Here is a 130,489-nt window from a genome sequence, read left to right as displayed (position 1 = left end):
TCATGCTAAGCAGTTCTCAAACAATCCGGTATCTATTTTAGAAAATATTTATAATAGCTTACATGTACAAATGCTTCATCTCTTGTTAGGGGTGTCCTTGCAATGATACAATCATTGGTTTGAGACCCGGGGATTCCTGCATGAAGATGCAAGCTGGAGTATATACAGGTACTGCCAGTAAAGGCCTTTCTGGATGTGATCATGTCCAGCATTGATACAATTTGTAAGATATGAAACAAAGAGAAAACATATACACACATCCAAAGTCTTTCAAGGTGCAAGGTAGAAAGTTTTTCAAGTTAAACAAACAGGTACAGTACATAGCAGAAAAAAGAACAATCCAGAATACTTTATATAGCATGTCACATGTACATACATTAAATAACAGTATACACAATACAAAAGCAGCAATTTCATTTTTTTTTTTGAATCACCAATCCCCCCCCCATTTCCTCCCCAATTTGGAAAGCTCAATTATTATTATTATAATTTTTTTTATTTCAACCTGGCTTTCTGCTGCCACTGCCATGCTGTCAACTGCCTGCTTCTTCTCTTTCTGGTGGACCAAGCATATCTGGGCAACTTACAGGTAGGCCTGCAGGCGCCCTGTCAGTCTACAGGGATTGCTGGTGTGTGATGCGTCAAGGACACCCTGGCCAATCTAAGCTCTCCCCACCAGGTGGTGCTCGGTCAATTGTGTGCCGCCCCCTTGTAACTCCTGTCCATGGTTGGCAGTGGAATAGCCTGGATTTGAACCGGTGACCTCCAGGCTATAGGGTGCATCCAGCACACCATGCAGAGTGCCTATACCGGATGCGCCATTCTGGAGCCCCAAAAGCAGAAATTTTAAAAGATAAGATAAGAAAGCCTTTTTATAAAAGTGCGTTTTGAGAACTAACGGTCCCAGCTTCCCTTATAAACAAAGGCAGAGCATTTCATAATTTAGGAGCTCTACAAGAAAAGCCCTACCACAAGCCCTACCACCTGTGTTGTTTTTGTTGACCCCAGAAATAACCAGCAGTCCCGCATCCTGTGATCACAGAGTGCGGTTTGGAAGATACAGGGTCAGTAATTCCTACAAATAGCTTCAGGGCCTTGTAAGTTAACAACAAAACCTTAAAATCAATTCTATACTGCACAGGGAGCCAGTGTAAAGAAAAAATATATGCTCATCGAGGTGATTTCTGATCCTAACAAGGCATTGACACTCTGGTCCTATTGAGCCCCCTCCCCCTCCCCCCATTGTACCTTTCTAATACCCTAGGCCTGCAGAGCCCCCATCCCCATCTAATATAACAGTGCACACACCCCACAGTACATGTGTAAAGATCTATACTGTAGTTAAGGATCCAACAATTTGGCTAAATAGCATGAATAGCGTGAAATGTAAAACAGCAGATATTAGCTGGGATAGTGAAATATGCATCAATAGGGTGAAAAACCGGTATCCTCTCTAACACTTTAGATATAGCTGTCTATATGATATATGTATCATATATAATCTATATTATATAATATGACAATTATATATATATAGATTCCAGTATCTATATATATATAGTGGTTTTGAACAAGTGCCAAGAAAAACAGGTTGGGTTACTGTTAATGACATTACGGAAATTCCATAGTTTTACCATGATAGCCTTCTTGAATCAAAACCAGTCTTTTCTTAAATATCCAATAGGTTTTATATTAACCAATTCCATGTGTTTTGAAACAAAATGATGTATGAATTAGACAAACAATGAGAAATTAAGATTCAGGGTATGTGAAAAAGTAAGTGAACCCCTGGTTTTATCAGCTCAATTAAGGGGATAATTATAATCAGGTGTTTAAATAATTAGGTAGATCGTCAGGTGTGAGTTTGGGTGGCCCCACCCTATAAAAAGATCAGAAACTTTATGAGTTTGGTCTTCACCATACAGGTGTGTGGAAACACGTCATGCCACAATCAAAATAAATCTCTGAGGACCTCAGAAAAACAGTTATTGATGCTCATCAGTCTAGAAAGGGTTATAAAACCATTTCTAAGGATTTGGGGCTCCACCAATCCATTGTCAGACAGATAGTCTACAAATAGAAAAAGTTCAAGACCACAGTCACTCTACCCAGGAGCAGTCGTCCTACCAAAATCTCTCAACAACAAACCGGAAAATCATCAAGGAAGTCAAAAAGAACCCCAGAGTAACATCCAAGGATCTGCAGGCCACTCTCTCCTTGGCTAATGTGTGTGTTCATGACTCAACTATCAGAAAAAGACTGAACAAGAACGGTGTTCATGGAAGGATAGACAGGAGGAAACTACTTCTCTCTAAAAAGAACATTGCTGCCCATCTGAAGTTTGCCAAAGAGCACATAGATGATCCACGAGACTTCTGGAACAATGACGAGTCAATGGTAGAACTTTTTGGCCTCAATGAGAAATATTATGTTTGGTGAAAACCAAACACTGTGTTCGAACAGAAGAATCTCATCCCAACTGTCAAGCATGGTGGTGAGAGTGTGATGGTTTGGGCTGCTTTTCTGCCTCAGAATCTGGACGGTTTGCCATCATTGACACAATCATGAATTCTGCATTGTATCAGAAGATTCTAGAGGAGAATGTCAGGCCATCTGTCCGTGAGCTGAAGCTGAACCGAAAGTGGGTCATGCAGCAAGACAATGATCCTAAACATACAAGCAGACCTACAAAAGAATGGCTGCAGAAGAAGAAATTCCGTGTTTTAGAATGGCCTAGTCAAAGTCCAGGCCTAAACCCCATCGAAATGTTGTGGCAGGACCTGAAGTGAACTGTCCATGCAAGGAAGCCCTCAAATGTCACAGAGTTGAAGAAGTTCTGTAAGGAGGAATGGGCCAAAATTCCTCAAAACCGATGTGAGAGACTGACAAACAGTTACAGGAAACGTTTAGTTTAAGTCATTGCTGCTCAAGGGGGTGCCACCAGTTACTGAATCTAAGGTTCACATACTTTTTCACACATGGATATTGAATGTTGAATCATTTGAGGATAAATAAATGTTGAAAAAGTACCATGTGTTTGTGTCATTTGTTTAATCAGGTTATCTTTACCTATTATTAGGACTTAGATTAAGCTCTAATAACATTTTAGGTTTGAAATATGTGAAATATGTGAAAATCCTAAGGGGTTCACAAACTTTTTCTTGGCACTGTAAGTCCTTAAGGAAAATGTGCTACCCTCTGCAGGAAAGCTGAAACTCGGATGGAAGTTCACCTTTCAGCATGACAACGACCCAAAGCACACAGCCAAAACTACACTGGAGTGGCTAAGGAACAAAAAGGTAAATGTTCTGAGTGATCCAGTCAGAGCCCCGACCTAAATCCAATCGAAACTTTGTGGCATGACTTGAAGATTGCTGTCCATCAACGCTCCCCAAGGAACTTGACAGAGCTTGAACAGTTTTGTAAAGAAGAATGGTCAAATATTGACAAATCTAGGTGTGCAAAGTTGGTAGAGACCTATCCCAACAAATTCACATGCTGCCAAAGGTGCTTCAACCAAATATTAACTCAGGGGGACTGAGACTTATCCAATTATGATCTTTCAGTTTTATATTTTTAATATATCATTTTTTTCTCAATAGAAACTTTTTTCCTCTTAACAGTGTGGAGTATGGTGTGTAGATAAGTGAAAAAAAAATCCTCATTTACATACATGAAACTCTGAGGCACTGACACAACAAAATGTGAAAAAATATAAACTGTGTGTGTATATATATATATATATATATATATATATATATATATATATATATATATATATATATATATATATATACGACGTATATTATACTAAATATCTAGGGTGAAAGTATATATATTATAACGACGCTGCACATTCTGTTAATTATTACTGTAAAATATGCTAGGGTGCACAGTGTAAGAATAGATTAATTTCTCAAGATATTGCTAACATTATAGAGACCATTATTGGGAATTATATTGAGAACTTCGAAGTGACATTTAAAATTGCTTTTTACAAATTAAAAAAAAAATGTAAATTTTCAAAAAAACTTTCTCAGAAAAATTGGAGATTCTTAAACTCTTGATTGATTCTGTTGTTTACCCTGGCAAGCAAGAACTGCCATTCAGAGGGCAGGATGAAGGCACCAATTCCTCAAATAGAGGTAATTATGTGGAATTACTTTCTCTGATTTCCAACTATGACAGCATGTTAAGCAATTGCTTGTCAATAGCCACAGTATTCTCGGGCACCTCTAACAAGATTCAGAACGAATAAATGCAGAAGTACAAGAAGCCAAGTACGTAGCTCTAATGGTAAATTAAGATGAAGGAAACGCTCAGCTAATAAAAATGCTTTTAAAAAGACCAAATTCCCTCTGGACTTATTTTTTAGTATTACTATGCAGGACAGTCGCTATAAGACCGTTAACTTTATTAAAAATGTGCACGGATTAATCTACCGATTAATCAACTAATGCCCATAAATTAACCAATCAAAATTTTCAATTGAGTGACAGCCACATATATATATATATATATATATATACACACACACACACACACACACACACACACACACACACACACACACACACACAATTCACTTTTGATAGTTTATTCATAACTTTAACAACATAAAACATCTCACAATTTTACAGCAACTGCCAACAGAGCTCCAACAAATACTGCTTTATCTTGCATTCATGATTTGAAACTTATTTGCAGCGGGGAGATACAGCTGCTATATATTACAAACTATATATCAGGGATTCCAATACCTTGCTCTACATTGTTTTGCCAACCAGTGTATTTTAAGCCTAGATACAACAGGTTTAATTGACTGCCATATGGTAGAGTGGATCACGATCCCAACTCCTGTATCCAAAGTTCACTAGTTTGCATGACATCCATGACTATTAAACACTCACTGTAATGGTGCTGAATGTAGAAATATGAAAACAAACTTAAGACATTTTCTCCTTACATTTATTAAGCTTCTTTTAATAACAACACTGTTGAGGGGAATTGCAATTACAAATGAAGGAAGTCTGACACAGTACTGCCTGTCTCCCCCCAGTGTGAGTCATTGAAAGCAGGGTCCAGAAGGTTAAAGGGATTGGTTTTATAAAACAAAAAAAAATGGGAAAAAGGAAATTCGATTGTATTTCTAATAGGATATATCTATATACTTATATAATATATATATATATATATATATATATATATATATATATATATATATATATAAAAAGAAAAAAAAAAAAAAAAAGTCAATGTGATCTCACAATTGCTTCTTCCAGTTTTCAAGCAAAGTCCACCAAAACATGTCACACTCTCAAAAATTTGGACAAGACCACTGCGATTTTATATTTTAAAAGATTCTTATTAGTTTATTTCATTAAAAATAAACAAACAAAAATGCAGCAGCAAACAACGCGTTTCAGCAACGTGTCTTTGTCAGGTTCGCATTGATTTTACACAAGGAACAGCTGTGATCATTGATACAGCTAAAATAATCAGCCAATTAGATAATCATGTGGCCTGTATTGAGGTCTGATCAGTTATCGAAATTGATAATTAGATGTTTCAATAGGAATATATCATTAATATATACATTACATTGTGCAAGTTATTTCATGGCACTGCTATCAAGCTGTTTTTAAATGTCAATATAAAATCATATACTCGAACATCCAAGTAATAATTAAAACTAACTCAACATATCTACTATTACAAAGCAATGGAATTAGAAAAGACAAAGTACAATGTTATACTCAAAGTAAAAACTACAGACAATGTTACAATCAGAATGTAACCATTTAAGACATTTTGCAGTAATGAAGCATATTGGATCTTTGCTTTAAAAACTATGGAACCTTACAGCTTGAATTAAACACTGGATTTAAGTTCACACTTTTGATTTATTGCTTTGTAAAATAAAATAAAAGTAAATATCATTGATACATACAATGGTTAAATTCTGAGCTGCACACTTCAATTACAAATTTAATGACATTGTAATGTTTGATTTTGATAGAAACATTCAAATTGTATACACATTACTTTGTAGGGAATAGTGTAACATTGTCTGTAGTTTTGACTTTGAGTATAACATTGTACTTTGTCTTTTCTGATTCCATTGCTTTGTAATAGTAGATATGTTGAGAAGTTAGTTTTAATTATTACCTGGATGTTCGAGTATATGATTGTATATTGACATTTAAAAAAAGCTTGATAGCAATGCCATGAAATAACTTACACAATGTAATGTATATATTAACAATATATTTCTATGGAAACATTTATTTATCAGTTTCGATAACTGATCAGACCTCAATACAGGCTACAAGATTATCTAATTGGCTGATTATTTTAGCTGTATCAATGATCACAACTGTTCCTTGTGTAAAATCAATGCGAACCTGACAAAGACACGTTCTCGAAACGCGTTGTTTGCTGCTGCATTTTTGTTTGTTTATTTTTAATGAAATAAACTATTAAGAATCTTTTAAAATATAAAATCACAGCGGTCTTGTCCAAATTCTTGAGAGTGTGATCTGTGTTGGTGGAATTCGCTTGAAAACTGGAAGAAGCAAATGTGAGTTCACATTGACTTTTTTTTCTACATCCTGTTATGGTCGACACCTTACTGACGCCGCAGTCATATCAGCTTTATAACAGAGGCCACCCTCGAATAAATGCTGCTATCAATAAAGAAACATTATATTTTTTTCCTCCCCCTACTAAAAAAAAATACACAGAGTAAACAAATAAACACACAACACTTTGTACATGTAGCACGTAAATTACAAACTAATGTACACACACATAGTAAGCACATTTTATTTTATTGTAGTACAGTTCTGAAAGAAAATGCAAGATAAACTATGTATATAACAGCAGTTCTTCTGAAGTTCTTATAGGTGGTTTTGTTGTTTTGTTTTTAGTTCAATTGTAATTCCCATACTCAGTCCTGTACAAATAAAAACAATGTGCTTACTATCTATGAGAAGATTTAGTTTCAGTTTCTCTTGCAGAGAAATTACAAACAAACAAGTAACCAAGTAGGATATATTGTAGTTTTTACAGAAATCAAGCTCATATTCTGAGGTAATTTTTGGTGCAGAAAAACATCTATGTCACACTCTTGGATTTAACTGCCACACCAGCATTGTCCCGCCCCTTAACAACCAATACACACTCCTGATTCACTGGTACAGTACTCCCCTGACCTTCCAACTCCCACCTAATAGGCTCTTGGTAACTATCACTGATAAATGTACTGTAGTCAAAGTAGGTTAGCCACACATGCTGCTACATACAGGTAGGCAGAAAATAAGCAACCGCGATACTTCTAAAATGTAATAAATCATGTAATAAAATATTGTAGCGTAATCGTAGTATTATTAATAAATGTCACCCTCGTATATAGGCTGCCCTCGTTTAAGCACCACGGTCATTTTGATCAATATAAAATAAATGCCGTGGCGCCAAAATGAAGTAATACGGTATATAATAACAAAAAAAGCAAAAATAAAAAGTGGTAAAAAAAAAAAAGTTTGCTAGGTCAACATCTTTCCAAGAACTTCACAGACTATGTACCACAGGAGACTGTAAGGAAAGTTTGTATTTCTTTGTTTTATTTCCATATTTACTTTACAGTTTTAGTTTGGCTGTCTGACTGTGGTGACTCAGAAGTTAGAGAAGTTCAGAAGTTTAAAGCACCCCCATGGGCTAAATACAGCTCTCAGAAGAAGCACGTCTAAGTACATCTGGTACACCCGAATGTAATGATAACCTATCCCTTGGCAACACTCTGCCCCTAGGGGAGATAAGAAATACCACATTTATTCTACGTGGTATTTCTTACTGATGTATTTGTTAAGTCCACTAGAGGCAGAGTATTCCAGAGGGACAGATTAATGGTTACACTGCTGGGGTTAGACACTGTAGTAACGCTAAGACACTTATTAAATTCTTTGACAAGATTCCAGGGGCTCTATTGAGGCCACAGGGGTGCCTTAAAGTTCAGAGATTTTAAAAGCTGCCAGGATATGAACCATAAATTGATACAAAGTGAATCTAAACAGAAAGAAAGGTACAGTGCTACGCTTGGGCCTGAGGGGCCTGGGCCCACCCAGTTATGGAGCGATTGACAATTAAAAACATTTCATACCAAACCGTATCAGTAATTCACTGCAGCAAGTCTAGCTCATCCTTGTGGTTCAAAAATATATATCTGTCCCACCCACCCCAGTACCGTTGTCATGGTTATGAAAAAAAAAGAGATCTTAGTATCGAAATTACAGCACGTCGGCAGCATACACACAGGAATTTTTCTTTCATTGCAAGGCAGCTTGTACAGCTTCTGTTTAGTTATTTTTAGATTTCTCCAGTAAAAACCCAACTGTATAAATGGGAAATTGTATGTACAAAATGTGATATCTTGTAACAATTGTAAGTCTCCATGGATAAGGGTGTCTGCTAAGAAATATAATAGTACAGAATGTTTAGCCAACATTGCAGTAAACCGTAGCTATATTTTTGTCTTACGCATTAGCTATGTCTGGAAATTTTGTAAAAAGAAAATAAACTGACGAGTCAACAAATGTGCCAGTAATGCAAGTACCTACATTTCATTTTATCAACTCAGTTGACTGATGCAGCTGAGATGTACTGTATGTTATACTCAACTCATGCCTCTATTCCTGTTTTGTTTTTGTTCCCATATAACTGACACTTTTCTAAAGCTCAAAGGGAAGCATTAACATTCACTTTTAGTCACTGTATGAGAGCTTTTTAAATTTAAGCTCACTTTGGGAAGTCGAATACATGTTTGAGAGCTTTTGTCACAAACTATAATTTTCTTTATGTGTGGTAGTGACTTCTAGCTCGCTAACGTTATGGAATTTGTGCTGCTATGCCTGTTTGGTAAATCAGATTTCCGACTGTTTTGGTAGAGAGTACGTTCCTGGAGAATATGATGGCATGTCTGACAGTAGAGTGTCTTCAGTACACATTAGTAATTACATCATTACATTTACGTCATTAAGTCATAAACAGCCCATCCGTGAAAATTTGGGCCTCAGCCATGAATTAAATCCCGCAGCCGCTACTGCTTCAAGTGGGGCACAAGACTGCAGCAGGACGTTACTAGCAACAGGCTGTAGTGCACAAAAACATCTGTAAATAGAAAAATGATTATAGTGATTTGCTTAAATATCACAGACAAAATGTATAAAAACACATAAAATGTGAAATATATACAGATATAAGCAACAATGTACTTATCTGAACAAGGCTCTCCGATCAGGTCAGTCTTAAAAGGAAAAATGGCGCAGACATCTGTGCAGTGCTTTTGATCCCTCGGGGGCAGGGTCATGACTGTGTCACAAGCTCATAGAGCAGCTTTAGTATAGAGTATTCAGGATTCGGGTCTTTAGGACTTTCGGACTTCAAAGGGAGTCAAGCATTTACTGGTTTTGATGTGCTGTGATCGGTACCCTCCCCTGAAATCGACTACTAATTCTCTGTTGAAGGAATGGAAAGCAGAAGACGGTTGTTCACATAATGAATGACATCTGATTAATATATATATATTTTTTTCTTTTAACCCTTCAAAACAATGAATATGACTGAATTTGTAAAATATAGGCTAGTCGTTTTCTGAGGCATGTAAAATAAATCAGTTTAAAAGTATGTGTATCAATATATTCTGGGAACAGCTTTACATAGAAAATAATATTGAATTATTTTCTTAATGTACATAATGAATTTAAAAACAAAGTTATTGATTTGTTGAATGATATTCACATGAAGATAGAAATCGTAGTCATGCTTGTGTCCATGCTAGCTACGTAAACTTTTGTCGTATTAAATTAAACTCTTCATAGATCTGGTTGGTTAATGCTTCAGAAGTTGATTAACTATTCTGCAAGAGAAAAAAATGCAGGTCATAGTAATTAATTATATGCTAAGTCTATCTGAAACTTTTTCTTTACGAGTGTGAAATCTTTTTTAAATTACTAGTGACTGTTAAACAACAGAGGAGCTGTTGTTATTATTGGTAATTACCATTGTTGATCTTAATGTAAAAATGTACAAAATATTTCCGTTAGTATATCTGAGAGCTTTCAATTACAGAATCTTTATTTCACTTCTCCAACTGAATGTTGATGAAGGCTGTAGCTAAACATATTCACTGTTCTCCCTTTCTCTTCTTAATAAACTAAACATGTTGCATTTTTAAATAGCTTTATGCTGATTCATAATGTCGTGTTATAGTTTCTGCACTCATGCACTGGGGAAGGGAGACATGTTTACTTGTCTTTCAAAAGAAATTCCTTTTGAAATGCTCTTAGTCTTAATTTCATGTAATGCTACACTATGTATACATTGTCTGTAGCTATATTAAAAGCATATTGTATTAGATTGGGAAAATCTGAAAATTCCATTATAAAACTGGAAATTACATTTTTATAGATAATATAAGTATTTGCCATGCTGACTAGTGAATCTGATTTAAAAAATGCTCCTGAAAAGACTTCTCAAAGTTGATTTCCAGAAAGTGTGTTTGAAGAAAATCACGCTATTATGAAAAATCAATTGAAGAAGGTGTACAGTATATGTAAAGCTGATACAATTCCATCACATTTGTTCTTGTTCAACTTTGAGAAGCTGCTCCCAAAAAGCATTGTTTTCCTTAGAATAGTTCATTATAATTAATCTAGAGAAACACAACATCATTGTAATATAAGTAAAGTAAAAATACCAAAAAATAACAGAAAGGCCAGGCTATCAATGTGGCATGGCCAGGCCTGTTATAGGTGAGTATCCAGAGTCTGGAAAGTAGTATGTGTTAAATTACAAAGGAGAGGGGTATTTCAGTCCTAATTGTGCACTGTTTGACTTTTTGTGTAATTTGTTCATAGTACGGTTGATTTGTTTTATACCATTTTTTTTTTTTTTTTTTTTATAATGTCACCGCTTTTTTTGGATATCTAGAAACAAAACTCCCTCACGACAGCAGTTACTGCATTGTACAATATTTCTTAGAATTTAATTTTAGGTTTAACTTAAGTGTTATATTACAGTACACGACTGAGTGATACAACAGAGGTACAAAGCTTTCAGTATTTTCAGCTTCTTTGTTTATGGTACGTTGGTTATATTTTATCAGTTATTTTTAAAGACGTATTATGTTTTAAAAATATGTAGCGTGTACTGATATCTACACATTTTAGAAGTATTTATTAATTGGTACTCAAATTTTCTCCATTTTGTAATGTTTAAAGTGTTGGAATAAAAAACGGAACCACAGGTCTGCTAAGACTTACAGTCCTATAGAGCATTACATCTAGTTTACATTTCATTTCAAACACATCATAGATACATACTGTATGTGTAAGAAAAAAAAAAGTCTGTGTGTCTAATGATCTAATTTGTCATTTTTTAAATACTTTTTAATATGTGTTTGTTGATGAAATATATAAGGTCACAATTCCAAAGTTACAGTTTTTATAGTGCTTTTTTAGTGGTGGCACTAAATCACACAGGGGATATACCATCTGTTTATCTTGAAGGGAACTCTGTACAAAATTTTAGGATTGGATTATGCATTAGAACTATTTAAAAGGCTTGAATGTGCATCCCTGCAATAAAAGCAACTCCTCTGTGTGCTCTCCTGCTTATCCACTCTGATTGACTTCTCCACTTAAACTTAAAAAAAAATAATAACTATAAAACCTGGCAAGCAAACCCCCACGTGAAAGATTTCTGGGAGCACTCCTGGATATACTTTACAAGTGAATTCACCTGGAACCTTGAGACTGTATGACTGACTTATAGAAAAGAGTTTCAGCCTACCAGAGTGCTGCATTTTTGTTCTTTCTGGTGTTTCTGTCACATTAGAAAACTGCAATAAAAAATGCACCCTTTCTAAAAATGAATAAACACAGCGCACTGCCACTGAGACAGAACAGCAACTACAGTGTCAGCCAAATAGTCCACAACAACAATAAAAGATACAAATACACCTACTTGAAATACAGACTTAAAATAGGGGAAAACTGTCTCACAAATCGTATTATTAATCATACTCTCACAATCACCACAACTAATGTAATCATTACACACCCCCTAAGCATGGCATATAAACATATTTATTTATTTATTTATTTTTTTTTTATCTTGCACATTGTGAAAAAAATGTGTAAAAAATCAAACACCAATAATAACAACAACACAACTTGTCAATTATGTGTTAATGATTAGGAAATGTATTATTAATTTTAATATAAGCCACCGATACAATTAAAATACAAATGAAATTCAGATAATGCAGTACTAACATTCAATGCTGCCGATGTATTTTCATCGTTTAAAGCTCCACCACCGTTAGTGCCCTGGTGCTTTGAATGATTTTTTGCCCTCTGACATTGTGTTATCAGATTTTTGCTATTTTTCAAGCTTTAAACCAAACTTTATCTGCTTCTTTTTTCCCTCTGACATTGTGTCATCACATTTTTGCTATTTTTCAAGCTTACAACCAAACTTTATCTGCTTCCGTTTGCTCATTACTATCACTAAATAAACAGTACAACCCTATCAGCTTAAAATGTCTGTTTCGCTTCAACCAATCGCACAAGAATATATGCGGGTTCACACTTACGAAGCAGAATTTTTGTAAACCTATGGTAAGCACACAGCTTAATGTGCATACGGCTGTGGGCAGCAATGAATATATCTGTGAGATTATCAACAATCTATCCATTGCGAAATTCAGAAAAAGTAGGATCATTTGTGCACAGTATCTGATCACATACAGGGATGATAATGAGACTGGAATGTTTAATAACCGCGAGCTCATTTAAACATGGGACACATGATTTAAAAACTCAAGCTTGACCCAAATTACCTCTACTTAGGCATAACTCAGACTGAAATTTACAGCTGAATCTCGCACCACATTTTCACTTGAGTTCATATTTGTGGTGTCAGTTACCAAGGAGGAATACAAGTTACTGTCTTTGCGAGTCTCAGACTCCAGGGGATTCACAGACCACTTAAATAGTTGCCTGTTGTCCTAAATTGAGTCTCAAAGGACTCTATAATAGTGTTTAGAAACTGGAGGGTTTTTTTTTTTCGTTTTAATGTTGTTTGAAAGTTTGGGCTCTTATTTTAATGGCTGTACAGGTCTAGTGAATGGCTAGGTCAGCTTAAAATTAAGAAACTTGCTCTTAGTGTGCCTGTTTGGTTATGCTGTTATCATCTTTTTCATCTCTTAACAAGAGTAAACTACTTGAAGATGTTCCCATTTACTCCTTTTACCTAACCCCTCAACCCATTCAGCCAATTTCAGTCTCATATTTAACAGCCTAAATGAGTTACACTATCATACACATCACCCTGAAGTCTTTTACATATTTTTGTAGACCCCTGACCTGCAGACTATTATTTTGACAGCTATCTTTAACGCTGAGTCTCGGACAACTGTGTGCTGACTATGACGGATGGCAAAGTGGCCTAGGAGTTGAAAATAACACACGCCCACTTTCATCTTTCACTTGAATAAACTGAAACCATACCAAGCGATTGCGCACGGCGAGTTCTATCAGTGTCAGGAAGCATTAGCAATGATTTCACATTGAGAACATGCTTGCTGGAAAGAGATGAGGAAAGTGCAACCACAAAATAAATAGTCCCCATAAATTCTGCAGCTGGCACCACACAGATTTAATATAATTTTTTTTTACAATTCAGAGAAAAAGGTTAAGTCTATGTACACCAGTTTTTATTCAATGCTGCTGGTTCAGGTTTTTAAAGTATTGCAAACTTGAAATGAATAGCTCAATGTTCATTTTTCAGTTGTTCTTCCTACCTGATCCTTTATTTAAACAAAAAGGATTTCATATTCAATTATCCATTAATATACTACACTGCAATAATGTCCCAGTACTTTTTCCACAGTGGTGTATATCGACCCCCCCCGAGTCAGGGCCCGAATCAGACTGACACTGATTGGGGTGCAATCATTTTGATGGCACAATATTACATTTATTTTGCATTATTTAGATTTTAAAGTTAATTTGACAATTTTTCTGTAAGATGTTGTTCATGAGTTATATCAGTGAAGAAGAAAAATGCATAACACAATTTTATTCGTAGGGCACCATTTTAGTCGTAGTTTGTTTTATTAAGAGCATTTTACAGCACTCTGGAAACGCCTTGGATTGCATCAACCACCTATCCATGGTCATCCTGGTATTTTCCTTAAAAGTCATTGATGCAATGCAGGTGGTACTGTAAAATGTTCTAAACAAAAACTGACATGAGGAGGGAGGGTGGGGAGATTATAGGTTGATCAAATCAACCACTTAGTCTAGTTAGCCTATACTGTAATGTCATTGAGACTTAGAGGTCTGGATCTATTTATACTATAATTAAGAGTTTACAAGTCTTTTAAGTTAAGGGGCACTTGAAAATCCCAATCTCAACACTCACTTTGCGAACAGAAATACACAGATATGATCAGTACATGTATATGATGAACATTGTAGTTCAGCAGAGTTGTAACATTACTGCCCAGGCCTAGAAAATGCCCAAGATAATTACCATTGGCCAAATTCCATGACAATAATACATTCAAAAGAAGTCATGTATAACCATGTCTTCCTTGGTCTCTTGTTACCATTGCTCCGCAAAAATAATGTCTACCAAACCAATATAAACATTAAGAACACATGGTTTCAGGACACCAATAATTGTGTAAAGGGGTTTTCCAAACAACGTTTCTCTTATGTTTTAACGAATCAAGATACTTCAAAATGACATACTGATGAAAATACTATACAAATGTATAAGACTTTGATGGAATCAAGTCAACAGATGAATCAACTAACATTCTTGGATATTAAGCATGTATTATATTTACCACTGGTATGTGCATCATTAGAACTACTTACATACAATACAGTGTATTTTGTGTATTTGTATACATGTATGTATGTATTAAGTGATAAAGAAATGGAATATGAAAAACAAATACCAAAAGTTAACCATAACAAATAATAATAATAATAATAATAATAATAATAATAATAATAAATAATAATAATAATAATAATAACAACACAGTGTAACAAATTTTTTATTTGTTTTTGTTCCTGGGTAGTAAGTGTTATTTCCTAATTGCTTATGCCTCAAAAGTATAGAAAATGGCTATTATTCCCCACAAACTTTGCTTTTGTGACCAGGACAGTGATATTTCAAAATATCACTATTTCCAATGGGAAAACGGGCAAATGTGTGTCTTTTCGTTCACATAAAGTCAGAAAAAAACAACATATGAAACCAAATTAACATGTATTTATACTAAAGTAATACAAAAATGACTACAAAAGATTTAGAAGTGAGTAGTTTTTCGAGATTTACGATTATACTTTATTTACATAATATATAAATACATGTTAATTTGGATTCATATGTTGTTTTTTTCTGACTTTATGTGAACGAAAAGACACACATTTGCCCGTTTTCCCATGGGAAATAGTGATATTTTGAAATATCACTATCCTGGTCACAAAAGCAAAGTTTGTGAGGAATAATAGCCATTTTCTATACTTTTGAGGCATAAGCAATTAGGAAATAACACTTACTACCCAGAAACAAAAATTGTGTTACATAGTGTAATAATAATAATAATAATAATAATAATAATAATAATAATAATAATAATAATAATAATAAATAAAATCCAAGTCAATTTGGACTAGCAAGTCTTGCTGTTTCACAATTGTCAGTGTGGAGTCAAGTCTGTCCCAAGTTAAAATCCAATCCAAGGTCAGATCAAGCAATGTGTAGAACTTGTAGTGAATGCAGTCTGGTGTTATCAACCAAGTACATTGTGTTTTAAATCCACCAGTACGTTTAGTATGGATTGGTACTGCACTTCGTTTCTCAGCCACCGGTCAAAGCTAAAAGGTCAGGGAGAGCAGAGACAGGCTGACGCAACATGTGCTTTTTGTAGATTCAGAGTTGACGTTGGCATTGGGTAGATAGTTAGATTGAGTATTGGACTGTCATTGGCCTCTACATCTCTGAACTTGTAAACACTTTATTCCCAGGACTCCGGCACTCGCATACTAAACCAGGAGCAAATGTGCAAAACAAAAATGGCCCATTCCTATGAGGCACCATTTCAGACAAATGTATGTCAAATATGGTGAGAGAAGGGTTATGGTACTTCGTGAAAGGTCATGTTTTGGTGCGCAAGGAATCAGGTTGTAGGATTATGGGACATATATAGCTCAGAAGAAATGTTTCTATTGTGTCAGTGGAGCCTTGTCATATTTCGCTGATCTTTTTTGCATATAAAACATTCCCTCCTTAATACGAACATATGGATATTTGTCAGATATCCTGTAGTTGAGGTACTGTAAACCACCTATTGTCAGTGTGTCCATGCAAATGGCTGCTAATTGTGCAATGTACAATATATGCTGCAATTTACTCTGTGTCCTTCATCTCTAAAAAAAATTATGGCATCTAATTTTGAGTCTCTAAAAAATCGTTTTTTTTAAGTAGTGTTAAAAACGCAATAGTCTGTCTAGTTTTTTATTTTATTTTTAATCCTGAGAAACGATGACAATAAAAAGTAATATTGAAGTGTCTGTATGGCTTCACCCCCACACGTATGTTCTTATGCTTCAATTAGAAACTAACACGCTAACAAAATAATTCTATAAATCTTGCCTACCAATATTTAGCTACATAGGTCTCCAATGTTTAGTTTTAAACAACAATCTGGGTTCGTTTAAATTTTCTCTGATTTTATTTTTTTACAGGAAATATATTATGCTGGCACTTCCTGGGTTGTTCTACCTCAGCCCTGTCTCTAGTTAGCGGCATGTCACTGGCTGAAAGCACATCAGTCAATCAGAGAAGCAGTTAATTGGTTATTGAGGGAAATAGAAGCCATTGAATAGGTGTGGGAGAATTTCATAATGCATTGATATCAAACAGAGGTAGTGTGGCAGGGTAGGGCAATAATGTGTTTGTGTGGGTGTGGGGGAATTTAAAGTTGGCAGGGATGGGCTTAAACTGCAGATTCCTCTCTCTGGGTCTCTTTGCTGCTAGTAACCAGCTTGGGCTGCAACACTACCCTGTCACATATGGGTGTATCCCTTATGACCCAGAGCAGGATGGCAGTTTAAAAAAATAAATAAACAAATCACAACACATGCACTCACCCCAAACTCCTCAACCAACAAAGGATTTTGCTTCCTTTCAATTCATGTGGCCACTCCCCAGTTAGCATCAATTACTTAATTAGGAAATGGCCACACCTGTGATTGCTGGCAGGGACAGATTTAACCCCATCCCTGCCAACATTACATTCCCACACACACATTGGTTACAGCATCAGTGCTTCTGCCCTGCCCCAGATAGTTTGTCACTTTTTGAAATAAACATACCTGTTTACAGTAGCATATGTTTCTTTTAAAACTGGACATTTGAGACTTCTAATGCATGGAAGTACACAACAGTAAGGTTTATGGATATATTTTGTTAGCTTCAATGACTTTAAGTGTTTTTATACATTTGTACAAGAGTGTAAAACCTTTACTGTCAAAACAATAACGGATGAACATCATGATAACAGTAAAGCTAATATAGCTGATTCAATATTAACGTTTTAGGATAAAATGAGTTTTGCAATCAGTGCATCAGAAAGAGACCTCCATGACAAATATCGGCAATCAGAATTGAGTAAAACTGTCACTTTGTACTCAGGACTGACTGTTATGAATAAGCATTAGGTCTCAGCTGCACAAGCAGCAACTCATAGCTGGTTTTTGTAGTGTCACTGTTGAAGCTTATTGGCAGAGCAATCTAGGGAGCTCAGAGTTATTATGCCTGTACCATACATCACCTGTGTGGAGACAAGGGCTCCTGACTGCACTGTCACCAAGCCCCTGCTTTATAAAAACACTGAAAATGAATTGTAAATATTCAGCACAGGAATTCAAGTAACAGCAGGATAAACATAGAGATCCCAGAATATATATAATAATTCTTCTAAGACTCATTTACATTAACAAGTCAAACTAAAATCTTATGAAAACAGATACTGTAAATGTGCCTCCATTAGGGTTTCTGGGGGGGTTCTGTTTGTAATTTTATTTAAACATAGATACTCAGAAATTGTATCCTGCGAACAAGTAAATTCCAAAAAATAATAAAATAAATAAAACTCTGCAAAGTAGAGCTTTGAGAGAGCAGCTCATACCCAAACGCATGGCTGGATTACCGAACGGGCAACCAGGGCAGTTGCCCAGGGGCCTGCGGCCACCAGGGGGCCCCCGACGACATGTCATGTAACGTGCATTTATGCCACTGAAATAAATTAGAATGAGCAAGTCAACCGTCCAGTGTTTGCACACTCACTGTTTAAGCACACCAAACTGACCAAATAAATTGTATGAATATTTTCTACCGAAGATATATCCTTTACGGTTGGAACAATAGTAAGGGAGGGTGGGTTTAATGTAAAGGTTGACAAAATTAAGAAAATAATGTAGCTAGCCAGCTAAGAGCAAAACCAGAAAAGAGCATGGATTGACACACTCCTAGCAGGTACGTTAAGTGAAAGCAAAAAAAAGGAGAAAGCAGCGAGAGAGGCAGCTCTTTTACAAAGTGTGCCTTCTATCGACGGCTTTTTTTAAAAAGGAGATTACTAGTTGCTCGTCATAGGAGGCACCTGTTGCTAGTGATAGCTCGTCTGCTAATGTTAGCAATGAGGCTGATTGTGAAACCACCAGTCCCGCTTGCGAGTCTCTCGCCACCACCTGGAGCCAGCAGTGCTACATGCGACACGGTCCCAGAGGTTAGTGCCACCAGCTCAAGCACAACATATGATAGTGGTGGAAATATGATCGACCCGTCTTTGTTGGGCATGCTAGACGTGCAACTCCGGTTGGCATTAATTGAAAGCAGGTTGTTTGCCTTCCAAAACCAAGCGGCCAAATATCCAGCATCAACACGGGACGTTGCTGGGGGTAGGACGCGTTCCCTAACAAATGATTTATTTTCTTGCTGCTTATAGAACAGAGAAATAGTTTCAAGAGATTGTCTCATTTACTCACCTACTACTGGACATGTGTTCTGCTTTGCCTGTAAGGTTTTGTCCACTAAATCAAATGCGTTTATAATAGGATTCAGTGACTGGAAGCATAGAACTAATATACTTGCGTTATCACAGCGATGTAATCCAATTGGTACTGTTGATGCATCCCTTCTGTGGCAACTGGAGGGGGAGAGCAAGTATTGGATAGAAGCGCTGAGGCGCGATGTTGCAGTTTTTAAGTGAGAGAGGCCTCCTATTCCGTGGTGACGATGAGCTTCTAGGGTCAGTGCAAAATGGAAACTACTTGGGAATTTTAGAGCTAATTTCTCAGTTTGATCCCTTTTTGGCTGATCACGTTCAGAAATATTGTCAGAAAGCCAGAGGCAGTACATCTTATTTGTCTTCTACAATATGTGAGGAATTCATTGTGCTAATGGGGGAGAAAACTAAACGGGTCATTGCAGCCGAGCTACAGCATGCCAAATATTTTTCATTGATTGTGGATTCAACACAGGACCTATCTCATGTGGACCAGCTTACTTTTATTTTCAGGTTCGTCAATAACGAGGGGAAAGTTGTTGAAAGATTTATTGGATTTGAGCCTACTGAAAGCCATACTGGGGCGAGCATGGCTGACAGTGTACTTGCAATGATCAGTGACCTGGGCTTGGATCAGTCTAATTGTTGCGGCCAATCATATGACAATGCCAGTAACATGTCTGGCCGATACAATGGTTTTCAGGCAGATTTAAACAAACAAAACCCACTAATTCATTACATACCGTGCGCTGCACATTCTTTTGAATTTGGTTGATTGTCAAAACCATTGAGAATAGCTGCCAAGTAGTCCATGTACAGTTTTTGCACTGCGGCAACTCACTGGTGGAATAAAGTTTTTCACAATGCTGACAAAGTAAATATGTCTCTGAAATCCCTATCAAGCACGCAATGGAGCTGACTCCACATCAGCACTTTGAACAACTACAGCTCAATAAGGGATGCTTTGGAAAGTTTGTCAGGTGACATGCATGAAACTCTTGATACACGATGCAAGGCAACTTCATTGTGTGGCAAAATGGAACGTTTGGAGACAGCCTTCATGGCCCATTTCTGGGATGCCGTCCTACACAGGTTCAAGATGACAAGTGAGCTGCTGCAGAAAAGCGACGTTGATACACACACACACACACACACACACACACAGTGCCTATAGAAAGTCTGCACCCCCTTTAACTTTTTTCACATTTTGTTGTGTCAGTGCCTCAGAGTTTCATGCATTTATATGAGGATTTTTTTTTTCCACTTATCTAAGCACCATACTCCAGATTGTTAAGGGGAAAAAAGGTTTTATTGAGAAAAAAATTATATATTAAAAATACAAAACTGAAAGATCATAATTGGATAAGTCTCCACCCCCCTGAGTTAATACTTGGTGGAAGCACCTTTGGCAGCAATTACAGCTGTGAGTCTGTTGGGATAGGTCTCTACCAACTTTGCACACCTAGATTTGGCAATATTTGACCATTCTTCTCTACAAAACTGTTCAAGCTCTGTCAAGTTCCTTGGGGAGCATTGATGGACAGCAATTTTCAAGTCAGGCCACAAATGTTCGATTGGATTTAGGTCGGGGCTCTGACTGGGCCACTCAAGGACATTTACCTTTTTGTTCCTTAGCCACTCCAGTGTAGCTTTGGCTGTGTGCTTTGGGTCGTTGTCATGCTGAAAGGTGAACTTCCATCCCAGTTTCAGCTTTCTTGCAGAGGGCAGCAGGTTTTCTTCAAGGACTTCTCTGTACTTTTCTCTATTCATTTTCCCTTCTATCCTGACAAGTGCCCCAGTCCCTGCCGATGAGAAACATCCCCATAACATGATGCTGCCACCACCATTATTCATGGTAGCGATGGTGTTCTTTGGGTGATGCGCTGTGTTGGGTTTGCATTTAGGCCAGAAAGTTCCATTTTAGTTTTGTCAGACCACAAACTTTTTGCCACATGGCTACAGAATCTCCTGAGTGTTTTTTTGCATACTTCAAACAGGATTCAAGGTGGGCTTTCTTGAGTAATGGCTTCCTTCTTGCTACCCTACCATATAGGCCAGATATGTGGAGTGCTTGGAATTGTTGTCACATGCACACTTTGACCAGTCTTGGCCATGAAAGCCTGTAGCTCTTGCAAAGTTGCCATTGGCCTCTTAGAAGCTTCTCTGATCAGTTTCCTTCTTGCTCGGTCATCCAGTTTGGAGGGACGGCCTGATCTAGGCAGGGTCTTGGTGGTGCCATACGCCTTCCACTTAATAATCGTCTTGACTGTGCTCCAAGGGATATTCAAGACCTTTGATATTTTTTTATACTCATCTCCTGATCTATCCAGCAGATAGAACCTACAGGAATTGCTAAACAGTCCCAGTCTCAGTCTGATTCCAACATTTGTTGTGCATTCACACTCTCGGCAGATGTAACCTTCTTGGTTGCTTGTCTCCTATTTCTAATAGCAGCATATTTTACATGACCTCAGGGTGCAGTGTTATAGTTAACGATAAGCTAATTAACTCTTACCTAGCTGTAAAACAAACATTCATGCTGTGCTTTAAGGGATTCTATAAAATTGTCACCACAGCATCTAAATGTAAATTGTAATCTCAAAGCAAGTGTTTCTTAATCACCTTGCAAGTCTACAGCAATGTATTTTCGCATTCAAGCAGAGCGCTTCAGGCTTAAAGATTATAGATTCCTAACAAATATTACAATCATTAATACAGCTATTTGTTATACTGTATCATACAACAACTGGACACTGTCCTCCCATTATTTTCTCTGGAGGTCAGACATTCTGTTATTACTCAATAACAGGACTGCAAAAAAGCACAGCTGCGATGACACTTATTAATAAAATCTGTTCTAACTACTGCTTACTGATGAAATGCTTCACACAGACACTCTAGCAGTAATTTTTGTAACTTAAAAAGTTGTAGCATAATAGTGCTAATGGCATTGATGTTGCATGTTACTTTGTAATAATGGAACAAATAATGTATTTACTTGGGAGTTCATTTATTACCTCGTAACAGGCCACAGCATGCCATTATCCCTGAAATAAAAACTCACATTCTTTAAACATGTTATTACATATTAGTGTATACTAGTTACTGTATGTAATTATTCAATCAAAGATGATGGCCAGAGTATTCTATTTATATGGAAAAGAAAGTATGTTTAACACTAACGAGTCTCTGCATCTGCTGAGCAAAACAGTGGAACAATGCAATACTGAATGTCTAGCCATTCACTCAATATACAAAAAAAAAAGTTATTCAGTGCTAGAACTTTGCGTAAACTTTATTATTGAATTAACGTCATACACTTCTGCATAATATTTTAAAAATAATAGTAAAATATTTTGCAAGATACTTAATAAAGGAAGCTTACTATAGACAATTGTTACAGATCTAGATTGCCTTAAAATTGCCTTTCTTCCGGACATCAAATTCTAAGCCCCACCACTGGCTGTTTTCTTTATACAAACAATGAATTTCATACTCTTCAAAGTAATTATGAAATTAGTTCCTCTGCAGGTTAGCAAATGTCCATCATGTGAAACCTACTTCTACGACCTGACTTTCGCAATGCTAGATTCTCCTAAAGCATAAATATGCTGACACCTTTGGTATTTTGGTGAGTGACTGTTGAAAATTGTGTATTAAAGTACAGCATTTTACTGACACAAAACTAGATTAAGAAATACTATTATTCCTATGTCACATTCACATTAATGATTGATTAAAAAGGTTACAGAGCACAGCCTAAAATCTGTTTCTGTTTCAATACCAAAGGTAAAAGTTTCTTTGATTGGGGTATATGCTCATGGATTATGCATGAAGGCACACTGCATTTGGTATCAGGGGTTGTATTTTTTTTCTTTGCTCTGATATAAAAAACAGGTAGCTTCCTTTTTTTGCTGACTCAAAAGTGATGGATTATTTTCTGGTGCTGAGAAACACATTGTTTTCTTTAGCACAGCAGGATATTCTATTTGCAGGGTCTCGCTGTGAAATATTATGCATATCTAATATTGGCCAGATGCCAAAAACGTAAGATTGCAGTGAATTTTTTTAGCACACAAGATTATTCTCAATAGTACACAGCCAGCAGAATGCAAGCATTGAACAGCTGACATTAAATAGTTTATCATAAAGGCCAAGTTCAGCTGCTTTTTGCTAAGCTCTAACCAGAGAGGGCATGCAAGCAATGTACTGAATAAGACAACCCCCCACCCCACCCCCCACACACACCCACACCCATTTGTCCACATTTTTATGCCATTTTGAGCTGATCTGCGCTGAAGCTATAATCATTTGCGATCTGACATCATAAATAACCCTTAACTATCAAATCAACCCAGACAAACATAGAAACCTTAAACACGGCCTATTAAACCAATGAATGTGCTGTAAAACATAACACTTACAGAAAACCTGATTTCTACATAAATGTATTTTATTGTTGGTTTTATTCACAAGAGATAGAAGTACCGGATATGTGATGGCTATCAGAAATTATAATTTTTATCAGCTTGACGTCAAACCCAGTGACCTACAGAATGCACAGCGTAGACTATGAGGCTCTAATGAAACAAGTCATATTAAAACCATATCTATTACCAATATGCTGCTATCTTAATCAACCTTTCCTGTTATGACCCACCTATTAACCAAACAAACAAATAATACATTGGGACACCAGGTTACAGTGAAGCTGGAAGAACAAGGAAGTTTTGTTCACAGCATACACTCATACAATTAAATTATACAGTTTAAATAGGATATAACATTCAGTTTAAAAAAAAAAAAAACATTACTGATTACAACAGTAAGCAAACATGGCTGGAAAGAGAAAAGCAATGAGCATCTGCATAAAAATTCAGAGTAAATAAAATGTCTCTGCTTGATGATCTTGCTTAAGCATGCTTGGAACTCTGTCAGTCAGGAAACAATGCAACATTGCTTCAAAAAGCTGGGGACAATGTGGGAATGGACCTGATTATGGACTGGGGAAGGGGATGGGAGTGCTCTGTAAATAATGTGTGTTTGTAAACTGTGTTCTGCTTGTTCAGGTCTATTAGTGCTCTCTGTGTGTTTTGGTGCTTGTGTGGCTAGAGCTGAAAGACTGCCTGTGTGTAAGTGCGTCACTGAGTGGGGTGGGAGCAGGTCTGACATGAGCAGTCAGATAGGGAATGTTGGACCAATGAGTGAGGAAGGGGGAGGGATTTGGGTGTGTGTGTGGAAGTTGGAAAGATAGAAGCAGGATCTGGTGGCGGGAGAACTGAAAGAGAGTTAAGAGAGGATGAGTTTGTGAGTGAGAGGAGGAATGCCATTGTTCAATTAAAGCTAAAAAAAATAATAAACACAGTGGTTTCCTACTACTTTGAACCGCAACTATTGTCTGTCTCATTATATACTGGAAACCCCACAGCTCAGCACAACAATATGTAAATAAATCCTGTTCGCCTGCGGGCTGTATCAACTTCAACCTCTGTCTCGATCTCCTGCCTGTCACTCAGCAGCGAATGCACGCACCCACACAGCAGACGACTACCCTGTCCCAAGCATTAATACCCTGTATCATTCTAAACAAGGGATTTAGGGGAGCTCCCTAATAAAAGCTGAATTGCTTGTTTGTTTTGATTTCTGTACTGGTGATTGGGGGACATTTTGAATGTCAGGCAATTGCAGAGTTGTAATTTTTGGTGACTCGGGTCATTGTCATCAACTCCGATTTCTCCTCAGTTGCACTACTTGGACTGTTTTTCTTTGTAGCTGCTATGTTTTAAGCTTAGAAGCAACATCTCTATATCAAATATCAAATTAAATGCCACAAAATGTCCTTTCATATGGTTAAGTTATTTGAAAAAAACTGAGTTTCACTGTTGAGAAAAGGTGAAAAACACTCAGGCTGCTACCAGTAAAATTCTTAAATTTATTATTTTGTTTTGTGGTACCCATTACTGTACATCCAACCCAACTGAGCATAGCCTCTCTATGGTCAATAACAAACCTGCTTATAAATAGGCCAAGGAATTGTGAATTCACTGAAATGGAGAGAGAAAACACAAGGCAGAAATCATGGACCTTTAATGGTGAACATCAGTGGGGCAAGTATGACCACATTATTGTGCATCTCAATTTTGTATTTTTAATTTAATTTTTTTTTTCTTTTTACTTGTAGATTGCTAATCTCCTGTAAAATGAATCTGATTAAATGAAACTGTCTCAAACTGTCAGAACTAATGACTCGAATTGACTCGAGCAAACTCTGCGACTCAACTCAACTCGAGCTTGGCATGTCAAAGACTTGACTCGAGTCCCAATTTTTGTGACTCGATTACAACATTAGATTATTGTGTGGGTGTCTATACCATCCATTGCTTCCTGCGGGTGAATCACATTAACACAAACATGCCCATTCTAAGCGGTGATGACTTGTACTTAAATAAATAAGGAAGCCATTCACTTACTTTTGTTATCGTTGTGATTGGTCTTTGGAGGATAGCTGATTGCTTTAGCCTAGACTGTTCTGTCCCTTTAGCAATAAGATGTTGAGACAATTAATTGAGTGAGACTTGTTTTAAAAGTACGAAAAGAAAAAAGAAAAAAAAAAACTTGGTTTTAAAATCAGCTTACTGCATAACGAAGTTCAAGAGTCCTGGTGGACAGCACAGATACAGTTGTTGAACTCGCATAGACTACCAATGTACTTACTGGTCCATCAATTTAACAAGAACAACACAAGTTGTGTGGTCACAATAATATAATATATATATATATATATATATATATATATATATATATATATATATATATATATATATATATATATATATATACACACACAGTGGCTTGCAAAAGTATTCAGACCCCTGACCAATTCTCTCATATTACTGAATTACAAATGGTACATTGACATTTCGTTCTGTTCTATATTTTATTTTAAAACACTTAAACTCAAAATCAATTATTGTAAGGTGACATTGGTTTTATGTTGGGAAATATTCTTAAGAAAAATAAAAAACTGAAATATCTTGCTTACATAAGTATTCAACCCCCACACATTAATATTTGGTAGAGCCACCTTTCGCTGCAATAACAGCTTTAAGTCTTTTGGGGTAAGTATGTACCAGCTTTGCACACAGTGTCTGAGTGATTTTGGCCCATTCTTCTTGGCAAATTTGCTCCAGGTTGTTCAGGTTGGTTGGACAACGCTTGTGGACTGCAGTTTTCAAATAGTGCCACAGATTCTCAATGGGATTGAGAACAAGACTTTGACTGGGCCACTGTAGGACATTCACCTTTTTGTTCTTGAGCCACTCCAATGCTGTTTTGGCCTTGTGCTTGGGATCATTGTCCTGCTGAAAGGTGAATTTCCTCCCAAGCTTCAGTTTTTTAGTGGACTGAAGCAGATTCTCTTGCAGTATTTTTAACTGTATTTTGCTTCATCCATTCTTCCTTCAATTGTAACAAGATGCCCAGTCCCTGCTGATGAGAAGCATCCCCACAGCATGATGCTGCCACCACCATACTTCACTGTAGGGATGGTGTGTCTTGAGGCATGGGCAGTGTTAGGTTTGCGCCACACATAGTGCTTTGAGTTTTGGCCAAAAAGCTCTATCTTGGTCTCATCTGACCACAAAACCTTTTCCCACATCACAGCTAGGTCAATCTCATGCTTTCAGATGGTACTTTTTGAGTAATGGCTTCTTTCTTGCCACCCTCTCATACAGGCCAGTGTTATGCAGAGCTCTTGATATGGTTGACTGGTGCTCTATTACTCCACTCCCAGCCACTGAACTCTGCAGCTCCTTCAAAGTGATTGTTGGCCTCTCTGTGGCTTCTCTCACAAGTCTCCTTCTTGTTTGAGCATTGAGATTTGAGGGACGGCCTTTTCTTGGCAGTGCCTGGGTGGTGTGATGCAGCTTCCATTTTCTGATTATTGATCCAACTGTGCTCACTGGGATATCCAAACACTTGGATATTATTTTGTACCCTTTCCCTAATCTATGCATTTGTATTACTATATCTCTAACTTCTGGAAAACGCTCTTTGGTCTTCATTTTCCTTCAGATTCACAGCCTTACCAATGATCCTTCAACAGTGGGGTTTTTGTCCAGAAAATGTGACAGCAACTTTAATGGTTCACAGGTGGAGGCCAATGGTAAGGTAATTGTGTCCTCGTTAGGGTAATTACTTTCATCGGTGCAAACTGGGAGCTTCCACAGCACAGGGGTTGAATACTTATGCAAGCAAGATATTTCAGTTTTTTATTTTTCTTAAAAATATTTCCCAACTTAAAACCAATGTCACCTTACAATAATTTATTCTGAGTTTCAGTGTTTAAAAATAAAATATCAAACAGAACGAAATTTCAATGTACCATTTGTAATTCAGTAATATGAGAGAATTGGTCAGGGGTCTGAATACTTTTGCAAGCCACTGTATGTGTGTGTGTGTGTGTATATATATATATATATATATATATATATATATATATATATATATATATATATATATATATATATACCATTCTATGACCATCTATCGGGAACGTGAGAGCCTTGCACTATCACGTCGGGATTCGGAGTCAGGTATTTCTTGTTATTATTATTTGTATTATTCTTATTAATAAGATTAATATGTAGAGGGAAACAAGACAATAGGGTAGTCTTATTTACAACTGTGGCAGGGGTGAGGCCTGCCCCTGTAAATTAATGTATATTTGTTGGTGGTTTATATATAAAATATAGTGTGTATGATATAAAAGTAACATTTGTTTAATTTTGGATATGGCAGGGCTGGGAGGTTAAACTTCCCTTGATGCCTAACTGAAAGGAATGTGCAGCAGGTGGCCAGGTGTCAACTAAAGAATTGACGATCGATTAACCTTGGTCACCTGCTTTTAAAAAGAGCTAGAAAGCCAGTCCTTTGTTCTGTGCTGTACCAAGCTGTGTGTTTTAAAAGCTGAAAAACCTTATGACAGTTTGTTGAAGCAGGTTGAGTGAATCAAGAAGCGCATGTTGAACCGGGGTCCTTGGTATACTTTAGGGTAGGGATTAATTAGTGGAATTTGAATCCCAGTCCAGTTTTATATAGTTTGTGCAGGGAGGAGGTTCCTAGTAAGGGACCTCCCTTTTAGTGGAAGTAGTGCACGCCCTGTTTGGTGGCCAGGTTGCTTGTAGTGCTTTAAGCAGTGCTTTAACAACCCCATTTAAGAAAGCTCTGCTTTACCAGTTGTCAGGCAAGGCCAAACTGGAAGTCAGACAGAAACATTTAAATACACCCTCCTGTATTTTTATATTAATTAGGTTTTTTGCAATTGGAACGATAATTTCTCTGGCTAAAATAAAACTACATAGTGAGAATTCTTTTTCTTTTTCCATGGAAATTGCCCCATTGACGATTGCAAACAAACTGTTTATTTTTCACAATACCCATTTAAACAAAACCTTTGGAAAGATACCAAATTCAACAGGATTAAAAAAGGTATGCAATTTGTATTTGTAAATAAAAGTAATATTAGGCAGGTTTATTAAAAAAATAAACCAAAATGGTTGTAGTTAAATGCATGATGTAACTACAAACCAGCTATAAAACACTGAAATGTTAGTAAAAAATAAATAAAAATCGGAGATTGTTGTTCAATTTAAGGCTTGACATTTAGCTGAAATCAACTTATGTTGTGTTTTTTTTGGAATGGTTTTGGTGTGAGCCATTTCTCGTGAACATGTTGTCATTTTGTGGAATTGCATTACAGTTTCTAGGAAAGATAACAATGTTTGTATAAACACAGCTAAAGGGACAAAACGAGCAAGTGTTAATAGCATTTAAACAATGTTGGTTGGTTGTCTTTTGCAAGCTAGTCATACAAACTTGTATCCCAGGGATCTGTGCAAAGTTGTTCCAATGCATTTATAGAATGAGCTGAGATCCTTGTCTGAACAGCAGACAAGGGAATTGAACTTATGAACTTTTCATGGAGTGGGTTAAAATGCAAAAGCAGCAGTGTGGAGAGCTACCATCCTGACTCAACACACGAGTGCACTGGTGCAGAAACTCACAAAAAGAACAACAGGCTTTTGAAGTCCTTTATTACCAACACGTTGTGCGTTAAATGTGTTATGAACTACAGTTTCTTTTATTATTCAATTACCTCATTTGAAATAAAGAAATAACCTTGTCTGAAGACACCTGAAAGGGTCTTCTAATGGAAATGTTTGTCATTTAATTTATTAAGTTTATTCTAGTATTTCCAAAATTCAGCACAATGGAGTGTTTTATTGTTATAGTTGCATTTTACATAAATCAATTCTATTAACAGGCACATTCCGCTATTTGAATAGATCGGTGTAGAGGGAAAAAAATAAAAAAAAATAAAACACATCTGAACGGTCTTCACAGGTGTTTCTAGGTGTCCTTGCACACCATTATATAATATGATTATCGGATTAAAAATTAGGCTTTCAATTAATTAAAGTTGCTTTTCCTAAACTTTCTTTGTACAATATATTTTTTTTCAATTATTACATTGTTTAAAGAGTGTGAAATGTTATTTTAAAACCTTTTATTTCATAAAAGGAAACCGATAAAAGGTGTTTTTTTTTGCAACAGTGTACGCTTTGGAAGCGCCTTTCAAGAGGTGAACAAAAATAACAACTATTTAAAATAAAATAACTTTAATTGTTGAAATGCAAAGGAAGGGTTACGTTAGTGATCAGCACTATGATATGTAGCAAATAAACTGATTATGCATGTTAGTGCTGGGACGATTATTCAAATATACACACAAAAACAGGTTAAATGTATTAGAGGTAAAATATATCATATTCATACGCATTTGTAGAAATGAAAACAAATTAGTAGAATGACAACAATAATACAACTGTGTAGAGTGTTTTTCTTTCTAGATTAATCATATGGGATACTGGGTTTATTTGACATCACTTTATAAATCCAATAAAAAATGAATATTTCTATCTGAAAACTCAATGTTTGCCCCAGCATTAATATCTATCTATCTATCTATCTATCTATCTATCTATCTATCTATATATCTATCTATATATATATATATATATATATATATATATATATATATATATATATATATATATATATATATATACACACACACACACACACACACACACAAATGTATTAAAATATATATGTATTAAAGAAATGTAATGCCCTGTTTGATCTTTTTTTTTTTTTAACATTTAGTTTACATTTGAAGTAAAATCTCCATGTAAGTCCAGGGAAGAGGACATGGTCTTCTGATTTGCCTCCTGCTGTTTTGTTACTATTGCTGGAAGAGCTTGCTCAGTTGCAATGAAGACTCCTTCAGGGGCGACACAGTCCCAGTTACCAGAGCATGAGCACCTCCTGCTGGGCTGGCAGGTCAGAGGTTTTTAAGACTCTGCTGGCCTGGTGACTACATAGAGCAAAGCCTTCCAAACAACCTGCTTAAATGAGCTGAAGTGTGAAATGTAAAGGTTCACCTAAAGTCTTAAACAGAGGATTTAAATGCATACTGTTATAAATAATAAGGATGTTTTCCTCTTTCAATGAGGAATCAGGTGCTTAAAGCTCCAAATGAAATGCAAAGTTTATAATAGCATAGCTTACAAAAATCATGTAGATGGAGAAAAATATTTTCTTAAAAATATTCAAGTAAATTCAGTTAATCACTTAGGTCTAGTGTTAATTTTTGAAATCTTATTCAGGCTTATCTTAAATATAATTGCTGGCTGAATTTAGTATCATTTTCCATCACACTGCCTGCAACTGAACTCAGACGAAGGTCTGTTCTGTATCTTATCTGAGCAGACAAGCATACTGTCAGATTGCTTTTTCTTTTCGAGTGATTTTCAAAAATTCGCTTGTTTCTTTCAGGGTGATCCAAAGGCAGCAGTCATCTGAGACAATAATGCCTGGTACTCTAAATTTAATTATCACGAAACGTAACATTTCACACAGCAACGTAGCTATCTTGCAGCTTTAATGAGGTAATTCTAGTGCTGTAAAGGTCAGGCAATTATTGTGTGTGAAATTTCCACATGAAGTAGTTGAATGGGAGGGGGAAAAAAAGCACACAAGGTTCTGCTATTGCTAAAACAGTTATTAAATTTCAGAGGTTTGAAAATAGCTGTATACAACATGGAAGGTTGAAACAAAACCTGCATCAGTTTGATAACAGCTGTGTGGCTGATCAGCAAAGAACAAGCTCTGTTAAGCAAACCCTAAATTCTCACAAACAAGAATGGGATTACAAAAAAAACCTACAATTAGCTGGAGCAGAAATATGAATTGTTCTTTTAAATTACTATTCTAAACAAAGAAGTGTGACGGTTTATTATTTTACCTTCATTAGTATGAGTATAAAAACACCAGACATGTCAAAATGTATAAACAAAATAATTATTTTGCTCTTAATTATTTTTAAAGGATATAAAAAAGTATTCTGTATATACCTACAATTTATTAATTTTTCAGACTAAAAACAAGGCCATGCAGGTAGAACATCTGTGTCCTATGTCCTACTTGATGAAGAAAAAAAATGGAGCCAGACATTATTATTTAGCTGGGATTTATGGGCATTTCCGTTAACTTTGTGTAACTGGCCCAAATTACTGATTATATATATATTTCAGTATATAGTTTTGTTTTTTTTTCCACACAACAGCAGATAAATAGAAAGATAATTTTATCATCATCATAAAGCATCATAAATACAGGAAAATACTCCAAAATGTAATCAATGCAATGAAGCAACACTTCTCTGAAATAATATTTGGAAGGAACTATTGGCAAATGCTAACGGTCCCTCAAATTGCACACGACGTGATTCCTTAGTGGGGTTACATCATATAAATCCAATAGAATGACAGGAGCACTACAAATGAGAATATTGAGATCAGACTAGAGAATGAGAGCATAAAACCACTGCCGTGTGGCTGGTTTATAAAGCCGGCAGCAACTGTCACATGTTGTATACTGCAGTTAGACCAAGTGGTTACTGTATTTTAACTGCTGGATTAATGGGGTGGCAAAAGGTGCAATAAATTGATCATATAACTGCCTAACACACTTGCTGAGACAATTAAGATTATACAACTCAAATGAAACCTAAATGAGACCAATGAAAATGAGCCAAGCCGTCTGTCTAGGGTGATGTTATAATGACACAGACATACCCTCGAGGCTTCTGTTCAGTGCTAGATGTTTGTGTTTTCTAAAAGCACTACAATAAACTGAAAGCATGAGGAACGTATATATAGCAAACAAAAGATAGGTTAAATTATTTTTAATAAATACTGGTACACTGAACTGCTGCACATATTCACATTTGAAATCTAATTATGGGCTGAAAATATCCAAACAGTAATGGATACAATTCAAAAGATAGTTGTAGTGGGTAGAACAGACTTGTCTGGACTATATATATATATATATATAGATATAGGTATATATATATATATATATATATATATATATATATATATAGGTGATATATATGATATATATATATATATATATATATATTATATGTGTGTGTGTGTGTGTGTGTGTGTGTGTATGTGTATATATATATTTGATATAAATATTCTTGTAAAACAATGCATTCTAACGTAGTATGACAATATATTATATAAAAGAAAATGAGTAGTCATTAAATTATAAAAAAAAATATATATAAAATGCTGAATTCATTAAAAGGCCTAAGATGAGATATTTTGATCTACTTCCTGACGAGGGATGTCTGACAGGAATCTGGAACCCAAACTCAAAATAAGTAAGATGTGTCTGACTCGATACATTGCAGTTTCTAGTTTTTTGGCACAGATTATACAGTTATGTGTCCTGATATAGTTATTCTGGTTCCTTAATTCTCGTGTGTTATTAATTTATTTAATTCTTTTTTTTTCTTTTTTTTTTTTGCTTTGCTATTCTGTGTAAAAAAATATTGCAGAATAATAAATAAGAAAAGAATTAAGATTAACAAACTGTCCCAGTTCTGACTTGAAGGCATGCATCCATATTTCTCAAAAATGGAACTAATGCCATAAATGCTTTGCATAACAAATAAATCAGGCATGTGAGGGAAAGCCTTTTGGGCCCTCTATTTACACACAAGCATATTTAAACATTAATACATATACCATCATATGCAATATACACAGATAGATAACTCACAATAAACGGTAAACAGCATAGTTGCCAACCTTTTAATAAATATCCTCAATTTTTTATTTTTTTAAATTTTTCTGTTTCATACTGGGACACATTAAAACAATAAGGAACTGAAGAATTATAGTGAAGGTCATAATTAAGATTTAAATCTATTCCTAGATATTACATGAAGATGCATGTCCATATTTCTCAAACATATAGATAATTACAGATCATGATGCCATAAATATTTCATGAATTATTAAGCTCCATTAGCTAATAAAACCATAATTAAAACCATTTATAAAATTGTAGGAGCAGTCAAGAATACTTAACATGAATTACAAAGTTGCATAAAAGACAAGATAAAATAGTGACAAATGACTGCCTAACCTAACTCAATTAAATTATAAAATAGGAAAACTAAAATTAGCGTGTTTGGGGTTTATAGAAAATGTTATCAAATAAATAACACCATCAGTTCTCATTGATGTTTGGTTGTAATAGTGCCCCATTACCCAGTCTGTGTTAGGTCTTATTGCTTACATACATACATACATACATACATACATACATACATACATACATACAGCGTAAATATATTCAGTAGACAATTCGATAGGTAAATATCAGGCATTTACCTAGTTTGCAAACAGACTGAGTGTCTCTCTTGTTTATACTCTAATTTTAGAACCAATATTAATTAAGAGAATGTTTAATTACTACTATTAAAGACGAGGCACAGTGCTCACATGCATCCTTTACCGCCTAAGCTCAGACCAAAATAAATTACATCAGTTAATAAAGAATCAATCATTAATGCACTGGTAGTAATGATTCCGAAGTTAGCGTTATTGGTAAATTGTAATGGATGATACTTTCCAAATTCATCCTGCTTGGAATTCAACCCAAAGACTAAATTAAAGTCAAAGCCTCCAGTTTGTTAGCCTAGTCTGTAACATGTGAGGAATTGATTTTCTTATTTTCAGCTGTCAGACTCGCTACAAAGAATGAGTTTTAATTCTGGGTACGTTATTAAACTCCATGCTTAACTGGCAGAAAAATGGAACCGCTAGCAGGGTAATGGCGGAGCTGCTGTCGTACTGAATGGCACCTGTCAGAGTATGATAAATGACCCTCTCTACCCCACAATCCTCTGTGCTGTCACTCAGGTGAGGGTCATTAATCTTCATTGAGGCCCTGTCAGGTCACACAGTCCACATGCAGAAGAAAAATAAATAAATAAAATCGCTGAGCATTTACCAGAAAGATGTGCCCAACAAAGTAATATTCTCATTGTCAGAGTAACACAGAATTAGCATAATTTATTATGATTTGCCCCCCAAAAAAGTGAATGGGGGGGGGGTAGATGTGATTAGACAGATGGAGTGTGGGCCCTGGCTGCCAGTCGCTGAGACCCCTGCAATGCTTGATGAGGAGTGGAGCATCCCTACAAACCAATCAAAAAGCTGGCAGTTCAATTACAGAGTAATAAAGGGACATTCATCATTCAATTAGGCACCTGTCATGGTTTCACAAAAGGGAAAACTTATAACCTGAGACTCCAGAGAGAAAAATAAAAAAGAGGGAGGGAGAGAGATGCTACAATTGGGAAGGAAAAGAAATAAATGGAAAAAAAAAGCACAAAGTCAATTATTGGGCAACCGTAGACAAGGGAAATACAGTATGTTAAAATAAAACAATGCTCTCCTTGACAGAAATCTAAAGGAAAGTCGGCTTGTATAAAATGTTTAAAATTAGGCTGCGGTGCTAGAGTTTCTTTTTTTTTATTACACTGAAAATCTCTCTTTTTCACAGCTCAAAACAAGGTTTGCATTTTGACAGAAAGGCAATGTTGTAGATGTGAGACTTCTTTATTCCACTTATTCCATATTCATTCCTATTGGTTTTGTTATTTATAGCCCTTTTCCAGATACACAGAGCTAGTATAGTACATTTAAAGTGGGGGTTGGGGAATCCCCCAATCTTCACTGGCAGAATACACATATGAAATGGAGGGAAATAGTTATATACAGTAATAATATAATGGATAGGGGTGGTAGCTGAACGAAGGAAAACACCTCTAGCCAGCTTTGACAATTATGTACAAGTAGCAATACAAATGAAGGGTTCATTTTGCTTATCACAGCATTGTTTAGACAATCTTGATAAGAAAAGTATTACTTAAAACATTTAATAGAGCAGCAAGCAAAATCATTTATCTATATACATTTTTTTTTATTATTATTATTTTAGTACTATGTAACAAAAGTACATTTTACTGCAGTATTGTACTTAGGTAAATGTTGAGCCTATATTCAAATCTTTTACCTCCTAGTTTTTTGTTTTGTTTTCTGAATAAATAAAGAAAAAAGTGTTTTCTTACATACTTTTTACAATTTTATTAAGGGGTTTCTATTCAGAGAAAACATACTTCTGCTTATTAAGTTCCAGTGCAAACTTGCACTATTTTAAAAAAGAACAACATTTATATATATATTTTTTTATTCTTCACATTTAGAAGTAAACATCTAAGATTATTCATGTAAGGGCTCTTGTATGCACTTACAATATATTGCTTTTTACTACTTCTGCTAAATTATTATATTATTACCAGTAAAATATGCACTTAAGAAAACTCTTACTAAATACAGCCCATTGCTTGGAAAATACACCAGTTGTCTTAGCAAGGAAAGCAAAGTAGAATAATTGTAATATTCAAGAAGTAATCTAGAGACTGAAGTAAGGAGTCAGGTTTTTTTTTTTTTTTTCATAAATCGGGGTTACTTATTGTAAAATAAAGCATTTTCTTTTTAAATGTTTAATTGCACTATACTTAACAAAGCTGTGTGGTTTGGCAGTAGTTTAGGTGTTAGGCAGTAAATACTGGTACATTATAATAACAATAATAATAATTATAATAATAGGTAGTGGTCCTATAAACTACAGATCCCATCTTATACATAAATATATGTCTGCATTAAAAATAAAACCCTAAATAGCTCCCAGGACTGTTTCTGCGGCTAGGGAGGCAGTGAATCAAGTCACGTGTTATATAGAAACATTTTCTTAGAAACTATACTTATTATTTATTTACTTATTTAAATTGTTTTACCAGGAAAACCTTTTTGAGTTGTCACATCTATCTCAAAGAGTGTCCTGGGAAAGACAAGGCAAGCCATGGGGGCGCAGTCATATACAGAGCTGCTGATATGCACTCACATGTCACAGAAAGGAATAGAAGCAAAGGCATTTTAAAACACTTGGCAATGTACACCCAAGCAAGAGCACATGTTGGTTTTGAAGCCGCTGGTTCTATTAACCTCTGAATGGGAGAGAAGGAATTTGAGCTGCAAATCTACCTCCTGCACCAGGAAGGGTGCCAAGTAATAATAATAATAATAATAATAATAATAATAATAATAATAATAATAATAATAATAATAATATTTTTATCTTTATATAGCGCCTTTCATAGTGGACCACCATCACATAGAGCTTTCTGAAGGTTGTTGGTACGCTTTCACAGGGATGGGCAGACTTGACGACAGGACTGAACTGGAAGTCGGCCATCTTAGGAAAAGGCCGCAGCTGAAGGCTGCTAAACAAGTCTATTGTGATCAGCTGTGTTGTGTGGGGCGATTGGATAGAGCGTGGCGCCGCACTGATCACAGGATGCAGTTTGACAGTACACATGGGAGTACACTTCATGAGTACTGGCCCTTACACTGAAACTAACGTGCAGGAGTGCTGCACTTTTGTTATTGTATTTTGCAGATGAGTGGCTGCTTGGGAGCTGCACCCGCAGAGCCAGCACACACACCCTGGAGCACCACTACCTCTGCACAGCACAGCAACACACCACACCACAACTGCAACCAACCCGGAGCACCTTTCCGTGCAGTTGTGTTTTATTATTATGTGTTTAACCTTTGTGTTTGGGCTTGAAGATCTGCCGTTTTAACCCCCCAGACCATTGCTGGTGTAGAGGGGTGGACTATATTTATTAAAACTGACCTTCACTTTTTTTACACACCACTCAGATCCTAACATAACCATGCATCTTTTTTTGTTTTTTAAAGGAAATGCTTGGGCAAAGGCTTGTGCACTGTGAATAAGTTATTACTGTGCTGGGAGGTGTCATTAAAAGGGTCCTAAAGTTCAAGTTCATTTATTTATGGATTTCTTTCCCAAGGAAGGTGCATTTGAACACTGAACCAAATTAGTTTTTTTTTAGATTTCTTAAAAAGAGCATTTCTTAGAGTTTTTTTTTTTTTTAAATATACATATTTATCTCCTTCGGTCACTCAGTACAATGTCAAGTTTCTTTGCACATATCTTGTATGAGAATACTACGTATATATATATATATATATCTATATATATAATATATATCATATAATATATATATATATATATATATATATACACATACACACACACACACACACACACACACACACACACACACACACACACACACACACACACACACAGTGCCTATAGAAAGTCTACACCCCCTTGAACATTTTTCACATTTTGTTGTGTCAGTGCCTCAGAGTTTCGAGCATTTAAATGATGATTTTTTTCCACTTATCTACACACCATACTCCAGAATGTTAAAATTATATATTAAAAATATAAAACTGAAAGATCATAACTGGATATGTCTCCAAGCTCTGTCAAGTTCCTTGGGGAGCGTTGATGGACAGCAATCTTCAAGTCATGCCACAAATTTTCGATTGGATTTAGGTCGGGGCTCTGACTGGGCCACTCAAGGACATTTACCTTTTTGCTCCTTAGCCACTCCAGTGTAGCTTTGGCTGTGTGCTCTGTGTGCTTCCATCCCAGTTTCAGCTTTTTTGCAGAGGGCAGCAGGTTTTCCTCCAGGACTTTTCTGTACTTTGCTCCATTTATTTTCCCTTCTATCCTAAAAAGTGCCCCAGTCCCTGCCGATGAGTAAAATAAAAAAACATCCCATAACATGATGCTGCCACCGCCATGCTTCAAAGTAGGGATGATGTTCTTTGGGTGATGCGCTGTGTTGGGTTTGCGCCTAACTTAATGCTTTGCATTTAGGCCAGAAAGTTTTAGTTTTGTCAGACCACAAAACTGTTTGCCACATGGCTACAGAGTCTCCTGAGTGTTTTTTCTTTTTTTTTGCATACTTCAAAATGGGATTCAATGTGGGCTTTCTTGAGTAATGGCTCCCTTCTTGCCACCCTACCATACAGGCCAGATTTGTGGAATGCTTGGGATATTGTTGTCACATGCACACTTTGACTAGTCTTGGCTATAAAAGCCTGTAGCTCTTGCAAAGTTGCCATTGGCCTCCTGGTATCCTCTCTGATCAGTCTCCTTCTTGCTCGGTCATCCAGTTTGGAGGGACGGCCTGATCTAGGCAGGGTCTTGGTGGTGCCATACACTTTCCGCTTCTTAATAATCGTCTTGACCGTGCTCCATGGGATATTCAAGGCCTTTGATATTTTTTATACTCATCTATAGCTACTGTGGCTATTGATAGGTGATTGCTTATCATGCTGTCATAGCCATAAATCAGAGAAAGTAATTCCACATAATTATCTCTTTTGAGGAATTTGTGCCATCATCGTGCCCTCTGAATGCCAGTTCTTGCTTGCCAAGGTAAACAACAGGATCAATCAAGCATTTAAGAACGTCACGATTTTTTCTTACTTGCTCAAAGTGATGTACAGTATCCCTACGCTTCTGCTCATCTAGTCTATCTGGGTTTGTCCAAAAGTTTTGAGTGTTATAGTGCTTGCAAGTGACTTTGGGAATGCTTGTGTTTCTGTGCTGACTTCGATAGATTACTCTAGATTACTGTAGCCAGTGCCATTCGATATCACCTTTTCTGCACAGAACACAAGGCAGTTCCAGCAGTATATGTTTTTTTTTTTTGTTTTTTTTAATTAACAGCTACCATTAAGCCACTGATATCTTTCATAATTTGAATGTTGGAAGCGTCAAGTATATTTATTATTTGTAATAAACAATTCTAATTTTTACTTCGAAGTTCAATATAATTCTCAATAACGGTCTATATAATATTAGCAATATCACTTGAAATTCAGCTATTCTTACACCGTGTACCCTAGCATATTTATGTCCTGCCTCTACTCACTAATGATTGGACAGCTGCAAAACAAAGGGGCAGATCTTTGATTCTCCCATTGGTTAAACCTACACAGGACTGTCAACAGTTTATGCTCACTTATGACTGAACTGCTGTGGAGAAAATGTAGTTCTATTTGGTTGATTTTATTTAAAATAAATACAATTCTGCACGATTCAATTGTAAAACAAATTAATTTGCGATCATCTCTTTAGTTGATTATCTGTTAAATTTATGTTTCTGTTAAATTGGAGCAGCCCTAGTAAATTCATTTTATTATTTTTGGTTTTATTAGTAGTGGAATTAAAGTAGTAAAATGTGACTGAAAACCTGCTTGGAATGGTGACTGTTAAATAAAGCTTTGTTTTGCCTGTCAGCTGCAGTTCTTTTAATAGGCAGCAATAAGGTGCTGCTGCAATGCGTGCTCACTGTATATATCACAAGCAGCATCAATTACGTGTGCATAAACAATGTGTATTTTTATTTAAATTATAAAAACAGGATTAATGTTCTATATAACATTTTAAAACTACATGTGAATGTTGTATTTCATTTATTTGGATTACCTGTAAGATAATAGGATTTACAATGAAATATAAACTAGTAGCTATGCTGACGTCGCCTGTAAATTATGCAAATTAGTGCCAGGTTCGAGCCTTCCTTCGGTAATGTGTTCCGAACCTTCGAAGGTCAAAATGTACCCTTCGTTGCAGCCCTAATTTATATATAAATACAGAATCATACAGTAGTTTTATTGTACTGATAATATATATAGTACCACAGAGCAGTTTTATTGTGCTGATATATATATACTACTCTATGATACTCGGCATCTCCTGCATACGTCTGCCTGCAATGTTTTTTTTTTTTTTTTTTTTTTTTTTTTTTTTTATATATATAACTTTGTATCAGTTTATTTATTCAGAAAATCAAATCCTTTCAAAGACATCCTGTTATAAGATAACTCTTCACTAATACAATCTAGAAGTGTATGATACTCTGAAAGATTTCTATTTATACTCACCCACACATACTGTAGAGGTTTGAGTTTTAGATGTATTTATTATTATTATTATTAGGATAACGTTAGGTTATTATCATAAACCTAGTTCCCCATTACTGTATCTGTTGAAAGACCCGAAACCTGAATAAGATATATCAAAGCTGCTTGACGAGCCTGTGACGCAGACACAGCTCACCCCCGAGGACATAAAAACACTGCGGTCACGGACGTCAAAGTCATTTGTCTTTCAAGCCTGCTGCAATCATGGATGCAGCGACTTTGAAGGTTAATGGTTACCAGGGAACCAGGGTTATGATAAACGGCCCCTTTCAAGTACAAAATGTAAGCATTACCGTATGGGTGAGTGTGCCAAAGCCGTCACAAAGGCAATATTGCAGAATGACCGGAATTCTGCAAAGCTAAGCCGAGAGGCTGCCTTGTGAATTACCATACGGAACCCCAGTTACAAGTAGCTAGGGCTACAAAATGAGGGCATGTGTTGTAAGGGTCGACTAAGAAGCCACCCTTAACACTCTCATTCCAAAACCAAGGTTTTAAGGATCCATAGCATTCATTCTGTAGAACCTAGTAAGTGTATGGGGAGTAGCCCACACTGCCACATTGCAAATGTCCTTGACAGATGCACCCTGGAATAAAGCCCATGAAGTTGCCACGCCCTTGGTGGAATGGGCAGTGAGCCTTTCTGGAGAGTACAAGTTTGCCAGCTCATAGGCAGTCCTGACTATGTCTGCTCTCCATTTGAACAGCCTCTGTGTTAGACAGGGTTTGACCATCGGACTTCGCCGCAAAAAACTGTTCAGACTGCCTTCATTTTTGTGACCCGTCAACATAATATGCTAGTGCCCGCACAGGGCAAAGCATATGGAGCAGTCTCTCCCTGTCAGAATGGAATGGAGATGGGTGGAAAGTCTTCAATTCCACAGACTGGTTGACATGAAATGCAGACATTGTTTTTGGCAAAAAAAAAAAAAAAAAAAAAAAAAAACTTGGTACAAATTGTAACCTTTGTCCTTGCTTCTGCAAAAATTAAGCAGGCTTTCACAATTGAAAATGCTTGCATTTCACTCACCCCCTTAGCAGAGGTGATAGCCAGCAAGAAAGTTGCTTTGAGTGACAAAAATCTGGGCCCAGGGCACCAGTTTGCTGACCAAGCAAACCAGCTCCTTTGTGGATTCCCACATGCAGTGAGAGTGCCGCTGCAGCATCTCGTCAACCGTGGGACCAAACGTATGCCCTGGTGTAATAGGGGCATCCAACAGCGGTGCTTTGTCCCATCAGACACATGTACCTGGGAAAGCCAAAGCTGCCTACATGCAGCTATTAGCACAGCCAGGTTCCTGCCCATAGCCTGCCCATTGAGTTTCGACACACGGAGCAGGTTCTTATTAACCAGGCGCAGCTCCTCTAGCTGTTGTGGTGAGGGCCTGTAACTGTCGGAAAGAGACCTCAGCAAATTGGACTGGTAAGCTACCAGAATGCTATTATAGTTGCTCAGCCGGGCGACGGACAGGAGTGATAAATTAGGTGACTGAACCAACGTGGCAACTGAGCTCTTCACTGACGGAAAATGGGCCAGGTCCAGCTTCTCCGTATCATGCACATTATTATAGGGTGTCCACAGACTGGGAAACAGCCGGAGCTGTAGTCAGATGAACCCAGGTCAAAAGGATTTCAAAAAGAAAATCTAGGTGCACTGGGGAGGAGGCACGGGAGTGGTGGTAGGTTCATCATCGTAGGACAGGCGGCACTGAATGTTCACGTAGTAATCCTGCAAGCACCATTCCTTGTTGGGAAACAGCTTCCCAGAGCTTTTCCACCAATTGCTTGGAACGGCAACTCTTCTTCCTCCGGGGAAGAGAAAGAGAAGCAGAGGAAGACCGTGAAGACTGTTTCCTGCTTTCCTGGGTGCGTCGTCCATGGCACAGAGACAAGGGGTGAGGATGCAGACACCACTCTAACAGAGGTTGATGGGGAAGAGCGTAGTGCAGGAGTGAGGGACGCAAAGCGATCTGTACAGCTATGGGAGAGACGTTTCTCAAGCGTGTGCTTAGAGAAAGGAGCACAAAATTCACAGAAACTGCAGTTCGCCAGTCTCTCCTTGGTGTGCTTTAGTCCTGGTAGGAAGAGCATCTGCTGTGCTTGTCCTCAACAGGCAAACTGGCCTTGCATGTGTTGCAGGGATAAAACCCAGACATGATGCAAGAAACAAGCAATGCAGTGTACGGTATACAGGATGTACAGCTGCTGCCTCAATCTGCTTAGACAGCAACTGAGCAGGTCATGACCTGAACAAGACCGGTTTGGTACCGAACCGGGGGCGTGAGCTAAGGGTCGGTAGTGGGCCATGTAGGACTGGGTTGGTGACTTTAGCACCGGTCACTACGGTACTGGGTCGATACCAAGTCACTTCCTTTAGCACTGGGTCGGTATGTTACAGGTCGGCACTGGTGCGGTAACCTGAGCTTAGTCTCTGTGAAAACAGAAAAACTGAATGAGAACAAATTCTCAACAAAATACAGCAATTGTAACAATCACATAAAATATACAAATCGTCTTGTAATTTTAGCCTAAGCCAAAACGAGAAAGAAGTAACTCCAGTCAGTGCTATTGCATCTTGGGGGGAGAGCACAAAGTCAGCAGACTTAGTTGCTTGATCCCTGGGAAGGATCGACTTAAGCCGCTGGCTTCACACAGGGCATAAGGCCGCAGTGGGACATAACAAATAACAGGCTGTAGTGCAGAAACACATGTAATCAGTAAAAAACTAATACAGCATTTATTTTTAATATCACACTTAAATTGTGTAAACCACAATAAATGTGAATATATAGCAGAAAAAGTAACAAGTACTTGTCTGAAACAGCTCTCCTGTCAGGTCAGTTCTTGAAAGTAAAAATGACACTGATGTCTGTGACCACAGTGCTTTCATGTCCTCGGGTATGGCCATTCGGGTCTTTCAAAAGTAAACACCCATACGGTAATGGTTTCATTTCCTTGAAAGGGAGCCGTGAGGCAGCAGACCATATTCACAGTTGCTGCAATAACAACACAACATGTGTACATATAAGGGAGGTTTTAATTACAATTCATGTTTTCCTCAATATTTTCTCAATCCCCACACGACTGTTTCTCACTAGATAAGATGTGCAATGATGCAACTAAAGCATGCACTGTCAAAGTGAACATCTAACACTGTTAGAGGCTGTATGATTTATGTTGATTAAGAAATAGGAAAGAAACTCCTTTTTGCAAACTTAATTGATATTAAGTTGACATTAGTAAGGCGCTAATTACATATGGTTTTCTTCGGTTACCTGTTCCTAAAGATGAAACGAACTTCTTAAAATTGGGCACAATACGTTGGAAGAGTTAACAAAAAGTAGGTAGAAATCTTTAAAGGCTTCCTCTGTTGAGGAAACAGGAGAAAAAAGACTAACTGTGCTAGAGAAAATAAGAGCGGAGGAAGAAAGTAAACTATCAGGAGTAAAGGAGGATTAATAATTGATGAGCTTAGGGGCCTAATAAGGGCTGCTCATTAATATCATCCTGCAGGTTCATTAACTACTATACCAGACCTTCCCTACAAAACTCCTCTTGAGTTTTGATGAAGCAATGAGTGAATCAGCTAATATGTCAGAACTCTAAGCATTTTTTTCTCGATGGAAGCTGCTTTTAAAGGCCTAAAGGCCAAGACCTGCACCAAGAGACCCCCTAGCTATTCCCTTGTCCTGTTCCCTGGGACTTCAACCATGACAGTAAGTCCTAAGAAATTATATATCAAGATAAATGATAATTACTCCAGTTTGCACATCAATTAATGAGTCCCATCAATTAAAAATGAGCATGGCTAACAGTTTGTAATAACATATCCGCTGTAAATTTCTAAAGACAAATAAAAATGTAGTTAAAAGACTAAAAGACACCAACCCAGTCATTTGTAATATTAAATATTTTTGCATCAAAAATAGCACACATTTCTCAATATAGCATGGTACTAAGTGCCTACTGTACACATACACAGAATTTAGGAAAGGCACAGAAAAAAGATTGGATAAATACATTTGTATCATTAACTGGAACTAAACAGTTTGTGTCATTATCTAAAAAAGGCATGAATTGTCTACTAATGAGAGCTATCACTTGCACTTGGTGTTTTTTTTTTTTTTTTTGTGAATAAGACCGACTATATTAAAAAGAAATTTGGTGATGTTGTTCTTTTGTAACTGAACTGCATCCTGTTAAGACCGCCCACGCAGCATTTTAAAGGCTGCAGAAAATGTCAGTTTATCAGCCGAGATGATTATTCGTTGTTAGTTGTGTTGAAAATTAATTATATCCCGTGTTAATTAGTAAATCCCAACCATGCAGCATTTGACAGGCTGCACAAAACGTGACAATAAGCAGGTTTGTGTGATGATATTGAGTGAGGTAATTTCTCAAATAAATATGGTGCATGGCAAGTGGTTTATGAAAAATCAAGCTAACAAACGGGGCACGATATTAAGCGAGGTGATATAAAACGGGTTCATCTGTATGTCGTCTTTAGTTGATTACTAAATAATTATATCACGTGTGCCTATATCGGAAGTTTATGTTTAATTAACTTTGTGAATGTTCATAGATTTTTTTATTTTATTTATTACTGGAATATTTAAAATGTCTTTCTCTTAATTTCCCTGGTACATGTGTCTAGCATACAGGACTACAATTTAAATTAAGCTATTGTGTCGATCATTATATTTTGTTTGTAATATATGAAATATAGATTTTTCGGTATGGGGGAATGCCTCCTAATAGCCTGTTTTTACTGTTAAATGTAAATAGTGTGTGTGCGTGTGTGTGTGTGTGTGTGAGCACGTGCGTGTGCGTGTTGTGAATATAGGGTTAGCGGGAAAGGTGTTAAATACTTCCTGCCATAATACGTGTAAGAATGTGGCTGGAGCCTTTATGGAAAGATTAATGGTTAATTAGGCACCAGCCACATGGTATATAAGGAAGTAAAAATCCTTTATTTGGGGTTGGTGTTGAGGAGAGTTTGAGTGCTGTGTTTCAGTGAAGACAGTTGCTCAGCCTGAAACAACAATGTGTGTTTATTGAAAGTGTTTGTACGGTTTTGTCTAAACCTTTTATTTTGGCCCTTGTGCTTTTGTTTGTGTAAATAAACGTGTGTAGACACGCTTTAACGGCAATTTCTAGCCTCTGAGTCTTATTCTTGACGTTATCCTGTATTTAAAATACATTTTGTATCGCCATATGTTTATACTACTATATTTGCCCGGCTACTTTCTTGGTATTATTGTACTGTAGGGCTAATACATAGTACATATGCACAAAAAAAGAGAAAAATTGTATATCGTAAAACAATATTTACTCAGGTGCTTGTCAGAGATATTGGGGGTTCCTGTACAGAGTCTGTAAGCCATTAAGAAGAAAGCCATGTTGAGATATCAGCTGAAACTTGTCCGCTGATATACGGTGTAGAGAGCTGTACAACACCGTCAGAATACGGTAACCCCAGTTTCATGCAACAGTTATGATGGTGACCAAACCTGTGTAAGTAAAAAAAATAAAAATAAATGCTTAAAATGAAAAGCTGCATTTAACAATGTTTTGGCAATCAGTCAGTTTTGGCAGTCCCACAGACAGATTTTTTTCGACTGTTGCCTCTTCTATAGCTGCAACTTTGTTTAGGCAGGAGTTTTTCATGCACAACATTCCCTAGTTAGATGATGAGCTGATAATCTCTTCAGCTAAAGAAGCATCGATGTAATTTGAGATGTTACCAAAAAAAACAAAAAAAAAAACAGTAATATAGCTTTGTAATAAAGGTCAGCAGTTGCAGGGAAAACAAAGTTTAATTCTCAAACTGACCAGAAAGGAGAAAACAGAGTGCACTGGCATACTTGGGACTGTAATTAGGAAGTGTACTGCTGTGAAAATGTAGCCACAAATTTAGAAAATTAAAAATGAAATGTACTCCAATTGACTTCACTGCAGTAAAATAAACTGCCATTCACTAAATGTAGCTCTCAGATTGTGCTAATGAAAATACCTCAAATATGACAATGTCCTTGCTGTGGTGTATTTAATATAAAAAGGCAAAACAAACATGCTGCAATTGAAACTTGTTTTTACTGAAATAAACTAAAATGTATTCCTTTCCATAGCATTTCAATATATGGTTCATCTGTATGTAATGGGTTTAAACTGCCCAACCCCCAACCCCCCCGCCAAAAAAGGGGGGGTTTAGGGTACATTTTTTTATATGTAAGAATAAAGATTTGTTAAGTCAAAAAAGTCTCTCACTCTCCCGAATAAACAGGAGTATACCCCCCCCCCCCTATTGGACACCTCCGTAGACAACAGTTTCATTCATGATTTTAACTGCCACGCACGTGTTGTCACCACTTGGCTGTGTTTGGTTAATCCACCGATAGTACTGTGCGGCAGCCAGAAAAAAAAAAAGAAACGCTTACAATTTGAGCGGCACTGTGGGTCTAGTGGCATCGTTCCACACTGCTATGTCCAACACCATATGAAAGCAATGGCAGCGATACAGTCGGCAAAATACCTTGAGTGCAGTTACAGTATTCAATGTACAAGTTAGGTAATATAGATGATTCGTCATTTCATAAATTTCAATGATACATTTCAAAGAAGCCAACACATTCAGTCCTAATCTAGTGGAACATGTTTGTACTCTGAAGTTCAAGTATCTGTTGCAACCCCGAGCACTGAAAGTCCCAGCTATATTTGTCCCTAAAGCCAGGAATTTCTTCTGCATGGGTGTTGTTAGCTACTTGTCTTACAGACATCAAGCACTGGATGTCACAGAATGTTCTAATGTTGAATTTATATCAGACAGAGGTTATGCTAGTGGGCTCACAGAACCAACTAATAGGAAATATGGGATTACATGAGCTTGACCCTTTCCGTCTCTCATCACAACTTAAACTATAACTGAAGAGTCTGGGGGTCATCTTTGATCCTGATCTCTCATTTGAGACTCATATTAGAGAAGTTACTAAAATATATTTTTACCATATGAAAAATATATGCAAACCAATTATTTATGTATCTGATGCTGAGAGGCTAATGAATGCCTTTGTTTTATCTAGAATTGATCATTGCAATACACTTTTTTTCTGGTGTCCCAGAATGTGTGGTATCCCGCTTGCAGCTTGTTCAGAATACCACCACTAGAATTCTGACTAAAACCAGGAAAAGTGAACATAATACCCCTGTTTTGTCCTCTTTACACTGGCTCCCTGTACAGTACGGAATTGATTTTAAGATTTTGCTGTTAACTTACAAGACCCTGAATGGATTAGCACCTAGTTATTTGCGAGAGTTACTGACCCTGTATCTTCCAAACTGCACTCTGAGATCACAGGATGCAGGGCTGCTGGTTATTCCTAAGGTCAACAACAGCAACACGGGAGGTAGGGCTTTTTCTTGTAGAGCTAAATTATGGAATGCTCTGCCTTCATTTGTCATGGAAACGGGGACCGTTAGCTTTCATGTCAAGACTAAAAACTGTACTTTTATGAAATGGCTCTCATCTTAGTGGGTTTTATTGTAACTTTAAAATTCCTGCTTTTATATTATGTGTACAGTTATTTAAATGGTCTGATTGTGACATTTGTAAGTGTGACATGCTATACAAATGTATAGTGTTTTTTTTTTTGCTATGTAACTGTATAGTGCTTTGTGATACTTTTGTATAAAAAGCCCTATATAAATGCAATAAATAAATAAATAAAAACACAGTCACTATCCCTACCAGACTTCAAACAACCTTTGGACATAGCTAGTACAGTAACTCTAGGGAGATGGTAGATTAGATTCTGGCAAGCAGGACCAAACATCTGCTTCAAACAAAAGACATCTGCATATTTTAGATTTGTTTTTCATAAACTAAAAAAGCAACCTGCCAAAATGTAGCTAGGGAGAATAGACTGAGGATTAATTAGATAAAGTTTACAGGCTTTGAAAGTTAGAAATTAGCATGAAACAGCAGCTCACCTGGGATTCTCTCCTGGGTTTACAAATTTTATAGAGAATTTTTTTTTTTTTGTCACAATGAGAGAAAAAATGTTTACCTGTATAACATTTCATAAGCATACTAAATTCTCAAAAACTTGTATGTATTTTATTGTATCACAGCAGCTATGTACCGCTGAAGGTGTGTGGTTTTATACTGCTCTTAATTACTTGCTTCTACAATGGTTTGCACCTTGTAGAGGAGGTGCAAAGTTTTTGGAGGATCATCAACCGCCCAAGTGGAAGACTAAATCCTTACATCTCATTATGTTTGCAGCCACATAATATTTCAGATCCCTGTCCAATTCCATGCTCTTTTCTTCATTTGAATACATTTCAATATCATTCAAATGGATTACTGATGGCAGAGTGCTAATTTGACAGTGGGCGCAGAGCAGCAGGTGAAAAACATTTTTTACATACGCTGCTTTTTGCAGCAATGTGCACGTATCCTTACGTCAGCCCCAAAATCTTGTTTATTGCATTTGGTAAACAATGGCACAAACCTCAACAGACAAAGTTTGAAGACTCACAGCAGTAAGACAGGCTTGAACATGTTTTAAAACATAATACGTAAGCTTTTAAAAGCTAACAACTTTACTTTTAAACTCAAACAAATGTAATGTTCTTATTGGTTAATTTATGTCCGTCTATCAAACTCTAGCAGTATAGCACTAAATGGTACCCCACCTAACTAATCCCAATAGGAAAGAACTTGAAAGGGGGCACGTGAAAGGATAGCTGGGAGGACAGAGACTCAGAGACAATAAAACTGCAGTTAAAGCGCTGCTGCGATATTTTAATCAATAAAAATAAATCAAAAAGACAAACAAAACACTGCTCACAGAGCCAAAAATAAAAGGTCAAACAAAAACTGTTTAGGCTGGGCACAGCTTTCATTGAACTTTGTAACACAAAGCAAATTTAGCAACACTCACCCCAAAACACCTCCAACAAACAAAGACATTTCCCCCTTTTTTATAGCATGTGGCTGGTACCTAATTATCAATTACTCGATTAGCTCCAGCCACATTCTCACATGTATTTTGGCAGGGATAGGAAATTAACCCCATCCCTGCCAATCACCACCAAATCACCACACAACAATATTTACAGACAGGGCCCTGCCCTGCCACAGGGCCTTATTGCAAACAATGTCACTACTACAATAGAAGAAAACAGTAAAGGAAAACTGAACCTGGGAGACCTGTTTGGTTTAGAATAAATATTTTTGTCAGTAGAACTGAGTTTGCTGCTATAATGGATATTTTGATCTTGATGTACCGGTGTCACAGGAAATTGGCTGACTGTGAAAAAAGTAGATATCGCTTATACTGCGCATGCATGAATTTCTGAATTTAAGGGACGGTTTGTAGTAAATTCAATGAAGATCAAAAGGACTGAAACCCCATTAGTTATTTTTCCAAAAAAAAATCAAAATGTTTTTTTTTTTTGGTTTGTTTTAAATGTAACTTTTGTTGTCTTATATACCTAGGTGAAAAGTAAACTTATGTTTAATTAATTAGGGGATCAATTGCGTCATTTTTAGTCTTTAACAAACGGCTCTTTGAATATTGAATTAAATGTGTTCTAGCAATACATATATTTTTGGTTTTAAAAAAATATATAATGAGAAATTGTTTTTCGAATAGTGGTACTGCCCTCTCGATGAAGGCTCTACCGTTTGGTAGTTGACCTTGACTATTGTTAGCACCCTCGCATTCGGCTTGGGACACATAACTCCAGTCACGGTCAACTACCACGCGTTAGAGCCCTCGTCAACAGGCACTGTTGTTTAAACGGAACATAAATACTGAAAGTAGCCCTTTCCAAATTTCTTACAACTCTGTACACTTGAAATAATAAGAACATATTATTTAACTTAAGTTCATAGAGCCCAGTAAATTATATGACACAACTCTGCCAAGTTAAAAGATCATACTCAAGTCAATTGCTGTGTTTACACAAATCACATACTCTTTCAAAACATGTCTGTCATATGATTTTTAAAATGGCTCAAGAAGCTTCAGGCTTAAAATATTTAATTAAAAAATAAAAAGGTTACTGTGACAGGCTGGCGTTGTGGTAACGTCAGGCCAGATGCATGAAGCAAAACGCGCACAAGGTACTGCAGTGAAAAAAATGCGCCGTGCGCCGTTTACTTGAATACAAAAATAACATAAAGGGTTGAAAAAAAAAAACACTTGCTCGCAGAGCAAAAAATAAAGGTTTTTAAATAAAACAAATCACGAACACAAATTACCACTAAACCTAAGGTCAGGCTGGGCAGGTGCCTTCACTGTTCCTTAGTTTCTGTTTCATTTTATCTCGCCTCGCTCACTCTCGTTCCTCCTCCGAACACCCCACCCGGAACTGAGAGAGTAGCAGGTTTATATACCATGGCCGAGGGGTTTAACTAGTTAGTGATTATTCTATTACCCCTTGGCCACAATCTGCATGAGTTCATTAATTATGTGTGACTGTCAGCTAGTTTAACAACGCACTAGCCGACAGCCACAAATTACCACAAGGTTTTCTATTTAAACAAAAAATAAACGCTCACATATAAATGCAAAAATAATAAATAAACAAACCCAAAACAACACAGGGGCAGAGGGAGAGACCCCATTCTAAAAATAAATAAACAGCATTTAAACAGCAGGGCTTTCCTACCCCCCTGCTACAGTTACATTTGGACAGTTTCAGTATTCGCCACCAGAAGAGTGGTAGGAGTTAGAATAAAAACCACCATGACTGATACCTTATCAAAAACTACAGCATGCTAATAGCGGACACATTTGTCCTTTAGCACAAAGTATCTGATTGAAGATAACTTAATTATTATTTATAGAATTAAATTAACCGCAGTATAAAAAATTGGCTTGTCAATCTGTAGTCAGACAATAGAAGGGAGGACATGCTTGCTGTCTGTTGCATCACTATAAAAGAAGTCGAAAGGTGCTCTTTGGTCTTTCCCCATGTGAGCTCTCACCTCAGACCTCAAGTGTCTCTATTTTTCATCCATCCAGCCTAATAACCCTGCTCAATCTCCAGATGGTATGTATTACAATATTATCCTGTGTCTGATTTTATCTGATTCACTGAAACACAAATCTTGCATCTTCTGCAAAATATGCATCCTATGTAAAAAGTCAAGACGTAGTTCAGTTTCTCAGTCTAGTAGGTCATTATTATTATATAAATACTGAAATAATAATAATAATAATAATAATAATAATAATAATAATAATATAGTGCGTCAGTGTCCTTTTAGTATGTATTTATTTTTTTATATATATATATATTAAAGTTAAAAAACCGACACTGGTGACAGTATGTCAAAACTCTGTAAGTCACAGTGGCTGGGCTGATAGTGTTAATGGGCAACATTTAATCTGCAGTTAACAAAACTCCCTAAATGGACTCAAAATGTTAACTGATTTTATGGGTAACTTGGGACTGCTGTAATTACTTCTACTGATGTTAAACTGCATAGGTCATAATCTCTGGTAATTACAATGTTCAGAGTTGAGATGCTGAATTCATTTTATTTATAGCAAAACTGTTAATACTGCGGCAATAAATTATCCTTCAATTATCACATTTCTCAGGTAATCATACGGTACAGATTGTTGCAGTTTTTTTACTTTTCATTCAATAAATATAAACAGTTGTATTAGAAAATTCAGTCATGTTCAATATTAAATATTGGTATAGTCAAAAATGTAAAACCTCCAGTTTTACTTTGAAAATTAATTAATAAGTGTCCTATTACCTATATTGTTAGTGAATAATAATTCTCTCTCTAAACTTTTTCAATTATTAGTATATAAAACTAACTTTAATGCTTCCTAAAGCCTTGTATAAAATGGTTTCTAAACGACTCCCCTTCAAATCCAAACACAGGTTGCTACAACATGCTTCGTTTCACAGATGTATCCATCTCTTAATGACAACTGAAAAAAACTGAAAGAAAAATGTAAATGGAATAATGAGGGAATGGTAACCTAACATTCTCCCTGATGTGCAATTACGGTAGGATTATTACAAGTGACAGTCTCAAATACAAAAAAAAAAAAAAAAAAAACACCAAAAAAACCCCACTTTTACTTAAATGTGTTTTTAAATACAAAAAATCCCAGCTAGACATCACAGACATTTGTTTTTTCATGTATTCACAATTAGCTCTCTGAATAATCAATCACTCTTTGTTTGTACATGACAGCCATGCAATTTTCAAAAGCAAGTGAATTTCAGATAATCCTTGTTCTGTGTAACTGCAGCCAGTTTGCTTGCATAAAGAGTAGGAGACCATTTCTACAACATTCAAATGAAATAGAACAGAGCCAGGAAAAAGATTTGCAGGTAACGATTCAACTTTATTATTCTGCCCCCTTTCTCCATTAGTGTTTTACTGTAAACAAATACAAGTCAAATTAACGGACTGAAATTAATTAATATAATATATTCTAGATATATATAATTTATATATATATATATATATTATATATATATTACATATATAATCGGGGTCATACACCACAAATGTCTTACCAGCGTATTGAACGGCTTAGAAAAACATCAATCTGTATTTACCTTTTTAAAATTCTCTCTGATGTAATTCCGTTATTTTTTTCTCTTACAATGCCCAATTATCAGTCCAAATCTTTACTCAAAATTAGCTTTTTTTCTGCAGCACAAAAGCCAGCCACACAAGTACTTCAGGGGGAGCCTCTTTTTTTCCCCAAACATCTATCTTATGTTACTACAATTGCACTAAATTAATCACTTCAGGAAAAAATAGAAGAATGATTTCCACTAATTAAGCCTATAAATTTAACTGATCAAATCCACAGAAGATAACTTGTCAGAGGCATTAGAGTATCCCCATCTCCCACAGTATGACTTCATGCTAAAAAACTAAAATATTTATTGAACCTGTTATCAATGTCTTGTTATCAATGAAGCCTCTTGTGTGCTGAAAGGTTTGATCTTTGACTAACAGGAATACTAGTTTAAATGGTGAAAGCTGAGGAAGTTTATGGCTGACGTTTTGGCCAAAGATGACAGTTCCATGGTTTAAGTTGCACAAAGCAGTTCAGCAGATTAGTTCTCACAAAGAACATTCAACCCTATCTGATTTCAAAAAAGGATCATCTTCATATCCTACGATTCACACTCTCACAATGGTGTAGCTACTTTATTACCTTGACTTTGCCATATTAATCTTACTTTACAAATTCACAAAGTGATTTATATCATGTTTAATTAACTGATTGAGGGCTCCCGCAGTAAAATGGCGTTATATTAAGCTACGCCCGTATGGCAAATGCGACTCACATCTAGCGCTTTGCAAGGGAAAATGCCAGGGGATTCACTGATGACAGGATGTAGGAATCAGAATAAGGTCCCTCCTGTTGTTCGAGAATCCAGTGAGGGTGGTTGCCATATGCTCATCATTTCCAAGGGAAAACGAATGACAGGATAAAAGGGAAAGCTGCTGTAGCCCCTTCATTACGTTCAAAGCTCATATGAAAATGATTCTATACAAGTTTTCTTGGCCAATTTTAGATCAAAGCATCTTGCAAAGTACAGAAGTACCTTAAATCAGAAATGTAGCCAGCTTTTAAATTAAATACTTCATTTCATCTAAATACATACTGCACATAATGCTCGTAACAGAGAGGTGCAAAAAAAGAAAAAATGTCAATTTTCCCTAATTAAGTTTGTGTTGAAAATATAAATGTATTTAAGATACATTTAATGACATTTAACTGTTATGGACAGGTTAGATGTCATTGAGGATGAAAAAGAACACATGAAATAGGCATAATAACAAAATCGAATTGTAGCACAATTTTTTACCTTAATACATAAGTCATCTCATAAGAGCAGTGTAAAATAGGGAAGTTATTGACATACACATACATAAAAGTTATTTGAATTACAATGCTTTCTATATTGTATATCAAATAGGTACATCTTGAAAGAAAACATTTATAAATAAATGTGCATTTAATGACAGGCACCACAAGCACCATTAAAAGTACATTAATAAATATTTTAAAAATCTAATAAAACAGCATCAATGTGGCTGCATTAGTATTGTATACTAATTTAGGATAAGTATGTTTTTTTTTTTTTTAAATACTCCTTTGTGAGCCTCTTTAACACCAAACTGATACTGTAGTTAATACTTAATAAAAGACGAGGCGTTATTAAAAATGTGCTTTAATTAAAGCATGCTAAAAATTGCTGGACTAGGAAACTCCCAGGACGTGGCTGAGAATAGAAATGTTTGCTCTAGTGGATGTCACTATTGACAATGATAAATTGACTATTATTAACAGATAAGACAACAGGGTTTGGAGTCGAAAGGCAAGGAATGGAGAAGCCAACAGCTCCCTCTGCAGTAAGTGCACTCTCTCTCCATCCAAGCTGGCTCCAGCTCAAACTCTTGTAGAAGAGGTTGACCCAGCCATGTAGGAACAAGACCCAGAAATATGACACAGCTCAGATGCCACCCCTGCTGGCTGCATTGGGTTATAAATTCCCAACCTTTTGGTTCAGGCAACCATGTGAAAGGATGGCTTTGCAGGGGTGACGTCAGAACCAGGAACAGAAACCAAAACACACTTGCTGTCGGTGAAAACTGAGCTATGGCACTCAGTTTATTTATTCAGTAATAATACAAACAAAAGACGTGAGCAAACAAAAGACACACAAAACAAAAGGCCAATCATCTGAAACCCTCCGCTGCAAAACTTGGTTTAAAGCACAACTGGATGTTCCAACACGACAGCGATCCAAAGCACACATCAAAATGAATAAAATCAAGGTTCTGGAATGGCCTAGTCAAAGTCCCAATCTAAATCTGATTGATTGGTATGAGTTGAAGAAGGGTGTGGACAAGAGAAGTCCTCAGAACTTTTATGAACTGAAACAATTTTGCATTGAAGAAGGTAAAAAAAAAAAAAAAAAAAAAAAAAATGCTTAAGAATCATGCCAAAAGCTCACTGACAAATATCCTAGTCGTTTAAAAGAGGTTATTATTGCTCAAGGTGCCTCAACTAGCTATTAATGTTATTTTCCTATTAATACTTTTAAATTCTCAGTTTTTCAGTTTTTCAAGACAAATTAATGAAATTGTAGACATCTATTTCTTGTAGCTTTTTTTTCCTCATCCAGTGTGCAGTGCCTGCCATGGCCGCATTATATTTACAGTTATCGCTAATTAAAACAAGCATGGACAATAATAGGTTACATTCAAAACAAAATATGGACAGAAGAATTTAAACAGATGTTATTAAAGAGAGCAAGAAAATGAAAATACCAGAAAAAACGCTGACATAAACCTCACAATGTAGTGTTTGTGTTCAGTGGAATAAACCTGAGAATCGCCAACTACCTGAAAAAAACCCTGGACACTTTTCGAATTCAAATAAAAAAATAAATAAATGGGGATGACTTTACCAAGTTCTGCAGACATATGAGGCAACAGTTTCTGCAGCACAGAGTAGCAAAACTCTCAGCCAAACAAAAACAGCTTAAGAAAGAAGGTAAAACTATATAATATGGGCCAGAACATATTCTCACAAAAATCATTGGTTTCTACAGAACCCCCAAAGGGACATTGTGAAAAATACATATCTAAAATACTATCTCGGGCGCACTATATACTATCTAATGCGCACAAGTTAATATCTTGCTGACTGCAGCAGACACCTGGTGTTCTTGTGGATAGGTTAGGAGACAATCACTGTATTTTCCTTATGGCATAACAACTAAGCAAAACTGGTGTGCTTTTAGACTCATGCTATTTTAACGTAAATACAGTATTTATTGCATCCAATTGTATTCTCTTACTGTCTGGTACAGTTCACCTGGTTACAAAAGCAAATGTGAAGGAGTACTTTGAGTCATGTTTCAGGATTAGCCACTTACCTCGATTTATGATGAAGACAAATACGCCCATATATGCCCTTTACATTATACAGTAGGCTATGTCATACAACAGTTCATAGCTCCTGAAGACTAAACGACACTGCACACTAGACCGACCCGATAAGACACCGACAAGCAAAATCGTATTGTGTCAGTGTCGGTTTCAGCCGCACACAAAACCGACACAACAAAATCGTGTCGGTCTAATGTGCTGTGGCCTTTACTCGCAAGAGAAAGCTATTTTACCCCATGAAAGTCTTTATGGTAAGGAGTAAACTAAATCATGTGTATCTCAGGGATTTGCAAGTTATTATTGGGACTGATGGATTGATGATTGAGCCGGTCCTGCTTTTGTGCTCAGAAAGTTGGTGCAACTGCAATGCAAATGTAGCTGACCTACAAAAATGACAGTAATTACAAAAAGAGAGAAATTACAAAAAGAAGAGAAAATCAAACGAGGCTAAGTCTCTTACAAATATGGGTCACTAACCCCAGCGAAGTTGATATTGGATATTCACATGGCTATTCGATATTCGCGCATTCACTGTATTCTACGTCAAATGTTAGTTCATAGCTCCTACATACAAACTCGCAAAGGTGTTTCACCTCATGAAAGGCTTGGTGTTCATGGGTAATTTAAGTCAAGTCTCATTGATTTGCGAATTAGTAATCTCTAGTTATGCACATGCAAAATACACATAGATATTCACTGTATATTGTACAGTAGGCTATGTAATATAATGGTTCATTGTTACTAAATACAAACAAAATAATGCTATTAAGAGAATACAATTGAATGCAATAAACTATTTACGTTAAAACAGCATAAGCCTAAAAGCACACGTTTTTCACAGTTGTTATGCCATAAGGAAAATATGGCTATTGTCTCCTAACCTATCCACTTCGGTAACACCAGGTATATGCTGCAGTCAAAAAGATATTAACTTGTGCGCACAAGATAGTATCTGGTGAGCATGAGATCTTTTTTTTTTTCATGATGTTCCTTTAGGTGTTCCGTACGTTTCATCTTGTCGTAAAAAAAAAACACAGAAAAAAATGGGGATGACTTTAACAAGTTACCAAGCATAGCAGCACAACCTGCACAGACAAAACTACAGTAATCCATCGCATATCCACCCATCACATCCGCCCTAACTGTGTATGCACCAAATTAACCTCTTCAGCAATGGTGGTTTATTAGTGACCACAGAAGATTAGTTTAGCACAAACATTGTAGATCCTACCAAAGTTTTCGTACACTGTGCTGTATGTGCTCCGTAAGCTGCCATTGCTGATAGTGTCACGTCAGCAGTTCAGTGTGCTGATATGTAAACAAATCCTGTTTGCCTGTGGGGTGTATCAACCTTAACCTCTGTCTCAATCTCCTGCCTGTCACTCAGCAGCGAATGCACACATGCGGCAGATAGCTACTTTTTCACAAGCATTTCACAAACCCTGTATCTTTCTAAACAAGGGATTTAGGGGAACTAAATAAAAGCTGAATCTCAAAACAATAATTTTGTGAATATTGCAACTGTTACAGCTGTGTAACAATCATGTTGTTGCTCTAAAACCAATTGCTATCCTTTTGTCTCTATTGCTCAATCTAACTGGCTGCCATCTTGCTTGCAGGCCTGTGTTGTTTTGTCACTATTTTTTGGCTTCCTGGAGAAATTGTATAATATTCTGACCTTTCATAAAAGGCAAGGGAGGATGTGACAGAAATATAATGAGTTCTGGTTATAAATCTCCCTCCCGACCTGTGAGGGCGTCAAGTAGCAAAAGGGGAAGTCTTTGGACGGGTTGGCCTGACAATTCATTTCCTGGGTTTGGGAAATCGGTCAGCCTGGAAGAAGGCGAGAACGTTGCAGGAACGTATTGACCCAGAAGGTAAACGAGGTATTAGCTGCAGGCAATAAAGTCAGCTGCAATCGCTTACTAAGGGGTCATGCGTGATAGCATAAAGGGGCCGGAGAATTGTAAATCTTTTCCTTCGCTTGGTTTTTAGAGACTGGAAGGACCGTGAGAGACACAGAGAGTTGTGTGTTAACAGAGATATTCGTGAGTGTTTGTTTTGTTTGTGTTTGTTAGTAACTGTCTGTGTTTTTGAACCACCAGGCAGCTAACATGAATCCGGAGCTGTCGCCTTGGGCCAGCACAAAACCAGATCACCATTGCACTAAAACTGTCACGAATTATAATAAATTGTTATCGCCCACTACGAGCACTACTGCACGCACTGGGACCGGTGATTGTGGCAAGGTTATTAATTGGTCACCAGACCCGGATTATAAAACAAAATAAATATTTTCAAACCGGATTACAATTGCCTGTGATTATTCCTGCATTGCATCACCTTCTGCACCTGTTCACAACCAGCAGCCACTTTGCCACAGAGAGTAAACAAAGAAAACTATTAAAATGTAATTATGTCCTTGTGGCAGGGTGATTGCTCTGCACAGGTGGGAATTAGTGTTGATATAATTTTATATGTGGAAATGGGTTTATTGTATGTCTTTTGGAGTTGATTTGTTTGATTTGTTTGGTGCTCGATTGAGACTTTGCTACCTGTTGGGTTTGGTTGAGAGGAGGGGCAGTGGATGATTGGCTGTGCCGGTCCTCAATCAGCAGGTGGGCGGGTCTCGACTGAGTGTCCGTCAGTTTAAAAACATCCGGTGGCGATCGCTTGGGGCACTGCAATGCCATGCTACAGAGGGAAGCTGCATACATTCAGGAGGAGAGAGTCTGCTCTGCAGGAATGACAGCTACACAACCCTGAAACTGCAAACGGTGCTTGTGAAGGCAATGCCCAGCCAAGGCAGCACGAGGTGTTGTATGAATATTGGCTCATCAGTAGGTTAGTTTAGGGGATAGTGATCTCATGTAACGTATAGAGAGGGTTACGTAGTATAGCTGGTTCCTGGAGCGGGACGCCTCATTTGTAAGGCTAGCGCTCACTCTGTGTGGCACCTTTTATTTGTAGTTTTTGTACTGTGTTTTATTTTGCCTTTTATACAGCCTGCTGTATGTGTCCTCTATGCGCTACCATCATTGGTAGTGTCACATCACTTGATTATTTAGTTTGTTTTGTGTTTATAAGTCCTGAGTGCCTGTGTTGGCCTTTCAACTCCACCTCCCATGTCTCTGTATTGCCTAAGCACCGGCTACCCACACATGTGACACGAGCACCCTGTCACAGTCCTTTACAGGTATTCTTCTACCTGGTTGTTGCAATAATGGTCTTATATTCTAAACACCAATACACATATAACAGGATTAGGTTTCAACAGTTTTAAAGCAGTAAGAAAATATAGAGTGATCAATATGTATACAAATTGTACTTTCCTTTATCATTCTCATGTTCTGTATTCTCAAATCATTTTTTTTCTAGGATGCCTATTTTAGTATAGGTTAATTTTATAATAATTGTATTAAAAGGTTACAGGTTTTGAAGAGGTAGCATTTTCATGCACTGTAAAGTTCCTACTGAAATCAATAGGTTTAATACATCCTATGCGCTTTGCTTTGGCTTTATAAAGTAATTTCATTTTACAATAAATCTGATTTAAAGTACAGTACAAATTAAATATTCGTTTCAGAATGTTATGGTAGCCGTTATCAATTAGACTACAGCTTACCACAATAGTTTAAAGGCAAGAATGTGTTAATTTTAAAGTTCTCTAAACATTCGGTGTATTTAAAAAAAAAAAAAAAAAAAAACAACACATTGTCACAATCTTTAATTTATTGTTTTTCCCCCTTTTCAAATTAAAAGCTTTGGTTTATGAACGTTTTAACACATGTGCACTTCATGGGATATTTATCATAGCTTTGCTATTATAAACAGGATAAATGAGCAGTCAACTTGTCACACAGCCAGGCATATCACAGGTTATATTAATAGGCATGGAGCCAGTTGATCTGCTTCCTTAATGAAGCTGGATTATATTCTGTTAACATTTCATCGCATTGTGCAAAACACAGGCTGGGTTTAGTTAAAGGTGTACATGTACAGTTTTAAAGATATAGGGATGTTGTTATTTCTGCTGTAGGAGCATTATTGTATATTACATTTCTTAACGTTATGTGGGTACCCTATAATTCTGTATTGTGGTTTCTTTTCAGATTACTATTTGCCAAGCTTACTGCAGTAATTATTCAAAAAAAAGCGCTGTGGTTTGAAATAAGCAGTCGGGATGTGCAGCTGTAGTTTCTCCCTAAACTGATTTTTTTATATCGATTTTCTCATTTACTAAAATCACAGTTGCATAAGGCCTACTGTATAAAAAAAAAATAATAATTTGTATTTATATACAGATAAAAATGACCAATTCAGATACAATTTCATGCTACTTATTTCATACCATATCCTGTAAGGAGTTTGTGACATACAGATAAACTACCATTACACAATGCAAACAAACTAAACTGTCAATAAGGTCTGCATTTCAATAAGATATAGTACACAGAAAAATAAGCAAAGGAAGGATTTGTGAAACACGTATCAGAGAAATAGACTTGTAAAGTAATCCTTTTTTTTTCCTATATGTGACTAGTTAAATTCACTTTAAATTAGCTACTTTAATGCAGCTCAATAAAAACAATCTGCTTTTCTGTTAGGAGACTCCAGTCCTCATTACCCGCAATTAAGGATGTTTGGGCAAATCCCTTTCACACATGGCCCCAGACCAGTGGAATAAGCTGCCAGATGCTATCAAGACCACTGCCAGAGTGTTCACTTTTATATCTCAGCTGTCTGAACATTCATATTATTTGTGTTGTGTGTGTGTGTGTAACTGTATGCCTTAAATGTAAAACATGAAGGATATTTTTATGGATGGATCTTTTTGTCCCTTTCTAACTACTTAATGTTTTATTTCAACAATCTGTTGAGTGCAAGATTCTCGAATAAACATATAAACAGATTTAGTACCCAAGCCAACAAACATGGCTTGTTGGATTTGGATATGACTCGGGAGATAGAGATGCATCAAAATAGAACTCATTTGGACACGGAAAGGATAGCCTTTTTGTATTGTTTCAGATACTTTTTTTTTTTTTTTTTTTTTTTTTTTTTTTTAAAGTGCCAGCTAAAGCAATAATTTCAATAATTTTGTGGTAATGGCTTGGCGCCTCCTGGACAAAATCCACATCACAAAACCTCCATATGTTATCCGTCATACATGAAGCAATCTTCTTCCAAAGAGGCCTATCCTCCCAAGAAATTGTGAAGTGATAATTAATGATCTCGATAGAGACCTGCTCTCTCCAGGTCAGGATTTAGGGCCTTGTGGCACTGTTGAGTTACCTGGCTCCGTACCCAAACACACTATAACTGGCCTGTGAAGTAAATAAATAAATAAAGCAAGCTTCAGTTCTTGCTGCCGTTAATTCCGTGCCTTTCATAAACCCTAGCAGCTGGTACTGCAATTAGCGGTACGCTGTGTACTTTTACAACAAAGAAATCCTCAATGATCTCGACAATTAGTACCTAATTGGTTCTAAACAACTAAGACGGAAAAAAATAAATAAAGGAACGGAACAATGAACTGTTATTAAATACAAAAGCTTCGTATTTTTAAACTGCATTCTTGGTGTACACAGTAGCTGTCAGCATTTTATGCCAGCTGCTATTAAAGATTAAAAGATCCAAACATGCATCCACCATTAACCATTTGCCTTTTATCTAACGCTATCTGAACTACACAACAAATTACCATAACTTCTAAAGCTTATCAGAAACAATCCACAAGAGGTTGTTTGGACTGCTTACAAGGAAGTAAAAAGAGTTTTTTGCACACCCTTTTTTTCTTAAATGTAGATGATCATTTGGTTCCGAGTTTGTTTTTTATACTTTAAATGTGGCATTTATAGAATTCAAATACAAGCTGCAGTATATATAAAAGACAGCTGCTGTTTCCTGGTACTTAATCACTTCTTGTGCTGTAGTTCAAACTCAATCCTATGGACAATGTCACCTACAGCACAAGAAAGAAGGAGCAGCATTTTATCTATAGTGATGTAAAGTATTTTAAATATTTGCATACTCAAAAGTATACAACGGAAAAGCCCAAAGATTTTCAGCACATTCAGAATGCTGGTCAGAGTAAAGAAATTGATTTTAAAGACGCCATCACTTCTGAATACACCTGCAGCTGTATTTAAAATTCCTTTGTCAGGATCGAACGTATTCCTGCAAGTTCACTTGGCCCTGGAGTCTATGACCCTATGATTATAATGAATGTAGTCTGTTTGCAGTTTGATTTGGCACTCCAGTTCATCAGGGTTAACACATCTAATTTATTTTACTGCTGCTGACTGTGGTTGTCTGTGGCCAACCAAGCTGTTTATTTTAGACAGAATGAAAAGGGTTAAAAGGGAAAGTCAAGGAACTTATTTTATTTCACCAATGGCATTTTCAAATGTGCACTGCAGTCTTTCCCTGTTTTTAACAGCTGCCAAAAATGCATCAGCTTTGTTTCGGGAGGGGAACTGTGAAGTACTGTAAAACATACTTGTACAGTGCTTGATCCTCTCAGCGTCAGCTCATCCCCCCAAGAATTCAACATTCTGAACAAAAGAAGAAAAGAGGCACCATCTAGTGCTTTATTCAGGGAAAAGCTGGTGCTGCCTGTAGAATGGGAGAAGGAAAATGTTCACTTTTTAGCATCTTAGAATTTAGGAATGTATTTAGAATCCCAGTGTCCGGCAAGTACAAAAACAGCAGTGCTGAAGCCCAGCAGTATAAATACATTTCTGTATATAGTATGGTATCCAACTAAACAACACAGCGAGCAATTCAGTTTTACACAGATTTAACCATTTTAATGTAACATATGTATACATTTTAAATTGCAACCTTTCATTCATTCACCCTCATAAATGTTTACTGTGGTATTTTTTGTAGTTTACCTCACAGTTCTTGTGTTTATAATTACAATGGGTTACCATAGTTATCATCTTGCTTGATCACACTTAGATTTACCAAGTTTTCCATGTGTTTTTGCAATGGTTTGCTTAATTTTGCTTTACTATACTATATTGTATTGATAAAAAATATTCTTAAGTGGATTGTAACCATTTGAAAAAGTAATATTCCATTTAAAAACTAGGCTATTTTATTAAACATTTGAGGGTGGAATTTATACATGGCATTTACCTACCAATGCTGTAGATCATGGTTGTGAAATTATCCTTTTGTTACAGCACCAAATTAAGATTTTTCTGTCGGGGGAGGTAACAGCAGGTATGAAACTGTCCTCAAGTAAACACTACTTGCTTGGGACCCTCATCATTAGTGATACAGGTTGCTTTAATAGACTGTATAAGCTACTAGATACCTCATTAAAGAAAGGTATAATCAAATAAAATCAGCATGAAACTCTGGACTGTTAGTGACGCATGTAATGAAAAGGTGAAAACACCTTTTTACTGATGTTTAAAATGGCAGTTCAAAACACTTCCCTTGTAAAATAAAGCCCTTTCTTGCTCTAGCTATCCAGTTGGTTACGCATGTGATGGTACAAATCAGTTTAACGCAAGTTTATCATTTCTTTAATGATACCACGGAGGTCTACTTTACGGTACACGCAGCGGCCGATCTGCATTTCAAACCTGATGATTATTTCCTCCTGGGGTGATTTATTGACCCTCTTTATTAACATGACTAAAACGCATAAAGAAAGGAGTGGAAAGTGGTCCACATAAGAGCGACTTCACTGATGAAATTATTTAGGTCTTCTGTTTAGATAATTACAACATTCATGTAAAGAGGTAGTTTGTGTCCCTATAAAATTACACAGTTAGGAATGAAGTGCACAGAAAATGAAACATAAAAAAACAGACAAGAAAGAAACAATTTGAGTAGAAAAGTGAACATTTCCGCAGATTTAATGACATTGACAGGATGTATATCTGTTCCTTTAAATACATGTTTTAATGACTTAAGAATCTGCTTTTATACATAACTTTAACATGTGAATAGTGTACAGGCTAGAACAGGGAGTCGAATCATGTGCACCAACGGGATTAACAACTTGGGGTACAGGGTCTTTCTGATTAAAACTTTCACTAGCTTATGCCTGTGTGTCTGGCAGAAATCTCTCACCACTTGATTTGTCTTTGAAAGTATTTAATCAAGAGGCTAACGATGTAGCTAATACATCCCGCTCTGTAATCGGCGTGCAGGCAAACAAGATGATGCTAAATACAGACCACATTGTAAACACAGAGTACACTGTTCTCTGGCCCAGATAGTTAATCTTTTAAAGGTTCTTTGTCCTCTTTGTGTCTGACAGAAAAATACAAGAATGAGAAACATACGAGAACCAAAAAAATAATGTCCATTTTGTATACTCTATGCTATTAACCACGCCCATAATATATGTTGCTTATATTTTGCAGTATATTAATGCATAAGGAACTGGGCCCTTTAATATATTGTAACAGACTGACATCGGAGCAGGGTAAACAGAGACAGCTGCAGCAGCAAGGGTCCTGGGACTGCGGAATTCTGTAAATAGTTGCAATTGGGTGTTTTGTGCATCTGTGTGTATTGGTGTTGTACATGATTTGTATAAATGTGTTACTTTGTTTATCATTTTCTGTCTGACTGTCTTCAAGCAGGTCTGCAAGAACTGTATAAAAATAATGTGGTGGCCTGGTTGGGTTAGGTTGTCGGTGGTTCCAGTCTTGTGTTTTTCGTTAATAAAAGGAGCTTAGATTCATTTTATATATGCCATTTCCTCCAACTTTCTTCTGCCAAGGCTACAGCATTTAGACGCTGTTTACATGAAAAAATACAGGGTGGTCTAAAACCCAGTGGAGATTACCAGTTCCATGCGACGTATGAATACAAAATCAAATAACCCTCAAAACAGTCAGCAGTGCAACATTATATGGTACAAGGTTTCTATGGTCACATGGAATTTCAAAGGTTTATATCTCATTGTAAAAAAGTTTTTCGCTAAACAACTTTTTATTTTCAGATGAAATTTCCAAGTTTATTTTCTTAAATAAACTAAACCATCTATAAAAGTCAATATTTAATTATGATGTGTCTAAAGGCAACTCTAAGCAACACTTGTGGTTTTTACAAACTAGATACAGTACATTCGTGGCCATAATATATGAAGTCTGTAAAAGATTTTGTCTTCTAGCTCATGCCAGTACATGTCCATAGAAAATAGCCTTAGGGTGTCATTATGTTATGTCTATAAAACAATAACAGTACAGTATTAGAAAGTACATGACATCTGAAGTCTAAAATTCGCTGTTGTGGCCTATATATTTTAAAGCATTTCTTTGTGCTAGGTTCCCATGACAAGGAGGAAAGTGTCTGAGAATGAATCAGTCAAGCCAACAAGTGTCACAGGGCATATATTAAATGTCTTCATAAGAGGTGCAGTGTTCTTATGGCTGGCATACACAGTCAAAACTTTAAATCTAAATCCAATCACACAGCTATAAATAACTAATAAATGCCAACTTGTCACGTATACTGACGAATCATATGGTCATTTAGCATCAGCAGCCTCATTGCCATGTGATGCAGCTGTACTTGCCGACTGCCAAATTGATTTAGGGAAGTGGGTTGAACGGTCCAGTTAGCTTAATCAAATCAAACTATAGTAGCTTGGTTACACATAAGCATGCTTATCTAAAGAAGTTTAACAGTCAGCACTCACATATCCGACCCTATAAAAAGTTGACTTCAGTGACGGTTAAACGCATGTGACGCATATCTGATTATTTCATTTTGGCCAGTTCCGACCCTTGTCCGTTTTTTTCAGGGAACACAAAAAAAGATACAATGCCAAAAATATATAGTTGAAAAGGAGCTTCCATTTAGATGTACTGTAGTTGATATTGTTGGTACAGTACTATATTTTCAACAGAAGTAGTATTTTAATTCAGAACGACAGTATTGCAATCACTTGCCGAAAGAGAAGACTGTGGATTGTAATATTGTACATACTTTTAAATCTGGTACATATTGTAGCAGTCTGTAAAATTCTCCATAATGACCCAACAGTAAAATTAAATCAAAATATTACTGTGATAGACAGAATAAATTCTAGTCAACAATCCCCCTCCCGGGCTGTGAGGGCGCTGTGTAACTGCGACAGTGTGCCCTGGACTGGATGGTTTGGCAGTTAATTTCAGGGCAGGGTTCCCAACTGGCTCCAGAATTTACAGACAGTTTAAGCCAGGTCAGTTTTTTTACCTCGCCACTAAACTACAAATTAATTGATGTTAAATCAACAGGTAAAGTGGGTGCAAATTGCATGAGCAGCTTCAGCAAATGTGTTCAGTTGTTTAATTGCGGCAGCAATTCTGGAGAGCATCAGAACATGTATTAAAATCACATTGCTTGAAATGTTATATGGTAAACTATGTATTAAACTAGTGCAATTCCGTCGTTATAGAGAATTATACACTCACCCGCACTCTTTCTCGTTTAACCTTGGGGTTAAAGGGTACATAAGGACCTTTTTATTTTATTGTGTTATGTGTTCCCATGTGTTGCTACAACTGTTTACGTAAGGGGTATGTATTGTTTAAATTTGTATTTTTTTGTTTTACATTTTAACCACTTTTTTAAACTTTTAAATTGCATTCCCTGCCTCAAGATGGCTTCCCATGTACCCACATGGACCTCGCAGAATTGCATTTACCAGTGAGCAGGAGGATGATGGGAAACGTAGTTCTGAAAGGTCCATGTGGGTACATGGGAAGCCATCTTGAGGCAGGGAATGCAATTTAAAAGTTAAAAAAGTGGTCAAATCATTAAAAAAAAAAAAAAAAAAAACACCTTATGTAAACAGTTGTATCAACACATGGAAACACATAACACAATAAAAATAAAAAGGTCCTTATGTACCTTTTAAGTTTCTATTAATTCTTCGCACAGTCCTGCCCCAATCAGACATATAGAACAATTCAGAAAACAGTAGAGGTCTGATTGATGGAAACAATCCTCACAGGAAGTAATTCCCATGCCCAGGCAGGTGTGCACTTCCAAAATAATTACATTCCTTCAGCGACAACTCACACAATTTACACAGCGATGTGTCATTCATGGATTGGAGGATACGTGATTGCACTCGCTAACGAAGGGGGCGGGACTGAAGGTCTATCAGGGGATGTGGCCGAGCGATCTGCTCTTTGTGTTATGGTTACAAGCAGGCCAACAAGGAAAACCAGTGTACTAACCATTAGTGTGTGTGTTTGTTTATTTGTTTTGTCAAGTTTAGTAATTGTTTTGTTTGTGACTGTTAGACAGCTAAACTATCCAGGAGCAGTAGCGAGAACCAGAATTAAATCCGGACTACACTTCACCACTGTATTTCACCATCTGCACCAAGGGCATTTATTCTGAACTTTGTGAACGTGTTGTGTTTGTGTGTGTTTATTAGTGCTTTATCATTTCAGGACTGAAATCCGGTTTATGAATGGAGCAATGCACATTGTTGTGTAAAGCCTCTTCTTTATTATTTAAGTGCTGCAGGCACGCAACCCAGCATGTGAAATAGGAGGAAGCGCTGTGTAACTGCACAGTAAAGACAGACTGATTAGGCATGCGAGAAAAAAAAAAAACACACCACCTGTGACGGATAACCAAGTACATTGTAACACTGAAGAGATGGGCTTTGTATCAGAAACCTGGTGAAGGAGTTGGAAATCGCGAGTGACAAGTAAGTGCATTCATTTGTTGCATATATATATATATATATATATATATATATATATATATATATATATATATATATATATATACACACACACACACACACATATATATATATATATATATATACACACACACACACACACACATATATATATATATATATATATACACACACACACACACACATATACATATATATATACATACACACACACACACACACACACACACAGTAAGTTACACTTTTTTTGTTTTGTTTTTAAACTGTATCCTTTCCTATATTCCTCTTTGTAGATTATTTTCTCAACTTCTCAAATTCTTAAGCGTTCCTTCTCAATGTTCAATAGAAAACCTGAAAGGTCTGTTGGTTTATTCTAAAGTACAATACATCACTTTTTTTTTCTGTAATAGTATCATCCTAAATTTAAGTATTTAAGGTTCTAGTTTTAGATTTGATGCATGTGTAACTGCAGTTCTTTTTTAGTGTAAAATACATACCTTTTCCAGAATTGGTACTAAAGGTCTTCATTGTTGGCTTTTAAGGAAGATGTCAGTTTGCCTTTCCCAAGCAATTTTAAAACTTAACAACCAGAAGAATGCCTGTCTGGAAAATATATTACATTACGAATCATTTTACAGAATGAAAATTAGATGACCAGTAATTTCAACAATTCCCTGTTTTGTTCATAAAGGACGCCACACAACAGGTATCATCAGAAATAAAGCCATTACAAAACAATTTCACAGGAACAACATTATCCCTTACAGTCTGCCGAAGTGTATCAGCAGTTGATCCAGATTATACAGGAACTGCAGAAATCAATGTTATCTTTCCAGCACAGTTCAAATATGCTCACATTAAAATTGGCATTTTCTGCAGTACAATTCTGTTCTGAACTAGGTTGATTGCCTTTGTTGCCTTTCCAATGTCTGTGCAGTGAAGCCATGGTAGATATGCCTTACTTCATCTCTGTTTAAGAACTGCTGCTGGCTAAAGGCCAGAACGACTCATTGGGTATTTTGATCTGATGCCATTCCTTTATGAAAATTGAGCCTGGCTATTCTGTAAAAGCTACACTACTCACATTTCAGTGTATCACAGAAAACAGCAAATATAATCACTGTGAGATCAGTCAAAAAAGCTGGTCTCAGAAGATCTGATCGTGTATAATGGACAACAGGCTTGTGCTAGTCTTGTAGAATATATTGTAAATATGGACTGAAGAGGAGGCTCATAGTGGGAAACTATGCCCCCCGCAGAAGGATTCCTATAATTCCTGAAGCCACTGGAGGTAACTATACTTCTTCCCTTGGGCCTTTAGTTTCCCACTATGAGCCAAGGTCTGCCGTCCATATTTGTTTCACGAATCAGTCAGGAAAGTAATGTTTTTGAAGTTCATAGTGCATAGTTATTAACATTTTTTTGGCACAGAACTGTCTGTAGAGGAGTCAGTTGAGTTTGTGAATGTCAGATTTATTTACATCGTCGAGTTGGATGTGTTTGAATTTTAGGAAGTCAGAAAATACCGAAAGCAAAGTTCTTATGACACTTTTAGTGTTTGCAGTATCTTTGTTCTGTACTATTTTTTGTAATTCATTTTCTGTTGTCCGCCATTTTGCTTTGTTGTGTGAAGAGAGAAAGAGCGTTCAACATGATGTGGGGGTTTGTTAAAAAAAATGGACGATTGACCCTAAGCAGCAGCAATAGTTGGATAGGTTTTTGTTATGTGATGAGGTTTTAACTAATCACATACCAGAATGTCTAAGAATTGATTCACACAGTGAAGCCCAGCTATTATTTTTTTTATAATACATGGAAATTATCTGTGATAAAAAAAAGACAATAAATGGGTGTTAAGGTTAAAATTGCAAGTGAATTTAATGAATAATAATAATGTAAATGAAGTCAATATTAAAGAATCTTAAATATAACTTTCTTTTTGATAATTCAGGAACAGTGAATTAAACTGGGTAGTTAAGAAAAAGGTGTTTCAATGGGCTATGCTTTTTATTTAATTATGTGTCTCATTTGCTTGGTTGGTGCTGCTGTTGGTGGATGATGATTGTAAATCTTCACAAAGACAGATTTGTTAAAAGTGCCTAAAAATCACGAATTGTGAGTGTTGTCAAGCGATTTAAAACAAGACATTTTCCTTGAAACTGTTCGGGGTGCACAGTAGTCAAATATGGGTCAAAGGTCAAGTATAATCTTTTAGACAAATATGCCATTTTGACATCACTACCACAATATTATGCCTTTATTATAAATAAATGATGTTAGAACCTGTCCAAATACAGTACCTTCATGATAGTATGGCTCAAAGAAAAGAAAAAATAACTTTTAGTGCGAAAACTATTGGCTGCAACTACAGTTTTGGGAAAGTACAAACCACAATAAATAAATAGATTTTTGTGCAGCACATTTATTTAGGTTTCGCATTTATGTTTCCCGGGAAGAGTTCCCTTGTAATCAAATACTGAACCGTTTTAAATTTGAAAAGTTACAAGGTCTGCACTTTTTATTTTGTACTTTTTATCTACCTAACAACAATAGCAAATGCCTTAAAACCTCAGTTAACAAGTTTGCATGTAAAAATCTAGACCACGCTTGTGGCCATCAGTTTAATATAGTAAAGATTCCTTATGAATACTCAAGGAACCATGGCAATATGGACTTGTATGTGATTTAACAAACATATAATGGAGGGACGATGAAGTGGTCCCAGTGTAGGTAAACTTGAACATGAGATAGTTTTCAAATATTTACAACTATTTTCCTACCATTAGTTTTCATTAAAATGTAATTAAAACACGGCTCATGTACTTTAGGACCTATATAAGCTTGCCACCTGGCCACATAATTCCAGAAGACTTTGGGACGGGAACTGAGCACTAAACACTTGCTTAATTTACACTGCGTCTTATTTATCTGAATCATTGTGACAATCTTACAAAATAAAAGCATCTTGAATAAACATGTGTGTAGGGTTATTCTAGATTTTTTTTTTTTAAATTTTGTAAAATTAGTATTTTAATTATCAATATTTAAAAGTTGATATTTATATCTTACTAATTAGTAATATATAGCCCTAATTTACACTGACTCTCCCAATTAAATAATAACACTGATCAGGTGTTCTCGTGTCAGAAACAGTGAACAGCTGGTCAGTATTAATGATTTGAGCGAGAGAAGGCATACTATTAGAAACTATAAAATGTACGCTTTTCAAACTATTAACAAAATAAACACATATTGATGATGGTACTTATTTAATTTGTTAAAAGCTATTATTGTATTGGCATGCTCATGCTGATAATGAATCACCAGACTCAACTTTGCAAAGGTTTAGCCCTCAATTCACGTGTTGATTTTCTGCAGTAAAGGCAACTTCAAAATCCTGTTTTGTCTCTCATATATATTCAAAAATATGTATATATATATATCAATATATATATTATATATATATATATATATATTATATATATATATATATATATATAATATATACATATACACACACACAAAATGTTGCTGTCTTCATCTATTTGCGATGTTTGTGGCAATGACACGAAAGTAGATAGTCATACAAACACCGTTATGGTTTCGTATCATACGTTTGTGCGCAAATAATGCAAACGAGCAATCGTCAAAACTCGACCCTTTTGGAATTGAGCTGGGAAAACTTAAACCTTATATATATATATATATATTATATATATATATGTGTGTGTGTGTGTGGTTGTGGTCAACAATCACAGCTTACAGTTGTTAATTGCTTTGTTTTTATAGCGGAATAACCAACCTTAAAATTGTTTTCATTTGTCCAAGGCATTTGCAGTGGTGGAATTGATTTAAAATAATTAGTGTGTGTCGCCCTTTAAGGATTTTTTTTTTTTTTTTTTTTTTGCTTGGGGCCGTTCCAATACTTACAATGACCAATCAGGGTGGCATCCGGTTACATTCGACCAATGGTAAATGGAATTGAATGAAAAGCCAAAGATGACAGCGAATCTAATAGGAAGAAACTTAAACTGTTACTAACGTGGTTAAAATGTGTTATTTTTAACTTTTATAAAACATGTGTTTGTGCAAGACATCGTCGATATAATGACGACAAGAAGAAAACGTTTTGAAAAGTTAAACCTGGCGGTGTTGGAAAAAAAGGAAGAGAGACCAAAAGACAGACGGACATCAAACAAATCGAAAACAAACAAACTGAGCAGAGGCCCACATACACAGTTTTCCCCTTCATCTACAAAAAGTGAAGGTAAGAGAAATGTAATGTCGATACTAAGCGACAAGTAATCGCATCATCATTTGAAAAATATTAAGTTTCCGGAAAGTCAGTGTCACAGTTGTGTAAACGTGTAAAGTCGTAGTGTCGTGCATTTTGGTAAAATAAATACATAGCCGATGTTACTTTAGACTGATTTATATTATGCAGTTAATTTTATATTAAATTTAAAAATACTATGTATTTTTCCCGAAGAGAAATGACTGGCACGTTGTTGTTGTTGTTGTTGTTAACTTGCCGTGCTCTGGTTGTTGTCACTTGTTTTCTTACAAATAGTTAAGGTACACAATTATGAAAGTGTAGCCGGTGACACTTCCTGAACTTGTTTGCTACGATGATGTCGTGGAACAGAATATATATCTATATATATATATAGTCTATAATATATATATATTATATATATATATATAATATATATATGTTTCAACAAAGGTGTTTTCTATACTCTTAACTCCTAAAAGATATTTAAGGACCAGTCATCACACATCAAGTTCTACAGTCTCTCCTTGTAGTTGTAATGACAATGAGTTACATTTCCAGCAAGATATATTTTGGGACCCAGCTTCTCCACCAGCCAGATTTGGTAAGTTTATTTCTACGTAGGGAATAGGTACTGTAGCTCCTGAACGTGGCTAAAAATCTTAATTGCAGTTCTGTGATTTAGAGTAACCCAACTATAACCGAATTGTAATTCCAGTAGTGTGTTTACATCTTAAACTCGGACCTGAACTGGCTTCAGTTCGATCAGATTAAAAAATATTTATTTGAGCCACCTGTTTACACTTAAGCACAGACCTAGACAGGCCCTGTTGTGCATGCCTGATGACATTATATTTAATACATCTTGCGTAAATACATTTCCCCTTCCCAAAACAGAGGCGGAAGTGTTTTAAATCGACAATAAGCCTGTTATTTGTCACTTGTGTGTTTCCGTGCCAATTAAGTTTGAATTTTGTTATTAGAAATGGAGAGAAGCATCGAAACAGGTGGTGGTGTATACATTTACACATTCGTCTGACATCTCTTCTTGTATGTAAATGTAAACAATAACTCCTGTTTATTTCCTTACCCGTGAAAAAATACTCATTTGCTATTCGGCAAAGGGGAAACTCATTTAATAGCTAAAGTGAAACATTGTAACTTTAAATTGTGTACATTCTCCCCCCAGAACTAAAGTGTATTTGCCATATACTAACAGTGCATCACAGTACTATTAATGATATGAATAAAATTTAAGATTCTTTCTAAGGAGCGAATACATTGCTTTGGTTAAAAATAAAGTGCTTTGCGGCCTAAAGCTAGTGCTTATACATATTCAAAGCTAGGGTTACCAGATTTCCAGAGTGAAACTATTTTATTTATTTATTTTTTAATTCACTGGTGGCCTTAAAATAATATAACACAATCATAATTTAAAAATGAAACATTGGGTGTATTTATTTCAGTAACTTGTACTTTTCTTTCTATTGTCCTAATCGAAACATATGTGCATGAGTACATATGTGTGTGAATGAGTGCTGCAGGTAGGTTTGTCGGTCTTTTCGTCTTTTTTGTATTTATATTGTTTTGCGTTTATTGGTTAGTGTACTGGTGAACAGTTCTATGTGCTGAGCTGACGCTTTGTCAGCAACAGCGGGCAGGATGGCCGGCACAGGAGGGAGGCTGAGCCCCTGGAGGCAGGCAGTGACGCTGTGTTGAGGACGGAAAGCCAAACCAAAGTACAAGATACAGCAAAAGACAATGAGAGCGCAGAAAGTCACGGAACGGAGGAAGAGAGTGAGCAAATGGACACAGAGACTGTTGCTAGTGTGTGAGGTGATGTTCAGATGCAGGTAGAAGGGGTAAAGTTCACAGAGGATAGTGAGGTTTTTAGATTGCCAGGGGGAAAAAAAGGGTGAGTAAAACAGAGGGCAGTGCTGTCACTAAAAAACGCATTATTTCTTTTGACGGCAGCAGTGTTAGTATGGAGCCTGAGAGCTCTGCAGAGACGTGCAGCGCGCAGGCTGTCAGCACAGTGACAGACAATCCCTCAGTAGACAGTGAGGATGAAGGCAGTCTCGCTGATTCCTCTCAAGCATCTCAATCGCTGGGCACGTATAAACCCCGGGGAGGGTAGTGTTCAGAGCATTAAAGATTTCCTGGAGCAGATGAAAGAGCAAAGGGAATTGATGTTGAGGATTTGTTTGGAAAAGGCTCAACCAACCAGCTCATCCCTCAGTCCAGTTATTGCAGGTTTAGGGTGACCTGCGTAGTGAAACGCTTTTGTACCACATCCTCCAGCATCCCAAACAAAGTTACCATGGGATTGAATATGCAGGGTCTTCTCTGGACATATTCCTGCCTCTGCTCGACAGAAGTTTACTACAGCAGCCGTCCTGAAGCCAGTGACAGGTCTCTGCAGGTGTGTGCTTTTATACAGCTCTTAATTATTCTCTTCTACAATGGATTGCACATTGCAAGAAGAGGTGTAAAGTTTTTGGAGGGTCAGCAATTATCTAAGTGCAAGGCAAAATTATTATAATTCTTGCGCCTGCTTATTATCCAGCTCCTGCCCAATTCCATGCTTTTTCCTTCATTTGAATATTTCAGTATTAGTGATGGCAAAGTGCAAATTTCATAGTGGTGTGCAGAATGGCAAGTTAACACCATTCTTTACATACGCCACATTTTTATAGGCCCGCCAAAATTGGACTTTACGGCTGCTAAACACTATTTAGGTTAAATTACTCTGCTGTTCACTTACTGAGCGCACACACACAAAAAAAAAAATGACTAAAATTGCAAAACCGAGACAACTGAACAATTTTTACTGTTTCTGACCGGGACAAAAAATAAAGGCTGAAAACTGGGACGATCCCAGTTTTGCTAGGATGTCTGATAACCCTGTTCACAGCACCTCCAATGATACATATGAAAAATAAAGCCTATATGTTTAAATTGATTAAACTTCCACAAACTTGCAGCTTTATTTTTTCAAATTGTTTAATTGTAGTGCCGTGATGTGTATAATAAATAAGCGCTATATGCAGGTCTAAAAGCATGTTACTTTTATACAAAGGACTGTATTTGCTCTGTGAAGGAAGCCTTTCATTTTCTTAATGACTTTATAGTAAAGATTTATTTAATTCTAGATAGCAGTACCCAGAAAACCTGAACATTTCCTCATTGGTTTATATCAAAGTATAATCACAGGTTATGTTTGTAGATATAGTGGAAGGGGGGATAACATGATCATGCCCTGTTCTGGCTTTACTAGTACAAGTGACATATGTAGGACAATAGACGTACCTGGGTTAAGTGTAACCTGCTCCCCACCTCGTTCTGTTTTGTAATTTGATGTATTGAAACGTCCACAGTTGATTTTTTTGCAAGTAGACAATACATAACAATAGTATAAATTGTTTAGAAAGGGTGCCATTATTGTGTGTTTATTTATTTTTGTGTTATGCATACTTAGGTAAAGGAGAAAACAAACTTGCAGTCAGTGGACATGCTGTAGAAATTTCAGACCTTGTGAATCGGATTGCACCCAAGGTAAATGACGTTTTTATGTTTTAAGGATCCTTCACCGTTTTTTTTATTTATTTATTTATTTATTTTTAATGAATTGCCTTGCTGTTGGAGTGGTAATTCAGCAAAGTGCTGTTGATATTTTATTGCATGTATACATTAGATACACAATTTAACTAATGAATATAAACCTTTTGATACTTGAACTTTACATAATGTAGTGCCAATGTACTGTATGTCTATGTAACCAACTGGCTCTGAGGGTGAAATATACTGAAACATGAATGTTAATTATGATGATTGAGATGTGGTATGAGCAAACATTCTGAACTCATTTGGCCAGTTTCACAGACTGATTAGCATTAATCATGAAATACCTTACCCAGGGTAACATTGGGTATTCCAATATTAGTGATAATCTGTGTCAAAAGTAGTCTGAAGTTGGTGGTAATTGGGGGCTGTTAACCATCCTACTGTTCTACATTGATAATGTTGATCATTCATTTTATTAAAGGATGAAAAACCAGCCGGCCCTGAAGTTCCACTGCTTGAAATGTGGATTGGTGACAGTGCAATTCCATGCACTCCTCGGGTACTTCGGGCTAAACCAAAAAAAAATTCCTTTAGGTGAGTTACTTAATTCCAACTCAAGTAAAGTAGTCCAAGCTATGGAAGGATCACTTAAGGTCACAGTTATACTCTGTTTATTTGCTACATTAAATAACGTACCTACCAAAGCCACTTTTAGATACTTCCTTCACTGATCGTTTAAAATCAGATCTGAATGTACCATACTATTTTCAGGGTCCCAAATACAATTTATTTTTGTTTAAAGTACTGTGAATAAATGTTATGTTTTGGTCGATTTTATGGTGTTTATTTATTGATTTGATGTATTAATTTCACAGGAGCAGTGGTGTGGAGGACCTTATGAAGTTAGCAAAGCAGTTTGACAGAAATATGATTCAACAAGGTGGTGAACAATATCATGACAAAAATCTAGATAATATTTTCCAGCATGAGAATGAAGACCAGATGGAATCAGATATGCATGAAAAAGGTCTTCCTCCTTTAGGTGAACTGACTGGAATGAAAAAGATGAGTTCCTTTAATTCAAAAAATGCTGGCACACAAGAGGAAATTCAAATTAAAAACAGTAGCCAGAAATCGGTAGATCAGGAGGCGGAAGCAGATATCAATGCCCTGTTTGATGCTCCTACTCAGCTCTTGAGTGGTAGACTGAGTCAGAATTCGTCAAAGTCATCATTTTCGTCACCAGAAAGAAATGGCTTGTTTGGTGCAGAGACTAATAATGTTGCAAAAAGTACTTACAAAGGGGACGTGAACTTCAAATTTAATAAGACTCCTGGGTTTGAAATAAAGCTGAATTCTTACCAAAATACAACAGAGCAATGTGCAATAAAGCACACAACTGTTTCTTCATCAAAACCACCTATAAACAGAGCAGAATTGGCCTCTAAATCATCTGTGTCATCTGTATCCACAGATGATTTTGATGATGATTGGAGCAGTGATTTGCTTGATGACTCTTTTGTCTCAGAAATTACTCAGAACCCTAAGCTTATTGCAACTCCTAAAAGGACCCACTGTTGTAAACAAACAGGTGCTAATATTACCCAAAATAATCAGTGTGTGTCTAGGGAAAAGACAAACAAATGTATTGAACATGGCAGCAGCGTGTCTTCTATGTTGCATAGTGGTTTAACTGGTAAGGAGTCTCGGCAGCATGGCATTGATATGAATCCAGGAGAATTTCAAAGAAAAAACAATGCTTTTGAAAAAGTAAGGAATAGAACTACTTTTGTGCTGCAAAAAAACTTACAGGTCCAAGCAGGTGAGACAAGTGTGGAGAATATATCTAAGCAGACTGCCTTTTGTGCATCCAATAAACCTGAACCACAGAAAGACTTGCATCAACAAAACTTATATAAAAATGAAACAAGGTTCAACAAAGGGTCACCCAGCACGCCTTCTAAAAACACACACAACTTTCAGCAGGTTCAAAGTGTAAAAAGTGCAGGTAGCACAGACAAGACCTTTAATCAGCAAAGTGCAACATCTTGTGATTCTATGTATAGGACATCAAAGCCTGTATACCCACATGTCAAATGTCAACAAGTCAGAGTTGAGGCACCAAAACAAACCACCTTTTCGGTTGATGACTGCAGTGAATCCAGATTCTCAGATGGAGTTTTAATAAATGCTGTTGATGAGTGTGACAGTCTTTGGGGTGATGTTGATGATGATGACTTGTTTTATCAGGTGTGTGATGATGTAGACAAGTTGGCTGAGGCTCAAAGCACAGGGCTTAGCACAAACATTATGTCATCTTCTGTGAAAAGGAATAACTCCCAACCAGTCACCTACCCAAACAAAATGAAATCTGGCCCAGCACCAAGTGCTGTTCGAGGAATGTCTGCTCAAAGCAGTTATGCTGCTCCTGAAAACCGTTACCAAAACAGATCTGTGGGAAACGCAACAAATAAACCTCCAGCTACAATTAATCAAGCTAATTCTGTTCCTACTACATTTGGAAATGACTCTCCCATTAATGCAACTTCGTCTTTAAACCAGAAAACCTACACTTTGAATGCAAATTCAGATCAGAGTGTGTTTGTGCCTTCTATTAATAACAACAAATCAGATACTTCAAAGTATGTATTTACAAAACTAAGGAGCACTGAAGTTTCAAAAGAACAATGTAGTAAAATGACAAGACTTGCCTCTGGAAATATAACCTATAAGCAAAGTTATGATAAAGGAACTGTCCAATCACATCCATCTTCCAGTGGAATTACTGGTGCTTCTTCCAAAAGGCATCTTTCTGGCTCAATTGCACTGACAAGTAGTAAAGGTAAGGTGTTTTTTTTTTTTTTTTAAGCGGAATCTGTACTCAAGCAGTTGCCATTTTGGATTTTTAGTCCTCAGGATAAGTTCTTACTAATGTAATGTCTAGATTTACATGTATGGGCATGTATTTTATATGTTATATATTGTGTACTGTTTGTAAAAAAAAAAAAAAAGATACTGTTAGATATAGAAGGAACAGAGAACTTTTAATTTTAATCTTCAAATCCGGTTTTTATAAATGTGTGTTAATTTAGTGAAAAAAAATTGTCTGTTTTGAAATTTAGAAGGCTGAGCCAGCTTTTGAAAGCTCTATTTCCATCTATTTTCATTAGCGTTACTTTAATGACAGGGCAACAAAGCAGGATTACTCAAACTTGTTTGTTTCATCTCTGAGTTTGAATCCAGATCAGGTCACAAGTGAAGTGGTTGTCCAAGCTTAGCCCTCTGTCTGTTAATTCACATCACAAAGCCACTATGCTTGTCCGTATTATTTGCTTGAAGGTAGCCCAGGACTGACTTGTCGGGGAATTTTAGTGCTTTGGAAGGTCCTGTACCTAAATTATGGTCCCTCACCAAATTGCACAATTAAACAATTGAATAAACAGTATTGCTCAGTTGAATAATGGGGGGCATTAAATACATCCAGAGGGAAAAGTGTGGCTGTATGTCATATGTAATATATCATTAAAAGTTATGTTCTGCTTTAAATCTTGTTTTGAAGTTGTGTTCAGTGTATGTGTCGCTTCTGTAGATGGCAGCAAAAGCTATACGTGAGATCGTGTCTTTATAAATATTTAATAATTTCACTGATTCTTTCCCAAATTTTCTAGTTTTTGTAACCAACCATCGGACTGTAAAATGCTCTCAAGAAGAGATTGAAAAAAAGAAACAAGAAGCACTGGCACGAAGACGGATGAGAATACAGACATCTCTTCAGAATGGTGCGCCAGTGTGATCAGTAAGCACTTGAGCCGTACCATTCCAAAGAACTGGAGAGCTGAAGAACTGACTATACCTGTTTCTGCCAAATGTCTGGATTCTGAATTAAATCACTGGGATTATTTCAGCCTTATTACTTCAAATATATATTATATATATAATATATATATATATATATATATATATATATATATATATATAAAACAAACTGAAAAGGTGCTGACACCTTAACATGTTTAGTTTAATTTAATCGTGGAGCCAAGCCCACAGATGGACTTTCTTCTTTTTCTCAGAAAAAGTACATCTGGGATCCGGTAAAAAATGAAAAAGAATTGGTAATGTGGTGTTTGAGTGGCAGAAAAGAAAGGTTTCACCTTACAAGGAAAAGTATTTTTTGTTTTGTTTTTCTTAAACAATACAAGCTCCTGCTAGTATGTTGGGTTTTTTTTTTTTTTTTTTTTTTTTAAACTTGAACTGTTATTACTAAAGGCTATATTGAAATTTGACCTTTCAGGAACAAAAGAACATTCCTATCAAGACAGAATCCCTGGTTTTAAAAATAGTATAAAACCTTGAATCCTATATAGTTTACCTACTTGAGCCAATATAAAAGCCTCCAGGGTCACTACGTTGTATATAGAGTGCACTTTTAGAATTGAGTACTAGCTTTGGTTGGTTATGTTATTTAAATCAAATTCTAAGAGTGTGTCGTTACATGTTCTAATGATTTCTTTAAAATCTGTTACCTTTTCAGACTGTAGGAGTGGTTATAGTAATATCAGCTATACGGTGCTCCCTCTTTCACAAATTAGGTTAATTAACTTTTTAGGCCATGTTGACAGTAAATATTTCCTTTCAGTGAAAGGTGTAACTTTCTGTTTGTTTTCTATGTAGCCTCTTGCGGTTATGTCAGTAACCATGCTGATATCTCGTTTTTGTGTATCGGTTCTCTCTCTAAAATTTAATGGAATTGATCACTGCTTTAGCTAAAAATAAGAATAATGGAATGGTGACTACAGCTATGACCAGTTTTTATTGATGCTAGTTTTGCATTACCCTGTAGAATTATTTTGCTTCAAAGTTGAATGAAACTGCTGAATGTTATGTTAACATATTTAATTACATACCGCTTTGTACTTTTCCACATACTTCATGAGAAACTGAGAGAACGAAATGTGGCATTTTGAAATACTGTACTATTATGGCTTAGGGTAGACTTTTGCAATATCATTTTGTAGTTTCTTTAATTGCATGATGTTAAATTCTGTTCATCTGTCTCAATCCTAAAATTCTAGGTTATGCAAAATGTTTGGCCATAGCTGTAGTAAAGTTTAATATGCACATACAAATAATTTTAAGCATATTGTTTTTGTAAATCATTGTTCGTAGTGTTTATAAATGAAAAAGATTGTGTTTCTATAATTAATGTGTTACGTGTTAAATCCATGGGGGGGAGATATCCCTAGTGCTTTAGTGTAACATACGGGCTGTAAAGAGATTCAGTACATTCATTTTAAGAACATAAGAAAGTTTACAAACGAGAGGAGGCCATTCGGCCCATCTTGCTCGTTTGGTTGCTAGTAGCTTATTGATCCCAGAATCTCATCAAGCAGCTTCTTGAAGGATCCCAGGGTGTCAGCTTCAACAACATTACTGGGGAGTTGATTCCAGACCCTCACAATTCTCTGTGTAAAAAAGTGCCTCCTATTTTCTGTTCTGAATGCCCCTTTGTCTAATCTCCATTTGTGACCCCTGGTCCTTGTTTCTTTTTTCAGGCTGAAAAAGTCCCTTGGGTCGACACTGTCAATACCTTTTAGAATTTTGAATGCTTGAATTAGGTCGCCACGTAGTCTTCTTTGTTCAAGACTGAACAGATTCAATTCTTTTAGCCTGTCTGCATATGACATGCCTTTTAAGCCCGGAATAATTCTGGTCGCTCTTCTTTGCACTCTTTCTAGAGCAGCAATATCTTTTTTTATAGCGAGGTGACCAGAACTGCACACAATATTCAAGATGAGGTCTTACTAGTGCATTGTACAGTTTTAACATTACTTCCCTTGATTTAAATTCAACACTTTTCACAATGTATCCGAGCATCTTGTTAGCCTTTTTATAGCTTCCCCACATTGTCTAGATGAAGACATTTCTGAGTCAACAAAAACTCCTAGGTCTTTTTCATAGATTCCTTCTCCAATTTCAGTATCTCCCATATGATATTTATAATGTACATTTTTATTTCCTGCGTGCAGTACCTTACACTTTTCTCTATTAAATGTCATTTGCCATGTGTCTGCCCATTTCTGAATCTTGTCTAGATCATTTTGAATGACCTTTGCTGCTGCAACAGTGTTTGCCACTCCTCCTACTTTTGTGTCGTCTGCAAATTTAACAAGTTTGCTTACTATACCAGAATCTAAATCATTAATGTAGATTAGGAATAGCAGAGGACCTAATACTGATCCCTGTGGTACACCGCTGGTTACCACACTCCATTCTGAGGTTTTTCCTCTAATCAGTACTTTCTGTTTTCTACATGTTAACCACTCCCTAATCCATGTACATGTGTTTCCTTGAATCCCAACTGCGTTCAGTTTGAGAATTAATCTTTTGTGCGGGACTTTGTCAAAAGCTTTCTGGAAATCTAAATAAACCATGTCATATGCTTTGCAATTATCCATTATCGATGTTGCATCCTCAAAAAAATCAAGCAAGTTAGTTAGACACGATCTCCCTTTCCTAAAACCATGTTGACTGTCTCCCAGTACCCTGTTACCATATAGGTAATTTTCCATTTTGGATCTTATTATAGTTTCCATAAGTTTGCATATAATAGAAGTCAGGCTTACTGGTCTGTAGTTACCTGGTTCAGTTTTGTTTCCCTTTTTGTGGATCGGTATTACGTTTGCAATTTTCCAGTCTGTCGGTACCACCCCTGTGTCAAGAGACTGCTGCATGATCTTGGTTAGCGGTTTGTAAATTACTTCTTTCATTTCTTTGAGTACTACTGGGAGGATCTCATCCGGCCCAGGGGATTTGTTTATTTTAAGAGCTCCTAGTCCCTTTAACACTTCTGCCTCAGTTATGCTAAAGTTATTTAAAACTGGATAGGAACTGGATGACATGTGGGGCATGTTGTCAGTATCTTCCTTTGTAAAAACTTGTGAAAAGTAATCATTTAATATATTTGCTATTTTTTTTTCTTCCTCTACGATTTTGCCATTTGTATCTCTTAAACATTTAATCTCCTCTTTGAATGTTCTCTTGCTGTTGTAATATTGGAAAAACATTTTGGAATTGGTTTTAGCTCCCTTAGCAATGTTCATTTCTATTTCTCTCTTGGCCTTTCTAACTTCCTTTTTGACTTGCGTTTGCAGTTCTGTGTACTCTTTGTGCGTACTTTCTTTTTGGTCCTTTTTTAATGCTCTGTAAAGTGCCTTTTTTTCGCTGAATATTTTTTTTAATTGATCTATTAAACCATTTTGGCAATTTAGTTTTACATTTAGATTTGTCTACTTTAGGGATATAATTGTTTTGCGCCTCTAGTACTACATTTTTGAAGAACAGCCATCCTTTTTCTGTGGGTGTTTTCTCTATTTTACTCCAATCTACTTCTGTTAGTCTCTGTTTCATACCTTCATAGTTTGCTTTTCTAAAATTGTAAACTTTAGCTTTAGTCTTTACTTTTGGGGATTTAAAAAACACTTCAAATGAGACCATTGTTGTGGTCTGAGTTTGCCAGTGGTTCTCTGACCTCTGTTTTAGTTATTCTATCTTTGTTATTTGAAAAGACTAAATCAAGGCATGCCTCCCCTCTAGTTTGTGCCTTCACAAATTGTGTTAGGAAGCAGTCATTTGTCATTTCCACCATTTCTATTTCGTCCTTCGCGCTACCCACCGGGTTTTCCCATTTTATTTGGGGGAAGTTGAAATCCCCCATTCAAGTATGGCTTTCCTTGTATAGCGCTACACTTCTATAAAGGGTGTCTGTCCTTCCTGCTGTTTCCTTACAGGTATAAACAGCATTATTGTGCAATTTATAACAGTTAGTGTGCTCAACCTGTGTCCTTGAGTCCTACTCAGATTTCAGTTAACATAGTAAAATAGAGGAGATACGGATAGGATAGTTACTTGGATGACAGGCGGAGCTTCAAGTTGGTAAAAGCTAACCTGTAATCGAGTGGATTCGTTAAGCATAGTATATAGATGCTGACGCCGGAACAGATGTTGTAAGGTTGCAGGAAAAACAGAACCTTCTTCTGATGTGCCATTTGTATCTCTTAAACATTTAATCTCCTCTTTGAATGTTCTCTTGCTGTTGTAATATTGGAAAAACATTTTCGAATTGGTTTTAGCTCCCTTAGCAATGTTCATTTCTATGGCCTTTCTAACTTCCTTTTTGACTTGCGTTTGCAGTTCCATGTACTCTTTCTGTGTACTTTCTTTTTGTTCCTTTTTTAATGCTCTATAAAGTGCCTTTTTTCGCTGAATATTTTTTTTGATTGATCTGTTAAACAATTTTGGCAATTTAGTTTTACATTGTTTTGTCTACTTTAGGGATGTAATTGTTTTGCGCCTCTAGTACTACATTTTTGAAGAACAACCATCCTTCTTCTGTGGGTGTTTTCTCTATTTTACTCCAGTCTACTTCTGTTAGTCTCTGTTTCATACCTTCATAGTTTGCTTTTCTAAAATTGTAAACCTTAGCTTTAGTCATTACTTTTGGGGTTTTAAAAAACACTTCAAATGAGACCATGTTGTGGTTTGAGTTTGCCAGTGGTTCTCTAACCTGTTTTAGTTATTCTGTCTTCGTTATTTGAAAAGACTAAATCAAGGTATGCCTCCCCTCTAGTCGGTGCCTTGACAAATTGTGTTAGGATGCAGTCATTTGTCATTTCCACCATTTCTATTTCATCCTTCGTGCTACCCACCGGGTTTTCCCACTTTATTTGGGGGAAGTTGAAATCCCCCATTAGTATGGGCTTATCCTTTGCTACACGCATTTCTAATGTCATTGTATAACAGATTATTTTGCTCACCGTCTGAATCTGGCGGTCTATAGCATGCTGCTATTATTATGCCCTTTGAATTTTTGTCTGTTATTCTGACCCATATTGATTCGGTTTTATTTTCTTTGTCCAGGTTTAACACCTGGGCTTCAAGACTGTTTCTTATGTATAGCGCTACCCCTCCTCCTCTTCTGTCCTGCCTGTCTTTCCTATACAGTGTATACCCACAAATTATATTCGTCCCCATCTCTCTCAGACAACCAAGTTTCAGTAACACCTATCACATCATAGTTACTTGTTAGTGCAGGAGCTTCAAGTTCTAGAATTTTGTTTCTGATACTTCTAGCATTTAGATAAATACATTTAATGGTTGTCTTACCTGAGTTGTTGTTCTTGTTTTGATGCGGTCTCCCTTCTGTTTTTTTGTTGATTTCTCCCCCCTTCCTTTCTAGTTTAAATGCTTCTGAACCTGCTCGAGGATCTTTTCTCCAAGTAGACTGGTTCCCTTGTTATTTAAGTGCAGTCCGTCCCGTCTATACAGATAGTCCTCGTTGTAGAATGTGGTCCAATGATCAAGATAGGTGAAGCCTTCCCATACGTTTTGATTAATTACTTCCAGCTGTCCATATGGTCCTTTGCAAGGTGCCGGTAGTATACCAGAAAATACCACAGTTTTGGTTTTCTCTTTTAATTTCCTTCCTAGCTTTCTGAATTTGTTTTGCAGGGATTTTGGTCTGTCTCTTCCAATGTTGTTTGTACCGATGTGGACGACTACTACCGGGTTGTCTCCTGTTCGTTCTAGGAGCCTGTCCACATTCTCAGTGATGTGCTTGACCGAGGCTCCCGGAAGGCAGCACACTGTTGTAGTAAGGGGGTCCAAACTGCGAATTGAACTTGCTGTGTTTCTCAATATGGAGTCCCCAACAATCATGACCTCCCTTCTTTTTGCTGTCTGGTCACCACTGTCAATGGGGTCCTGGATGTTGTTCCTTTCATTCTCTTGTTGTTGGTTCTGCTCATCAAAATTCTGAAGTGACTCAAATTTGTTGGTTGTTTTGATTTCTGGTGGTTGTGTTTGACTAAGTTTCTTTTTTTCCCTGCTTCTGCCTACCTGAACCCAGCTGTTCTGACCTTCTATCTCCCTGGTGGCTTTCAGTCTGTTAGGGGTGATGCATTCAACAGATTTATTTTCCTCTACGTACATTTGCTGCTCCAAACAGTCAATTTCTGTGAGAACTATAGTTATACAAATGTAGTTTGATCAGATGCTTTATTTAAATAAATTCCATAACTTTATCTGTAACTAGACAAACGTGCAAACTGATCAGTGGCTGAAATCTAATATTCATTTAAAAAAATATTTTTTTTATTTCTTTGTTTTGGAAAAATACTGTATTCATTTGAATTTGACTTTTTTTTTTTTTTTTTTTTTTTTTTTTTTTTTTAAACCTTTCATTTTTTTGGGGGGGAACCTGCCTTTTCAATTAAAGTGTAGTGATGCTTCTATTAAAATCGCTGCAAAAGACATTGGGCGACTACCCGAGTACACAAATTTAGCATCATTAGCTTCCTGAGGAATTTGAAGAGAAACAATTTCAGCATTTTGTTTGGCTCGTAAATGCTGATCAGACCCCTATATTTTATATTACTATACCACAGTTCACTAAAAGGGAGAAGAACAGGTATGAGGTTGTATTTTTGTAAATACAAGTTTTATATAATTTCTCCTGAAATTATGGGTAGAAAATTTTGGGCTGCGTCTTGGATTCAAAGGAATACATTAAACACAAAATAGAAAAGCATCTCTTGGACTACATATTGGAGATATTGGTGTGAAAATTCAAATTGTGTATTTCAAAATGTCATACTTGCAATTGAGTGTGCATATCCACAACCTTCATAGTTGAGTATAGATATGCATATAACTTGAAATTTCTCAATTTACCACTTTTGCTAAACTGCTTTCCAGTAATCTTGCAAATACACACATTTTGTGAAAAATGTAATGGACCACACATAACAACCTTCCTCCAGGAATATTTATTTATTTTAATTGGAGGTTGTGGCGAGTACCGGTAAACCCAGGTATCTGTCAGGTTTTAAATTCCATGACTAGACCCGGGTCTCATTTTACTACCTAGGTATTGGTTTATTAATTTGAAATTTTAAAGAAAAAGAAGAAAATATGACAGTGCAGTTGTAAGCGCGGGTCTCTGGCCGACGTAATAAAGACAATGTTAAAACAAACTTTGCATCTGTGGCAAGTGCACCTCAATAATAACTGCGGTGAATTCCTCAGAACTAATTCAGGAAAGAAAATAACATCCTGTTGGTTTGACAGTGATAATACGCAATGCTTTATCTGTAATTAAAGTGCAGATATAGTTTCTTGCCAAAGAGATCAAATAAGTAACATTTATTTAAAATTAAAGTATTGTGAGTGGTGTACCCCAGAAAAGTCAACTTTTTAATTATGTATATTTGCTTTAGAAAGCCTACGCACTTCAAAATAGGGGTGTTAGATCCAGTATAGTTTATTAAACGTTTTAAATGTTTTTTTTAATGGTTTAAACAATTTAAAGTGCTATTTTTAAACAAATTGCTTTTTATAAAATGACCACATGTCTATAAATATGTGTAAAAACAGTTAAGCAGTATGACAAAATAATACCATCGGCGGTATGATAATTTTGATTTGAGGAGAGCAATAATTGCATTACATAAATGTTATGCCATCTAATTTGCTAAAACCCAATCGCTAATCTGTCCTACTGGCGGTATATAAGAGAGACAGTAACTAGTTGTGTTCACATTAAACTGACTATTTCAAGTACATTATCACGTTAACTCAAAGCAATAGGAAAAAAAGATGACCAAAATAATAAACAATGTAAGCAATCTTCTCTTTTTCTTTTTTGGCAGAAGTGGGTACCCTATTCCGCATTTTCTGCCTATGCCGACCTCTAACATTAGTGTGTGTGTCTATATATAAAATGAATGCTAATATTACAGTGGTTATTTTTCATGTTTTATTGCACGTGGTCCTTACGCTACTGATCATTTGCCTGTAGCTACATTTCAGTACCTTCAACTCTTAGAAGCAATGCAGGATTGGTTGTAAGAGTTTAGTTGTAAAATATTAATGTTGTAAACACCTCCTTAGCCCTGACTTATACAGTAGTGTTTCTGTGGTTGTAATAAACTTGTTACATGTGTTGCAGATATTTACAGGATGTTTGCAGATTACAGTTCTGTTGCAACAAATTTAAGGGTGTCTTGTGACTGTTCAAGGACATCTAAGAAAAAGTTGTCAGCAGCACCAATATTTAATTGCCTACATGCAAGTAGGTATAGCAGATACTGTATTCCTTCAAAGTTAAGATGCCCTTGAATTTAAGACACAGCCCAGATTTCCCACCCTAAGGAAAAAATAAAACCTCATAACTATGGATTTACAACCTTAATTACGCATATGGAGACAGTTTGCGGCCGTCTGCTTTCATGCGGAGTACTACATTTATGTGCTGTTTATTTCCAGTTGTGATTACTCGCACCTGTTTTTCTCCGAATTTGTGAACTGTGGTATTGCTTAACATGTTGAAAAATATGGGAGTCTGATCAGAATTTCCGATCTGTCCAAGCTTGTACTGTTTGTTAGAAACGCTGAAATTGTAAAAACTTTTCTTCCGAGTTTCTCAGGAAGCTAATTACGTTTTTTTGAAAATGGCTGCAGTAACGTTTTGGTTAATCTTTTCTCTGCAGTCCGTCACATTGCTGTTTGTGTACTTGTGTAGTTGTGTCTATTGTTGCCATTTTTACTACACGCATCACTATGCTGTACTCTAAAGTAAGACGTAAGCTACTTTTGAGAAGAAAAAATGGTTTAACAAAGTATGTTTTAAATTTGAATGAATACAGTACATCTGCATATTTGGCTGGCTGTTGCTATAGTAACTGTAAGGCATAAATATCCAACAAACCGTTTACTTTCAAATTGAAACTGCAGTGTTAAAACTAATTGCATAAGGAGCTTTTCTGTGGGTTTGTTGTGTTTACGTATCTTATGGCTATCACATTGAACAGATTTATAGATAATATTGATCAAAGACAACACATTTCTCTTACCACGTGTAATGTGGAGTTGTATTTGTAGGTACGTGTCAAGAAATAATCTCCAGACTACATTTTGCTGCACCTGATAGTCTTGTCATATGTTGGCATGAGCCTTCCATTTAATATGTGCAGCATGTTGATTTCAACTAGATTTTTATTTTTTTTTGTTTTTTAATAACCAGCACAGCTCCATGTCAAAGGTGGTGTGCTGAGATAACCCTTGCAGACTGGTGAAACTCCAGCACCCAGCAAAGAACCCAATTAAGAGGTTACCATCTTGTAGATGGTAACAAGTGCAGCTGCCATAGACAGCCATCATCAACATGTCTTCATGCATTTTTGTCTCATTTGCTCAGATAGTCTTGCTGTAGACCATTGGCTACAGCATCTTGTTTGATGGGACAGCCTTTTCTCTTTAACATATGAGCAACTAATTTGATCAGCACTCTCATGTTCTGTTAAGATTCAAGCCAGTGAATTACATCTGCTGAAAGAAATGGAATACATTTTATGAAAATAGTATATTTAATAATGTAGATTCTGGATTCACCTATTTCAGGGAAACACATGTTATACAAATGATGCAGCTTATGCCCTTATGGGCCATCTATGAAAAAGCTCTACTGTTAAACGGTTCTCTGAAACAGAAGATGACCGCCAAAACAATACTTCTGGGATATGCTTGCTTGCTCAGGTATTTACTGAGCATTGTATATCAAAGCTGCCGATAGGCCCCGCCGTTTAGTGACATCCTCTCTCTTGCCCCCTGATACAATACATGGTTCCCATGCATCACTAAGTCATTTAAATTTGAAAGTATTTTAAGGCCCTTAAGTCAGAAATTCATTTTGTTGTCATTTGAGAAATAAGCCCATTGAATTGTAATGGCTATTGCAGTGCACTGGTAATGTTACGCACTTGAAATAAATCACACTTCAGGCAGTCATTTCTGGAAGAAACAAAATTTGATTAATACAGCGGCAACTGCTAGTTTGTTGTCATCTGTCACATCTGTTAGCAGCAGCAGAGACGCTATGGTTACTATGGCACGGTTGCTACACAGTAGTGAAACGGCACCTGCTGACGTAGCTGCCTCTCGCCAGTAAACCACCACAACAAAGTTAGCACATGGTGGGTCCTAGATCAAAGCTGCTCAGCTAATATTGAGTATCACTGTGGTGGGAATTGAATCAAAACAAGCCTATTGTTTTAAGGCTTAAAAGCCTTTTCATAATGGGCAAATGCTTATTCAATGAGCAGTGGCTCACCACTGAGGAGTTTGCCTCAGGGATCGAATGCGTACAAGAAGTATTTTTTCCGATGCCACCTTTGCAAGAAAACTTGTGTCGGGAATATGGGGAAAACTGCGTTGAGAATGCATGTGGCTGGCCAGACTCCCAAAAAGGCTGTAGAAAACATAAATAAATCCTCCATTATCACATCATTCATGCAGTAAAGTCAAACAACCATGCCTAGGCCTAAACCAAGTTAAGTAAAGAACCACTACAAGTGGAAATTCTGTGGTCGCTGGAAGCCGTGTACAAACACAGATCTTACAATTCCAATGACAACATAAGCAAATTATTCAAGGCTATGTTTCCCGACAGTCAAGCGGCCCACGCGTTTGTGTGGGGAAGACAAGACAAGCTTTAGTTAAGTTTTGATTCGCACTGTATTTTAAAGATAAGATATTGGCAAAAGTCCGCTCAACCAACTTTGTGCTATTATTCTTTGAGAGCCTCAACAAGAAAAATAAAATTAAGCAAATGGACATTCATGTCAGGTACTGGGAATATGGATCTGTCAACGCCCAGCCAGCTGGTCACCATGTAAGGTCTTGGTACTTTGGATCAACGCTCCTGCATCATGCCACGGCACTGGACATGGTCACTCATTTCAAAGTGAGCAGCTGAAATCTTATGTTACTATACTAGATCTAGACTAGGATCCAGATACTAGCTAATTTTGGGGAGATCTAGATCTTTATGAAATTGATGTGCTGGTTTGAAACTTTTGGTTTGGTTTTACTTTTAAAAACTCATTTTCATTTTTTTCTTTTTAAGCGTAACTGGATTTTTTAGCCACTAATATGCTAAAATTACTGTCGTGAATTAAAAAAAAAAAAAAAAAAAAAAAAGGTTTGAATTGCTCTACCGATCACATCAGGAACGCTGATCAGCTGTTTTCAGTCTGATCCTTTGAAAAGTAAAGGATTAGAGTAGCTACCTGATAGGTTTGTCTATAAACCTATATTTAAATAATGAATCACTTTACACAATACTTTGCCTCAAGTCTCCTAAATATGTTATCAGGATGTTAAAAACTCTTATTACTACTGTTTTCCAGTGACAATTTTATACTCCATTAGTCCCTATGGATATTATTCGCACATGCACACTGAGAAACATGTTATGTATCCACAGGATGCACTCAACAAGGCAGCGCACTTAAATAAATATGTTTTTATTGCTCCAGACTGGTTTAGTTTTTGTAACCAAAAATTTGCTCAGCCGCACATCTTTAACCGCACAATATTAAACATTCCAGCTTGACCAGTCTTAGACTGAAGGCTTATATTTGTATTAGATTCTGTATTTGTATTAGATTCTTTGTGGTCCTATGTCTGACCAAGTTCGACATTACAATTTTCCCTTTCCAGTCTGATGTTGGACCCTGCCTGACATCATCAAAAAGACATCAAGCACAGGTATCTAATTGTTTTTTTCCTCCTGAAAAAGCCAAGAAAACCTTTCAATGGCTGAGTGAGACCGATAGGGGCCAAAAAAAAAGGGGGCGGATCTGAGCAATACACACAGACCATGCACCACAGACCTAACACGGACATAAACAAACAACATAGCTGCTTCCGCATACAGCTCTCAAAGAATATCACAGACATTTGTCAAGCTTTTTGAGATGTTATAGTAATAAAATAATGACTTGGATTGCATCACAGTGGGTGGGGTGGGGCTGGAGATGCAGTACCTTTTAAACATGTTTTACATTTAATAAATTACTTTTGTTAACAATGTGTTAAATAAATCATTGGTACGAAACACTGATTAGCGTTTAACCTGGACCCGACCCTGTACGTTACTGGTGTAATGAAACATGATATCTGTATAATTTTTTTAGTTGAAAGACCAATGAAACATTTTAATTATCGAAACTTTTGTATTTGGGTCTTGGATGCCTTAATCTGTACTGCGAATTATCTTAAACAACTCGCCAATGGTTATGCTTTGTGTTTGAAAATGATATCTTTAATTTTGGGAGTGTACTGCACAGCTCAACCTGAAACATCTAATATCCATTTCTGTGGATGGTCTAAATGTAAATTGGAAATTCCTTGGAAATAACAGTTTTGGGGGAAGCAGCTCCTAATGACAGGCAGTTCTGGGCTCCACACCCTGCACAACGCATTCAAAAGTAACAGTTCAATTGCAGAGTTTGATATTTATTTGATGTGAATGTACCATACATTTTTAATGATTCAGTATTGTGAGTGTAATTTTGAAGGAGTGCATGTGTAAAGTTTATTTAAGTTTCTAAAATGGATTATAGATCAGCAATATTAGATATGCAGTGGTTTGCAGAAGTATTCCCCCACTACCAATAATGTCACATTTTGTTGAATTACAAATGTATGCACAATTTTTCAAACAAACTTTTTATTCAAAATTTAAACGGTTAACCTGAACACTGTTATATGAGGAGGAGGTTAAATGTCAGCAAAACTTGCAAAGAAAATGTACAAAATGAAATTTACTGGTTGCATAAGTATTAAGCCCCTTAAGTCAATATTTGGTAGAAGCACCTTTTGCAGCATGTACTGCTATAAGTCTTTTTGGATAGGTCTCTACTAGCTTTGCACAGTAGGATAGTGAAATTTTTGTTCATTCTTCACGGGAAAATTGCTCCAGTTCTGATAAGTTTGTTGGGAATTGTCAATGGACTGCAATCTTCAAGTCTCGCCATAAGTTTTTGATTGGATTCAAATCAAGACTTTGACTGGACCACTCAACAACATTAATTCTCTTCTTCTTCAACTACTCCTGTGTGGCTGTGGCTTTGGCTTTGTGCTTTGGGTCATTGTCCTGCTGAAATGTGAATTTCTTCCCCAGTTTCAGTCTTGGCTATCTCAATTCTGTCCTCTATCCTGACAAGCTTTCCAGTCCCTGCTGAGGAGAAGCATAACATGATGCTGCCACCACCATGCTTGACAGTTGGGATGGTGTTGGGCATGCGCAAGAATTTGGAATTTACACTGAAAAGTTCAATTTTTGTCTCATCTGACCACAAATCCTTGTTCCACATGTCTGCAGTATCATCTACATGCTTTTTGCCAAACTCCATACAACTTTTTGAGTAATGGCTTCTTTCTTGCAACCCGTCCGTACAGGCCAGCTTTGGGTAGGGACCGGCTTATTGCTGATGTTTGAACACTGACTCCCATCTCAGACACAGAACTTTGCAGATCCCAAACCAGTTCCCTGCTTGTCTGGCTGCTCCGTCTGGGAGGGCGGCCTGATCTGGATAGCGTCTGGGTGGTATGATGCATCTTCCACTTCTTAATGATGGACTTCACTGTGCTGAGAGGGATAATCGGCACCTTTTGAAATTTTCTTGTACACTTATCCTGCTGTATCTCTACCACTTTATCCCTGACTTGTTTTGAAAGTACCTTGGTCTTCATAGTTGCTTTGTTGGATCACTATGTGAGTTCCAGCTTGAAAGTTTTTATATACCTGAGAGAAATTATCTACAAGTTTAACCATTTTCAGTACACACAGGCTGAAACCATTTCACTAATTGTGTGACCTTTCAAAAAAATCTTTTGCACCTGAGCTGATTTAAGGCTGCAGTAGCAAAGGGGTTGAATACTTATGCAACTGAGATTAATATGTAAATCTTACGTGTTTATATTCCATTATAACTTGTCAATGTGGATTAGTTTGTGTAAATTCTACATGTAAAGTCTAATTTGAAAGCTTTGTGAAGTACGCTCAGGTGCCAACAAAATATGAAAACTTTGCAGGGGGTGACTACTTCTGCAAACCACAGTATATTATAATAGTATTTTATGCTTTCGGCATGCTTCACAGAATGATAGCACCGTGTAACAATTTTTTTTTTCTTTTTTTTTTTTTTGGTTCCTGGGTAGTAAGTGTTATTTCCTAATTGCTTATGCCTCAAAAGTATAGAAAATGGCTATTATTCCCCACGAACTTTGCTTTTGTGACCAGGACAAGGCTTACTTAGGACATGCCTACATTGTTCAGGACAGTTGAATAAAGGTAGGAAGTGCCTGTGGCAAAGTGGTTAACAGTGTGCAGGTGCAGGTGATCAATGAACAGACAGACAATTATAACACTATGTAACACAATTTTTGGTTCCTGGGTAGTAAGTGTTATTTCCTAATTGCTTATGCCTCAAAAGTATAGAAAATGGCAATTATTCCCCACAAACTTTGCTTTTGTGACCAGGACAGTGATATTTTGAAATTGACCTATTTTCCAGAACATTCCAGATAGATTCAGTGCTGAGTAAACTTGGAGTAACTTCTAGAACTTTCCAGTAATATAAATAGTAGTATAAATACAGGGGCCTTAGGCCCCACCAGTTCAGTTTAGTTCCAGCTGCCTAAGTGGATACATATCTGCATTTTTCTGAGATGAAATCAAGAGGCTGTAAGCATCCGGCAGATGCATTTTGCTATGTCTGTGGCCAATTTATCAAGACAAGAGCGAAAAAGTACTCAGTGGAAGCATCTGCTAAGATGTGTGAGGCCTACAAGGCATATTTCGGCATGCCTGTCGGGGATCAAGACAAACCCTGGGCACCTCATTTCACCTGCGAGCACTGGCAAAAAACTCCTTACGTTAAGATGGACAATTGTTGCTTGGAATTTTATGTTATAAAATGTGTTAAAATTGTAAAAGTTTTAAATTTTAAAACGTTTTACAATTTTCAATGTTTTTGAAAAAATATATCATATATAAACAATGTTACGAGAATCTCTTACACATTAGTCATGGGTGAAATAAATGTATTTTTGTAGGATGGTACAGAGGGGAAAAGAGAGCCATGAAGTTCACTATCCCAAGAATTTGGCAGGAACCCACTGACCACTCAAGCAACTGCTACTTCTGCATGGTGGACCCTTACAAACGTCGGACTAGCAAGAATGCACCTACTATCACATATCCGGACCTTCCTTCATCCATCGCCCCGGTGCCACCCTGCCATGAGCTCCCCATACCCACTCCTCTGGAGAGAGAGCAGCCATCTTTAGAAGAGAGCAGCAAGTCAGAGAGTGAGGAAGACATTGTAGATCCAGATGACAATTTCAGAGGTGGAGCTGAGGAGAGAAACCCATACTACCCCAACCAAAAAGCCCTCAACGACTTGATTAGAGATCTTGGTCTCACCAAGTCCAATGCCGAGCTTTTGACGTCTAGGCTCAAGCAATGGAACTTGTTGGATGAAAGTGTGCAAGTCGCAGATCAGAGGAAGCATCACCAACCTTTTTCCAGCTTCTTCACCCGTCAAGATGGGCTCTGCTTCTGCCACAATGTGACCAGTCTGTTCGAGGCAATCGGAATCACCTGTAACCAGAATGAGTGGCGCCTCTTCATTGACAGCTCATCCAGGAGCCTCAAAGCCGTGCTGCTCCATAATGGTAACAAGTACCCGTCTCTTCCCCTGGCTCACTCGGTGCACCTCAAAGAGGATTACAACAGCATCAAGACCTTGCTGGATGCCTTGAAGTATGATGAGTACGGCTGGGAGGTCATAGGAGACTTCAAAATGGTGGCATTCCTGATGGGTCTCCAAGGTGGTTTTACCAAGTTTCCCTGCTATCTTTGCCTTTGGGACAGCAGGGACACCAAGGCGCACTACCACAGGCGGGACTGGCCACAGCGGACCGAGTTCTCTGTGGGGAGGAACAACGTCAAGTGGGAGCCACTGGTGGACCCCCGGAAGGTGCTGATGCCACCACTGCACATCAAACTGGGCCTTATGAAACAATTTGTCAGAGCTCTAGATAAGGAGTCGGCAGCCTTCAAGTACCTTCAAGACTTCTTCCCTAAGCTGTCTGAGGCAAAGGTCAAAGCCGATGTCTTCGTTGGACCACAGATAAAGAAGATCCTGGAGTGTAATGAATTTCCCAAGAAGCTCACTAGTAAGGAGAAAGCGGCTTGGAACAGCTTTGTCGCAGTGGTTCGGGACTTCCTGGGCAATCACAAGGCCGAAGACTATGTGGAGCTGGTTGAGACTCTGGTGAAGAACTACAGCACAATGGGCTGTAGGATGTCCCTCAAGGTCCATATCCTTGATGCTCATCTTGATAAATTCAAGGAGAACATGGGAGCGTACTCGGATGAGCAAGGCAAGCGTTTCCACCAGGATATGCTGGACTTTGAATGCTGCTACCAAGGACAGTATAACGAGAACATGATGGGAGATATATTTGGGGGCTGATTTGTGAAAGTGATTTACAGTATAATCATAAATCTCGAAAAAACTACTCACTTCTAAATCTTTTGTGGTCATTTTTGTATTACTTTAGTATAAATACATGTTAATTTGGATTCATATGTTGTTTTTCTGACTTTTTGTGAACAAAAAGACACAAATTTGCCCGTTTTCTCATTGGAAAAAGGTAAATTTCAAAATATCACTGTCCTGGTCACAAAAGCAAAGTTTGTTGGGAATAATAGCCATTTGCTATACTTTTGAGGCATAAGCAATTAGGAAATAACACTTACTACCCAGGAACAAAAATTGTGTTACATAGTGTAGTTGGAGAAAGTGTTATCAAGCACGTATAAACTCTTCAAGGATGCCCCTGCTAGACGCGAAGACTATATGACAGTTAATCCAGTCAAAGAGGACTGTGACTTCCCAATGATGTTCGGTGGGCATAGATGGCTCGAAAATCAGCAGTGTTGGTTAGGGCCTTAGATGTGTTGTGAAATGTCATGATGTTCTGGCAAAAAGCAAGCAAAAACCAACTTATAAAAGCAAAAATGCAGTTTTTACTGGCAGTGTCGCAACCAGTGTGATGAGCCTGTACTGCCCTGCATGGCTGCAGACTTGCAAGACTTACTGATGGTATGATTTTACACAATGCCATGATATTATTCATATTACTCATATCAAATTTAAACACATTCAACAAATAAGTTTTCATGATCAGGATTGGTGTGGAACAATTATAGCATTTCTGTGATACCTATTATTCAATAATATCACAATTACTGGGTTTCAAAATAACATTAAATTAATAGGAAGCCTCTGAAAGTAGGAGTCAATAACTGTACATGACAGTGTAAAATAGGATGTCTGTTTCCAGCTTTAATTTTCGCACATACTAAGATTAGTCAAAATACAAATTATTACACAAAGGATTATTTTAATTTCAGAGTTTGCTTCATCAAGGACCACCTTGATTCATATGGGACACCAGAGAAGCTAACAAAGACACATCTCGTTCGAAACATCTCATGCTTAGACCCAAGAAAGATGTCAAGGAAGTCTGAGATTTGTGCAAATGCAGAAACTTACTAACAACCTCATCAATGCTAAAACCCTTACAGGAGGCTTTTTGCTGGGCTTGTTTGTCAGGAGATGCAGCAGTTTGTGCATACAGAGGCAAAGGTAGAAGATTTTAGAGATTTCAGCCCCAGTAAGACCAGGCTTGATACATTCCTAATGGAGCACATGACCAAGTACGAGCATCTGCTAGAAGTCTGTAAGAATCTACTGCTCCTTTCTCATAGCCAGGCTGCAGTAGAGAGATGTTTCTCTGTGAACAAAGAGGTGGTGCAAGACAACCAGCACACAGACACACTCATTGCCCAGAGGATTGTGTATGACGAAGTGAGCAGTTATGGGGATGTCCTCCAGGAACCAATCACTCAAGAGCTCCTCAAGTCAGCAAACAGTGCCAGGAGCAGGTATCGCAATTAGCTAAAACAGAAGAGGAAGCAGAAAACTGATAAAGAAAAAGAAAGAGAATTGAGGAGGACCTAGAAAGCCTCAAAAAAGAAAGCAAAAACTCTTAAGAATGTCATTGAAAACTTTGAGGAAAGTGCAGACAGGATACCAGAGAAATCAAAAACTGAAAACATGACCCAGAAACTAAGTCAAGCAAATGCCCTCAGGTCTGAGGGAAAAGAGAAAACAGAACTGCAAACCGTTCAAGCAGAGCTAGAGGAGAGAGAAAATTATCTGAAAAAATTCCACTAACAATGGTCAAGTACTAGCATTTGACACTATTTATGGTGCCAATGATAATGATTAAACTGGTTCTGTTGCAATGTTAAAGTTCAATTTTTATATACTGTTAAATCATTGTGATGCTATGCTTAAAACTTTGCACAATATCCTACAGAATTTATTCTATTGAAACTTGTATGTGCTCCTACATGGATCTTGACTTGAACACTTTAATAATCAATGTAAGACATCACTTGTTTTGTTGACGTTTTAAAAATTCAAGAACTACTATTTTAATACTGCTAGTAAATATCATGATGCTAAAGGAGACTTGACAAGTTGTGCAAATGCATAAAACTGGTAACAATAAGACAGCATTGTTTGTTAGGTTGTTGTACAGTGTGATGATACATCCATCAGTCAAGTGAAAGAATCTAAGGATTCTTTTTTTATTATTACGCTTGAAATAAAAACTTTGAAATCCAATGAATAATAACCTTGGACTTGTGCGTATTTAAACTTTGGCAATGCACCTATTATAATGATATAACATTTATAAAAAGTCAGTAATTGACGGTGAAAAGTCATTATTTTTCCACATCCTTAACCTGCAGGAACCTTGTAATAAACAGTCACTTCACGGAGACTTCAGTCTCTTTTGCATTGAACCCACAAATGTGAGTGATGCGATCTCGCAAGGTTGGGAGTCATCTTCTTTTCAATTCGAAGATGACCTCCAAAACAATACTTTAGGGAAAGTATACCAAGCCATTGTGAGGGAGAATGAGCGAGCGGACAACATATGAGGGACATCTTGCTACCGCCATCTAGTAGCGGTGTGAGCGTGCAACCTCATGGACCCTAGAGCCTATTGAAGGCATAGAGGAATCTACGACTTTAAGTCGGTAGAACCTGGTAAATGTATGCTGAGTAACCCAACTAGCCACAGTACAAATATCAGTCAACGAGACACTTCTAAAGAAGGCCCATGACTTAGCGACACCTCTGGTAAAGTGCGTGGCCACCCTCCCAGCTGGGGGTAGGTCTGGCACTGTTTACTCTATATATCATGTATTATCCATATATCTGTATCTTTAGTATTTATATTTTCTTTTTGTCTTTGTGGCAGTGTGATTGCCCTGCACAGTGGTAAATTAGTCTTGGTGTGGTTTATGTGGGAATGGGTTTATTTTGTGTCGTTTTGGGACTTGATTTGTTTGATTGAATTATTGTTTACAGACGGGCGCTCGATTGAGACTTACTGCCTGCTATGCTAGGTTGAGGGAAGGGCAGCAAGTGATTGGCTGTGCTGGTCCTCAATCAGCAGGTGGGCGGGTCTCGACCGAGTGTCCGTCAGTTTAAAAACATCCGCGGGAGATAGCTAGGGGCTGCTGTAAGGCCTGCCGTTTTCACGGCACCTTTTGATTTATAGTTTGGGGTATTGTGTTTTATTTTGCACTTTTTGTACAGTTTGCTGTATTTGTCCTCTATGCGTTATCATTGCTGGTAACGTCATATGACCACCTTTATTTTACTTTCGTTTTCTGTTTTTGTTAATAAATCCTGTGCGCCTGTGCCGGCGTTTCAACACCACGTCTGTCTCTCTGTATGCTTGAACAATGGCTACCCACACATGTGACCCGAGGAAGACCCTGTCACAGTCTTGTAAAGTGCTTTGTGGTGGTGGTCCACTATGAAAGGCGCTATATAAAATAAAGATTGATTGATTAATATAGGCAGTCAAAAACGTGTCTATAATCCAATGGGACAGTTGCTGATTAGAGAGTGCTTGACCTCGGGTCCTTTCACCATGACAGACGAACAGCTGGTCAATCTGATGCGGTGCGCTCATTCTATCCACATAACCTCTCAATACCCAAACAGGGCAGAGGGAATTTAATCTCCTATCCATCTCCGCAAAGGGAGGGGAATGGAAAGCCTCTAGTTCTACTGACTGATTCAAGTGAAACCTTAGGAAGGCAAGCAGGGTTCATACGCAACGACACCCTGTTTCTATTGTCCCAAAATATGTCCTAAATATACATACAGGAACTGTGAACGGACAGAGCCTGTAGCTAACTGACCCGCTTAGCGGAGGTGATAGCTAATAGAAACATGTCTTCATAGAGAGATACTTCAGCTCTATGGAATGTATGGGCTCAAACAGGGCCTTAGAGACCCTCTAGCACCACGCCCAGGCTTCATTCTGGGAGGATGTCCTTTATTGGAGGATACTGAGTTAATATGTGGAGCAGTGGTTAGGGCTCTGGACTCTTGACCGGATGGTCGTTGCTTCAATCCAAGATGGGGGACATTGCTGCTGTACACTTGAGATAAGGGCGTCTGCTAAGAAATAAGTATGCAGATATGGCTGCTAGGTGCCTCTGTGCCCAGATCAGCAGCTGAAAGGCTATGCAGTGTAATCCCAGGGATCAAAGCCCTCCCTGGTGGTTCACGTACGCAACTACAGATGTGTTGACCGTGCGGACAAGGACATGTTTGTTGCAGAGCACAGGGAAGAAATGTTGCAGCATGAGGTGAACCGCTTTCAGCTCTAGCGTGTTTATGTGCAGGGATGTCCAGTGGTTACTTGCTACTTGATGGTTGTAAATCACTCCCATCCATAGCCTGGAGGTCATCAGTTCGAATCCAGCCTATTCCACTACCGACCATGGACAAGAGCTCCCAAGGGGCGATATACAATTGGCCAAGCGTCACCTGAGTGTGGAGGGCTTAGGTCGACCAGGGTTTCCTTGGCTCACTGCTTTTCAAATTGTGAGAAAAACAGGGTAAAAATCAATTGCCAACTACTGAATTTATTTAAAAAAAAAAGGCTAAACTAAAAAAATAAGTCTATAATCATGATTTAAAAATATTGACCGAAGCAGCATCTCTAATAGGAAAGGGTAATGCAACTAAATGCACTTTCTCTTAAATAGGAAGGCACAAAAGGTGAGCATTAACTGACCTTAAATAGATAGTTGGAATAAAAAGCTATCTCCCCCGGGCCTGGCATTTGTTCAGTGCATATACTGGGGGTGGTCTTCGTACTCCAACTCATCATTCTTCACTTGATAGTCATAGCCTGTCCAGAACTGGAAGCAAAACAGTACACGTTCATGCTCTACAACTGGGGTATGTGCTGTTGGATAACCAAATACACCGACAAAAACTAAAAGAGTATAAATATGCAGTAAATCTTAACTAATGTGAATTACTGTCAATTTGTAAGTCACATTTTCCACACATTATATTATAAAAGGGGTTTTGGATATTATGTTTTCCTCATAGCATTACTGATTTGCATTCCAAAGGCTTAACAAATCATGCAAATAAACCTTGTTTTGATAGGATTGAAATTTACAGATTACTTTTTAAGTATGACTAATATTCCAAAGATTTTGGAATGAGTAAAAAAGCTGCAGATGTCATCAAGGTAAATTAACTGTGAACATTCTCCACAATGGAAGTTATTGGTAGCCAAGATATTTTGCAACAAAGGTTATCCAAAAGTTTCTTTTCATACAGTCAACGGTATGACAAAATACACTTCTTGTCAAGGAATATTCTGCTTAAATATCAGGTAATTTTATTTTGTTTTGTTTAATACATTAATTTAATTAGAAGAATTCCATCCTTTAAGAAATGTTTTTTGGGTAATCTTTAACTGGGGGAAGACCTGAGGTCTTTACTGTTCTGCAGTTAAATTGCAAATTAACTCAAAAGATACTTGTCAAAACTTACACATAACAATTACAAATTGGTAACACAGAAAGACATCTACTCATCTGTGACAGAGCGAGAAAGAATCAGAGCTTTCAATCTCAACCAGAAAGGGTGCTGTATAAGGTATGCTTCCCCCTAGACAGGTCGACTCGAGAAACCAGAGGTCAGCCATCTTAAGACGGGAGCACGTAGCTGCACGTACACGAAATGACCCCTTTGCGATCAGCTACAGAGCAGGCAGCAATTGGAGAAACCCTGGCTCTGGGCTGATTGCAGGGATGAGTTGGGTAGTACAAAGCGGACGCAACTATATAAGTACAGTCCCTTGCGCTGAACATGTAACACACGGCCGGAGCTACTGTTGAAGAATGAATGGTGTTATGACTTTGTTTTTGTGTTCCAGAGGAGAAGCAAATAAGCAGAAGCTGCCACTACAGAGCCAGCACCACAATCCCTTGGATTTTGATGAGCACAATTTCATATGCCGTGCATTAGGACTGTAATTCTTGTGTACTTTTTGCTTGGGTTTGCAAGCCTGCGGTTTTCCCCCTGATACCATCATTGGTAGAAGGGCAGCCCTTTTTGTTTACTTATTTTAAAATAAACACAGACGTTATTTTGGGAGATTTGTAAACTTGGTTGCTTTTCTGGAAGGAGAATACCACCTAACCAAAACGCCATCAGCAAGCACATAACTTCTTTTTGTTTCAGCTGCTCAGTCAAGCGCTGGGAAGCTGAAATGGGAGTTGACCTCTTAGAGCCTGGAGGAAGGGCTGCTCTCAGCCACGAATTTCCTGAGGTTTCCCCCTAAAAAATAAATAATATGTGAGCAGGGTTTTTTTCCTTATCTGAGTGCTGAGCGGTTTGTATTTAGTTCTGCGGGGTGCGTGGTCGGGTTGAGAGGCTGGGCTCTCTGCTTCGGTGCAGTCATGCTCTGGGGGACGGGTTGTGTCTCAGCTGCTGATTTTCATTAAATTCAATATTTGGGGGATAGGTGGCAGAATGCCACTGTGGAGCACGTTAATAATTTATTATGATTCATTCATGGTTTGGCGGCCCATAGTCACTTCCTATCTGTGGCACTGGTGTGCACGTAACTGTTCATGTATTTCTAGCCGGCCTCGTGCAGGTAGCCGTCAGGCACCCACAGACGAGACCTCCGGCCAAATTTATCTTTCACTCGGGCCTTGAGTGCCCTCCACAGTCATCGGGCCCTGAGCACCCTTTCAGGTCATAAATCATCTGCAATTGCAATCGCAATCATCGTCATTCATTCATTGCCATTCATTCATTCATAGCGGATTCTCCGTGTTGAAACTTACTGTCTGGACATTCACTTACTGTCTGGACTCACATCCTGTTCACATCATCTTTCAGTTTGTTTATTGTGTTCTGTGAGATTCATCATCGTTAATTGAAACATTTCTGTGTAGAAAAAATGCTGATTAGATCAGTAGCAACCCTGAAGTGTTTCCTTTATCTTCAACTTGGCCAGTAAGTTAAATTTCATGAAGAAAAAAAAAAAAACATGAGTAAAATACTAGATTTGTTTTCATGGTGAGCAAGAATATCACAAATTAAAAATAGCCTCATATTTTCTTACACCCTCCTAGTCTGCAGTCGGCGATGCCTCACCATACTATGTCAGAAGCTACACTCCCATCTATGCCTTCATTCACTATTCATCCCTGTCAGGGATGTTTAAGAGAGGTCTCTGTATTTCCTATCTTTGGGTAGAAACATGTTTTTCCAAACATTAAGAGCATTTATATGTTATCTTTTTTGCATGTATTGTTATCAAAATAAAAGGTTGTCTTACGTTAAAAAGGAAATCAAAAACAGTCCACTAACTAAACCGTATCAAATGAAAACTATGGAAACTATGAAAGCTGAAGTTTGTTAAAAGGAAAAAAAAAAAAAAAACGTTCAGTAGCATTGTCCTCGATAGAGGCATCTGCCAACACCTTTGCGGTACATGCATTCAACTCAAGTTTTCTTTTTCGCATGCAATAATAAGCCTATCTATGTTATAAAGGTGTCTTGACAGTTATTCCTCAAAACAACTGTACGCCTTTCAGTTAGCATTTTCAGCTTTTTGCAACTATTACTGCAGGAATACCGGTATCATGAAATGATGACAAATGACTGTCAGTTTAAATGGGGCACATTTTGGTTACCCTTTAGTAGAGGACAGGTATTTACCCAACACATTTCTCTGACATTTCATTGATAAAATACAGCATGCTTAATTGCAAACCTGCAAGTTTCTGCTTTTTTAACCACATATGGCAGTGTACATGGTCCACTGTTTGGAATTCAGCTTTACTTGGAGAAAATTCAAGAAAACAGGCTTCACTGAATCTTGTTTGCAACTGCCAACTACTGTCAAACTGGAGTCAACCAGAGCTACTTCAGAGTGGCTAAATGCTATTTGTTTAGGGGCATAGAGCTCTATTTCCCACTGTGCTGTAATGATAAGGCATTAAGTATTTAAGGTCCAAAAATTACTATAATCACACAATTATTGTAAGTACACCGTTCCATATTTTACTTTCATATATCGTACGCCCCTGATACTGAGATGTTTAACTTAAATGAGTTATTTTAAATAGATGTCTGTACAAGGTCTATCATCCAATTGATCTAAACCACTGTGTATCTTTAGTTATACCATTTTTAGAGTAGCATTGAATAACCTTTTTACACATAATGCTGTGCTTATTGTCGTTGCTTTTTTTTCATTTTTACAAGATCCCATTTTGAATTTTATGTTGTGTTCATTTAATTCACTTACTTGGTTAAATAAAGGGAGGGTTGACAGATTGAAATCTAACAATATAATGATTAGCTGGATCTAAGGTAAGCAATTCTCTGAATTCAGCTATTTAATTTATGTTTAAACATATTTTATTTTCCTTTCACTTATATTAAAAAATACAGTGCTTAGTGCATCTCTGTCAATAAAAAACTGTAAAATGTGAGGAAGGTTGTATTTTAATGATTTAAACAACAGTATTTACATTCACTGTCTTTTCTGATCAATTGAATACACCTCAATGTTTCTGAAGCATTTTTTTTTTTTTAATTCAGTTTTGTTGCTAAACCATTTTGCTTCCTCACTGCCTTGTGGGAACCGTAGACTGTGCTATGATCAATGTCTACAGCATTTGGCAGTTTCTCAGTAGTTACTTTACCTGGATGTGCTTAATTAATTCCAAGAGCAGAAGAAACAGATCTTGTATGGAGATGAAATCAGCAGTGAAGTGCAAAGGAAAATACAATGGGCTATGTGTTTTATCCTAAAAGGTATGTCAATAATCCCATCACACAAGAAGTGCCAATGATTACAACAGCTGCTTACAAAAACAGATTCAATCCTTAGGAGTATTGTCCATGCTAATATATTGTCAACTATGGGTTTATCTGATACCTTCACTTTTAGCTGTCACGCTTAGCAAATGAGTTATGATTCAAAACCATCCTTAACTTCATGAGCACACAATCAGACTCCAATCTAAACCACATAAATAGACAAACTTATTTGGTTAGTGATTTCCTTATTGACAAAATTTGCAGTTCCTTTGTATGTTTTAAGATTCTAATCCTGTCCAAAAATGGCCAACAATATACTCATTGACAGTTGTTTAGCAACTGAACGTAGTGCAGCTGGCCTCAATAAAGGTTTGAATAATAAAAATCCTTATACCACTTGTGTTGCTTGATAACCTATGGTATCTCCTGAAACAGAATGAAAACAGCACCATAAAACACAGACTAGCTCACCGGGTTTTTTTCTGTTTACACTAAAGAGAGACAGCACTGAATTTAACTTTGAATAGTATGACTGGGGTGCCTTAGCACTCATCATAACAGCTATCCTATGCCAATCACAAAATAAAATATGTATATCTTGCATTACAATCATCTTTTATTTACAATTATAGACTGTTGGGGATCAAACGTAGGAGAAATCACAGTTTGCCCAATTACCGATTAGTGCAGGCATTTAGGCTACATTTACACTGTTATTACAACAAAACACGTTAAAATACACCAAAAGGTGTATTTTAACGCATCTGTTAAAGGCTGGTAAAGGCGCTCCATTTGGAGTGCAAGATGCGCCCTATAGCCTGGAGGTCGCTGGTTAGAGTCCAGGCTATTCCACTGCCGACCATGGACGGGAGCCCCCAGTCGCGGGGTACAATTGGCCAAGCGCTACCAGTGTCCTCGGCTGTGGGGTTGGAGGGGCTTAGGTCAGCCTGGGTGTCCTCGGCTCACTGTGCACCAGCAACCCCTGTAGTCTGGACAGACGCCTATGGGCTTGCCTGTAAGCTGCCCAGAGCTGTGTTGTCCTCCAACACTGTAGCTCTGAGGTGGCTGCATGGAGAGTCTGCAGTGTGAAAAGAAGCAGATGGCTGACGGCACACGCTTTGGAGGACAACGTGTGTTCATCTTCGTCACTCCCGAGTCAGAGCGGGGTAGTAGCGGTGAGCTTAAAAATAATCGCCTATTCTATAAAGTGGGAGAAAATTATAAAAAAAAAAAAACTATTAGCGACTGCTAAAAAACATTTAATAACATAATAACTGTATTTAACAAACATGCATTACATGTAGGCCTACCGTTAATTAAGTTTTCTATTATTATTATTTATTAATCCTGAGAGTCACTTTCATTGCTGTCAATTATTAGCAGTTCATTACACTCAAGCTCCTCCTCATCTTCTTTAGCTTCAATGGCAATAACAGAGACACAAGGCCCGATTTTCCCCTTGGCGCAAATGGTCGCAAGTGCAGTGCAATACGTGCAAGGACAGGAAAATACATTAGCACGCGCTGCCAGCATTTGCCCTCGTTCGCCTGAGGTGTACGATTATACCCTGAAGGGGTAAAGAAATGTGTGCTTGGCAGTGTTTTCTCACAGTTTAATGAGCTAAAGTGGATGGAGTTTCAGGTATCGGTTTCAAAATGCTATTTTCGTCTCGCATCTGTATACTATTAAAAAGTGCAATTAAGACACGATCACAGGTGTGTCTTTTTAGCGCACCACGACACCTCTCATAGAAAAAGCAGGGAAAGTAAGAAAAAAAAACGAAAACTCGAAAAAGTTTAAGATGGCTGAGTTTGAAGTTTTATATAATTTGTTGGATCTTGACATAGAGCAAAGGCAAAGGATAAGAAGAGGGTTTATAAGCAAAGGGTCCGTTTTCTCGCACTTACTGACAGTGAGTGTATTCGGCAATTTCAAATTAATAAGCAAACAGTAGCTGATTTGTGCAGTATGCTCCATTTAGATTTAGAACCTGTGTCACGTGTTTCTACTGCTTTGCCTGTTGCTGTAAAGGTAACTGCAGCACTAGTGTTTTTATGCAACGGGTACATTTCAAATACCAGTTTCAGACGTTGCAGGCATGAGCCAGTCATATTTTTCAAGATGTTTAAATCAAGTAAATGGTGCATTGTTAAAAGTTTCTGGTGATTACATACATTTCCGTGAAACCAGATACCAGCAAGAGCAAACAAGGAGAGATTTCTTTAATATTGCTGGTTTCCCACGGGTATTGTGTGCGATAGATTGTACTCATGTCCAAATACGTACACCTTCTGAAAATGCAGTAATTTACATTAATCTTAAAGAATTTCCTTATTTAAATGTCCAGGTACTGTGTGATGCTAAAAATATAATAACTAATGTGTTTGCAAATTACCCAAGATCATGTCACAACTCTTTCCTCCTTTCTCGTCATCAGTCGCACGGTACTTTGAAGGACATGACATGTATGAAAGCTTACTGATAGGTGACAATGGATACGGTCTGAAAAAATGGCTGATGACGCCAGTTCTTAGACCACAGACAGCAGGTGAAAACGCATATAATGAAGCACACAGAAGAACTCATAGTGGCAATTGAAAAGACATTTGGAATGCTTAAAATGCGCTTTAGATATTTGGACAAGAGTGATGGCGCATTGCAATACAGTGCGAAGAAGGTTGCAGAAATATTTGTAGCATGTTGTGTACTACACAACATAACAACTACTCGTGGATGCTTGTTAGACATTAGTGAAACCAGGTTAAATGCCATAAATCAACAGGAGGCTGACTTTGATGAACCAGTAGCAGCTCCGTAAAATGGCAGAAATGTGCACAACATTTCCTGGTCTTCTTGGCATTAATAGGGCCACAGCTTCATTTTGATCTTGGGCACAAGAAGTAGAAGCATGAGAAGTAAACGGGATAAGATCTGTGTTTGTTTCTGCTTGTGTGCATGGTGGCCTTGAAGAATGTGATGCATAATATGCCCTCTCCAGTTCTAACCTCTCTTTCAATTTGAACTTTTTCCCCATAAGTTTTATGGAGCTTTCCATATACAAGCACATTCTATTCAGTTTCTCATTTAGATTTAGTAAATTCTTGTTCACTTCAGCAAATCCTCTTTCTTGCAGTTCAACAAATTTGGGAGCAAGTTTCTCCTTCTCTTGCTGCAGCTGCGGTGTTATTGCCTCATTGTTCATTTCCTCTGTAGGTGGATGATCACGGTCTGGAGAGGACGCAGCTGATAAATGAAAACCTAAGGAATCATGCTCTTCATCTTGCATAATTGGACCTTGTTGGTCTGGCCAATTTTGAGAACTGTCTACTCCCGTTGGGTTTCCAAGATGTTCGAATGATGAGGTAATGAATGAAAATATATACAATAATATCTAATACGCTTGCAATATACTACCAAGTGCAATCAGTATGTAGCCTATGTCATGTGGTATTGGTAGCTTTATAGTCACTTTAAACACAATTCAGTCCATATAGGTTAAGCTGCCATGTTAAATAATGTTATATCTAATATACAGTATGATCTCCCAATTTAAATAGTTTATTATTACAGATTACACAGGATATGCTACAAAATAATTGAAGTAGACGTGTACGCTCACTTTCAAACTGTAAACATACTTGTTTTCAATTATTTCACAAATCTTTAGTCCCACAACAACAACAGGGTGTCACAGCGCCTCTTATAACCCCAGCTCGCCCCTTTATTCAAAGATTACACATCCCATTATTCCTCAGCTACACTTCGGGCCAATAGGAACCCGAGAACACACAGTGATTCACATACGGGACAAATCACAAGGGAGATACAGACCACACACTACACCACTGATTCAGCAGGAAGGGCCAATCACAGGGGAGACACAGAACATGCCCCAACGCGTAGGTTAGGGTCACACAGCAACAGAGACAGACTTAAACAATGGCAGGAAATACAGAGGGAGAAGGGAACACAATTACAAACAATGGGGATGACATAAGACACACACAGCAGATAAACACACATACACAGAAGTACAGTATAACACAAATGCACAGATTGTTACTATATATATATATATATATATATATATATATATATATATATATATATATATATATATATATAGTTGTAACATTTTAATTAAAAAAGAGAGTTATTTTCACAATGAATATAAACGTTCAGTAAAGTTATGTCAGGAAAAAAAATAAATAAATAAACAAATGTATGAGTTCATATCCACTGTGTGTGTAATGCCTTGTGGCCACTATGGAAATTACAAGAGTTTGATTGCCAGCTATGAATGGCAGCACCTGCAAACAACTCAGGTCTTGTTCTGTGGTCTGGCAGCATTCTTACTTTATGCTTTAAATAAAGGCTGCTCATTGAGACGGAAAAAAATAACTGACAGGAGATGATTGATGATTGCTCATCACGCAATGGCTGACACTTACCACTCACTCGGCACATTTACAATGTCACTACCACATTGCAGACACAGAGACAGCGAGGAATCTAATCAACATGGATCGCCACTCAATATAAAGCTGTTTAAAATAGTTCAGAATATAGAGAGGGCACATTAAAAATGAAAAACACACATAAATATTGTATATGTTGGTCTCAAGGGCATATACTGGTTATACAATTTCACAAAATAAAGTAAAAGGGAGTGGAAATAACCTTTCCTAAGACAAATAAAGAGCTGTTAAAGGGAGTATGTTTGAAAGAAACATGTATTATATTGCAATGTGGCAATTTCAAGAACAGATTGGAATTTTATGTTATTTTCCTATTATACCTCATAGTGTAATTGCTTCAATGAACTAGCAGCTCTCGTAGCTTAATGGATTACCTGCAAAGGAAAATATTTTAGACTCATATCCATTAATTTCCATCATTACTGTACAAAAAAAACACGTTTACAGAAATGGAATGGGGAAGTTATAACTAAAATAGTTTTCCAAAAATATAAGCGTTATAGGTTCAAATGAGGATGTTTTCGTACAATAGCTTGTTGAGTTTTTACAGATTGTTTTATGGCCTTTGAGAGAATGGGAAATGGGATGTTATGTGAAGAAAAAGTGTAAAGATGATCAAATTACCAGTATGTTCATCCATTTAACTAGACCATTTTTCAAATCAAGTCACTAATCACTTTTTTTTTTCTGTTTTCCATCTGCTTTAGAAATTATGTCTGATTTCAGAGGTGCTCTGGAAATAAAATCAGATGTGGGGTTATTTCTAGAACTACTCTGCAAATAATCCCAGAATAAAACAGGCCTACCGGTACTCTTAATAATATTGGTTAACTAAATATGTCCGATGTTATTTACCTAAAATGGTAAAACAAGAAAGGCAGACTCATACAAACTTAACATGTATTCCTACATAAAATACAAAGGATTAATTAATTACAGGGAAGTTTTTAACCAAGGGCAGTCTTCCTTCTCTTCCCCTTGCTGTTGTTTTTTTTTTTTTTTTAAATGTTATTAACCATGGAATTTGATTAGGTATTTCAATTGTACCATACATCAGCATGGTGGATGTGTTTTCAATTACCCCACGGTAGAATGAGTGATGGTAGGATATGCAGCTCCAAAGCTTGTGGTCTTTACACAGGAGAGACTACTGTTTGATTAATCTTGGGTTCTGCTGACTCTCTAAACTGTGTTCTCTACACTTGATGATAGGGGTAAATTCCCATAGCCGAAACCTTAAAGGATAAACATAAGAAACTTAAGGGAAGGTAGGCATAATGAAGAACAAAAATACAAATTGAAAGTGGCATCTATGCAATATGCGTTTTTAAAAAAATGTAAGATGTAAGTGTACAAATGTTTTGGCTAATTTCATGAGTTTGTGAAATAGAATCTTTTTCATGAGTTTATAAATCATAAAAAATAGGATTTTAGGGTGTGTGGGGGTCTCAAATGTAATTTTACCTTTAAAAGTAATTAAAATAATACATTTAAATGATGGCAGTATTTTGCTCTAACACTGTTTTTTAAATTACAAATAATAATAATCTAAATACCAGATTCTGCCGAGTCAACTCAAGGGTTTGAACGATTGCCCAGCCCCAACTTCAAATGCAGTCAAGTCAAATTTACGCCATTCATTTCCGGTGTTTAATAACCATGCGAAAATAATGCCTGAGCGGAACTATCACGGCTCACATGAATAGAAAAAACTGCTCATGTGTATTTGTTCTGTGCATTGAGAGGATCGGTAGTTCATCAGGCCAAGTTATCAGCGGGGATAGTTTACGTATTTTCAGGGTATTGACTAGCAAAAGTAAATCAGCCAAAAGCACCATTTCACTTTTAATTTGCAATTCCCATCAAGTTTCAATAAACCACTGGGGCAACCTTGCCCAGCACAAAGCAAATAGGCACAACTGTAAAACCGATAGGGGCCAAGGTTGACCAAATTGTTTCCAATGTGCTTTTGTTTCAGACTGAATGATTCAGGGTTATGGTTAGGGTTATCGTCGGTTTAGATAACAAAGACATTAAGTTTCGCGGTTTCAGATCAGATGATACAAACTCCGCTGTCCAATTGATTACGCTTTCCTGTTGTTTCACTATAATCCATATTTTGGATTTTTTTATTTTTTTTTAGACACAACAAGAGCTTGTAACTCAGGCACCATTTTTTTGTATTGAACATTTTAATGTTATAATGCTACTTTGGATGTTAATGTACTATTTCTTCTTGTTTTTTTCACATCAGACACTGCAATTTCTTCCTTACAGAGACTATGTAAAGCCCTTTATTTTAGGACCAAAAAGTTCACGTGTTTATATATTTTTTTTAAATGTACTGACTTTTATTTTAGCGTTTTTCACCTACAAATGTGTTATATCATGATGTGGTTTGCACTAGACATTGCAACTTTTAAGTTTAATGTTTGTTTTGTGAAAAGGATTTGAAATGACAAAACAGTTTACATACTCCAGCAGCTTTGCATTGTACTTCACTAGTCATAAAATTTGTGATTCTTTGTGATTCTTTATCATTGTGTGTTGCTGTGCTCTACCTTTGAATTTTAAGCATGCCTAATTCTAAACATAATCTAACTAATGTTAAAAATACTCCCTCTGCAATAATGCTTGTAATTTCATCAACTATATGGGGTCTATGTACTAATATTACTTACATGTTTGTAAATACTGCAAATTCATAACCTCCGTCCTTTGTAGAATTACTGCGTGTGATGAACTAAACAGCTATTTTTTTAACTACTGTAAGTTTACGAACAGCATAAATTACTACTTATTATACAGGAGATTTAGTGCTTCCTTCTGGCAAAGATAAATGAGTGGTATAGTGAACAGAAAGCAGTAGTTGGCAAATATAATAGGATGGAGCTGTGGCTTCTGCAGACTCCGACCTTGATGCAACTGTGGCACCGGCCCCCAAAAACAAAAGGAAAACAAATTGCCACAAAAACGAAATTGACCTGTTAGTTAGTGAAATGGAAAGAAATCAAGACATATTATTTAACACTTCGCAAACATTATGAAAAGAAACTTGGAAAGTACACTTGACATAAAAAATGGCATGAGGATTACAAAAAAGAAAGCAGCAGAAAAAAAGCCTCACCTTTAATGTAGAACCTTTTATCTTCTACTTTACCTTTAATTACAGAGATCCTTGAATTGCATTTGTGCCCGTTCAATGTTATTGTTTAATTTGCCCAATAACCGATTAGTGCAGGCTACTGTTGTAGTCATGGTTGTCATGTCATCCATGTATGCTCAAATTGGTGGTAGTTGCATTCCAGAAGCCAAGCGCTCTCCTCCCACTACCAATTTTGATGCTCTAATAATTACTTCCATTGCCATGTTAAAAGCCAGTGGAGAAATGGTACATCCTGCCATTATTCCAGCTTCTAGGTATTGCCAAGTAGTGTTGAATTCTGAAGTTGAAAAACTAAATTGCAACTCTCCAAAGTAGGCTTTTGCTAAATTTGTTATTCTCATCGGTACACTGAAAAAATCAAATGCTGCCCAAAGAAGTTCATGTGGCACTGAACCATATGCATTAGCCAAATCCAGGAATGTCACATGGCGCTCCTTCCTCTCCTTTTTAGCTGATTGAATTTGTTGTCAGATCAAGCTGATGTGTTCTAAGCATCCTGGGAAACCTGGAATGCCTGCTTTTTGTACTGAAGTGTCAATAAAGCAGTTCTTTAATAGGAAGATTGAGCAATAATGCTGAAGAAATTCTTGTCTTCTATGTTTAATAGGGAAATATGGGGCGAAACTGACTGATGCTTGTAGAATCTTTTTCTTTCTGTATAAAGACTCCACCCGCTCGGCACCATGCCCTTGATACAATCTGTTTTTCCCATGCCACTTTCATCAATTTCCATAGGATTCATAGAACTCCTGAAGCACTCTTTTACACTCTGTATGGAACTCCATTAGGCCCTGGAGATGATGATGCCCTTGTTTTTTTCACAGCTTGCTCTACTTCTTTCGACTTAGGGGCACAGTCCCCCATTTGGTATTCTGGTGGATTGATAGGTGGGATGTCTGAAGGAATTGACATAGGCTCCTGCCTTTTTTAATCTATATGTGTTCCCTCCAAATATCTCTCCAGCTCAAACTTAGATGCTTTTAGTGTGCCATTTTTCTCACTGGTGAATATCTTCTTTACAAATTTGAATGGATCTTTATAAATGTTAGTTATCACATGGTCCTTATTTTTATAGCGTTTCCATAGGAGCTCTGCTCTGCAGAATGTTGCAAGCTTATCTTTATGACCCTATGTAACAGATTGAGTCCCTCCTGACTTTTCTGCTCTTCTCCATTGCTTCCTCAGCTGCATCCTTTCTCTAACTAGACGTTCAATCACCTGCTGCCTTCTAGACTTTCCAGGAACAGTTTGTACTTTCTCCTTCCTTTTTTCATCTCCAAACCTCTCATTTCCATATGCGTAGATGATGTCCCCAAATTTTTCTTGCTTCTTTTCAACTGTTCCACTTAACTATTCCAAAGTAAAACAAAGATCTGTGATTACTGTGTCCCATACAGTTTTCTCACAAGCTCTTGGCCATTTAATTCCAGGTTTTCTCTCTTACGCTGGTTTGTCTGACCGGGTTCACAAGGATCATTAGGTTCATCACTAGCTGTATCCATGCAAGTCCTCCTCACTTTTAAGACAGGGGTGCTGATATCCTGCAAACTGTGGTTTGCTTCCTGTCGCTGGATTTCATTTGACTGACTTGACTGACTTTGTAAGACGTACTGATCAATGCGAGGCCCTTGTCCCTTCTCCCTCAAACATTTCATTCTCCCTTGATGAATCTTCAAATCCCTGACCATTGTCACCTTGCTCCAGCCACAGACACAAACCTGGAGTTCCATGTCTTTGCTATCTGCAAATCTTGAACTAATTTTTTGTGAAGTACTCTCCATCCTCATATCAGTTTCCATTCCTAAGTCGTTAACTGTGTTATCCAACGTTCAGTCATCTTCCGCCCCCGCTCTCGCAGACTCGCAGATATTTTTCTCTTTAATTTCTTAGAAGCCTTGGGTGGATGTCTCCAGAATCCTGTTTATCTTTGAAAACATGGAGCTGGATACTGCCGATATGGGTAGCTAACCCTTGCCAGTCCCAATGGGGTCTCTTTCCTCCTGTCAGCTGTCTCTCCGTGCTCTCACAAGGTCTTTCCCTTGTTGCCAGCTGCACTATTCACAGCAGTCACTGGACATATCTAGAGCTTCATGATTTCCACTACATGAGAGTAGATGTTAAAACTTCATGCTGATTTTAACTTGGCTCTCACCAAGATAAGCACCAACTAAGACGTAGCTTTACAATAAACTAATGTGATCTATCTGCATCTCCATCCACTTACATTACTTTCCATCTGATGATGTGGATATTCTGCCTGGTGTTGATGGCTGAAGTGTAATGCTGGCTCCGTGGATTAACCACAGTGCAATCTCCCCAATGCATCAGCATGTCTGGATCAACCGTCTGGATTGAGCTAAGTAGGTTACATCTCTGGGGTCTTCAAATGGGCACCTTCCATCCTCGATGTTTCATCGACTAGCCCATGACACCACAAGAGGGCTCGACAATGATTCTGGCATCCAGGTACATCAGCGTTGCTTTCTTTCTATTGTGCTTGAGATCCTCAGCCAGAATCTTTCCGTCTCAACCACAGCCAGTTGCTGCTCCTTTCTGCTACTTCAGATAATTTCTTTACTGTGTGATGTAACTCTTGGCCACTGAAACTGACATCTCTGAGAAATCGGGTTGTAGAGTGTGCCACAAATCTTCAACAACCCACCTCCACTGGGTAAACCCAGACTCTCCATCCTTGCTCTTCCGCTTCAGCAGCTAGTTGGGCATACCAAAGTTTCTTCCTCTCATACGCCTCATCCACAGCATCGTCCCATGGCACTGTAAACGCTACCAGATGTACAAGGCATGCTGATCCAGACCACAAGACAATGTCTGGTCGAAAGTTAGTGGTGGCAGTCTCATGTGGAAAAATAAGCTGTTAACCAACATCTGCCAGCATTTTCCAGTCTCTAGCAGCTTCCAGTTGTCCTGGGCAAGGCTTGGTTTTAACACCTTTTCTTAGTGGTTGCTCTCCTGGATGGAGGAATACTGTCTTTTGTGTGTAATGCTTTGATGGAACTGGTGGCAACTTATTGGTCAGGTTACTCTTGTCTTCCAATGTTAAGGCCAAACATTGCAGCATCTCGTCATGGTGCCAAGTAAACCGTCCTTGGCTAAGACCCATCTTACATCCTGTCAAAATGTGCCTTAATGTTGCAGGTGATGAATACAAAGGACATGGGGGATCCTCACCCACCCAGAGGTTTAGGTTCTGTGGTAATATGTTGATCTGATGAGGAAACTGATCCTGCTCTGTTCCATTGTCCACAGGATACAGAAGTACAGGAAGCTAAGTACGTAGCTGTTTTGGTAGATTAAAGAACCGATGTTGGAAACACAACTCAGCTGTCTTTGTGTTTTAAGGTATATGACTGACAGTGGCCCAAAAGAACAGTTGTTCTGTGAAAATGTGGTACATTTACTAAAATAAAATTATTAACCCTTTGCGGTCCTACGTCGAACCAGGTCCGACATTACAATTTTCCCTTTCCAGTTCGATGTCGGACCCTCTCTGACATCATCAAAAAGATGTCAAGCACAGGTCTGTAGTTGTTTTTTCTCCAGAAAAAGCAGATAAAAACTTTCATTGGCTGAGTGAGATCGATAGGAGCTGAATGAAACTGAAAAAAGGACGTATCTTATAGCCCCGTACACTACAGAGATAACACAGACATAATAAAGGAAATAGCTGCTTCTGCATCCAGCGCTCAAAGAATATTACAGACATTTACAGAGCTTTTATTTGATGTTATAGTAGTAAAATAATGACTTGGATTGACAAGTTGGGTGATAAAACAAGTGATCAGGAGAGGATTTATCAATATCCATGTTTATACAGAGGTATGTGAAAAATACAGCAAACAAGGGGTGGCGCTTGGCTGGAGATACAGTACTAAGTGTTCTTTTGCGATTCGATGCCTTTTAAACCTGTTTTACTCAGAAAAATATATATTTTAAACAGCATGTGTAAAATAAACATCTAGTGTGAAAATAAATTGGACCATGTGCTCCTGACAAGCGTTGAATAAATGGACTGCAAAGGGTTAACAAAAATGCTTTTTAAAAAGAATAAATTCCCATTAGCCTTTTGATTTTTTTAGTATTACTATGCAGGACAGCCGCTATAAGATTGTTACCTTTATTAAAAATGTGCACGGATGAATCTACCAATTAATCAACTAAAGCCCATAAATTAACCAATCAAAAATGTTAATCAAGTGACAGCTCTAATGTGTGTGTGTGTGTGTGTGTGTGTGTGTGTGTGTGTGTGTGTATATATATATATATATATATATATATATATATATATATATATATATATATATATATATATATATATATATAATGATAAATCTCAGGGCATGGTCCTGAATGGGAGATATGTGAGGGCAGAGGTTTTGTTAGGACTTTGTCCTTACACAAAATGGAGGTCCCAATAGGACTACAGTTCACAAAATGGTCGCCCACCACAAACTACACTACCCAGGATCCTTACCAGGTAATTAAGGTATGTCAGCACACCTGCAGGTGATCAAGGGGTAATGACCAGCCCTATAAAAGGAGCAAACTGACAGCACCACAAGGAGGGGGAGTAGAGGGAGTTTGGTACTGTGTTTAGAGAGGGTGTTGGTGTGTTCTATTGCTATCTGGATTGCATTATCGTGTATGGTCCTGGACTGTTTGGATAACACTGTTGGCTGTTTTGACCCTAATTTGGATGACTACCTGATTGTTTGCGAACTCTGGTTTAACTTTACGACTCAGATTATTGGACTTCCCTGGAAAATAAACACACAGGTAACATCCTGTTTAAAATAAACTTCCCCCCTTGTGTCTATTGTGTTGTCCCCGCTCATACTTGTGAACAAGGTCTGCAAAGAAGGACCAAATTTGTCACAATATATATATATATATAGTAATCTGTTGCATATCCAACTGCGGTGGGACCAAAATATGGGCGAAAAAGTCAGATAAATCAATCTTGTTTTAAATACCTTTATACAGAGCTGTAACAGTTACAATATTCACTCAATAATTGTTTTGAGATTCAGCATTTATTAGAGGGCTCCCCTAAATCCCGTTTAGAAAGATACGGGGTATTAATGCTTGCAACAGGGTAGCTGTCTGCGTTGTTGGTGCGTGCATTCACTGCTGAGTGACAGGCAGGAGATTGAGACAGATTGCAGTTTTGACTTGCTTACTAACTCTTCAGTATCCAACCCCTGGTTCTGGTTCTCTCTCACTCTCATTCACATACACTATGCTGAAGCAATTGATCATGACGGATAAACGGTTAGGGCAGATATGTGACGGACGGATACACGATGGATTACTGTATGTTTATTAACACATGTATATGTTACATTCTATGAACCCAAAATAGATAAATTATAAAAAGGCATCAAAACCCAACTATACAGATATAATTTGTATCCCAGCTGTTTATTATAATCAGGGTATAAGTTAATAATGGATTAAAAGAGAATTATTAAATATGATGAAAACCAGTAGAATTTAAGCACATTTGATTACACTTTTCTGTTCAAAATTAAGCATACTGGACACTGTGATGTATGGTTAATACATTAGAGCTGTATGTGCTTTGCTTAGATAGGGAAACAAATAGTAGGAAATAAACACCTAGACATTAAATATTAGTGAAGAAAAGTTAAATACTATTAAGAATAAAGAAATCATGAAGCCTGTTATTGGCTATAGGCTAGAACCAATTAGGAAAACTTTGATAGTTATCTATTTAGTACCACAATAATACTGGTATGCAGCCTCACTGCTGCAGCCTTTTCTTTATTAATAAGGCAATGTAACTTAATACCCACATATTGTCTTTCAAGCACTCAAGTGGAGCCTGACATGGAGAAGCCAAAGTTGTTTATCCTATTCATTTCTGCACATTGTGAACAAAATAACAAGCTATGATCAGATATTCCCTACAGGTTCATTGAACACAATATTGTAGCTACATTGTAATTACGAGTCTGGTATGTTATGCAGAGACATTTAAAAAGACTCGGTCTACCAGACTTTGAGGCTTCTTTAGTTTTAATGAGATTATATTTCAATTTTACGTTATGGAAGAATAGCAGACGGCATTATAAGAATCACTCAAAACTTGAAGAATAAAATATTTACAATACATTTCACAAGTGCCATTAGTATCTATTTGCAAAGAACATAAAGTTATTCCAAAATTATTACAAAGTAAAAGGTCATCTCAGTTTTTACCCACATGAAAGACATTGCAAAGACACCTGTTTGAAGAAATTGTAAAATCTTGTACACTGCATCATGCAAAATCTCACTTGATTGTTTAAAATAAGATTAAGATTTTAGCTTTACACATATTTGATTATGCTAAGGATGAATAACATAATTAATTACAGTTATATAACATGTATCACATATTAACATTATTAAATATATCTTGTTAATGTACTGTACAATAATTTGGTTATTGCCCCAGTCAATAATGTGTGCTAAGTGCGATAACTACAATTTGAAAACGATTCAGTTCCATCAGCCAATAAGTTTCCAGTTCTAGCGGGCTCTAATTAAGCGATAGAGCCTGTCGATGCGGGCTCTACCGTGTTGTAAATGACCGTGACTGGAGTTATGCGTCCCGAGCCGTAGGTGAGGGCGCTAACAAAAGTTAAGGTCATCTACCACACAATAGAACCTGCATCATGAGGGCTCTATCGCTATTAGAAAATGATTTATTTCTTTATTTTCTCTTTAAAAAAAAAAAAAACAACTTTAAACTCTATATTTACCTTGAACTTCTGATATTTCGCCAGGTAACACTACGCCGAGGAAAATAGACCCTAACATAATTAGAATAGAAAAACTTCATAGACATAGAGAAAACATTATTATTATTATTATTATTATTATTATTATTATTATTATTATTATTATTATTATTATTATTATTATTGCTAACATATTTATTGTTGTCTTACTCTTTCTTATTATAATTGATCTGGACATGTACAATTGTTGAATGATCCGTGTAGTTTTAAGTCTGACTCGAAACTTGCTTGTTTCTAGACTAGCGGCAGAAAGTATGTTTAAGTAACTTTTTATGTTATCACATTAGTTGTAGATTAGAATGCCAAAGGAAAAAGCCCGTATTTATGCAAAGATTGATATTTAAATGTAATTCACAGTTAAGCACTTCAACATTCCAGTGGGCATCTATGCAAAATAGAAGCCCGCTAGATCTGGAAGCTGATTGGCTGTTCGCACTCAGTCGTTTTCTAATAGATAGTAGATGCCCGCTGGAATGTCTCAGCACCAACTGTGAATCAAATTTAAAATCAATCCACGCAAGTGCTGGCTTTTTCTTGTTGACTTGATGTATTTTTAAGTGTAGTTGGACAGTAATCTATTGGACAGTAAATACTAAACAAAGACACAATTGGTCCAAATTAATTTAATTACCCACCAAAACCAGCCAATCAATACTTTGTGTCGACAAAAGCAACCAATCCTGTACCTGCAACCGCTGAGAGCCCATTACACACTGTCAGCTTGACTGGAGCACAGACACAACATCTTTCAACAACAACAAAGCGAGACGCGGAGAGATCAGTAATATTGCTCCGTTCAAAAATAGATTCAGGAGAGAAAGGCTTTGGCTTACTTTAGTTACCACCCTCACCTCCGGATCGGGAAGCATGACTTCCGTCAACTATCACACGGTAGAGCCATCATCGACAGGCACTATTGCTTAAGTGTATCCCAATTATCTTCTTGGTATATATTATGATTCCTATTTTATCGAATGTTTTATTTCTGTGCGCCATTTTTGTAAAAAGAAACAAAAACGGATAATGATGATATAGAAACAACTCATAAACTTAATTAATTAAAAGTAGTTATTTCCATTAAAAGTCTGACTGCACGATTGTTAAAAATCCATTAGAAACGAAGATCATTAATGAAATCTTACAGAGAAATGTAATGGTCTGTATTTTTGACACTGTGCACATCTAGCACAGGGGTAGGCAATGTTAGCCTTTCCATTCCAGGTACAAGACTTTTTTAGGTTTGACATACAATTTGAAAATAAGCATTGTGTTAAAAATAAAATGGAAACGTATTTACAAAAATATCCTTTGCCAATAGCTGTGGTTGTTGAGTTATGCCTAGCTGTAGCAGTTTACTTCTCCCATAAAGGAAACCCCTCTTGTTCAAGTTACAAGAGTGACATCTAGTGAGTCTGTTCATTATCAACATTTTCATAATAATGCCTTCAGGGCAATAGCCGGGCTACTGCCTTTCCTAGAACTGAAGTACTTTTACTTCTTAATGCCAAGAATAATGATGACTCTATGTAACAAATGCAGCTGATTCCTTGTACAATATTCTAGTACAATATACATTAAAAATTAATCATACTTTATAGAAATATTTTAATTATTGCAATTGTCATTTAACTATTGCAATCACAAAACTGTCAGTTAAAAACAATCCCTGTGATTGCTTTTGTTTTCAGGGTTAGGCACAGATTACAGTTAAAATGCCTATTTTTCTATGAGAAAAAAGAAAGGCTAAATAAACAAAACAGAGCCAAAGTTCATTGCAGTTCTGCTAAGTTACAGTACAATGTAAGACCGTACAACACTTTAACAACTGAAACATTATTTGTAAGGGATTTGAATAGGACCTACCATACAGCAATAAACCATTTTTAGCCCAATGTATTTTCCTTAGACTTGCTGTGCTTTTTTTTTTACAACAGCTAGCCCAGCCTAAAGACAAAAGCACAAGGGCATTGGATTGGAAGGTATTGAACGATAGTATAATTTGCATTTTGTTCTTAGGGAGAGTGAGAGTGCTGATATATATATTATATATATATATATATATATATATATATATATATATATATATATATATATATATTATATACATTGAACCTAACCTCTTCCGTGATTTCTAAAAAAAAAAAAAAAAAAAAGTGCCCAATGAGGTAATGCCTCAGAATAGATTCTTTAAATGTTTCCTAAACTCTTCACAGTGACATCAAAATTAGAAAAACAATGACAGCTTCTTTCCCCAGCCTTGTCTTCTGCTCATTTAAAGAGCATGCTAATCTTTTCTGTCAGGATGTCTTAAGGCTCTTCTTCAGGGCACTCTCTCACGTAACATAACACATGTCAGTTATGTACATATTCAACTATTTATGCTAATGAAAAACCACAAATATATCTTCGCAAATGGGGCAGCATATTAGTTTTATTATTGTTTTTCCATAGAAATAGGGTTTCAATGATGAAAGCAATGCACTAGGCAGCCACATATTCGTACTATCTGAAATAGTTTGCTATGTGCTCTGGGGATTTTAATAAGGCCTGCTTTCATGTCAGTATCCAAGTGTAGAAACAGCATAGTTATTAACAGAGGGGACAAAGAAATGTAGGCCAGAGTTTAAAGCTAGAAAAATCAGTTTGGTTGAACCGAGTCCCCACCCCTGGCTGATAATGAAAAAAATAGACTGTGACAGAATTTATTTTAAAGCTGCAGTGTCCCACAATTATGTTACAGTACATTGTTGCATATCCGACCCCCAGTGGACTGGTGTATGGGCAAAAAAGTCGGATTTGCAAACATCTATAGAAAAATTATTTAAACATCAATATACATGTCAATGAACAAAAACACGCAAACTGCTTTAAACATTGGGACATTTTTTTTTTTGCTTTAAAAGTAAGCAAACATAATCGAGATTAATTAGGCTAAAAATACACAGTGTTGCTATATGGTTTGCTATAAGCCATCTCCACGCAAAAAGCTTTAAAAAAAAAAAAAAAAAAAGTCTAAGTAATAATATTACAGTTACTTTCTGCCAAAAAGAAACATGTTTGTCTCGTTACCTTTTCTCTGTCATACACCTACCATACATTAGTGCTCTTTTCTTTTTTAACTCTGTCAGAGCCGTGGGGCAATCAAATCAGACTTTCTTAGCCTTGTCATTGAATAAGGCTATGAACAAAAAAAATGTGTATCCCTACATGCCAATTTTGATGATATGCTTCAAAAATACATGAAATGCGTCTACCACCATGTATTGTGAAGTTTAATAGGACAAAATCAAGATCACTTGACTGTACTTACCGCTTTTATTTATTTGGTTGTTTTCTTGCTTTCACAGTGGTGGCCAAATTGATAGCATCAACCCATCATTTTTACATTTACTGCTTTAGCACCATATAGTTACTTTTTCCATAGACATTTGTTTTTGTTATTTTTGATTTGCTATTCAAATTGTATGATTTTCTCTTCCTAATGCAACATTATTGCATCAGGAAATATACATTTCAATCAATCTCAATCAAATCTTAATTTTATATAGCACCTTTCATAGTGGACTACCATCACAAAGTGCTTGAATTATTAGATATATTTCTTTCTTGTCTTGTCCTGCGACACAGTTGTTGTGACTGTTGTTTACTTTTTAATGACTGTATATGTCTGCTAATTAATTTATTAAATGTGTATATACAAACAGTATACTACAACAATTGTTAAAACCTGTTTGACTAATAAAATAATTACCAGACATATAGTCATTAAAAAGTAAACAACAGTAACAAGAATTGTTTTGCAGGACAAGGCGAGTGAAAGCAATATATCTAATAATATATAACGAGTACGGCACTTTTTTTTTTATTAAGCAATAAACAACAACATTATATTATTTGTAAGGCCCTGTGAAAATCACGATTTCACGGGCTGCGCGGAAATCGTGAAATTAGCCCAATACCACGATTTTTACAATATTCTTTAGAAATAATATCATTTCATAATTATTTGTATTTCATACAGAAAAAAAATCACATTATTGAAACTGTACAGCTCTGCTGTGTGCCTGCATGTAATATGTCATGCACACAGTGCTGTGCAGTGATTGTCATGTGACTATATGCAATTTAAGCGGGAAATTAAAATACTACACACTGTAAACAAGAAAATGGACTCTAAAAAGGCTAAAAATGGTCTGCAGCAGATCACGTAAAGCAGTATCCAGTAGGAATTTACACAGTAATGGAGATAAGCTCTTCTGTACGTCCTGCAACATAACTGTAGATCACTACCGAAACTCGTCTGACAGCAAGTATTCACAGAAAGAAAAGGGCGGAAATCCAGAGCAGTGCAGTGACTTCCGTGTTCCAAAAGTCCACTTATTAAATTTTGACCTGACAAAGGCGTTTGTTTTCGCAAATATCGCTTTTGAAAAATTGGACAACCAAAAGTTACGGAAGTTTTTCAGACAGAGTGTAGGAAAGGGAGTGATTCCTTCATCAGCCCAGCTGAGACGTGAATACTTAACTAAAGTTGCGGAGTATCACAAGCAGGAGATTATGGAATTGGTAAAACAGCCTGATTGCTTGGCAGTGATCACTGACGAGTCGATTGATGCACAAGATCAGTATGGGTTACAGATTGTATTTGTTTTGCAAGACCTAAATGGTGAACATGCACCTGATGTACTAGAACTGAAAACTGCCCTTGCAGATATTCTTTACCTGCAGGCTGTTAATTACAATACAGTTTCACAAGCAATTATAAAGTGCTTTAATAACTTTTGATGTCAGTGCATTTATCTGTACATTTGCTGTAAAAAAATCTGTACACGTAATTTATAACATATTTCCATGCACATTCCATATAATACGATATTTTACCATGACATTGCTGTGAATTTTAAAGAAATTTTCACAGGGCCTTAATTATTTGTTCTGAAGAAATGAGTAGCGAGTAATAAGTTTATTTTTTTCAGTAACATGCCCAACTCTGCAAATAGTTATTTTCCCATTTTTATATTTTTTATCTTCTTTTCAGACACTAGGTAATTAAAACAAATTCCCTAACCCCTAACAACTTGATATCTTCCTTAATTAATAGGTAAAGAGAACATTTTAAACCATGCAGATTTCTCTTTTTGACTATTATTTTGGAATTGAAAGAACTGTTCCAAATACTTATTATGTCCAATATATGACTGAGTACATTGCTTGGCAAGAGACTTTTGGCATACGTGTATGCTTAATCATTATGCCCTTGAATCGGTATTGTGAAAAAGTATTATACAAAAGCTGTATTAAATGACAAGTAAATAATTCTGCCTTGTTTAATAACTCTGACAGTTCTGTTCATTCATTGATATTCTAGATGTACACTAAGCATTAAATCCACTAAATATAGCACTTGTTAAAACACAGAGAATCTCATTATTTGAACAAGTGGAATACCCATGTGTGACGGAAATATAATGAGTTCTGGTTGGAAATCTCCCTCCCGACCTGTGAGGGCATAAAATAGCGAAAGGGAAAGTCTTGAGACGGGCTGGCCTGACAGCTCATTTCCAGGGTCGGGAAGTAGTTCAGCCTGGATGAAGGCGAGACTCTGTTGCAGGAACGTATTGACCTGGAAGGTAAACGAGGTAGCAGCTGCAAGCAATAAAAGCAGCTGCAATTGTTTACCAAGGGGTCATGCGTGACAGCATAAAGGGGGACGGAGAATCGGTAATCTTTTCCTTCGCTTGGGTTGTGTGCATATACCTGATAGGACTGAGAGAGCCGCAGTACTGAGAAACAGTACTGAGTACGGAGTACTGAGAAACAGTATTGTGAAAAGAATATTCGTGAGTGTTTGTTTTACGTGTTGTTAGTAATTGTCTTGTTTGTTGAACCATCAGACAGCTAAACAAGTTTCCGGAGCTGTCACTTTTGGACCAGCACAAGCCGGAATTGCACTTCACGAACTGTCAAAAATTGCCTGTTATCACCCACCATGAGCACTAATACACACACCCTGGACTGGTGACCGTGTTTTTAGTATTGTGCGGCAGATAACACTTATTGTTTGGGACTGTAAACCCATTTATTTGGCTCCACACCATACACATTGTTGTGTATTGCTAGAGCATTTTCTTTTGGTCACCAGACCCAGCTTAAAATAAAACCCTTTCCAAACGGATTACAATTGTCTGTGATTACTCCTGCACTGCATCACCTCTGCACCTGTGCACAATCACCAGCCACATTGCCACACCATGTTACAAACTTCCAAGACCCAATTGAACTTCTAGAATTCAGTGCTGTTGGCATTTTAGTCAAATATTTGGATTATAATAATGGATCCTGCACGCTTCAACCAAAACAAATGTTTAAGGGAGAAAATCTGCAGCAAAGCAGTTTAACACACCATTTTCACAAGGTCATAACAAAGCAATTGCTACCACTGAAAAACAGGTTCATACTTAATAAAGAGGCTAATAAGCCATAACCCTCTGAGCTCCTGAGAAAAGGCCAAGTGAATGACCTCGTCTTCTTGAGCAAAAGTAAAGTCTGACCAAATTGCTTTATTTTCCAGACTTTACCTTTTCTTTGTATATATATATATATATATATATATATATATATATATATATATATATATATATATATATACACACACACACACACACACACACACACAGTGCAAGATATTTCAGTTTTATATTTTTCTTAAAAATATTTCCCAACATAAAACCAATGTCACCTTACAATAATTAATTTTGAGTTTAAGTGTTTTAAAATAAAATATCGAACAGAACTAAATTTCAATGTACCATTTGTAATTCAGTAATATGAGAGAATTGGTCAGGGGTCTGAATACTTTTGCAAGGCACTGTAATATATATATATATATACACTCTCCTGGTTTGGCTTCAACTAGACTTACTTCAGGGACTATCTGCAAGGGAGCAGAAATCTTATTGGATGTAAAAGGTATCAATATTTTACCAAGTCTTTGTTACGTGCTGGTTTTAGCTATTCTTAATGGTGCACTTTACTAGGCAGCTTTTTCATGCATCATTAAACAGGGGCTATAACACTTGTGCCATGTCTTTGATTTACCTCAGACAGTGAAGTATGAGACTGTATTAAGGACACAGATAAAGTCTCATGACAGAAATAAAAGGTAAAATATGTGCTGTAAAATATTCAGTAAATGTAAAAATGATTTTATGTGTGTATAGTATGCATTAAAAAAAAATAGCCAAATGGATCTGTAACATGCAGAGCTATTTAATTTCATATTTAGCCTTACTATTTATTGAACGAAAATTATTCAACAATAGGACTTTGTGTTTGAACCCTATCCATTCTATTGATGTCTTTTTACTCTACTTCTGATGGAACACCAGGTACCATGGCAGTTTGTTAAAAATGTCCGCGAGACCTGGAGGTAAATGAGAGAGGGTTAAGAGAAAGGCGTATAGATTAGAGCCTCACTGAGGCTAAAGTGCACGAGCTGCGAAAGAATTGGTGTGGCCGGGGGTCCCCTCCAACCTACGAGGAACCTGGGCGGCGGAGCCAGACCCGGCCGGGGGAGTGAGACTCACTTCCCCACCAGAGGGAGCCCTGTGTGGACAATGTGGTGAAGGAAGAAAAGAAGAAGAGGATGATGAGGGAGGGTGACCAACACAAAACGAAAGACGAGAGCAGGAAATAGTGCACAACTTAAATAGGGAAGAAAGAGAGATTGACAGATTGTACAGCCAGAGGGGATCCCGGTGCAGCACAAACCCCGCCCAGAAATCGACGAGAGCACAGTGCCAGTTATTGGGAGCAGCTGGGGGGACAGCTGCCAAGATATCCCCCACCCGAAAGCGGATATACCGAAAATGCATCTGCTTCCCTTCCCCCAGCCGAATATCATGAGTAAGGACAGGACGGCGTGGTTTCGGGTTAACTGGCTGAGAGAGAGAGAGAGGAAAGCAAGTGAGGGCCTTTTACAGCATCCCCTGAACTACGCCATGAGGCTACATTTAAATCTGTCGGAAGAAAGAGACATGTTTTTACAAGTGAGAAACATTGTCCAATGGCACTGACCAAATTAAAATGAGAAATTCCTCTAATTCAACCCAGACATTTGATCAGGGATTCTCTAGAATTAATTATGCATGCGCTGATGGCTTCCCTGTTTTATGAATATCTTTAGATAAAAAAATAATCAAGCAAACAGGTTTTTTATTTTTTTTTATTGATAACGCCCCACCATCCTTCAAATGGAAGCACTTTGCTCATCCCTTCTTTGCTGCACAGCTAATCGTCTCTTTAGGATCCAGATCCCAGATCAACAAATAGCTCTGGGATTCAAACCATGTAAGAAATAACCCATTGCCATTTATAGTAACATGTTCTATATGAAATGGCATTTGAGAATTGAAAGCAGACTGATTTCCCACATCTGAGGGAGGACTCATGGAACAGCCAAAGGGAGGGGCTTCGGAGTGTTTTTTTTTTTTTTTGGTAAGAAATGATCCTACTCAGGCTTATGGTTTTCAAGAGAAGCTGACCCATAATTTCTGAGGCTGTTTTCACACCGATGACCGGTAACCTCCATAATTTCCCTAGAGAAATAAGCAATGCGTATTTGAACCAGGGGGAGCAAACAAAGCAACCAGTCATGTCACTGTGTGTTAGAGTGCTCAGAACAAGGATTAATTTAGGGGATTTTAATCCCACCAGAGTTTATTTGGTTGTGTTAGGGAGAAGGTTCCTGGAGTGGGACCTTCTTTACAGTGGGAGCAGTGCTCCTCAGGTGTTTTGCCAGCTTTTGTTTTGTTAGTTGTGTTTTGTTTTTGACTTTTTGTATTTATTTTCATTTACCCTAGTGGTGACCACCAACCAATACACTACCAGTAATTGTAAAATAAAACCTGGACATCTGAGCTGTGTTTTGAATCTCAACGTCTAAATGCCTCTCGTCTATCAGTAAATACCCACACAGTAACAGAACACCTCTGTTACAAGGTAACATAAAATAAAGCATTGCCCATTTATTGCAGTCTTTTCATGTCGAGGAATAAACACAATTCCAGGATCCATGTGTTGTTTGATGTCTTGTACTGGGACTAAAAGGCTTGGAAAAAATGCCTTGCATTGAAAGGTGTTTGCTCATCCAGGAAAAACAATATACTCTTATACTGTTTGTGAGAAGTCATGGTGTGTACCAAATGTTGTACTACAGACAATACAACAGATACAAGTACCTTCCTTTTTATGATCTTTTATAAGGAAAACAAAAGGTACATGCACCTGGTTTATTGATTACAAGATCCAGATAAAATGTGTTGGTTATCATGGTGATAAAGGGGAAATCACCTTTATGTTGTCTGTTACAGTATCTTTTTAGGTTAAAGAAATTCTATCAGTAAGTTGAGCTCACCACTTAGGAATTCTTATGTCCACAAAGAAGGTTATTCTTAACAGTAAACATTCTTTGAAAACACTGCAAGCATTATCATATAAAATAACGCAGTAAACATGCTTGTATAACCTTGGAAATGCATTGCATTTTTTCTTTTTTTTGGGGGGGGTGGGGGGGGGGGTGGGTAAAGTTAACACAATATACTGTGGTGTGTCGGTTTGTTACCTGGTTGCCACAGCAACCCCAAAACATTGATGTCCATGAATGTCATTCTATTGTCAATTAAACCTGACAACATGCTCACTTTGTAATTGTTAGTTAAATGTGGTAGCTATCAGGATTATTATAAAATGAATGAGAGCAATGTTAGACTGAAACTAAGCCGTGTTTAACTTTAGTTACCATAGATAATGTTTTAAATAAGAATAGCCTATCCTATGCTAGAAATTTGTTCCAACAGTGTCTCTGTTGATGTTGTAATCTTACCCAGTTGCCACCTATAATTAGATTTAATTTGCATCTTGAGCTGTAAAAAAAAAATAAAAATAAAAATCTGCTTGATTTTGTGCCACAATAACCTTTTTGAATCTGGTTCAGATTTTCACCTAAAGTAAACAAAAACAGATTTAGGTTCAAAGAACTGCCTAAAAAGACTTGAGACTTCAGATGAAGGAAAAACAGAACCTAAACTAAGCAGTGAGTCAGTTATGTTAATGAAGAATAAAGACTACATGCAAACTTGACTTCAAGACTACAGTCATTGCTACACTGTGTTCATTCTTTTCTGTTGTATGAATAGTTTTCATTTTTTCATGGCCACCCAGTATATAGCCCATTGACACCCTATGAACTCACCATCATTTAACTAATGCTACATACTTAATTGATTTTACTTGGTAATACCAGTACATATGGTCACGATTTAGAGCTATATAAAAAGGAACAATAATTTGTTTAGTAATGAAAATTCAGTGTCTTCATTCAAAATGTGTATGATCTCCTATGGATTAATCACAGTTTCTAGAGGGCATGTTATAGCATGTACAAGCCAGTTGCACACGTCTGTGGGACATTTCTTACCGCAGATCAGTATTTTGTTTAATATGTAGACTGTATTCTGTAGCAACCCTCTAAACTCGACAATGCTCAATTGGATTCAGAACTGGAGGCTATGGACCAAGAATCTTGGTATTTCCATTTTCCAGTGTTAACATTTTTAATCAAAAATAAACATGCAAGTGAATAGATGGTGTCAATACTTATAGGCCTTGTATTTGTATTGTGGTCAGTATATAACAAGTGCATTATCTTCTGAGTATTAAGTAAGTATTGGGATAAAAAGGGCCACAATTTCAAGCAAGTACAAAGGGGAAGGCACATTTTCAGAAAACATTAAAACCACAGTATAATGCAAGAAACAGCATTAAGAACATAAGAATACAAGAAAGTTTACAAACGAGAGGAGGCCA

The 130,489-nt window shown here is 37.0% G+C and overlaps 1 protein-coding gene across 1 annotated transcript; it reads left to right on the top strand.

The window, feature by feature from the left end:
• The first annotated feature begins 18,778 nt into the window (after positions 1-18,778).
• LOC121317684 (ewing's tumor-associated antigen 1 homolog) lies at positions 18,779-79,909 on the top strand. The gene is made up of 9 exons (XM_041253843.1): positions 18,779-19,040; positions 41,557-41,706; positions 42,168-42,596; positions 44,146-44,234; positions 72,886-73,036; positions 75,911-75,987; positions 76,478-76,590; positions 76,872-78,838; positions 79,665-79,909. The coding sequence occupies exons 1-9, from the start codon at positions 18,779-18,781 to the stop codon at positions 79,787-79,789; spliced, it is 3,363 nt and encodes a 1,120-aa protein (XP_041109777.1). The 3' UTR covers positions 79,790-79,909.
• Positions 79,910-130,489: the final 50,580 nt, after the last annotated feature.

This window comes from Polyodon spathula, chromosome 6 (genome assembly GCF_017654505.1).
Source record: "Polyodon spathula isolate WHYD16114869_AA chromosome 6, ASM1765450v1, whole genome shotgun sequence".
In the NCBI taxonomy this organism is placed as follows: Eukaryota; Metazoa; Chordata; class Actinopteri; order Acipenseriformes; family Polyodontidae; genus Polyodon; species Polyodon spathula.
This window is presented reverse-complemented; position numbering and strand designations above follow the sequence as displayed.

What these genes read in the sequence shown, in the direction of transcription:
- LOC121317684 (XM_041253843.1), top strand. Translation starts at nt 18,779, where the DNA reads ATGAGGCTGATTGTGAAACCACCAGTCCCGCTTGCGAGTCTCTCGCCA. An exon ending in CTGGGACTTCAACCATGACA is followed by an intron (nt 44,235 to 72,885) that starts GTAAGTCCTAAG and finishes GTTTCAACAAAG; the next exon opens with GTGTTTTCTATACTCTTAAC. An exon ending in TTCTCCACCAGCCAGATTTG is followed by an intron (nt 73,037 to 75,910) that starts GTAAGTTTATTT and finishes ATGCATACTTAG; the next exon opens with GTAAAGGAGAAAACAAACTT.